Source organism: Bufo bufo, chromosome 6, assembly GCF_905171765.1.
Source record: "Bufo bufo chromosome 6, aBufBuf1.1, whole genome shotgun sequence".
Lineage (NCBI taxonomy): Eukaryota > Metazoa > Chordata > Amphibia > Anura > Bufonidae > Bufo > Bufo bufo.
Genome location: NC_053394.1, coordinates 180,676,280 through 180,820,458, shown reverse-complemented (window position 1 = coordinate 180,820,458; position 144,179 = coordinate 180,676,280). Strand labels below are relative to the sequence as shown.

At 43.3% G+C, this 144,179-nt stretch overlaps 1 protein-coding gene across 2 annotated transcripts; it reads left to right on the top strand.

Annotated features, from left to right (window-relative positions):
- Nucleotides 1-32,111: 32,111 nt before the first annotated feature.
- On the top strand, nt 32,112-124,150 carry LOC121005090 (zinc finger protein 568-like). Of its 2 annotated transcripts, none has more exons than XM_040437629.1 (7): nt 32,112-32,151; nt 41,460-41,599; nt 73,860-74,042; nt 74,179-74,257; nt 74,376-74,473; nt 103,363-103,471; nt 122,613-124,150. In XM_040437629.1, the coding sequence occupies exons 2-7, from the start codon at nt 41,522-41,524 to the stop codon at nt 123,536-123,538; spliced, it is 1,473 nt and encodes a 490-aa protein (XP_040293563.1). In that variant the 5' UTR covers nt 32,112-32,151; nt 41,460-41,521; the 3' UTR covers nt 123,539-124,150. The 2 variants fall into 2 exon arrangements, with proteins under 2 accessions (XP_040293563.1, XP_040293564.1); XM_040437630.1 differs by lacking the exon at nt 32,112-32,151 and adding an exon at nt 32,224-32,279.
- Nucleotides 124,151-144,179: the final 20,029 nt, after the last annotated feature.

The window sequence follows — 144,179 nt, the reverse complement described above, 5'->3', positions numbered from 1 at the left end:
GGTGTGTTACACCCAAAACTGACCTTTTACATGGGTTGTGGAGATGCACAAAATTAGTGGAGTATTGGAAGATGGTGGGTTTGATTCTACGTGAAGGTAGTAATTTTAAGGAGGAACTGGATATTCAAACGGCAATATTACATGCAGGACAACAGGAGGAGACAAATGAAGGGAGCAGTGGGCAGAACAAGAGTCTCACAGCAATGGGGCATAGGATAGTCCTTGAGGCCAAAAGATGTTTGTTGTCTAATTGGTTAGAACCAAAGGTCCCACCAAAGGAGGAACTTCTAAGACGTCTGCGTCACATGTTACATTTAGAGTGGCTGGAAGCAACGGGTAAAAAAGAAATAGCCGGAAAGAAGCTGTATAAAACCTGGAAAAAGTTCATGATAAATTTCATGGAGACAGTTGAAATATCAACAATCATGAAGCCGTTTACCCTAACTGCTTGGTATTTACAGGAAGATATTAAGGGACGGCTGGGGAGACTTAAAGTTGTATAGTCGTGAGTGACTCAGGACAAGATAAGCAGGAGGAGATTAAAAAGAGCCAGGATTTTAGGTTAACGTTGGTGGCGAATAAGAAGGGGCCCAGAGAGATATATATACCCTTGACAGATACATTTGAATTGTTATTATTATTTTCCAAGTGTGTGGGGGGAGGGGGGGGGGGGACTAAAAAGGGGAAAAATGGTATTGTATTATGTTAATAGACCTTTACAAAAGAGGTGTCAATTGATATGTATGACATGTAAAGTTTATAGAAATACGAACTTTATTGTAATATGGATGATATTGTATTGTTCTTTCAAGACCATGATGCAGTACCAATAAACATCTTTGTTAAAAAAAAAACTATATTTTAGGCATATAAAGTTTCTGATCTCAGAAACTGCTGAAAGCGCAACAAACCGCAGGTCTGAATTGACCTGCGGTTTGCTGCGATCGCCGACATGGGGGGGTCACGAAACCCCCCCCGCGCATTTAGCCGAGGTGCCTGCTCAATGATTTGAGCAGGCACCTTGTTCCGATCACAGCCGGCCGGGCGGCAGTGATCGGAACAACACATGACGTACCGGTACGTCCTGTGTCCTTAAGTACCAGGACATCATGACGTACCGGTACGTCATGTGTCCTGAAGAGGTTAAGACTTAACTTTTACTTTTGATACAATATAAAATAAAATGAGATATATCCCTCAAAATATACTAGAGGCTGAGTACACAAAACAATTTTCCACAGTCCCACACTCGGGGGGCTCTTTTGGAAACAAAGACAGCTGTGTCTACACTTGTACAATCAGTGTCGGACACTAAGAGGTAACAAAAGCTGATATGCACTAGCACCTTAGGTGCACAAAAACAAGGTAGCAGCAATCAATGTATACTGGCACCCTGTGTGCACAATTCAAGCAATAATGCAGAAAAGAGCATATAGCAGTGTATACATAATGCACAGTGACATGTACAGTCGTGGCCAAAAGTTTTGAGAATGACACAAATATTAGTTTTCACAAAGTTTGCTGTTAAACTGCTTTTAGATCTTTGTTTCAGTGATGTAGTGAAATATAATTACACGCACTTCATACGTTTCAAAGGCTTTTATCGACAATTACATGACATGACATTTATGCAAAGAGTCAGTATTTGCAGTGTTGGCCCTTCTTTTTCAGGACCTCTGCAATTCGACTGGGCATGCTCTCAATCAACTTCTGGGCCAATTCCTGACTGATAGCAAGTGCAACCCATTCTTTCATAATCACTTCTTGGAGTTTGTCAGAATTAGTGGGTTTTTGTTTGTCCACCCGCCTCTTGAGGATTGACCACAAGTTCTCAATGGGATTAAGATCTGGGGAGTTTCCAGGCCATGGACCCAAAATGTCAACGTTTTGGTCCCCGAGCCACTTAGTTATCACTTTTGCCTTATGGCACGGTGCTCCATCGTGCTGGAAAATGCATTGTTCTTCACCAAACTGTTGTTGGATTGTTGGAAGAAGTTGCTGTTGGAGGGTGTTTTGGTACCATTCTTTATTCATGACTTTGTTTTTGGGCAAAATTGTGAGTGAGCCCACTCCCTTGGATAAGAAGCAACCCCACACATGAATGGTCTCAGGATGCTTTACTGTTGGCATGACACAGGACTGATGGTAGCGCTCACCTTTTCTTCTCCGGACAAGCCTTTTTCCAGATGCCCCAAACAATCGTAAAGAGGCTTCATCGGAGAATATGACTTTACCCCAGTCCTCAGCAGTCCATTCACCATACTTTCTGCAGAAGATCAATCTGTCCCTGATGTTTTTTTTGGAGAGAAGTGGCTTCTTTGCTGGCCTTCTTGACACCAGGCATCTTCCAAAAGTCTTTGCCTCACTGTGCGTGCAGATGCGCTCACACCTGCCTGATGCCATTCCTGAGCAAGCTCTGCACTGGGGGCACTCCGATCCCGCAGCTGAATCCTCTTTAGGAGACGATCCTGGCGCTTGCTGGACTTTCTTGGACGCCCTGAAGCCTTCTTAACAAGAATTGAACCTCTTTCCTTTAAGTTCTTGATGATCCTATAAATTATTGATTGAGGTGCAATCTTAGTAGCCACAATATCCTTGCCTGTGAAGCCATGTTTATGCAACGCAATGATGGCTGCACACGTTTCTTTGCAGGTCACCATGGAAGAACAATGATTTCAAGCATCACCCTCCTTTTAACATATCAAGTCTGCCATTTTAACCCAATCAGCCTGACATAATGATCTCCAGCCTTGTGCTCGTCAACATTCTCACCTGAGTTAACAAGACGATTACTGAAATGATCTCAGCAGGTCCTTTAATGACAGCAATGAAATGCAGTGGAAAGTTTTTTTGGGGATTAAGTTAATTTTCATGGCAAAGAAGGACTATGCAATTCATCTGATCACTCTTCATAACATTCTGGAGTATATGCAAATTGCTATTATAAAAACTTAAGCAGCAACTTTTCCAATTTCCAATATTTATCTAATTCTCAAAACTTTTGGCCACGACTGTAGAAAAACAACAGAAAACATACAATGATTAGGTGTAAAAGAAAAAAACGTGCAACAAACATGCACAGCTACACCTATATCATAAGGTGCACGGCGGTACCGTTGAAACCCAGTGTCCTACCCTACAGATGGTGGGTTCTCCACACACCTCCGTTCCGATGTTTCTTGTTAGGGTGGTCCGCATACCCCGAAATGTGTCTAGCTAAGACAGGACCCCAAATTCTGTGACCACTTGGGAAGCTGGAGGATTGTACCTGATTTTCGCAAAGAAAAATCGTCCGCCACACGAATGGTATATTTGAAAAGCAACCTGTAAGACCTGATTCCATGGTGCCAAACAGTTGCCAGTGTGGGAATTAAGGGCGAATACCGCTCGTATATTACTGGTCTACATATTCATAGGACTACTGTACAAAGCGACTTTGTCGACACAGCAAGTGAGACGGTAAGACCGTTCGATTTTAATCCGGCATAATTCAAACTTTCGTTGCTAACATTCCAGTGGGACGCCGCTGGTTCATGTAATTAGCTGGACGCCGCTTCGCTCTGTTTGCTCCTTGCTTACTGGGACATTAAAACTTTCGGATGCCACTGCCAACTTATCGAATTGGGCGTATTTTAGGACATTTCTTATATCGCTACCAATAGATTTGAAATTTTTCCCATACAAATATTTATACAAAATATTTATACCATTTGCATCCATTGACATATATTAACTGTGAATCGATTATTCCATTCCATCTATTTCTCGATTTTTTTATGATATATTGTATCCCATTAAGTTTATGATATTTTTAGGTATTACTGCCTGTTGTGTATTTTGGGTATGTTTTTTAGTCATTTGTGATATTATTTAAAGGGAGTCTGTCACCTCCATATGGCCATATACAGTGCTTACATGGCTCTGTAGCACACCTACAGGATTGTAACGGTACCTTTGTTCTTTTCTTTAGACTTGCTCCCCACACAGGAAAAACGAAGTTTAATTCATATGCAATTGAGCACTCGCAAGTGCCCAGGGGCGGCGTTCAGTGTGTAGGTGCCCAGGCTGCTCTGCCTTCTTTTCACTTTACTCCTCCCCAGTCTCTGCCTTTGCCCGCCCTCCAAGTCTCTTGCCTTATCGATAGGGCAAAGGAAGAGGCTGGGGAGGAGTAAAGTGAAAAGAAGGAGACAGACTCCCTTTAATATTTACCGCTGCTGTGTGCATTGCCACCTATTGAACTATATCTATTGATTTTACATGCAAATAAACTCCATATAGTTCAGATATCCTGAGAGTGCCCAGTTACCTTTGTTTACTCAGTTTTGTGTTTGAGTGGACAGGGTGAGTCCACTTGACTGAGTGCACCTCTTTTGGTCATTAGTCACTCCTGTGCGTCACATTCACTATTTTTACTATTTTTATTTTCACAATTTTTATGTTATTATAAGGTAATTACAGATCTTTTGACAATCATTAACAGACTAACTCAGGTATACATGCCTAGATCTAATAAACTAGCAAATAAATACAAATATGACAGTTATGCTTTAAATAGTTACTAAAGTGACTAAAGAAGAGGTCACTGTACAAGGAAAGAATAAATAAGCTTTTACAATCAACTTTTATGTTTTCTGTTTAAATATAGATATTGACATGGGAAATAAAAAAATATCACTGCCAGTCATGAGTAAGGGCTAAATTGTTTTCTGCCCGAAACGCGTAGACGTATGCAACCTGTATCTGGATGTTTTTAGTATATACCATTATTGAATAAAGTGCCTTTTGGATTACCACGAAGCAAGGCTGGACAAACTCCTTTTTGCATTCTTAACCTCTTGCCGCCACGCTAACGCCGAAAGGCGTCATTTCTGCGGCGCTCCCAGGTCACACTAACGCCAATAGGCGTCATCTCGCGTGAGCCGAGATTTCCTGTGAACGCGCGCACACAGGCGCGCGCGCTCACAGGAACGGAAGGTAAGAGAGTTGATCTCCAGCCTGCCAGCGGCGATCGTTCGCTGGCAGGCTGGAGATGTGTTTTTTTTAACCCCTAACAGGTATATTAGACGCTGTTTTGATAACAGCGTCTAATATACCTGCTACCTGGTCCTCTGGTGGTCCCCTTTGTTTGGATCGACCACCAGAGGACACAGGTAGCTCAGTAAAGTAGCACCAAGCACCACTACACTACACTACACCCCCCCCCCCGTCACTTATTAACCCCTTATTAGCCCCTGATCACCCCATATAGACTCCCTGATCACCCCCCTGTCATTGATTACCCCCCTGTCATTGATTACCCCCCTGTAAAGCTCCATTCAGACGTCCGCATGATTTTTACGGATCCACTGATAGATGGATCGGATCCGCAAAACGCATCCGGACGTCTGAATGAAGCCTTACAGGGGCATGATCAATGACTGTGGTGATCACCCCATATAGACTCCCTGATCACCCCCCTGTCATTGATTACCCCCCTGTCATTGATTACCCCCCTGTAAAGCTCCATTCAGACGTCCGCATGATTTTTACGGATCCACTGATAGATGGATCGGATCCGCAAAACGCATCCGGACGTCTGAATGAAGCCTTACAGGGGCATGATCAATGACTGTGGTGATCACCCCATATAGACTCCCTGATCACCCCCCTGTAAAGCTCCATTCAGATGTCTGCATGATTTTTACGGATGCACTGATAGATGGATCGGATCCGCAAAACGCATCCGGACGTCTGAATGAAGCCTTACAGGGGCATGATCAATGACTGTGGTGATCACCCCATATAGACTCCCTGATCACCCCCCTGTCATTGATTACACCCCTGTCATTGATTACCCCCCTGTAAAGCTCCATTCAGATGTCCGCATGATTTTTACGGATGCACTGATAGATGGATCGGATCCGCAAAACGCATCCGGACGTCTGAATGAAGCCTTACAGGGGCGTGATCAATGACTGTGGTGATCACCCCATATAGACTCCCTGATCACCCCCCTGTCAGTGATTACCCCCCTGTCATTGATTACCCCCCCTGTAAAGCTCCATTCAGACGTCCGCATGATTTTTACGGATCCACTGATAGATGGATCGGATCCGCAAAACGCATCCGGACGTCTGAATGAAGCCTTACAGGGGCATGATCAATGACTGTGGTGATCACCCCATATAGACTCCCTGATCACCCCCCTGTCATTGATTACCCCCCTGTAAAGCTCCATTCAGATGTCCGCATGATTTTTACGGATGCACTGATAGATGGATCGGATCCGCAAAACGCATCCGGACGTCTGAATGAAGCCTTACAGGGGCGTGATCAATGACTGTGGTTATCACCCCATATAGACTCCCTGATCACCCCCCTGTCATTGATCACCCCCCTGTAAAGCTCCATTCAGATGTCCGCATGATTTTTACGGATCCACTGATAGATGGATCGGATCCGCAAAACGCATCCGGACGTCTGAATGAAGCCTTACAGGGGCGTGATCAATGACTGTGGTGATCACCCCATATAGACTCCCTGATCACCCCCCTGTCATTGATTACCCCCCTGTCATTGATTACCCCCCTGTAAAGCTCCATTCAGATGTCCGCATGATTTTTACGGATGCACTGATAGATGGATCGGATCCGCAAAACGCATCCGGACGTCTGAATGAAGCCTTACAGGGGCATGATCAATGACTGTGGTTATCACCCCATATAGACTCCCTGATCACCCCCCTGTCATTGATCACCCCCCTGTCATTGATCAACCCCCCTGTCATTGATCACCCCCCCTGTCATTGATCACCCCCCCTGTCATTGATCACCCTCTGTAAGGCTCCATTCAGACATTTTTTTGGCCCAAGTTAGCGGAATTATTATTATTTTTTTCTTACAAAGTCTCATATTCCACTAACTTGTGTCAAAAAATAAAATCTCACATGAACTCACCATACCCCTCACGGAAACCAAATGCGTAAAATTTTTTAGACATTTATATTCCAGACTTCTTCTCACGCTTTAGGGCCCCTAGAATGCCAGGGCAGTATAAATACCCCACATGTGACCCCATTTCGGAAAGAAGACACCCCCAGGTATTCCGTGAGGGGCATATTGAGTCCATGAAAGATTGAAATTTTTGTCCCAAGTTAGCGGAACGGGAGACTTTGTGAGAAAAAAATTAAAAATATCAATTTCCGCTAACTTGTGCCAAAAAAAAAAAATTTCTATGAACTCGCCATGCCCCTCATTGAATACCTTGGGGTGTCTTCTTTCCAAAATGGGGTCACATGTGGGGTATTTATACTGCCCTGGCATTCTAGGGGCCCCAAAGCGTGAGAAGAAGTCTGGTATCCAAATGTCTAAAAATGCCCTCCTAAAAGGAATTTGGGCACCTTTGCGCATCTAGGCTGCAAAAAAGTGTCACACATCTGGTATCGCCGTACTCAGGAGAAGTTGGGGAATGTGTTTTGGGGTGTCATTTTACATATACCCATGCTGGGTGAGAGAAATATCTTGGTCAAATGCCAACTTTGTATAAAAAAATGGGAAAAGTTGTCTTTTGCCGAAATATTACTCTCACCCAGCATGGGTATATGTAAAATGACACCCCAAAACACATTCCCCAACTTCTCCTGAATACGGCGATACCACATGTGTGACATTTTTTTGCAGCCTAGGTGGGCAAAGGGGCCCATGTTCCAAAGAGCACCTTTAGGATTTCACAGGTCATTTACCTACTTACCACACATTAGGGCCCCTGGAAAATGCCAGGGCAGTATAACTACCCCACAAGTGACCCCATTTTGGAAAGAAGACACCCCAAGGTATTCCGTGAGGGGCATGGCAAGTTCCTAGAATTTTTTATTTTTTGTCACAAGTTAGTGGAAAATGCTGATTTTTTTATTTTATTTTTTATTTTTCATACAAAGTCTTATATTCCACTAACTTGTGACAAAAAATAAAAACTTCCATGAACTCACTATGCCCATCAGCGAATACCTTGGGGTCTCCTCTTTCCAAAATGGGGTCACTTGTGGGGTAGTTATACTGCCCTGGCATTCTAGGGGCCCAAATGTGTGGTAAGGAGTTTGAAATCAAATTCTGTAAAAAATGACCTGTGAAATCCGAAAGGTGCTCTTTGGAATATGGGCCCCTTTGCCCACCTAGGCTGCAAAAAAGTGTCACACATCTGGTATCCCCGTACTCAGGAGAAGGTGGGGAATGTGTTTTGGGGTGTCATTTTACATATACCCCTGCTGGGTGAGAGAAATATCTTGGCAAAAGACAACTTTTCCCATTTTTTTATACAAAGTTGGCATTTGACCAAGATATTTATCTCACCCAGCATGGGTATATGTAAAAAGACACCCCAAAACACATTCCTCAACTTCTCCTGAAAACAGAGATACCAGATGTGTGACACTTTTTTGCAGCCTAGGTGGGCAAAGGGGCCCATATTCCAAAGAGCACCTTTCGGATTTCACAGGTCATTTTTTACAGAATTTGATTTCAAACTCCTTACCACACATTCGGGCCCCTAGAATGCCAGGGCAGTATAACTACCCCACAAGTGACCCCATTTTGGAAAGAAGAGACCCCAAGGTATTCGCTGATGGGCATAGTGAGTTCATGGAAGTTTTTATTTTTTGTCACAAGTTAGTGGAATATGAGACTTTGTATGAAAAAAAAAAAAAAAATCATCATTTTCCACTAACTTGTGACAAAAAATAAAAAATTCTAGGAACTTGCCATGCCCCTCACGGAATACCTTGGGGTGTCTTCTTTCCAAAATGGGGTCACTTGTGGGGTAGTTATACTGCCCTGGCATTCTAGGGGCCCGAATGTGTGGTAAGGAGTTTGAAATCAAATTCTGTAAAAAATGACCTGTGAAATCCGAAAGGTGCTCTTTGGAATATGGGCCCCTTTGCCCATCTAGGCTGCAAAAAAGTGTCACACATCTGGTATTGCCGTACTCAGGAGAAGGTGGGGAATGTGTTTTGGGGTGTCATTTTACATATACCCATGCTGGGTGAGAGAAATATCTTGGCAAAAGACAACTTTTCCCATTTTTTTATACAAAGTTGGCAGTTGACCAAGATATTTATCTCACCCAGCATGGGTATATGTAAAATGACACCCCAAAACACATTCCTCAACTTCTCCTGAGTACGGAGATACCAGATGTGTGACACTTTTTTGCAGCCTAGGTGGGCAAAGGGGCCCATATTCCAAAGAGCACCTTTCGGATTTCACAGGTCATTTTTTACAGAATTTGATTTCAAACTCCTTACCACACATTTGGGCCCCTAGAATGCCAGGGCAGTATAACTACCCCACAAGTGACCCCATTTTGGAAAGAAGAGACCCCAAGGTATTTCGTGATGGGCATAGTGAGTTCATAGAAGTTTTTATTTTTTGTCACAAGTTAGTGGAATATGAGACTTTGTAAGAAAAAAAATAAAAAATAAAAAATCATCATTTTCCGCTAACTTGTGACAAAAAATAAAAAGTTCTATGAACTCACTATGCCCATCAGCGAATACCTTAGGGTGTGTACTTTCCGAAATGGGGTCATTTGTGGGGTGTTTGTACTGTCTGGGCATTGTAGAACCTCAGGAAACATGACAGGTGCTCAGAAAGTCAGAGCTGCTTCAAAAAGCGGAAATTCACATTTTTGTACCATAGTTTGTAAACGCTATAACTTTTACCCAAACCATTTTTTTTTTACCCAAACCTTTTTTTTTTTTCAAAGACATGTAGAACTATAAATTTAGAGCAAAATTTCTATATGGATCTCGTTTTTTTTGCAAAATTTTACAACTGAAAGTGAAAAATGTCATTTTTTTGCAAAAAAATCATTAAATTTCGATTAATAACAAAAAAAGTAAAAATGTCAGCAGCAATGAAATACCACCAAATGAAAGCTCTATTAGTGAGAAGAAAAGGAGGTAAAATTCATTTGGGTGGTAAGTTGCATGACCGAGCAATAAACGGTGAAAGTAGTGTAGTGCCGATTTGTAAAAAAGGGCCTGGTCTTTAGGGGGGTATAAACCTGTGGTCCTTAAGTGGTTAAAAAAAAAATTATGATTTTTTTTATTTCCCATGTCAATATCTATATTTAAACAGAAAACATAAAAGTTGATTGTAAAAGCTTATTTATTCTTTCCTTGTACAGTGACCACGTTTTTTTCTATAAGCCTATGTAAAACATAAAAGTGTGATATAAACAGTTAGTCATTTTCTGATGACACTTTCTCTTTAAAGGGAACCTGTCACCTCTACTATGCTACGTTTCAAAATGTTCATTGTGTTACCCTAAACATACAAATTACACTTTTAATTTCATTTGCAGACAAATTCAATAAGTATTATGCATTTTTGTACTTCCCGTCTTTTATGCAAATTAACATAAAAGAGTCATATCTTACTTGTGTGACCAGAGAAGAGTCATATTTTCAAGCTCTGACTCATCTCAGGTTAATTTGCATATGTATCAAATAGTTTTTTTTACGCAATAAAAGCACACAGAGCTATGGGGACTGGGTATTGCGGATGTGCTAGCGGCCATCTAGCAACCCAAGTCCTCAGCTCTATACCCAAAATCCAGGTGACAGGTTCCCTTTAAGTTAACATGTCATTTATCCCGTGCGGTGTATGCCACAATAACAAAACCCAAAAAACAATGGCAGAGTTGCTGCCTTTTCTTTATCTTACTTCCCACGAATTGAAATAAAAACAAAATAATTATATATGTACCTTAAAATAGAACCAATGATAATGGAAACTCATCCAGCAAAAAATAAGCCCTCACCCAGCTCCATCAAGAAAAAAATAATAAGTACGTGTCATGTCCCTAGCCGGCAGGCACTCTTGACCACAACACCACCAGGCGTCTAGTTGCTCGGGCGATGGGCCGATGCTCCTTCACAGGGAGAACTGGTACTCGCATGTTAGGCATGCTGAAGTCACTGGTCATGTGACGTCAGGCATATGAGGAGACCACGAAGATCAGCCTATTTCAATAAGAAACCTGCCGGCCACAGGTTGCCTGTGATTGGTTTCTTTACATAAAGGGTTTCTATCATCAGAAATTACGTTTTGTAGCTGACTGACATTAGTGATGGGCTAATGTCAGTCAGCTACATAACGTAATTTCTGATGACAGGTTAAAGGGAAGGTGTCATCAGAAAATGACCTGCTGTTCAAATCACCTTTTTATGTTTAACATATTTTTAAATAATTTTTGATGATGATGATGCTATTTTTAATATTCCATGTATTCTATATATTTAAACAAAAAAGATAAAATCCTGTAGTTTTTGCACTGGCCACTATGTGTAATAATAGGCGCCACATCTTGGTTTATACAGATCACTTTACTGCAGTTAAAGGGAACCTGTCATCAACGTTATGCTGATCTCACTGAGGGCAGCATGAAATAGTGACAGAAATGCAGATTTCAGCGGTGTGTCACTCATGAGCTAAAAGTAAGTGGTTGCATAATCATTGCAGCCCAGGCCTTGAAAAGAGTCAAATCTACCTGAGAGGAGTCATGGTTATTCCTAATCTCCTGCTCTCTCACCCATCTGCTGCTGATTGGCAGTTCTCTCCTCGAGAGAAAGGGAGAAAACTAGATAGAAGACTGTTAGTCGTCAGCAGGTGGGCAGGAGAGCAGGAATTCATGAATGACCATGACTCTTCTCAGGTGGCCGGGACACTTTTCCAGGCCCGGTCTGCAAGGATTGTGATGTTGGTTCTCGGCAACCACTTACTTTTAACTTCTAAATGACAGAGCGCTGAAATCAACTCACCCGTCTCTACTTTATTCTGCCATTAGTATGGGCAGCACAAAGTTGATGACAGGTTCCCTTTAAGGCTACATTCACACAAACGTGGCGTTTTGCGGATCCACAAAACACAGACGCCGGCAATGTGCAATTTGTGTACAGCACATGCCGCGGCTGTCATAGAAAATGCCTATTCTTGTCTGCATCTTTTGCGGCCCCATAGAAATAAATGGGTCCGCAAAATTGCGAAACAGATTCGGATTCATTCATACAGTCGTGTGAATGTAGCATTATTCATTCTAATAGTGCTGGTAATTATATCATCTCATAGATAAGACAGGAACCACCTATCACAATAGGTAATTGTCAGAGCATATCTATTCTTTCCTTGTTCAATAACCTCTGTACAGGTCACGGAGCATGTCTAGAAAACTCTCCCATGTAAGTCAATAGGGTCCCCTCCTGTCCATTGTGTCTATGGACCATGGGGCTGCAGTAAAGCAATTTTCTTAATGTTTTCTAAATGCAGGAGTGATGAAAGGTCCTCTTTAAGAAAAACTCAGGCAAGATGGCAGTCCCCATAATCATCTTCAGGAAATCAAATAAATACCGTAAATCTGCAGAAAATAAAAACAGATTTAATAATAATAAGGCTTGCTTTTCACACTGGCACACAATGGGCAATTAGGCACTGAATTGGCATTAGCAATTTTCACTTTGCACCATCTGCTGTGAATTCATTTTTGCAAAACACCTGTGAGGTAAATACTGTGATGGGTGTGGTTTCTAAAATGGGGTCATTTCTTGGGGGTTTCCTTCTTATTTCACTTCAGAGCCTCTGCAGTTGTCAGCCAGTGTTGTATAAATCACCAAATGCACATTATGCTCTTTCTCCTCTAAACTCTGCAGTGTGCCCAAACAGCTGCATACGATCACATATAAGGTGTTGCCATATTCAGGAGAACGTGAGTAACAAATTGTTGGGTCCCGCTTCTCCTGTTACGCCTTGTGAAAATCTGAAATCTGGGCCTAAACCAACACAGAAAAAAAATTAATTTTCCATTTTCACAGCCAAGTGTTTTAAATCGTATGAAACAGCTGTGTGATCAAAGCACTAACCACACCCCTCATTAAATCTTTCCTACAAAAGCCATATGATGCTCCTTCCATTCTGAGACCTGTGGTTTGACCATTCAGCACTTTATAACCACATATGGGGTGTTGCCATGTTCAGTAGAAAATGTATAACAAATTTTGGGGTGCTTTTTCTCTTGTTATCCCTTGTTACCATTCCTGCAACATCTGCCCTCCAAAAGCCAAATGGCACTCCTTCCCTTCTGAGCCCTGTGGTGTGTCCATACAGCAGTTTACGACCACATATGAGCTGTTGGCATGTTCAGGAGAAAATGGTTAACAACTTTTGTGGTGATTTTTCTCCTTTTATTCCTTGTGAACATGAATGGCTTTCCAACACTTTATTGGAAGAAATTACATTTTTTATTTTCACAGCCAAGTGTTTCTAAACTCTATGAAATGCCCGTGGGATCAAAGTGCTCTGAACAGCCCTCAATAAATTCGCTGAGGGGTGTAGTTTTCAAAATGGGGTCACTTTTTGGGGGTCTAAGTAATACCCCAGAGGGGGGAATTACTATTGTTCTCTCTAAATTATCTCATTTGATACGTTTTACCTGTAATTTTATGCAATGTGAATGTAATGACATGTAGTGCATTTGGTTCAGCAGCAGATAGGGTATGGTTGGCTATGTCCGGTAACAGGAATAAAACTTACCATTCCATTCCTCTCCCTTTGGTGGGAGTACGCTAGTTCATCTTGCAGCCAAGGGTGGTACTGAGCTAGGGAGAGTCAGTCTAGAGGAGAGTTAAAGGGAACCTGTCACCGGGATTTTGTGTATAGAGCTGAGGACATGGGTAGCTAGATGGCCGCTAGCACATCCGCAATACCCAGTCCCCATAGCTTTGTGTGCTTTTATTGTGTAAAATAAAACTATTTGATACATATGCAAATTAACCTGAGATGAGTCCTGTCCCTGAGATGAGTCAGGGACAGGACTCATCTCAGGTTAATTTGCATATGTATCAAATCGTTTTTTTTTTTACACCATCAAAGCACACAGAGCTATGGGGACTGGGTATTGCGGATGTGCTAGCGGCCATCTAGCTACCCATGTCCTCAGCTCTATACACAAAATCCCGGTGACAGTTTCCCTTTAAGTGGAGAGGGGAAGAGAGGAGACCATCTCCTGCCGGAGAATGAGGAAGCAGCTCCTAGAACACCCACTCCCCAGAATCAAAGTAAAGACTCAAGTAAAGTCTTGGGATCCGAGACAGCAGAGTGATCTGCTACATCCAGCTTCTGTTGACCCTGCTGTGAGGTGAGGGAAAACAGGCCACATACACCCTCATCACCAAACGGCCAGTAACATCTAAGGGCTCTTTCACACTTGCGTTCTTGTCTTCCGGCATAGAGTTCCGTCGTCGGGGCTCTATGCCGGAAGAATCCTGATCAGGATTATCCTAATGCATTCTGAATGGAGAGAAATCCGTTCAGGATGCATCAGGATGTCTTCAGTTCCGGAACGGAACGTTTTTTGGCCGGAGAAAATACCGCAGCATGCTGCGCTTTTTGCTCCGGCCAAAAATCCGGAACACTTGCCGCAAGGCCGGATCCGGAATTAATGCCCATTGAAAGGCATTGATCCGGATCCGGCCTTAAGCTAAACGTCGTTTCGGCGCATTGCCGGAGCCGACATTTAGCTTTTTCAGAGTGGTTACCATGGCTGCCGGGACGCTAAAGTCCTGGCAGCCATGGTAAAGTGTAGCGGGGAGCGGGGGAGCAGTGTACTTACCGTCCGTGCGGCTCCCCGGGCGCTCCAGAGTGACGTCAGGGCGCCCCAAGCGCATGGATCATGTGATCACATGGATCACGTCATCCATGCGCATGGGGCGCTCTGACGTCATTCTGGAGCGCCCCGGGAGCCGCACGGACTGTAAGTATACCGCTCCCCCGCTCCCCGCTCCTACTATGGCAACCAGGACTTTAATAGCGTCCTGGGTGCCATAGTAACACTGAACGCATTTGGAAGACGGTTCCGTCTTCAAATGCTTTCAGTACACTTGCGTTTTTCCGGATCCGGCGTGTAATTCCGGCAAGTGGAGTACACGCCGGATCCGGACAACGCAAGTGTGAAAGAGGCCTAAGTGCAGAATTGCTGCCATCCCATCTGCCACCATATTCTTCAGCTGGTGCCAGAAAAGAATTGCACTAAAGCTTGCTGCTAATGTTTGCACTTAGGGCCCATTCAGACGGCCGTATGACCACGTCCGCACCCGTTCCGCAATTTTGTGGAACTGGTGCTGACCCATTCATTTCAATGGGGCCACAAAAGATGCGGACAGCACACCGTATGCTGTCTGCATCCGTGTTTCCGTTCCGCGGCTCCGTGGAAAGGATAGAGCATGTCCTATTCTTGTCAGCAATCGCAGACAAGAATTGGCATTTTCTATTATGGTCGCGGCTATATGCAGTTCGCAAATTGCGGAACACACATATCCGGTATCCGTGTTTTGTGGATCTGCAAAACACTACGGTCATCTGAATGAGGCCTTAGTAAAAGGAATGGCCTGATTCTTCAGTGTTACAACTGTCACTGCAACAGACCCCAGGGAGCATCAGCCTGAGGCAGGACACTACAAACTACACTACATCAGGGCCACTATCACTCCCATCCTCTATAGTGGGTCACGGGGGGAAGGGCTCGCTGCATTTCCACTGTATGGGTACCTCAGGTTCTGTGACATGGATCCAAAAAACATTCAAGCAAAATGGGCCCTCCTAAACTATACACTGCCTTGTCTCCATACAGCATTTTACGACCACATATGGGGTGTTTCTGTAAATTGCAGAATCAGTACTGTATAATAAATATTGAGGTTTGTTTTAACCCTTGCTGTGTTACAGGAAGAATGGATTAATGGATGGATTAAAATGGAATGTGAAACATGAGTTGAGGGTCTAGGTTCTAAAATGTGTCGATTTATGGGTAGTTTCTACTATGAAGCCCTAAAAATGACTTCATAACTGAATTGGACCTTAAAAAAGTAGATTTTGCTAATTTTTGGGGAATATTTAAAAAATTGCCTCTAAAATTCTATGCCTTCTAATGTCCTAAAAAAAATACAATAACTTTTACTAAATTATGTCAACATCAAATAGATAAATTGTGAATGTTAATTAATAACTATTTTATGAAGAATCACTATCTGTCTTGAAAGCAGAGAAATTTATATGTAGAAAATTGCACATTTTTCCAGATTTTTTAAAAATTTTGGATATATTAACTCAAATTCACCACTAACATGAAGTACGAATTATCACGAGAAAATAACTTCAGAATCAGTTGGTAAGTAAAAGCATTCAAAAGTTATTATATGTTGGCCTGTATTTGTGGGAGGGGCCTATTGCCCTTATAAACCGGCATCTTACCATGGGGGGGCAGCGCTTCGTTCCGAGCGTTCGCCTGTTCGTCTCTACTGCTTGTGAGTAGCGGTGTGGTGCGCGTTCGGCGGTGAGCAGCCTTGGAGGTAAGTAGCCGGTGTGTAACATCCCTTGTTCCCCTAGTCCGGCCGGCAGTGTCGGCTCCTATGGTAAAGTGGAGCATCATTGCACCGGAGCGGCCGGTCTGGAAGTCTTGTTCGGCTTCCCACGTGACCGGCACGTTAGGGTGCAGGAGTCAGCGAGACTCCGTGTCTAAGTTTAGGAAGAGAGAGGGAGGGGGCGGAGGTCAGCTGCAGAGGAATGAAGGTAACTCAGAGTACAGCTTATGAGCCTGGGTCATGTCTGGGGGCCCCAGGCTGCGCTGGCTTTGCTGGGGAATTTCAGGTGCACAATTGTTTTAGGCCTATAATGTACCAGAGCCGCATGACTTACTTGTACTGTGGAGAAGGGGGGGGGGGGGGGGTAGGAGAGAGGTGGGGTGCAAAAAAAATTAAATAAAAAAAGGGATAAAGGCAGGGAACAGGTCATGAGCCTGGGGGGTCCTGGGGCTGCGCTGGCTTTTACTGGGGCAGTTTAGCTGCACACGTTAGTTATATTATTCAGTGCTACATAAATTGGTTATATTGTCCTGTTTTAAAGCTGCTCTCTATATAAAAAAAGGGGGTTTATTTATACATTTTATTCTTCCTTAAAATGTCTGTCACGGGCCGCCGTGCTTCTAGCTCGGCAGGGATCAATGTGCTTTCGGAGTCTCTTTTCGGACGACATCGGTAAGCCTTCTAGTTATAAACTTTCACTGATCACGGGTCTTTTTCGGAGCTTCTAGATGTCTGGTTCACATTACGTTTCAGTCTGGGTGTGTTTTGTTTGGTCACAGAGGTACGGTGATGGTATCATTCAGTCACTGTTCCCAGATACCATTAAACACGTATTTTGTTCTACAGCTATTATGTCTCACGGGTCTGACATTGTGGATGGTTCTAGGATGTCGGAAATCTGGCAGCGTTCCTTCACTACGGAACTGGACTATCCCAAGACTCATATCAGAATTAACTAGGAGGGGTATTCCTTTCCCGGCTACTGCACGAAAGGCAGAACTTTATCGTCTTTTAGTGACGGCCCCTGCTCAGTTAAATCAGGAGGAGGTGTCTATGGTCACGGTCCAGACTCCGTTATCCCAGCTGCATGCTATGTTAAATAATGTCACAACTTCCTTAACAAATATGCAAGCAAGGTTGGAGTCAGTGGAGTCTAGGGTGATGACTATGTCTAGCTCATCTCCGGAGATGTCAACCGCAGTTGTACCTGTAGCAAGTACGTTTGGTGGTATTGCTAGTTCACCTAATGTCACTCCGGCACATTTTATCCCTCCCAATATTAAGAAAGATATCTTGGAGGGTAGGGATGTGAATCTGGCGTCTCTGTTAATCGCCACTCGCGATTTGTCTGAGAATAGAGTCATTGCGTGTGGTGATGTGTCTGTTATTCTCAAGAGTCGGGATCATAGATTGAATAGGAAATTGACCATCCCCGAATTTGTATTGGCTTTCAGCCTATTCAGGGATGTTGTGTGCTCTACCCGACCTGAGAGAAGAGAGGAATTGGATCTCTATATTTGGGATACAAATATGCAGGATGTGTGTTTTATGACTACCATTGCTCGACTACCAAGCGGCAGCAGCGCTGAGTCAATTTCAGTTTTTAGTCAATTGGGCAATGTTAGATACCGAATTGTTCTGCAGGCATTTTGCAGGACTTAAAGCTCCTGCCTGCTCGTCATGCCAATCTATATTCCATTCATCAGAGTGGTGTCACAATGTAGCTACCCGTGCTGCTCTTAGTACGACTACTCCGTTAGCTGGTCCATCAGACAGCAGTAGAAATGTAATTTCAGTAGATAAGCTCGGTCGTCCAGTCAAGTATCTGGGTAGATCGCAAATTTGCAATAATTACAATTTCGCAAATTGTAATTATGGTCAATGTCGGCTCCTGCATATTTGTTTCAGAGCGCATCCCAAAGTGACTTGTACATTAACCTCTTCAGGACTAAGGGCGTACAGGTACGCCCTTATGTCCTGGTACTTAAGGACACAGGGCGTACCTGTACGCCCTGTGTATTTCCGATCACCGCCGCGCAGCAGGCACTTCGGCTAAATGCCCGGGCGGGTTCCGTGACTCCCCCATGTCGGCGATCGCGGCAAACTGCAGGTCAATTCAGACCTGCGGTTTGCGGCTTTTATCTATTGCGGCGGCGGCGGTGCCATCGGGTCCCCATGGGGCTGTGCGGGGGACCCGATGGCATGGAAGGCAGCGTGATGCCTTCCTGAGGCATCTGCGCTGCCTTCCGGTGACGAGCCTGTGAGATCCAGCCCCCTAGATCTCACAGGCCCCGGAATCTGTATTGTAACAGTATTATAACAGTATTACTCATACAGCCAATGCATTCCAATACAGAAGTATTGGAATGCATTGTAAAGGATTAGACCCCCAAAAGTTCAAGTCCCAAAATGGGACAAAAAATTAAGTGAAAAAAAAAAGTTGAAAAAATAAAGTTTCCCCCCCAAAAAATTTAAAGTTTCAAGTAAAAATAAACAAGAAAGTCATTTTCCCCAAATAAAGTTAAAAAAAATTGGTAAAAAATAGGGGAAAAAAAAAAAGTATACATATTAGGTATCGCCGCGTTCGTATAGAGTAAGTGATCAAAATTTTAAACTTAACATTTTATATAATATATATAGAAAATAGGTCCCACGATAATTGGATGCGAATAGTACAAATATACAAGAAAAGAGAGCAATGCGGTGGTTCACCACGCCGGTAGTTAGGTACAGACAACCAGAACACATTAACGAATTAAGAGGTGCTCGGCGGCACCTAAAAAATAACCAGGTAGTCCTACCGCTCTGATGAGGTGCTACTTGGTATAGCGACTGCCTGTCCGGTGCTAATGTATACACACCGTTATTGAGGGCAGAAGTATAATGCAGGGTTAGGGATACTACGTTAGCTGACCCTAGTGATACCCTAGGGCCCTGCAATGACCTAAATGGCCTGACCACGGATCCCCGTGACCAGCCAGAAGCAGGAACCTAACCCTGGAATTTGTGCGCCCTAGAAAGCCCTCGCCTGCCTGATCCCTACACGCATGTTTCGCAGACAAAGATGAGTGAATAGCTCATCAGGGGAAACACGGGAGCTTGGGCTGAAACTGTGCAGAGTACGCTGACAATAGTATCGAATGCGAGCACTGCACAGAGGCAAAGTTTGACCACAGTCCAGATATGGAGATGTGTGGCCAGACTAACTGTAGGGTGAACAGGGCAAACTGATACTGAACCCCTCCCCTACTAATACACTCTTGGCGCATGGGCTGATGTAGCCTGAGGTAGCGCTAGAAACCGCCACCTTTTAAAGAGAAAGCCGGCCTCAGAAAGAGGCTTGGCCAGGACACTCCTACCTGCCTCAGACGATGCGATGCGCCCGCGCATGCGCGAATGGACGGATCGCATAAGGGAAGGAGGTCACTCGGCGGACGCCTGTGAACGTGATGACGTCACCTCGTCCGATCTCAATTGTTCACGCGAGATCATGCGGCAGTTGCCAGGCAATCGGGACGCTGCTCCCTGACACTGTCGGATGGCGCCGCTCCAAATGTGAAGCTGCGCTATAAGAGATATGACATTAAAAGCAAACACAATAGTGAAAGAATCATGAGTATATTGACAATATACAGACACATGTCAACAGGGAAAGGGACGGTAGAAAAGTAAAAAATGAAGATATGGCACTCAATATCTGGAGGACTGCTCAAAGCAAATTACTTTATTATTACTACTACTATAACAGTTCTCAATTATTAAAAGATTTAAAATATCATACAAGATACGTAAGTTGTACAGAAATTAAATAACAAAAGGATAAAACATCACAAATGACGATAAGGTAAAAATCACTTGAGGTATAAATGTGTATGTCAGACAGCTTATAGGTGCTTTCTGAATTTCTGATTAGTCCACCACAGAAAAATTGGTTAGCAGCACTATATAGGCTGTTTGTTAGTAATTCTCTGAGATTTTCGATAGTCACCAATTCTTCAGTTAGTAAAATAATAAGCGATTCTTGATGTTATAACGCAATGTTAGACTTTATGAAAGAGTCATATTATTCTTATAACACAGTTCTTAAATTTGTCAAATTGTAGAAATTCGGGAATTATTAGCTCTGGGTGGCGTCCCACCTATTATCGAGCTGCCTTATTCCCTTACCTCCAACCTCTGAGTGCGGCTTTTTCGTTTTGGTCGCCGTTCCTTCAGCGTCCCACGTGTTCAGCTTCTCCTTAGCTTCAATTAGGTGAAGAGTGGTACTGTGTCATTCCAGGAAGCTATCAAGCATAAGTCTTTATGTAGGACGGATCAGTCACTTGAGAGGTTATTAAAAACGGAGGTAGAGTTGTAAGTGTCCTTGCGTACGGCAGAATGGTGGTAATGTGGGGTCCAGATTCCTCCCAGACGCGTTTTGAAGTCCCAAAAGGTACTGACTTCTTCCTCAGTGGTGACCTGGCTCCCACTAAACCACCTTTTTATATCCTCTTTCCTAATTGGTTCCAGATGTCCCAAAAACCAGTCCTGGACTGGAATTCAAATTTCACAGTGTCCAAGATCTGGTCTGGAGTATAACAGTGGTATAATCAATAAAATCGATAAAAAATGGAATTAAAATTAATTTCTGTACAACTTACGTATCTTGTATGATATTTTAAATCTTTTAATAATTGAGAACTGTTATAGTAGTAGTAATAATAAAGTAATTTGCTTTGAGCAGTCCTCCAGATATTGAGTGCCATATCTTCATTTTTTACAATTTATTAACCTCTTGGTGTTTTTGGAGTTAACACTTAGATAGTGAGCACCTTTTCTATCCTATGGATTGGTAGAGCCACCCCATTCTGTGGACGGTAGAAAAGGACTGCCATAGGGAGGAGAGGGGGGACAGGTATAAGGGAAAGAGGGAAAGGACAAAACAATAAAATGAATGAAGATTAGCAAGCTGAAGACAGTGTATACAATATTGCACAGCATGGGGATCGGTGTGGGCTGCCTAGATGAAACAGCTATAGTTGAGCTGCTCATTCAGGCCAGTGGGTGAGACCATGCGTACGGTGTAAATCCAGCGGGATTCTCGCTGTAGTAGCACACGATCCCAGTCGCCACCGCGAATTGGACGCCCAACCTATCGCCGCGTTCGTATCTATAAACATATCACATCACAAAAAGTACAAAAGCAAGCGATCAAAATGGCTTTTGCCCACCAAAATAGTACCAATCTAACCGTCACCTCATCCCGCAAAAAATGAGCCCCTACCTGAGACAATCGCCCAAAAAATAAAAAATAAATATGGCTCAGAATATGGAGACACTAAAACATAATTTTTTTGGTTTTAAAAAAGCTGTTATTGTGTAAAACTTACCTAATATGTATACTTTTTTTTATTTATGTAAGTTTTACATAATAATATCATTTTTGAAACAAAAAAAAATCATGTTTTAGTGTCTCCATAGTCTGAGAGCCATAGTTTTTTCAGTTTTTGGGCGATTATCTTAGGTAGGGTCTCATTTTTTGCGGGATGAGATGACGGTTTTATTGGCACTATTTTGGGGTGCATATGACTTTTTGATCGCTTGCTATTACACTTTTTGTGATGTAAGGTGACAAAAAATTGTTTATTTAGCACAGTTTTTATTTTTTACGGTGTTCATCTGTGGGATTAGGTCATGTGATATTTTTATAGAGACGGTCGATACGGACGCGGCGATACCTAATATGTATACTTTTTTTTATTTATGTATCGCCGCGTCCATATCGACCGGCTCTATAAAAATATCACATGACCTAACCCTTCAGATGAACACAATCAAACCGTCATCTCATCCCGCAAAAAATTAGACCCTACCTAAGATAATCGCCCAAAAACTGAAAAAACTATGGCTCTCAGACTATGGAGACACTAAAACATGATTTTTTTTTTTGTTTCAAAAGTTATATTATTGTGTAAAACTTACATAAATAAAAAAAAGTATACATATTAGGTATCGCCGCGTCCGCATCGACTGGCTCTATAAAAATATCACATGACCTATCACATGACTAAATAAAAACTGTGCTAAATAAAAAAAATTGGTCACCTTACATCACAAAAAGTGTAATAGCAAGCGATCAAAAAGTCATATGCACCCCAAAATAGTGCCAATTAAACCCTACCCATTCCAAAAAAATCATATTTTAGTGTTTCCATAGTCTGAGAGCCATAATTTTTCAGTTTTTGGGCAATTACGCCCAAAAACTGAAAAATTATGGCTCTCAGACTATGGAAACACTAAAATATGATTTTCTTTGCTTCAGAAAGGAAATCATTGTGTAAAACTTACATAAATAAAAGAAAGTATACATATTAGGTATTGCCGCGTCCGGATCGACCGGCTCTATAAATATATCACATGACCTAACCCCTCAGATGAACACGTAAAATTTTTTAAATAGAAACTGTGCTAAATAAACCATTTTTTGTCACCTTACATCACAAAAAGTGTAATAGCAAGCGATCAAAAAGTCACACGCACCCCAAAATAGTGCCAATAAAACCGTCATCTCATCCCGCAAAAATCATACCCTACCCAAGGTAATCGCCCAAAAACTGAAAAAATTATGGCTCTCAGACTATGGAAACACTAAAACATGATTTTTTTTGCTTCAAAAATTAAATCATTGTGTAAAACTTACATAAATTTAAAAAAAAGTATACATATTAGGTATCACCGCGTCCGTGACAACCTGGTCTATAAAAATACCACATGATCTAACCTGTCAGATGAATGTTGTAAATAACAAAAAATAAAAACATTGCCAAAACAGCTATTTCTTGTTATCTTGCCTCACTGTCACGGCTGTATGTGAGCAACAATAGTATACACAGTAAAAGAGCTACTGACCGGACCCAAACTAGGGAGGATAAAGGGTGACCCCTGTCAGACCCTCAAAGCTCTCCCTATACTGCTAAAGCACATGCCCGGATCCAAATGGCGGAACGAGGCATGCCCACGTGCCTAAGACTGATGACCACTGTAACCCCTACAATAGTGGAAGGGGCACGGCCACAGGTGCCCTACTCAGTATATGGAGGGAACCGTGGCCACCTCAGATCCAGTCAGAAAATAATCAGGTACACAACAATGTCTGTACACTTAGCTGAAGGTGTTGCAGCCGCAGAGAAGACGGATCCAAGGACAGCTGGCAATTTCCGGAGTGCTTGCTGCAGCAGAACACAGGTCCAGTGAACTGATAGCTACAAGTGAAGATACTAAAGCAAGAGCTACAACTGAAATGAGAACTATAATCCACGCCCTACAATAGGAGGAGGGGTGATATAAAGAGAGGGAAATCAAACGCATGAGGAACAGCTGGGAGGAAGGAAACCAAAAGTAAACAGAGTAGTGAGAACTCCTCCCAGCTCTAGTAGTGACATCATCACAGGGGTGGAGAAACAGAGCTGTGAGAACGTCCCAAAGCTCTGGTAGTGACAGTACCCCCCTCTCTACGGGTGGACTCCGGACACCCAGGACCCACCTTCTCAGGATGAGCCCTATGAAATGCCCTGATGAGGCGAGTGGCTTTAATGTCCGACACCGGAACCCACATCCTCTCCTCAGGACCATAACCCTTCCAATGAACGAGGTACTGAAGAGAACCGCGGACAATGCGAGAGTCCACAATTCTGGAAACCTCAAACTCCAGATTGCCATCAACCAAAATCGGAGGAGGAGGCAAAGAGGAGGGTACCGTGGGCTGGACATATGGTTTTAAGAGAGATCTGTGAAATACATTATGTATCTTCCAAACCCGTGGAAGATCAAGACGGAAGGCAACAGGATTGATGACTGACAAGATTTTATAAGGCCCAATAAACTTGGGACCCAATTTCCAGGAGGGAACCTTCAGTTTAATATTTCTTGTAGACAACCACACCAGATCACCCACATTCAGGTCTGGACCAGGCACACGTCTCTTATCAGCCACACGCCTATACCTCTCACTCATCTTTTTAAGATTACTCTGAATCTTTTGCCAAATGGTAGACAAAGACGAGGAAAATCTCTCCTCCTCAGGTAAACCAGAAAGAGCCCCTCCCGAGAATGTCCCAAACTGCGGATGGAACCCATATGCACCAAAGAATGGTGACTTATCAGAAGATTCCTGACGACGGTTGTTCAGAGCAAACTCAGCAAGAGGGAGAAATGAACACCAATCCTCCTGGTTCTCTGCCACAAAACAGCGCAAATATGTCTCCAGATTCTGATTGAGGCGCTCAGTCTGACCATTCGACTGCGGGTGAAAAGCAGAAGAGAAGGACAGCCGAACCCCCAGGCGAGAACTGAAAGCCTTCCAGAACCTGGACACAAACTGCGTGCCTCTATCGGAAACAATATCAGAGGGAATGCCGTGCAATTTAACAATATGGTCGACAAAAGCTTGCGCCAACGTTTTAGCATTGGGTAAACCAGGGAAAGGTACGAAATGAGCCATCTTGCTAAAACGGTCCACCACCACCAGGATCACCGACTTCCCCGAGGAACGAGGAAGATCCGTGATAAAGTCCATGGACAGGTGTGTCCAAGGACGGGAAGGTATGGGTAACGGGAGAAGGGAACCTGAAGCCCGTGAACGAGGGACCTTAGCGCGAGCGCACGTCTCACAAGCAGCCACCAAACCCTTCACCGACTTACGAAGAGCCGGCCACCAAAATCTTCGAGCAATGAGATCTACCGTGGCTCTACTCCCGGGGTGACCAGCAAGAACCGTATCATGATGCTCCTTAAAGAGTTTGTGACGTAGCTCAGGAGGCACGAACAACTTCCCAGAAGGACAACGGGCAGGTGCCTCAGTCTGGGCAGCCTGGACCTCGGCCTCCAAATCGGAATATAGAGCAGAAACAACTACCCCCTCCGCCAAAATGGGACCCGGGTCCTCGGAGTTTCCTCCTCCCGGAAAACAGCGAGAGAGAGCATCAGCCTTCACATTTTTTATCCCAGGTCGGAATGTAACAACAAAATTGAATCTGGAGAAGAACAGAGACCATCTGGCCTGTCTCGGATTCATACGCCTGGCCGACTCCAAGTATGCCAGATTCTTATGGTCGGTAAAAACAGTGATAGGGTGCCTGGCCCCCTCCAACCAATGGCGCCATTCCTCGAAAGCCAACTTGATGGCCAACAACTCCCTATCTCCCACATCATAGTTTCTCTCTGCCGGGGAGAGTTTTTTAGAGAAAAAGGCACAGGGTCGCCATTTGGCAGGAGAAGGGCCCTGGGACAAAACCGCACCCACACCCACCTCGGAAGCATCCACCTCAACAATAAAAGGTAAGGAAACATCGGGATGCACCAAGACGGGAGCAGACGCAAAACTCTCTTTAATCTTAGAAAAGGCTGCAAGCGCCTCCTCCGACCAAGAGGAAAAATCCGCCCCCTTTTTTGTCATGTCAGTAAGGGGTTTGACAACAGAGGAATAATTCAAAATGAACTTTCTGTAATAGTTCGCAAAACCCAGAAAGCGCATCAATGCCTTCTGATTCTCAGGAAGCTCCCACTCAAGTACAGCACGGACCTTCTCCGGATCCATGCGAAAACCAGAAGCAGAGAGGAGAAAACCCAGAAATTGAATCTCCGATACCATAAAAAGACATTTCTCTAGCTTGGCGTACAATTTATTTTCCCGCAGAATCTGCAGAACCTGAAAAGGATGATCCTGATGGGTCTGAACATCAGGGGAAAAAATCAAAATATCATCAAGATACACCAATACAAATTTCCCCATTAAATGGTAGAAAATACTATTAACAAAATGCTGAAAGACGGCCGGAGCATTCATCAGGCCGAAAGGCATAACGAGATTCTCGAAATGCCTGTTAGGGGTATTAAAGGCCGTTTTCCATTCATCCCCCTCTCTGACCCTGACCAGGTTGTACGCGCCTCTCAAATCCAATTTGGAAAACACCTTGGCCCCAACAATTTGGTTGAAGAGGTCCGGGATCAGAGGAAGGGGATAGGGATCGCGAATCGTGATACGGTTCAGCTCCCTAAAATCTAGGCAAGGTCTCAGAGAGCCATCTTTTTTTTTAACAAAAAAAAAACCCGCGGCCACAGGTGACTTTGAGGGACGAATATGCCCCTTCTCGAGACTCTCGGAGATATAAGTTCGCATTGCGATTCTTTCCGGTTGTGAGAGATTGTAGAGGCGTGCTTTTGGCAGCTTGGCGCCGGGAATGAGGTTAATGGGACAGTCAAACTCCCGGTGAGGAGGTAGCTCCTGAACACCGCTCTCGGAAAACACGTCCGAGAAATCAGAGAGAAATGATGGCACAGTTTTAGTAGACACCTCTGCAAAAGTCGCTGTGAGACAATTCTCTCTACAAAAGTCACTCCACTCATTTATTTGCCTTCCTTGCCAATCAATAGTGGGGTTATGTCTAGTGAGCCAGGGTAACCCCAAAACTAGAGGAGAAGGCAATCCGTTAAGGACAAAACAAGATATATCCTCCACATGAGTGTCACCTACAGCTAGCCGGATATTGTGAACAAAATGCCCTTCAGAGATCTCTGTGAGAGTGGAGCAGAGTCAATAGCAAAAACAGGTATATACTTTTCTAATGTGCAAACCTGAAAACCATGCATGGCTACAAATTGAGTGTCAATAAGATTGACGGCCGCTCCACTATCGACAAAAATCTCACAAGAAATGACTTTGCTCTCTAGCGCCACCCTGGCAGACAGGAGAAAACGGGAACTGCAGGTCAGAGGAAAAGCATCAATTCCTACATCAACTTTGCCCAAAGTAGCAGATGAAGCAGAATTTGATGATTTACCTTTTGAGGTTTTTCTCTTATTATCGCTCTTAGTACAGTTCAAGAATCTCCTAGACGGACAAACATTTGCCAAATGACCTATGCCCCCACAACAAAAACACACCATACTCTGAGGACTAAATCCTCTTTTATCAGGGGCAAGTCGACCTAGCTGCATGGGCTCCTCCTCAGAGGGGAGCGAGACAGGATGAGGCCCCTGCACACTGAATGAGTCCGCACCACTGCCCCTAGACTGACAATGGCTGGACAGAGAGGTCTCGTTTCTTTCTCTTAGACGCCTGTCAAGGCGTACCGCCAATGACATGGCAGACTCTAAGGACGTTGGTCTCTCATGGAAAGCAAACGCATCTTTCAATCTCTCTGAGAGACCATGACAGAACTGACTCCGGAGTGCAGCATCATTCCAACCCGAATCAGCTGCCCATCTCCGAAATTCAGAACAATAAAGCTCCGCAGACAGTTTGTTCTGGCATAAAACACGTAAGTTAGATTCGGCCAGAGCAACACGATCCGGGTCATCATAAATCTGCCCCAGGGCCACAAAAAATCTTTCCACGGATCGAAGGGAGGGATCCCCTGATGGCAGCGAAAAAGCCCAAGTCTGAGCATTACCCCTGAGCAGGGAGATGACAATCCTCACCCTCTGCTCCTCCTTACCAGAGGAGTGGGGACACAAGTAAAAATGGAGTTTGCATGCCTCTCTGAAGCGAACAAAATTCTCACTGCCCCCGGAGAACGTTTCCGGAAGTGAGACCTTTGGCTCGCAACAGACTCCATGAGCCGGAGCAGAGCCCAATGCTTGAAGCTGAGTCATAGATTGACGGAGATCCGCTACTTCCAAAGAAAGACCCTGCATGCGGTCAACCAGGCCAGAAAGCGGATCCATGTCAAAAAAGGACGGTTTTGGTGGATTATAATGTCACGGCTGTATGTGAGCAACAATAGTATACACAGTAAAAGAGCTACTGACCGGACCCAAACTAGGGAGGATAAAGGGTGACCCCTGTCAGACCCTCAAAGCTCTCCCTATGCTGCTAAAGCACATGCCCGGATCCAAATGGCGGAACGAGGCATGCCCACGTGCCTAAGACTGATGACCACTGTAACCCCTACAATAGTGGAAGGGGCACGGCCACAGGTGCCCTACTCAGTATATGGAGGGAACCGTGGCCACCTCAGATCCAGTCAGAAAATAATCAGGTACACAACAATGTCTGTACACTTAGCTGAAGGTGTTGCAGCCGCAGAGAAGACGGATCCAAGGACAGCTGGCAATATCCGGAGTGCTTGCTGCAGCAGAACACAGGTCCAGTGAACTGATAGCTACAAGTGAAGATACTAAAGCAAGAGCTACAACTGAAATGAGAACTGTAATCCACGCCCTACAATAGGAGGAGGGGTGATATAAAGAGAGGGAAATCAAACGCATGAGGAACAGCTGGGAGGAAGGAAACCAAAAGTAAACAGAGCAGTGAGAACTCCTCCCAGCTCTAGTAGTGACATCATCACAGGGGTGGAGAAACAGAGCTGTGAGAACGTCCCAAAGCTCTGGTAGTGACACTCACAAAAAGTGTAATATAGAGCAACCAAAAATCATTGTACCCTAAACTAGTGCCAAAAAAACTTCCACCCTATCCCTTAGTTTCTAAAATGGGGTCACTTTTTTGGGGTTTCTACTCTAGGGGTGCATCAGGTGGGCTTCAAATGGGACATGGTGTATGACTTTTTGATCGCTTGCTATTACACTTTTTGTGATGTAAGGTGACAAAAAATTGTTTATTTAGCACAGTTTTTATTTTTTATTTTTTACGGTTTTCTGAGGGGTTAGGTCATGTGATATTTTCTGACTTGCTGGATAAGAACCCCATTGGAGTACTTCATAGTCTGGTTATTAAAGCGTCCATTTACCTAGCGTTTTATGGTTTCCTTAGACCAGGGGAGTTCACATGCACAACACTCAGCAGTTATTTCCCCACTGTCAAACAGCTAGTTCCTGACTCTGAATGGTACACTCTGGTTTTACCTGCCACCAAAACCTCTCAGGTCGGTCCACCTACGCACGTCAGATATTTCCGTACGACCCACCGCTGGTGTCCAGTTCAGGTGTTACATCAGTTAACCACTTCTCTGCCAGACCGTAGTCCAGATAGTCCATTGTTACCGTTTCCCTCAGTACCGCTGTCCATGTCTCAGTTTGTGTCCCATGTGCGTCTATTGGCCACCAGTTTAGATATTGAACCAGCCTCCATATCCGGGCATTCCTTTAGAATAGGCGCAGCTTCGGCAGCTAGCAAAAACAAAGTACCCGCTCACATAATACGTAAATTAAGCCGGTGGCGCTCATCTTGTTTTCATAGATATATTCCCAATCCTGAACGAGAGATTTCATGTGCTTTTCAGAATTTGGTTTTGTGATTTGTTAATAAAGTTTTCTGGATATCATGCTGTATCTTTGCCCTCTTTCAGGTATACTCTCGACGAGGCGGTCATGGCACATTTCAGACCGTTTGAACACTCCAGGGGTTTGTATATGTCGATAAGTTAACTCGGTGTACCGTGGCCCTGACCACAAATGTCAGATTTGCTAAATTTCTCCGTGTCTGGAAGGGGAAAAATGACTGTGACAGGAAGGAGTTCATTATTTGAGCTCTTGTGCACCATATGGTTTGGTTATCTATATCTTCTATCACTTGCACTTTACCTATTTACTAGCACATTATGGAAATGAAAAGCTACGACATTAACGAATTTTCAAATAAACCCACCCAGAACAAAAGACTGATTGCATGTAGTGGTTTGGACTAATTACCGGACTGATCTCCCTTGCCCAGATCTCAGCTTGGCTTTTGACTACTATTTTGCCTGTCCCCTTAGGCCACAAACCAGTGTCTCATAACCGCCTGGGTCAGCCGTCACTAAACAGGTAGTGGCCTGGTGGTTCCCCTGCAGAGTCCAGATCTATGTATAAGGCTTAAAGGGGTTTTCTACTTTCCCCATGTTGATGATGACCTATCTCCAGGAGAGGTCATCAATATCAGATCGGTGGGGTCCGACTCCTGGCACCCCGGCAATCAGCCGTTTGAAGAGAACGCAGCGCTCGCACAATTGTATTTACACTCCCTCCCAGAGTAGCTGTAATTACACCTGCTTACAATTGCAGTGTCGATGGCGAGCAGGTAAACAGTGAAGAGAATGCTGCACTTCCACGAGTGCTGTGTCACAATGCTGATCGGCAGGGGTGCCAGGAGTCAGACCCTTGCCAATCTGATATTAATGACCTATCCTGAGGATCGCTCCTCATCAAGTTTACGAACACACTACAGAACCAAGCTTTCACAAAGAGATGATTTTCTGTGCCTAAAAAGCTACTAATACGTATTACTGTTTTGTAGCTTTCTGGGCACTGTGACTGGCACTGCTTTGTGGACACTGAGACTGTCACACGAATAGCTGTGGCTTCTATGGGGCGCTGGACTGGTGCTGCTTCGCAAATGCTGAAGTTGTCACTGTTATAGGGAACCCTGTGGTTGTTATGGGGCACTGTGGCTGGCATTGCTTTGCAGACACTGATGCTGTCACTGTTATAGGAAACTCTGTGGCTGTTATAAGTGACTAAGGCTGTCACTGTTATAGTGAATCATGTGGCTGTTATGGGGCACCGTGGCTGGCATTGCTTTACACCGTGGCTGGCGCTGTTATAGGGAATCATGTGGCTCTTATGGGGCACTGTGGCTGGCACTGCTTTGCAGACACTGATGCTGTCTGTCACTGTTAAAGGAAACCCTGTGGCTGTTATAAGTGACTAAGGCTGTTACTATTATAGTGAATCATGTGGTTGTTATGGGGCACTGTGGCTGGCACTGCTTGGCAGACACTAAGGCTGTCACTATTATAGTGAATCGTGGTTGTTATGGGGCACCGTGGCTGGCATTGCTTTGCAGACACTGATGCTGTCACTGTTATAGGAAACTCTGTGGCTGTTATAAGTGACTAAGGCTGTCACTGTTATAGTGAATCATGTGGCTGTTATGGGGCACCGTGGCTGGCATTGCTTTACACCGTGGCTGGCGCTGTTATAGGGAATCATGTGGCTCTTATGGGGCACTGTGGCTGGCACTGCTTTGCAGACACTGATGCTGTCTGTCACTGTTAAAGGAAACCCTGTGGCTGTTATAAGTGACTAAGGCTGTTACTATTATAGTGAATCATGTGGTTGTTATGGGGCACTGTGGCTGGCACTGCTTGGCAGACACTAAGGCTGTCACTATTATAGTGAATCGTGGTTGTTATGGGGCACCGTGGCTGGCATTGCTTTGCACCGTGGCTTGCGCTGTTTTAGGGAATCATGTGGCTCTTATGGGGCACTGTGGCTGGCACTGCTTTGCAGACACTGAGGCTGTCAGTGTTATAGGGAACCCGGTGGCTGTTATGAGGTGCCTTGTCTGGGTCTGTTTTGGGGCACTGTAGCTGTCACTTTTATGAGGTCTGTAACTGCTTGTTGTGGGTGCCGTGCGGATGTCACTTATGGTATTCTGTGGATATGGGTTGCAATTAGTTGTCACTTATGGGGCAGTGGGCACCAAGCCAGGGCACGTTGCTGTTAGGAGAGATCTGTGGGCCCTTTCTATGCTGTATATATGTAATTTGTCCCATGATAAAACTACGCACTTCTATATCTAGGAGGCTGCTTCACGTCAGGAAGCTTCTAAAATCGGTATTATATGCAATGCACTTACCTTGGTTACAGCAAAGTAACTTTAGGCTGCATGGTGGACGGTAACAGGAGATACACATAAACATAGCATACGGTAACTTCCACAGTCCCGAAGGAAAACGACGTCAACGAGCGATGTCCAATCCCTGAGAAACTACATCTCCCAGTATCCCCTGCGGCCCTGGGCCTCAGCCGGTGATGTCATCAGAACACGTCTCAGAAGCGGACGAGAGGTGAGTACAGCTGCGGCGTAGCCTTTGTTATGCCTGATCCTCAGGAGAGTTCACCCTCAAATGTTCTGACGCCGGGATGTCCGCTGTGCCGGTTCTGTGTGTGTGATGACGGACTATGACCGGATCCTGTGGGTGGTTTCTGGCGTTGTATATTGGAAAATAAGGGGACTGGGATACAGAGTGTAGAGGGATTGGATGTGATTTCTAGGCATGTTATAGTATGGAGGGCGGTTGTATAAATAATGTAATGGAGCTGGTTATATCAGGAAGGAAGTGGTGTTGTGACAACGACCTTGGTCATAAGACCTGTGATAAAGATATGTAATGTATAAAGGCCAGGAGCATATAACTGGGGGAGAGGGACGGACTGCTTCTGGTCAGGGATGTAATATGTGGCACATAACAAGTAGACTGGTCAGGGATGTAATATGTGGCATATAACAAGTAGACTGGTCAGGGATGTAATATGTGGCATATAACAAGTACACTGGTCAGGGATGTAATATGTGGCATATAACAAGTACACTGGTCAGGGATGTAATATGTGGCAAATAACAAGTAGACTGGTCAGGGATGTAATATGTGGTATATAACAAGTAGACTGGTCAGGGATGTAATATGTGGCACATAACAAGTAGACTGGTCAGGGATGTAATATGTGGCACATACCAAGTAGACTGGTCAGGGATGTAATATGTGGCACATAACAAGTAGACTGGTCAGGGATGTAATATGTGGCATATAACAAGTAGACTGGTCAGGGATGTAATATGTGGCATATAACAAGTAGACTGGTCAGGGATGTAATATGTGGCATATAACAAGTAGACTGGTCAGGGATGTAATATGTGGTATATAACAAGTAGACTGGTCAGGGATGTAATATGTGGCATATAACAAGTAGACTGGTCAGGGATGTAATATGTGGCATATAACAAGTAGACTGGTCAGGGATGTAATATGTGGCATATAACAAGTAGACTGGTCAGGGATGTAATATGTGGCATATAACAAGTAGACTGGTCAGGGATGTAATATGTGGCACATAACAAGTAGACTGGTCAGGGATGTAATATGTGGCATATAACAAGTAGACTGGTCAGGGATGTAATATGTGGCATATAACAAGTAGACTGGTCAGGGATGTAATATGTGGCATATAACAAGTAGACTGGTCAGGGATGTAATATGTGGTACATAACAAGTAGACTGGTCAGGGATGTAATATGTGGCATATAACAAGTAGACTGGTCAGGGATGTAATATGTGGCATATAACAAGTAGACTGGTCAGGGATGTAATATGTGGCATATAACAAGTAGACTGGTCAGGGATGTAATATGTGGCACATAACAAGTAGACTGGTCAGGGATGTAATATGTGGTATATAACAAGTAGACTGGTCAGGGATGTAATATGTGGTATATAACAAGTAGACTGGTCAGGGATGTAATATGTGGCATATAACAAGTAGACTGGTCAGGGATGTAATATGTGGCATATAACAAGTAGACTGGTCAGGGATGTAATATGTGGCACATAACAAGTAGACTGGTCAGGGATCTGATGTGGCATATAACAAGTAGACTGGTCAGGGATGTAATATGTGGCACATAACAAGTAGACTGGTCAGGGATGTAATATGTGGCATATAACAAGTAGACTGGTCAGGGATGTAATATGTGGCATATAACAAGTAGACTGGTCAGGGATGTAATATGTGGCACATAACAAGTAGACTGGTCAGGGATGTAATATGTGGCACATAACAAGTAGACTGGTCAGGGATGTAATATGTGGCACATAACAAGTAGACTGGTCAGGGATGTAATATGTGGCACATAACAAGTAGACTGGTCAGGGATGTAATATGTGGCACATAACAAGTAGACTGGTCAGGGATGTAATATCTGGCATATAACAAGTAGACTGGTCAGGGATGTAATATGTGGCATATAACAAGTAGACTGGTCAGGGATGTAATATGTGGCATATAACAAGTACACTGGTCAGGGATGTAATATGTGACATATAACAAGTAGACTGGTCAGGGATGTAATATGTGGCATATAACAAGTAGACTGGTCAGGGATGTAATATGTGGCACATAACAAGTAGACTGGTCAGGGATCTGATGTGGCATATAACAAGTAGACTGGTCAGGGATGTAATATGTGGTATATAACAAGTAGACTGGTCAGGGATGTAATATGTGGCATATAACAAGTAGACTGGTCAGGGATGTAATATGTGGCATATAACAAGTAGACTGGTCAAGGATGTAATATGTGGTATATATAACAAGTAGACTGGTCAGGGATGTACAATCGTGGCCAAAAGTTTTGAGAATTAGATAAATATTGGAAATTGGAAAAGTTGCTGCTTAAGTTTTTATAATAGCAATTTGCATATACGCCAGAATGTTATGAAGAGTGATCAGATGAATTGCATAGTCCTTCTTTGCCATGACAATGAACTTAATCCCCAAAAAACCTTTCCACTGCATTTCATTGCTGTCATTAAAGGACCTGCTGAGATCATTTCAGTAATCGTCTTGTTAACTCAGGTGAGAATGTTGACGAGCACAAGGCTGGAGATCATTATGTCAGGCTGATTGGGTTAAAATGGCAGACTTGACATGTTAAAAGGAGGGTGATGCTTGAAATCATTGTTCTTCCATGGTGACCTGCAAAGAAACGCGTGCAGCCATCATTGCGTTGCATAAACATGGCTTCACAGGCAAGGATATTGTGGCTACTAAGATTGCACCTCAATCAATAATTTATAGGATCATCAAGAACTTAAAGGAAAGAGGTTCAATTCTTGTTAAGAAGGCTTCAGGGCGTCCAAGAAAGTCCAGCAAGCGCCAGGATCGTCTCCTAAAGAGGATTCAGCTGCGGGATCGGAGTGCCACCAGTGCAGAGCTTGCTCAGGAATGGCAGCAGGCAGGTGTGAGCGCATCTGCATGCACAGTGAGGCGAAGACTTTTGGAAGATGGCCTGGTGTCAAGAAGGCAGCAAAGAAGGCACTTCTCTCCAAAAAAAAACATTAGGGACAGATTGATCTTCTGCAGAAAGTATGGTGAATGGACTGCTGAGGACTGGGGCAAAGTCATATTCTCCGATGAAGCCTCTTTCCGATTGTTTGGGGCATCTGGAAAAAGGCTTGTCCGGCGAAGAAAAGGTGAGCGCTACCATCAGTCCTGTGTCATGCCAACAGTAAAGCATCCTGAGACCATTCATGTGTGGGGTTGCTTCTCATCCAAGGGAGTGGGCTCACTCTCACAATTTAGCCCAAAAACACAGCCATGAATAAAGAATGGAACCGAAACACCCTCCAACAGCAACTTCTTCCAACAATCCAACAACAGTTTGGTGAAGAACAATGCATTTTCCAGCACGATGGAGCACCGTGCCATAAGGCAAAAGTGATAACTCTGTGGCTCGGGGACCAAAAATGTTGACATTATGGGTCCATGGCCTGGAAACTCCCCAGATCTTAATCCCATTGAGAACTTGTGGTCAATCCTCAAGAGGCGGGTGGACAAACAAAAACCCACTAATTCTGACAAACTCCAAGAAGTGATTATGAAAGAATGGGTTGCTATCAGTCAGGAATTGGCCCAGAAGTTGATTGAGAGCATGCCCAGTCGAATTGCAGAGGTCCTGAAAAAGAAGGGCCAACACTGCAAATACTGACTCTTTGCATAAATGTCATGTAATTGTCGATAAAATCCTTTGAAACGTATGAAGTGCGTGTAATTATATTTCACTACATCACAGAAACAACTGAAACAAAGATCTAAAAGCAGTTTAGCAGCAAACTTTGTGAAAACTAATATTTGTGTCATTCTCAAAACTTTTGGCCACGACTGTAAAATATATATATATATATATATATATATATGGATGATAAAAGAATACACCCCCAAACTTTCTAAGTTGTCTTCCTATTCATAAGATACTCATCACAGCTGCACGTGTCATTGATTTATAGCGTGTTGAGACCTACAAACAAGTAGGAACCCAAACTCCTCCGTACATCAATCTAGGCAGACATAAGTCCATCCATATGAAAGTAAGCAGGTACATAAATCCTGACATTTGCAGCATGATTCGAGTAGCAGATCCACAATACACCAGGAAACAACAAAATAAGATTAAAGCAACAAGAAAAAAAAGAAAAAAAACAGACCGCAATGCTGGTGTGCCACCTCCACTTCCCCGACGTACATTTCGCTCTTGCTTCCTCCAGGGGGCATGTCACATATGCCTGCCAACTGGGTTTAAATATCCACCAATCTTCTCCCCAAACCACATGCAAACAATCTCACATTACCCATATCATTACACCAGTATGCGCCATCCCTCCTCCACAGAGCGTACTGTGTCATCCGGGAAGTCTCGCGGGATTACGGCCCCGCAGCCAGCCGCATGCCGGAAGTATACATTCCGCCATGTTGGAAATGGGCAAAAGAGCATACAATACATAGAATGAAGCTGACAACCTGTCCCATTATGCCGGGAGCATGTCTGTATTACCAGGGGACATCAGACCTATTACTTATTACTACACACACTAGATTATGTTTTATCCATAAACCTATGATCAGTCAGCATGATATTAATAAAATAAATAATAAATCAACCAGACAATTAAGTAAAAGTGACAAAGTGCAAGTGCCCACACGTGCAAGGTGCCATTGTGCAAAGCAAAAAATTAATAAAATGATATGCAACAAGGTATAACAAAAATATAAAAAATATATATGAATTTATATAAAAATAAATAGAATAAAATGTCATATTCATACTAATGCAAAGTATGGTGTCATGATTATCAAATAAAGTGACATAGCTGACATGGCATTAAACTTATCAAAATAAGCAGTGAATAAACAAGACTATGTACTGTGTGTGTGTGTATATATGTGTAAACATATTTATATTAAGTGACAATAAACATAAGTGTCTTTCTGCCAATCAGTCTGATCCACCCCCCAGGCAGGCACAAAAGTCCGGCATAATGGAACATTATCTGTTATTTCTCTTTTCTCTCTCTTTTTTTATTCTTCCCCTCTTGTCCCTTTTCCTCTTTTCCATTTTAATTCTCCCCCTTTCCATGTCAATGCGCCATACAGACTCCATTTATCACAGACAGCTCTGGGAAATACGTGACCAGCAGAAAAGAAAAAACAAAAGCACGTAAGTACACAAATTAAGATTTGTTCAAATTGGTGGTTCCAACCCAGATAGGTAAGTATCCCAATAAAATAAGTACATATATCCCAAGTAAAATACCACACAAAAATTTTATTAAAAATATTAATAAAAAAAACAGAGGTCAAACCCAGGCCAGAAAACCCATCTAGAGAATGGCCACAAAACTATTTGTTTCGTTCAGACCTTTTGGCACCATGGTTTCCAATCAATATATCCATTTGGTCTCTCGTTAGGCTAAGATCCTTGTCCATTTGCCCCCCTGTGGAGAGACGAGCACCCTATTAATCCCCCTGAACTTAAAGAGTGATCCATCAAAATTGTGTTGGTCCCGGAGATGTTTGGGAATGGGTTGTAAAGTTTCCACCTCCTGTTCTTCTTTTGCTGCTTCAATGACCAGTATGTGTTCACGCACCCGAATTTTAAAAGGCCAGGACATCATGCCTACATAAATCTTTTTACATGGGCATGTGGCCCAATGGACCACACCCAGTGTCGTGCAGGTAATTGTGTGTAAGATGTTATATTTTCGGGTCTCAGATCTATTCCAAAATGGTTGGTCTTATCAATGTTGTTACATGCGACACAATCCCCACAGGGTCTGCATTCCCATTTCGTACCTTTTGAACCAAACATCCGACCAATTGTGGGACCCGCATAGTGTCTCTTTATCAACATATCTCAGATTCCTCGCCCTCCTATAAGACACAGAGGTGGGCCATGAGCCAATTGCCCCCAATTGTTGAGGATCAACCCGTAAAACCTACCAATATTTCAACAGGGCCTGTCTTACCTCTTTCGAACCTTCATTAAACTCTGTAATGAATCTCACTTTTTTCTCTTTCTTCTTCCGTAGTGGTTCTCCATTGGTTCTAGGGTACAGGATGGGTTTCCGATCTGTGATTTTAGCCCCTTCATATGCCCTTCTGATGTCACACTCCTTATAACCACGTTGCTGGAAAAATTTCCATAGAATGTCTGCTTGTTTTTCAAAAGCCATCTCTGTAGAACATACTCTTCTGAGCCTAACGAATTGTCCCACCGAAATATTCTTGGTTTCTCGGATGTGCTGAAACCGCATGTAAGAAGGAGTTTACAGCAGTCTCCTTCCTAAATAAATCTGTTGAGATCCAACCATCCCTCCCAACCATCAACCAGATGTCCAGGAAGTCCATTTCTTTTTTACTGACCTTCGAAGTTAATTTGATGTATACTCGTTCAGGCCTTTGATAAACATTTCAAAGTCCTCCTCAGACCCCCGCCATATGATCAGAATGTCATCTATGTATCTTCCCCAAAAGATGACTCGCTCGATCATGGGCTGGGGGGTCTGTGAGATGTGTCTCTCCCACAGCCCAGGAACAAATTAGCATATGAGGGCGCACAAGACGCTGTACCCTGGAGCTGCAGGAAAAAGCACCCCTGAACAGAACACAAATTCCAATAGTTCTAATAGGAACTTAAATCTTTCTTCCTGGATTTCCGATGACCTCAGAAAGAATTCCACTGCAGCTAAACCGTTTGTATGGCGGTATATAGCGATTCCACATCGCAAGTTGCAATTAACATCTCAGACTAGAGTTGCATCCCCTCCATTTTTCTTAATACATCAGTAGTATCTTTCAGATATGACGGCAGGGTCTCTACTAGAGGATGTAAGAAGGCATCAATACATTTACATACAGGATCCCAGATCCCATTAATCCCTGACACAATCGGGCGTTCTTGTGGACTATTGGTAATAGGTAAAAAGTGGGGATAGTTGGTTCATTCGTCATTAAATACTTTTACTATTTTGGTGTAATAGAGCCTTTTTCACATCTCCTATTTACAATAACCTTTAGTTCTTCAGTGAACTTCGAAAGTGTGTTGAATGGCAAATGAGTATTAAATCATCAATGTAACTCTTGTAGAGTACTATATTCTTTTGCCAGTGACAATTTTCATAAATTTGAGATTCTTCAAACCAGCACATATTTAGATTGGCGAAACTGGGTGCAAATCTTGTCTCCATTGCAGCCCCTGTTAGCCTATATAGTTTACCTTCAAAAATAAAAACTTTGAGTTAGATGGATGGCATCCAGAATAGAAGAGGTATACTGCTATTCAGTAATAGTGGACCGCATCTGTGCCAGCTTGGTATATTTAAATACATGGCTGCTTTTCCCTTCTGCTTTAATTACAGCTTTCATGTCTTTATTTAGTTGTCCCAGCGCAAGAGTTCGAGTAAAAGAGTTCGCTTGATGTACGGAACATTATCAGACAGGGTTGCCCCCTATCTACTTGACTTTTCATTCTGTTGTTAGAGACCCTATTACAGGCTATTCGAGACCACCCGTTCATTAGGGGAGATAGGTGGTCATTTATACCAAACAGCATAGTTTGTCGACATAATTTATTAATATTGATTTCCAACCTACCACATATCCTTGGGGGACGGAGGTGCAGCCTGTGAGGAGGCCAACCTAAATCTCAACCTGTAGTTCTGATGTGACCCAGATGTTGATGTTATACTTTGGATGTATATTGTACATTCTTTGCTAGACCTTGGCTTATACAAATTGTTATGCTATATCTTCACTGCTGTAACGTATTCATACCTTTCCTTCACATAGACTCTCTCTTAATATGGACTACTTCATGAACGTCAGATGGAACATGTTTCACCCTTGTTGGTTTGGTTATATTTGGTGTCCTTGTCTACTCACTACATGTTGGAAGAATAATCCTCTATGACTATATGGTGCTTTGTTTTGTATTTTCTACTCTCAATAAAGAGTTATGAAGTAATACAGGGCTGCTACATCGAGTGTTAGCCATAAGTGGGGTTCCCGCCATTTAATTTCATTCAAAAGACTGATCATGCTCGATGAGACTTTTAGGTGGGAATGTAAATTGGTTACGTACTTTTTAACGAAGACATCCATATAATTTAAAGGGGGGAGATACCACCTAGGATTAGTTACATCTTTAAAGTGTAACCGTCATATATATATATATATATATATATATATATATATATATATATATATATATATTATATATAATTTATTTTTTATTTAGTTTATTAGCGTTAGGCATATATACCTGACAATCATTGAGTCTATCAATGATTGTCAAAAGATCTGTAATTACCTTATAATAACAGATTTCATTGACATCCTCTGTCCCTTTCCACTGCTCTCTTAAAACAGCATTACTAGGGCGGTTCTGTCTTCCCTTTAGTGTAAACAGTAGAAGAGGGACTGTCCTTCACACTGCATGCCTGCATCAGGCTTCACAGTGAGCAGGCGTGTCTCTTAGTAATCAAATCTGATTGGCTGGCAGGAAGCCGCTGGCTAAGTGAGGGAAGGCAGTTTTGGCCTCAGAAAACTGTCAGAGGAGCCATCTTGAGAGGATCTGCATAATATAGGTTTAAAAACAGTCGTTACTAAGAGAAAAACTCAAGGAAAACAGTGGTATGTGAAGAAACTAAAGATTGCTTAATGCTGCAGCAGTAACATGCTAAAATTGATTTTTATAATGGGTTTGGACAGGTCAGCTGCTTTTATATGATGGGGCCCATATCTATTGCTGTTAAGAAATCTACAAAGTCAATGTCATATTATTTGACCCTCGGTTATGGTGCTCTTGTACAATCAGTTAATGTTTGGGGTAACCATTTTATGTACAAAAGGTGGTATATGTACAGTATTTATTATTGTTTACTTTGCTTCTTAGACTTGAAAAAGGAGCCCTGGTGCTCTGAAACGTGTTGTCCAATAAAGGTTTTTATTATTATTTTTAAGTAACCCCAACTAATACCATGTGGATGTGATTCAGTATATGATACAGAAGAAAATTAGATTATTAACCAAAAGAGAGAGAGAAGTATAAAGATTTAGGTTGAAGAGGAGTTAATAAGTTGTGAAAGTTCAGAGCAGTTAGTAGGAAGAATGAGTTTTCATGGCAGGGGGGATATTGATTCATCAATGGGAATGTTGAAACTACCAATGATGAGCATTGGTTATGAACTCTACCTATTTTATACTCCTTTACAAATTTCAGCTTTTTATTCTGAATGCCTCTACATTGTTTTTTCTTATTTAGGTTTTTAGAAAAAATAGAAGCAATTACGGACAGTTTTCAACGTAGACCTTTCTGCAATTGGAATGGAAGTTGATAAATCTCAAATGGCTGAGAGGATATTGGACCTAACCATGGAGATCATCAATCTCCTTACTGGAGAGGTGAGGATTTCTGGAACATACATTCCATGGCATTATTCCTATATCTATAATTCAAACAGAGACATCGCTAATAAGGGGGAGGATTTAAAAAAAAAGTCCAATGCTACTTCCAGACTACTGAAAAGACCTGGACTCAGAGCATAGTCAGATACTAATTTAAATGAAACTTTGCCCATGTGCTGGCGAAAAACAGTTAGACACTGTATAACAAAATAACCCCTAACAGTGACATTAAAATTGGAAAAAACCTCCCAAAAATGTCACCTTTTTTATTTTAGATTTTGAAAATATGTCTGAAGTAAATATAGGTCGTACTCAACTCAAGTGACTTAAAGGGGTTGTCCAGGCTCAAAGCTACACCTGGACATAATCTCATCTTTACTCATTTAGCATGTCTGAGTGGAGCATATCTTGCTCCGATGCTCCCCCTTGTCTTGTGCTGCATTGCACAGGGCAAGGGCTTTTTCTTTACTACTGGTGACTTATCGAGCCTCAAATGAGTATGCTAGGCGGAGACTTTCTCCTAGCAGTCCACAAATGGGTGGACTTATAGCATTGCCCTTGGCTGTTTTAGAGCCTAGGGCAGCTCTATAGACCGCCCATTTATTCCAGTGATGTCACCGGGATCACTGCTAGGCAGAAGCCTTCACCTAGAATAGTGAGGAAGTAAACAAAATAGACAAGAAATGTTTTGATGCTCCACTCAGAAAATGCTAAATGAGTAACGCTGAGGTTAACCCCTTTAAAGGTATTGTCTCACTTTGTCTACATGATAAATCCCATTTGCTAAAGTTAATACAAAGCACTTATTAATGTATTGTGATTGTCCATATTGCCTCCTTTGCTGGCTTGATTTCATTTTTCCATCATATTATACACTGCTCGTATCCAGGGGTTATGACCACCCTACAATCCAGCAGCGGTGGCCATGCTTGCATACAGTAGGAAAAAGCACTGGCTTATGTGCACTTCTGTGGTGCCTGTGAGAGGCTAACACCTTTTTACTTTTTCCTATTTTTTGGAGGGAAAATTAAAACAGCAATTTTAACATCATTTTGTGCGGTTTATTTTTACAGCAACATAACTTCAGTATGTGCGTTAGTACAATCATGACAATGCCAAATTTATATTGTATTGGGACACACACAGCAAAACGGTACAGGCTTGCTTCTGTAATCAAAATAACAGTTCATGGAAATAATAAAGAAATGGTGATACAGACTTCTCACCAGCTTGTAGGTTTTCAGCCAGAGATTCCACTCTGCAAAGTGGTCTTGTCCAGGGGTCTTTCTCTCAGACCAACACACACACCAGCTGCTCTCTGGCAGCGTGTCTCTTAATTAGTTTCTTTTCCATCTGCTTGAGGTAGGAACACCCGGGATGGAGTATGGGAGTAACCTTCCCACCCAACTCTTCAGTCGCTCCTAAATCCCGGACCCAAACTCCAGCTACCACAAACTCAGTGATCTAACATCACTGGTCACAACATCACTGTATCACTAAGAGTAGCAGCCTCAGTGATACATACCTGCCATCTATGACTTCACCCATTGAATGTCTACAATTGTTATAATACTTGCATAATAAAACCAATTGATTTTACAAAATTATTTGTTTTTGTGTCACTGCATTCCAAGATCCAGAACATTTTTTTGACGACATAATGTGAGAGATAATATATAAGATTCCTCTCTGGTATTTATTCATTAATGCTAATCATAACTGTAGCCTGTAACAGGAATAGCTAGAGAGCATTCTGCATATTGTATGTTAAAGATAAGATATGGGCAGGAGGGACAGTATAAAATGGAAACTTTATTGGTATTTGTGTGTGGGATACAAGTGTTTGGTGTGGCTTATTTAACACTGTGATCTGGACGCTGGTAAACATGTGGGTCATGGTGTGAATAAATAACCTTATTTGGTGCAGGGGGGTGATTAGATGAGCAAACACTCATCTTCTCACTCCTTTCCTGAAAAAAATTAAGACTTCCATATGTGACAGTCAGAGAGCAAGTATGGTTTCTGATAGAGGGGAGAGCGATAGGCAACATGCACAGTCCCTCCCCCTGAGCTATGTACAGGTAAACAAGGAGACAGAATCTGCTCCTCTACTCCTGCTGGCTGTCAGCACACCACAGTCCACAGCCAGCTGAAGGGGGAGTGCTACTTTAATCTGTCAAATCTTGGGCCAGTCTTGTTTGAAAGCTGACAGTGTAGGCTTTAAAACAAGACCAGGATCACAGCATTAGCTGCTTTACATCAGGAGAGATGGCCTTTAGAATTCGGGTTGGAGTGAAAGCAGTTGAAACTTGTTTTCACACTACAGTATGTAAAGCAGGGAATGCTGCAATCTTGTTCTTCAGTTAGAGCTTAGCTTTGAAACAAGACCAGGCCCACGTTTCTTGCTTCTACACAGGCCAAGATATGAAGGGTTACATCACTTCTCACACTGGTGCACAAGCTCTGCTTTGGCTGAACCCTTAGGTCCCTATTAAGACCCTATTACAATTAAGTGCTAAGGTATTTCAATTTCTCCCAGTAGCTCTGCCAAATCTATTTTGTATGTAGTGCTAAAGAGTAGGTAGGCAACTTAGAGACAAAAGAGAACAAAGGACAAATGTTCTTTTTGTAAACATATAGGGATTTTGAGGAACAGACACAGTAAAGGACATTTATCAGGATCTATACGCCACAATTGTGGCATAAAAAAGTTGCACATTATGGAGCATGGCATGTGTGCACCATAATTTGTGACTTTTTGAGCTTCTCAGCACTTTTCAGAAGTGCCTAGAAGAAGGGGGCGTGGCTTTGCGCCGCCACCACCACATTTACTATAACTTCAGTTATAGCTGTAGTGCTGGCGTAGACTTCAGTTTCTGGAGCACAGCGGGGCAGAGATGCACCTGATATGTTAAGAGCCTTCTGCCTCTTAGCAAGTTGGGCGCATGTCATGCCAGTTCAGGGAGATCAGGACTGGCGAATGGATGCGCCAGTCTTGATATATCTCCCCCAGTAAGTATTAGAATCAAACTGGGGTGCCTATGCTGTACCCGCATGGGCATAAAACTACTTCAGATACATTGTCCTGTTCCTGTGCTTCAAGGTATAAATTAGGGATCGACGGATATAGATTTTTTAGGGCCGATACCGATAATTTGTGAACTTTCAGGCCGATAGCCGATAATTTATACCGATATTCTGGGTATTTTTATTTTTGAGAAAAATGTTTTTTTCCTACACGAATCTGCTGAAAATGTATATGTTTATTGTTAACGTGTATTTTTTTTTTTTTGTAAATCTTTTTCATTTATACTTAATATTTTTGTGTTTTGTTTTTTTTTTACTAACTTTTAGCCCCCTTAGGGACTAGAGCCCTTGTCCTATTCACCCTGATAGAGCTCTATCAGGGTGAATAGGATCTCACACTGTCCCTGCTGCTCTGTGCTCTGTGCACACAGCAGCATGGAGCTTATCATGGCAGCCAGGGCTTCAATAGCGTCCTGGCTGCCATGGTAACCGATCGGAGCCCCAGGCTTACACTGCTGGGGCTCCGATCGGAGGAGCAGGGGAGAGGGGATCCTGTGGCCACTGCCACCAATGAGTAAAACTGGGGGGGGGGGGGGGGGTGGGGGGGGGGGGCGCACTGCACCACCAACGTTTTTACTATTGGGATGGGGGGCGCACTGCGCCACCAATGTTTTTACTATTGGGATGGGGGTGGGGGGCGCACTGCGCCACCAATGATTAATACTGGGGGGCTTGGGTGGGGGGGCGCACTGCACCACCAACGTTTTTACTATTGGGATGGGGGGCGCACTGCGCCACCAATGTTTTTACTATTGGGATGGGGGTGGGGGGCGCACTGCGCCACCAATGATTAATACTGGGGGGCTTGGGGGGGGCGCACTGCGCCACCAATGAAGATAAGTCTTTCATTAATTCATATACAGGAGGCGGGAGCTGGCTGCAGAATCACATAGCCGGCTCCCGACCTCTCTGAGCGGTAGCTGCGATCCGCGGCACCTGAGGAGTTAACTACCGCAGATCGCAGCTACCGCTCATAGAGGTCGGGAGCCGGCTATGTGATTCTGCAGCCAGCTCCCGCCTCCTGTATATGAATTAATGAAAGACTTATCTTCATTGGTGGAGCGGTGGCCACAGCCCCGCCCCTCCTCTTGTCCTCTCTCCTCTAATTGGCGGCAGCGGCAGCAGCAGCACAGGGGGAGGGAGACACTGCTTCCTTCTCCCCTGTGCTGCGGAGGGAACACTGAGAGCAGCGTGTTCTGTGTTCCCAATATGTTATCGGTATATCGGCAAAATAATGCCGATACCGATAACGGTCAAAATCCTCAATATCGGCCGATAATATCGGTAAAACCGATAATCGGTCGATCCCTAGTATAAATTCCTTCCCAGTATTGTTTATGTAGTTATGAAAGCGCTGTCTTTCAGGAGGACTAGGAATACAGTGTAAGATGAGAGTAACATCTGTATTAATTCTTCCATTAAGCAAACTTACTTGCCACTTGACCAAATTTTCTTGTGTATTTTAGTTATATAATGATTTATTTGTGTTGTATTGAACTAGATGATTCACATTTTAGGCTTGACACTTCTATGTTCTCCTAATGTCTATTTACTTGTAATTTTTTGTTAAAATGCTATTGCACTTTGTAGTTAGGAGTTTGAGTAAATTGAATTCCCTTCCAGTATGATGTTTGGGTGGGTGCAGATAGGCTGTGGAGTTTGTACATTTGGATAGTGCTGAGGTGGTGGTGCAAAAGTAGACATTTAACATTTTGTAAAATTGCTTCCCAGAAAGTTACATTCATCGGTGCATGCATTAACCCCTTAAGGACACAGCCTTTTTACACCTTAGGACCAGGCCATTTTTTGAAAATCTGACCAGAGTCCCTTTAAGTGCTGATAACTTTAAAACGGTTTGACTTATCCAGGCCGTTCTGAGATTGTTTTTTCGTCACATATTGTACTTCATGACACTGGTAAAATGGAGTCAAAAAAAAAATTTTTTTTGCACCAAAAAATACCTAATTTAACAAAAATTTGAAAAAAATTAGCAAATTTCAAAGTTTCAGTTTCTCTACTTCTGTAATACATAGTAATACCCCCAAAAATTGTGATGACTTTACATTCCCCATATGTCTACTTCATGTTTGAATTGTTTTGGGAATGATATTTTATTTTTTGGGGATGTTATAAGGCTTAGAAGTTTAGAAGCAAATCTTGAAATTTTTCCGAAATTTACAAAAACTCAATTTCTAGGGACCAGTTCAGGTCTCAAGTCACTTTGCGAGGCTTACATTATAGAAACCACCCAAAAATGACCCCATCTAAGAAACTACACCCCTCAAGGTATTCAAAACTGATTTTGCATACGTTGTTAACTAGGGTTGTCCCGATACCGATACTAGTATCGGTATCGGGACCGATTCCGAGTTTTCTCGGCGGTACTCAGCCGCGATACCCCGCCCCGATACATAAATAGAATACTATGGGCGTAACTATGGGCGGGGCCCCGCCGCTCACCGAAGTATTTATAAACGTGAATCCTTATCCTGTTGTTAAGTTGAACTAACGCTGCCCTCTCCCATGTTCCCATGTCCCCCCTGTATCCCCACAGCACTTACTTAAGCTTCCATAGCAGGCAGAGCAGACGGCAGCAGTAACGTCACTCACTGACGTCGAGCGCCTGCTCCGCCCCCTTTATGAGTGAAGCAGGCGGAGCAGACGCGCGACGTCAGTGAGTGACGTTACTGGTGCCGTCCGCTCTGCCTGCTATGGAAGCTTAAGTAAGTGCTGTGGAGATACAGGGGAATACAGGGGAACATGAGAGAGGGCAGCGTTAGTTCAACTTAACAACAGGATAAGGATTCACGTTTATAAATACTTCGGTGAGCGGCGGGGCCCGGTGTATTGGGGGACACTGTTATGAGGGGGATCTGTGGATGACATATAGCAGTGTCAGCCACAGATCCTCCCCATAACAGTTCCATCCACAGATCCCCTATAACAGCACCATCCACAGATCCCCCACCAAATAACAATGCCATCCTCAGATCCCCCCACCCCATAACAATGCCATCCACAGATATCCCACCCCATAGCAGTACCATCCACAGATCCCCCATAACAGTGCCATCCACAGATCCCCCATAACAGTGCCATCCACAGATCCCCCATAACAGTGCCATCCACAGATCCCCCATAACAGTGCCATCCACAGATCCCCCATAACAGTGCCATCCACAGATCCCCATAACAGTGCCATCCACAGATCCCCCATAACAGCACCATCCACAGATCCCCATAACAGCGCCATCCACAGATCCCCCATAACAGTGCCATCCACAGATCCCCCATAACAGTGCCATCCACAGATCCCCCATAACAGTGCCATCCACAGATCCCCCATAACAGTGCCATCCACAGATCCCCCATAACAGTGCCATCCACAGATCCCCATAACAGTGCCATCCACAGATCCCCCATAACAGCACCATCCACAGATCCCCATAACAGCGCCATCCACAGATCCCCCATAACAGTGCCATCCACAGATCCCCCATAACAGTGCCATCCACAGATCCCCCATAACAGTGCCATCCACAGATCCCCCATAACAGTGCCATCCACAGATCCCCCATAACAGTGCCATCCACAGATCCCCCATAACAGTGCCATCCACAGATCCCCCATAACAGTGCCATCCACAGTTCCCCCATAACAGTGCCATCCACAGATCCCCATAACAGTGCCATCCACAGATCCCCCATAACAGTGCCATCCACAGATCCCCCACATGACAGTGCGTCATCCACAGATCCACAGATCCCCCAAAACGGTCACATGACATTTAAAAAAAGTATCGGTATTCGGTATCGGTGACTACTTGAAAAAAAGTATCGGTACTTGTACTCGGTCCTAAAAAAGTGGTATCGGGACAACCCTATTGTTAACCCTTTAGGTGTTGCACAAGAGTTATTGGCAAATAGGGAGGAAATTTAAGAATTTCATTTTTTTGTCTAATTTTTCATTTTAACCCATTTTTTCCACTAACAAACCAAGGGTTAACAGCCAAACAAGACTGTATCTTTATTGCCCTGACTCTGCCATTTACAGAAACACCCAATATGTGGCCGTAAACTACTGTACGGCCACACAGCGGGGCGTAGAGTGAAAGGTGCGCCGTTTGGTTTTTGGAAGGCTGATTTTTATGGACTGGTTTATTTACACCATGTCCCATTTGAAGCCCCCTGATGCACCCCTAGAGGAGAAACTCCCTAAAAGTGACCCCATCTAAGAAACTACACCCCTCAAGGTATTCAAAACTGATTTTACATACGTCGTTAACCCTTTAGGTGTTGCACAAGAGTTATTGGCAAATGGCGATGAAATTTGAGAATTTCATTTTTTTGCCTAATTTTCCATTTTAACCCATTTTTTCCACTAACAAAGCAAGGGTTAACAGCCAAACAAGACTGTATCTTTATTGCCCTGACTCTGCTGTTTACAGAAACACCCCATATGTGGCCGTAAACTACTGTACGGGCACACAGCGGGGCGTAGAGTGAAAGGTGCGCCGTTTGGTTTTTGGAAGGCTGATTTTTATGGACTGGTTTATTTACACCATGTCCCATTTGAAGCCCCCTGATGCACCCCTAGAGGAGAAACTCCCTAAAAGTGACCCCATCTAAGAAACTACACCCCTCAAGGTATTCAAAACTGATTTTACATACGTCGTTAACCCTTTAGGTGTTGCACAAGAGTTATTGGCAAATGGCGATGAAATTTGAGAATTTCATTTTTTTGCCTAATTTTCCATTTTAACCCATTTTTTCCACTAACAAAGCAAGGGTTAACAGCCAAACAAGACTGTATCTTTATTGCCCTGACTCTGCTGTTTACAGAAACACCCCATATGTGGCCGTAAACTACTGTACGGGCACACAGCGGGGCGTAGAGTGAAAGGTGCGCCGTTTGGTTTTTGGAGGGCTGATTTTGCTGGACTGTTTTTTTGGCACCATGTCCCATTTGAAGCCCCCCTGATGCACCCCTAGATTATAAACTCCATAAAAGTGACCCCATCTAAGAAACTACACCCCTCAAGGTATTCAAAACTGATTTTACAAACTTTGTTAACCCTTTAGGTGTTGCACAAGATTTAATGGAAAATAGAGATACAATTTCAAAATTTCACTTTTTTGGCAGATTTTCCATTTTAATATTTTTTTTCCAGTTACAAAGCAAGGGTTAACAGCCAAACAAAACTCATTATTTATGGCCCTAATTCTGTAGTTTACAGAAACACCCCATATGTGGTCGTAAACAGCTGTACGGGCACATGGCAGGGCGCAGAAGGAAAGGAACACCATATGGTTTTTGGAAGGCATATTTTGCTGGACTGGTTTTTTTGACACCATGTCCCATTTGAAGCCCCCCTGATGCACCCCTAGAGTAGAAACTCCAAAAAAGTGACCCCATTTTAGAAACTACGGGATAGGGTGGCAGTTTTGTTGGTACTAGTTTAGGGTACATATGATTTTTGGTTGCTCTATATTACACTTTTTGTGCGGCAAGGTAACAAGAAATAGATTTTTTGGCACCGTTTTTTTTTTGTTATTTACAACATTCATCTGACAGGTTAGATCATGTGGTAATTTTATAGAGCAGGTTGTCACGGACGCGGAGATACCTAATATGTATACAATTTTTTTTATTTATGTAAGTTTTACACAATGATTTCATTTTTAAAACCAAAAAAATGTTTTAGTGTCTCCATAGTCTAAGAGCCATAGTTTTTTCAGTTTTTGGGCGATTATCTTAAGTAGGGTCTCATTTTTTGCGGGATGAGATGACGGTTTGATTGGCATCTATTTTGGGGTGCATATGACTTTTTGATTGCTTGCTATTACACTTTTTGTGACGTAAGATGACAAAAAATGGCTTTTTTTACACCGTTTTTATTTTTATTTTTTTACGGTGGTCATCTGAGGGGTTAGATCATGTGATATTTTTATAGAGCCGGGCGATACGGACGCGGCGATACCTAATATGTATACTTTTTTTTTATTTATGTAAGTTTTACACAATGATTTCATTTTTGAAACAAAAAAAATCATGTTTTAGTGTTTCCATAGTCTAAGAGCCATAGTTTTTTCAGTTTTTGGGCGATTATCTTGGGTAGGGTATGATTTTTGCGGGATGAGATGACGGTTTGATTGTTACAATTTTGGCGTACATGCGACTTTTTTGATCACTTTTATTACCTTTTTTGGGAAGTAAGGTGGGCAAAATTTCAATTTCATCATAGTTTTTTATTTTTTATTTTTATGGTGTTCACCGTTCGGGTAAAGTAACATGACCGTTTTATAGATCAGGTCGTTACGGACGCGGCGATACCAAACATGTGTAGGGAATTTTATTTTTTTCATTTTTTATCAGTGATAAATGTGTTTTTTGATTTTTACTTTTTTTTCACTTTTATTCACTTTTTTTTGACCCAGACCCACTTGGTTCTTGAAGATCCAGTGGGTCTGATGTCTGAATAATACAGTACAGTACAATATATATTGTTCTGTACTGTATTTTACTTACACTGAACAGATCTATGCTTTCAGCACAGATCTGTTCAGCACCATGGACAGCAGGACGCCTGAGAGGCGTCCTGTTGCCATGGGAACCTTCCCCGTCTGCTCAGTACTGCTCAGAACTTCGCAGACGGGGAAGGGTAAGGAGGGGATCTCTCGGGGGGCTCTCTGGGGGCTCTCTCCCTCCCCATCGGGGGGCTGCAAAGGCACAGCAGCCCCCCGATGGGAGAGGGAGGGAGCTCCCTGCGCTGTTAGCCTTTTCCATACAGCGGTCCGTACGGACCGCTGTATGGAAAGGGTTAAACGGCTGACATCGCATCGCAGATGTCAGCCGTTTATACCAGGGTGCCAGCAATGTGCTGGCACCCTGGTATCCCCACTAGACACCAACGATTATACAAGGGGAGGCGGGCGGGGGATCGCGATCCCGCCTGCCGCACCACCCGCCTCCCGCACCGCCCACACCGCCCGCAACCCTCCCCCTGCACCTCCCGCCACCATAAAAATCATTCGGGGGTGCAGGGGGGGGTAAATAAAACTTTTTTTTTGGCATATAAAGTTTCTGATCCCTGCGGTCAGGGACTGCGGGGACCAGAAACTTCAGAAATCGCAGCAAACCGCAGGTCTGAATTGACCTGCGGTTTGCCGCGATCGCCGACATGGGGGGGTCACGGGACCCCCCCGCGCATTTAGCCTAGGTGCCTGCTCAATGATTTGAGCAGGCACCGGGTTCCGATCACTGCCAGCCGCACGGCAGTGATCGAAAATACACAGGGCGTACATGTACGCCCTGTGTCCTTAAGTACCAGGGCACAAGGGCGTACCTGTACGCCCTATGTCCTTAAGAGGTTAAAGAGGTTTTCCGCGATTTTAATACTGATGACCTATCCTCTGGATAGGTCATCAGTATTTGCTTTGTGGGGGTCCGACACCCTGGACTCCCGCCATTCAGCTGTTTGAGAAGGCAGCAGCGTCTATGTGAGTGCTGCAGCCTTCTCCAGCTTTCCCTAGGCCAGTGACAACATGTTTTCATCGGTCACATGGTCTTGGATCATCTCGGTCCCATAGAAGTGAATGGGGCTGAGCACGATGCCAAGCACAACCACTATATAATGACATCGCTGTGCTTAGTAAAGTGTGAGAAGGTCTCTGCGCTCGCAGGAGCACTAGTGCCTTCTCAAACAGCTGTTTGGCAGGGGTCCCGGGTGTCTCACCCCCACCGATCACATACTGATGACCTACCTGAGTATAGGCCATCAGTATAAAAATCTTTAAAAACCCTTTTAAAATTTACATTTGTGGCTAAAAGTCGGAGTAGACAAATACTAATTTGCTTCAGCAAGTGATTAGATGTGAATCCCCAGAAATGGGACACTAAGAGGAACCATACTCCCTGATTTGTAAGGCTACTTTCACACTAGCGGCAAAGAACTCCGGCAGGCTGTTCTAGTGGGTGAACAGCCTGTCGGATCCGTGCTGCCGCTAGTGCACGCATGTCCTGGACTACAGCTCCGGCCCCATTGATGCATGCCCCCGGACTAACGCTCCAGCCCCACTGACTATTATAAGGGCGGGCCAGAGTTCCGGTGGCAGCACAACAAACATGCCGACATGTAGTTTTATTCCGGCAGCCTCTTGGCATGTTTGCCGTGCTGCTGCCGGAACTTCGGCCCGCCCCCGCTATAGTCAATAAGGCCGGAGCGTTAGTCCGGGGGCACGCGTGCACTAGCGGCAGCACGGATCCAACAAGCTGCTCACCCGCCGGAACAGCCTGCCGGAGTTCCTTGCCGCTAGTGTGAAAGTAGCCTAAGTGGGATGAAAACACAAAGTTCCAGTGCCTGCCACTAGTGTTGAGCGAAGTGAGCTTCGGATGCTTCATCCGAAGTCACTTTGTTCAAAACTTCGGAATAATACTGTACGGAGATCCGTCTATGTACAGTATTAGAATGTATGGGCTCCGATGAGCCGAAGTAAGTTATTAGTTGCGCATTACTTCATTAAATAACTTCGGTAGTTGATTTTTAAAGTGGAAAACCATGTTAAAACTTGAAGCCGAACTTGGGTTTGGTTCCGATGTACTTGGCTTATTATAGCCCATACATTCTAATACTGTACGGAGAACAAAGCGACTTTGGATGAAGCATCCGAAGCTTGCTTCGTTCAACACTACCTGCCACTTCTTTGGTCCCTGTACAGTAACAGGCTATGATCTCTCTTCCTGATAAAAATAAATTATTACCACTCCTATTTTTGAAAGCATTTTTACTTTGAAGCATTTTTTTTACACCTGCCTACAACTTTTTCATAATACTGTATACCCACTGGTTCCAACGAACCAGTGCTGCCACTCTGATCCTCCCAGCCACTGCAGCCATGACATGCCTGTGTGCTACACGTGACTGTGCCAGCCGATCACTGGCACAAAAACACTAAGGCCAGTGATTCTCTTGAGCGTTCACATGCGGTATACAGGCACATCACTGCTGCAGTCATGTAAACAAGCTTGGTTGAGGGGATCAGAGCTTCACTGCTAGAGCACAGGGTGTTTGAGAATTGATTTGTTCAGCCTAATGAGTAATGAGGCTTCCCCTGCCACTTAATTGACAGAGACGGACATCTTGCCCGGCCCTGACAACCTTGTGCCTTTGCCACTGGTCTGAGTAGTGGTCCAAGCACAGAGGCTTTGCATGTGCTATCTGAGCAGTGACTGTGCATATACCGGAAGCTGATGCAGAGCCTCCTGCACTTGCGGCACTGCATGGAGCTGCGGCACAGATGCGAGATTGTCAGGACCAAGCAAGATGTCCAGCCCTGTTAGTCAAACAGCAGGTGGGGATCTTCGTCTGCTGAGGGGACAGACACTCACCGGTGTAGAACTAATTAAGATGAATGTTCATTTCTAATTTTACCATATCTGGCTTTCACCCATTTTATTACCTCTGACAACCCCTTTAACAAGAAAACAAACTTTTAATCAGTAACTCATGGGGGTAGATTTATCAAAACTGGTGTAAAGGAAAACTGGCTTAGTTGGCCTTAGTAACCAATCAGATTCCACCTTTCATTTTTCAGAGCTCCTTTGGAAAATGAAAGGTGGACTCTGGTTGCTATGGGCTACTAAGGCAGTTTTCCTTTTCACCAGTTTTGATAAATCTCCCCCGTGGTGTTCAATAGTTGATACAGTGCATTGGGCTGTTCTGGGCATGCGCTTTCACTATAATAATACAACATTTACACATCATGGTCTGGATGAAGAAGCCTTAAAAGCACAACTAAAGACAATCTGCCACAGGCTATTTCCTTAGACAGACTATACCTGACAACGAGCAGCATTTTTTCTCTTTACAGTTATTACACTTGACAGCATTTCACGCAATAAAAAGATATTACATGCATATTGCAGTTTATTGCCCTCTTAATAGTATGTTGTCCCAGACGCAGCCACAGTTCCTGAGATCTTGTGCTCTTACTGATATGCTGTGCTGTGACCTGACTAGGGTACTTTTGATACCAAAATTTTGATTCGATTTCAATACCATAAAAAAGTATTGTGATACTCGATACCATTCGAAACCACGCAAAAAAAAATAAAACACCAAAAAAGCAGTGTGCATTCCGCATTTTATGGAACGTCTGGCCCATAATCGAACAGTCTGATTCTATTTTTTGGGGGGACAAGGTGACTATAAAAAAAGGCGAATCGCACGGTTTTTATTCTTATTATTTCTGTTACGGCATTCACCGCATAGGAGATATTTTTTCATAGTTTAATAGTTGACATAGGCGATATGTAATATGTTTATTTATTGTTTATATATTTTATCTTTAAAATTGGCAAAGGGGGTGATTTAAACTAATTAATTATTATTTTTTTTAATATATTTTTTCTATTTTTGTTACTTTTCATTTAATAACTATTAGCCCTCTTAGGGACTAGAACCGGGGCTTTTTCATTCCTTGTCCTATTCACCCTAATAGAGCTCTATTATGGTGAATAAGACTTAACACTCTCCCTGTGCATAGTGCACACAGCAGCAGGGAGGTTACAATGGCAGCCAGGGCTTCAGTAGCGTCCTGGCTGCCATGGTACCTGATCGGAGCCCCAGGATTTCACTGCTGGGGCTCCGATCAGAAGCTGCCACTGCCACCAATGAGAAGGAGGGGACCCTGTGGCCACTGCCACCAATGATTATAAAACTGGGAGGGGGGTGCACTGCGCCACCAATGTTTTTAGTACTGGGGAAGGGGTGGGCGCACTGCGCGCCAGCAATTAAGATAAGTAACTCATTAATACAAATACAGGAGGCGGGTGCCGGCGGCAGAATGTGTTACTTATCTTCATTGGTGGCGCAGTGGCCACAGCCATTCCACTCCTCCGCCTCTCTCTCTTCTCATTGGTGGCAGCGGCGGAACAGGGGGGAGGATGAGAGTGACTCTTTCCTTCTCCCCTGTACTGCTGAGGAGAACATTGAGCGCGCTGAGAGCAGCGTGCGCCATGTTCTTTGATACTAGGCTGCGCATTAGTGCAGCCTAGTATTGGTAAATGTCAAATCCCAGTATCGAAACGATACTGATACAAAAGTATCAATTGGGTATCGATAATTCGATACCCGCTACAACCCTAGACCTGCCGTTGCACAGTGTGAGGTCACCGAGAGCACCTACGTACCCATGCTGTGCGCAGGTCACAACACAGCGTGTGGTGCCTGCAGAAGACCAGGTAGATTGTGAGTACAGAGCCAGCCCAGGAAGCACTGTATTCAATGCTCCCTGGTCCTACTATGTACTACTTAGCGTTTCCATAATGGAAGCACTTATTAGTATTCGCCCCATAAGATGCACTGACATCCCCCCCCCCCCCGTCTTATAGAGCGAAAAAATGTGGTAGTTATTAATTCACCATATGGGTACTTTATGTTGCCATCATTTTGTAAATGTCATTTTATTTTTTAACATGTTAGAAACCGACTTGTGACTTAGAGAGGCTTACATAATAGAAAACACCGATAAATTACCCAATTTTAGACACTATACCCCTACAATAATTCAAAACTGACTTTAGAAACTTTGTAAGCTCTTTAGGTGTTCTGCAGGAATTAAAGGATGATGGAGTGAAATGAAAATTTTCATTTTTTGGCAGATTTTCCATTTTAACACTGCAAGGGTTAACAGCAACACAAACCTCAATATTTTATTATCCTGGTTCTGAAGTTTACAAAAACATCCCATACAGGGGCATCTCAATAAATTAGAATATCCTTGAAAAGTTAATTTATTTCAGTAATTCATTTAAAAAAGTGAAACATATCTAACTAGCAGAAGGACCCAGCTTTGCATGGGTATATATTTAATCTATTTCATTTAATATTTCCATGTGTCGTAAAAAGATATCAACAGTTTCCCCCATAAAAGTGACTTCCACAGTGCCTGCCCCTTTAACAGTGACTTCCACAGTGCCCCCCCCCCTTTACAGTGACTTCCACAGTGCCCGCGCCTTTAACATTGACCACCCCTTTAACAGTAACCTTCATAGTGGCGCCCCTTTAACAGTGACCTCCACAGTACCCACACCTTTAACAGTGACCTCCGCAGTGCCTGCCCCTTTAACAGTGACCGCCACATTGCCCGTCCATTTAATAGTGACCGCCCCTTTAACAGTGACCTCCACAGTGCCCGTCCCTTTAACACTGACCTCCACAGTGCTCGCCCCTTTAACAGTGACCTCCACAGTGCCCGCCCCTTTAACAGTGACTTCCACAGTGCCTGCCCCTTTAACAGTGACTTCCACAGTGCCTGCCCCTTTAACAGTGACTTCCACAGTGCCTGCCCCTTTAACAGTGACTTCCACAGTGCCCCCCCCCCCTTTTACAGTGACTTCCACAGTGCCCGCCCCTTTAACATTGACCACCCCTTTAAAAGTGACCTCCACAGTACCCGCCCCTTTAACAGTGAACTACACAGCGCCCGTCCGTTTAATAGTGGCCCCTGCCCCCCATGCATGTAGCAGTATAAATATGCTGTCATATGACTGAATAAACCTGTGATCAGTTGTTATGGCAACCTGGAGTTGGACCTGCGAGCTTCTATTGGCTAATAAGGGACATGTGACCGTGTAAGTGGCAGTTCAGATTTAAGTGAAAGGTTTGCTGGCTTCTATTGGCTAATGCAGGTAATTTTTTGGGGAATATCTCAGGAACGGTAAGTCCAAGAGAGCTGAGACCCGGTGTAAAACCTTCCCGGACACCTGTTGTACCTGTGTGCCAAATTTGGTGAAGATCGGTCCAGTCGTTTGGTTGCGCATAAAGAACAGACAGACAGATGTCCAGACATTTTTATATATGTAAGAGATATATAAAGCTGAGTGTGTGTATATGTGTGTGTATGTATGTCTGCTAAAGGAATCCGCACCCTCGCATTTACAATCACGAAATTTGGTACACAGGTACATCAGGTGTCCGGGAAGGTTTTTTGACCGGGTCTCTGCTCTCGGCTCTCTAGGACGTACCGTTCCTGACATATTCCCAAAAAATGAATTAGCCAATAGAAGCTTGGTCACATGACCCTTATCAGCTAATAGAAGCTCGCAGGTCCTCCAGTCTCCACATACACCGTTTTACTCCGGGTTTCCATAACAACCCAGCCATTTATCTTCACTGCTATAGCTCAGCTTTAAAGGAAATCTGTCACCAGGATAATCGCTATTGAAGTAAAGGCATGGCCTAATAGCACTTAGTACCTTATTTCCAAATGTGCCTTTGTTCCAGCAATAGATGTTTTTATCCAATGAAAATCCAGTTTATTTGGTATGCAAATGAGCCGGTAAGGTGACCAGAGGGGCGTCACTCTTGCAGGAAGGAGCCCAGACACGCCCCCTGCCACAATGTGTCCACCCTCAAAAGACGAACTTAAAAACCTGCCTTCAGGTCCCGCAAAGCCACGCCCCTGATCCAGTTAGGCCACGCCCCTTCCACTCCTCAGCCGACAGGGATTAAAAATATGAGGTTAAAAATCAACTTCTGTCAGCTGCAGGGGTGGGAGGGAGGGTGACTTTCTCCTGCAGCTCACACTCAGACAGCACAGTGCTGCTGTCTTAGAGTGAGCTGTTCAAAAGGACACGCCCCCGATCCATTAAAAGACACTGTTAAGGGGACGGGCCCCTGTGGAGGTCACTGTCAAGGGGGTGGTGTGCTGTAAAACTCACTGTTAAAGGGGAAGGCTGCTGTAAAGGTCAAAGTTAAGGGGGTGTGCTGCTGTGGAGGTCCAATTTTAAAGGACTGGGGCACTGCGGGGGAAGGGGGTCAATGTTAAGGGGTGGGGTGCTGCGGAGGTCACTGTTATAATGTTTAGTGTTGATATCTTTTAACGACACACACAAACATTAAATGAAATAGATTATACCCGAGCGAAGCTGTGTGTATGTCCGCTAAAGGAATCCGAACCTTCGCATTCAGTCACGAAATTTGTCCGGGAAGGTTTTAGTTAAGGCTTAGGCCTCATGCACATGACCGTTGTGTGCATCCGTGGCCGTTGTGCCGTTTTCCGTTTTTTTTCGCGGACCCATTGACTTTCAATGGGTCCGTGGAAAAAACGGAAAATGCACCGTTTGGCAGCCGCATCCGTGAGCCGTGTTTCCTGGCCGTGAAAAAAATATGACCTGTCCTATTTTTTTCACGGCCAACGGTTCACGGACCCATTCAAGTCAATGGGTCCGTGAAAGAACACGGATGCACACAAGATTGGCATCCGTGTCCGTGATCCGTGGCCGTAGGTTAGTTTTTATACAGACGGATCAAAGCTGAGTTTTCACTTCGTGAAAACTCAGAACCGACAGTATATTCTAACACAGAAGCGTTCCCATGGTGATGGGGACGCTTCTAGTTAGAATACACTACAAACTGTGTACAAGACTGCCCCCTGCTGCCTGGCAGCATCCGATCTCTTACAGGGGGCCGTGATCAGCACAATTAACCCCTTCAGGTGCGGCACCTGAAGGGGTTAATTGTGCTGATCACGGCCCCCTGTAAGAGATCAGGGCTGCCAGGCAGCAGGGGGCAGACCCCCCCCCCCTCCCCAGTTTGAATATCATTGGTGGCCAGTGCGGCCCCCCCCTCCCTCTATTGTAATAATTCGTTGGTGGCACAGTGTGCGCCCCTCCCATCCCTCCATCTACTGTAATAATTAGTTGGTGGCACAGTGTGCGCCCCCCATCGGCCCCCCCTCCCTCTATAGCATTAACAACATTGGTGGCCAGTGTGCGGCCTCCCATCTCCCCCCCCCCCCCCCCCCCCCCCCCGAAAATTGGTGGCAGCGGAGTTCCGATCGGAGTCCCAGTTTAATCGCTGGGGCTCCGATCGGTAACCATGGCAACCGGGACGCTACTACAGTCCTGGTTGCCATGGCTACTTAGCAATAGTACAATAGTAGAAGATTCATACTTACCTGCTGCTGGCTGCTGCTGCGATGTTCGTGTCCGGCCGGGAGCTCCACCTACTGGTAAGTGACAGGTCTGTGCGGCGCATTGCTAAATGAACTGTCACTTACTAGTAGGAGGAGCTCCCGCCCGGACACGAACATCGCAGATCCCAGGTAAGTATGAATCTTTTACTATTGTACTATTGCTAGTAACCCGCTGCCACCAATGATCGGGGGGGGGGGGGGGGGGAGATGGGAGGCCGCACACTGGCCACCAATGTTGTTAATGCTATAGAGCAGGGGTCTCCAAACCCCGGCCCGCGGGCCACAACCGGCCCGCTTGTGCGTTCGATCCGGCCCGCCCGCAGCTGACAGGTTGCAGGAACGAAAGCCGCACAACCGCCCATGCTGTCACGCTGTGCTTTTTGATTGGCTGCTGGGACCGCCGATGTCCCGGCAACCAGTGACGTCACAGGTGCGGCACCTCCCCTCTTCCCGCCCGCTGTTTGAAATAACAAATCCACGTGTGTAGCAGCGGGCGGGAGTCGGGACTCAGGAGTCCAAGAAGAAAAAAAAAAGAAGAGGAGCAGAAGCCGGCTACAGCGGAGGCAAGTGTTGCACAACGCTGATGGGGACACAATGGGGAACGCTGACATTGCTGTGCTGCGCTGATGGGGACACAAGCTGCTGAGGACACATACTGATGGGGATATTGCTGTGCTGCTGGGGACACTGCTGATGGGGACTTTGCTGTGCTGATGGGGACATTGCTGTTCTGATGGGGACACCGTTGATGAGGACACGGGTGTCCCCATCAATGGTGTCCCCATCAGCACAGCAATGTCCCCATCAGAGGTGTCCCCATCAGCGATGATGGGCACACTGCTGATGGGGACATTGCTGGGGACACCGCTGTTTGGCACACTGCTGATGGGGACATGGGTGTCCACATCAATGGTGTCCCCATCAGGATAGCAATGTCCCCATCAGCGGTAACCCCATAATCGATGTCCCCATCAGCACAGCAATGTCCCCATCAGAGGTGTCCCCATCAGCGGTGATGGGGACACATGCTGCTGGGGACACCGCTGACAGGGACATTGCTGTGCTGATGGGGATGTTGCGGTGGACACTGCTGATGGGGACATTGCTGTTCTGATGGGACATTGCTGGGGACACCGCTGATGGGGACATGGGTATCCCCATCAGCGGTGACCCATCATCGGTTTCCACATCAGCACAGCGGCGTCCCCATCAGCAATGATGGGGACGCTGCTAATGTGGAAACTGCTGATGTGAACATTGCTGTGCTGATGGGGACATTGCTGAGGACACCGCTGATTGGCACACTGCTGATGGGGACAAAGGTGTCCCCATCAATGGTGTCCCCATCAGTACAGCAATGTCCCCATCAGCGTCCCCATTCTGATGGGGACATTGCTGTTCTGATGGGGACACCACTGATAGGGACACGGGTGTCCCCATCAACCGCGTCCCCAAAGGCAGTGTCCCCATCAGTGGTTTCCCCATCAGCTGCTAATGGGGACTCCGCTGATGGGGACATTGCTGTTCTGATGGGGACATCATTAATGGGGACATTGCTGTGCTGATGCTGACATTGCTGTTCTGATGGGGACATTGCTGTGCTGATGGGGACACCGCTGATGGGGACATTGCTGTGCTGATGGGGACATTGCTGTGCTGATGGGGACATTGCTGTGCTGATGGGGACATTGCTGTGCTGATGGGGACATTGCTGTGCTGATGGGGACATTGTTGTGCTGATGCTGACATTGCTGTGCTGATGCTGACATTGCTGTGCTGATGCTGACATTGCTGTGCTGATGCTGACATTGCTGTGCTGATGGGGACATTGCTGTGCTGATGGGGACATTGCTGTGCTGATGGGGACATTGCTGTGCTGATGGGGACATTGCTGTGCTGATGGGGACATTGCTGTGCTGATGGGGACATTGCTGTGCTGATGGGGACATTTTTGTGCTGATGGGGACACCGCTGATAGGGACACGGGTGTCTTTGCGTTGTTTTGCTAAAGTTTTTTCTCTTTTGTTCTCAGTCATATCATGCTGATTACAAAAACGATCCATGTAAAATATATACATTTAATTTAATACATAACTGATTTTTTTTTCCGGCCCCCGAATACTTGTAAAATCTTCAATGTGGCCCTCCTGTTGAAAAGTTTGGAGACCCCTGCTATAGAGGGAGGGGGGGCCAATGGGGGGCGCACACTGTGCCACCAACGATTTATTACAATAGAGGGAGGAAGGGGGGGGGGGGCGCACACTGTGCCACCAACGAATTATTACAATAGAGGGAGGAAGGGGGGGGCACACTGTGCCACCAACGATTTATTACAATAGAGGGAGGAAGGGGGGGGGGGCCGCACTGGCCACCAATGATATTCAAACTGGGGAGGGGGGGGGGGGTCTGCCCCCTGCTGCCTGGCAGCCCTGATCTCTTACAGGGGGATATGATAGTACAATTAACCCCTTCAGGTGCGGCACCTGAGGGGTTAATTGTGCTGATCACGGCCCCCTGTAAGAGATCGGATGCTGCTAGGCAGCAGGGGGCAGTCATGTACACAGTTTGTAGTATATTCTAACTAGAAGCGTCCCCATCACCATGGGAACGCCTCTGTGTTAGAATATACTGTCGGAAATGAGGTTTCACGATCTAACTCATATCCAACAGTATATTCTAACATAGAGGCGTTCCCATGGTGATGGGGACGCTTCAAGTTAAAATATACCATCGGATTGGAGAAAACTCCGATCTGATGGTATAAAAGGGACTCCGGACTTTACATTGAAAGTCAATGGGGACGGATCCGTTTGAAATGGCACCATATTGTGTCAACGTCAAACGGATCCGTCCCCATTGACTTGCATTGTAATTCAGGACGGATCCGTTTGGCTCCGCACGGCCAGGCGGACACCAAAATGACTTTTTTTTCATGTCCGTGGATCCGCCAAAAATCAAGGAAGACCCACGGACGAAAAAACGGTCACGGATCACGGACCTACGGACCCTGTTTTTGCGGACCGTGAAAAAAAACGTTCGTGTGCATGAGGCCTTATACCTAGTTTTCTCTCTAGGAGAGAACTGCCAATCATCAGCAGATGGGCGGGAAAACAGAAGATTATGAATAACCATGACTCTTCTCAGGTAGATTTGACTCTTTTCAAGGCCTTGGCTGCAATGGTTATGATGCTGGTTCTCAGCAACCACTTACTTGTAGCTGATGAGTGACACACCGCTGAAATCAGGATTTCTGTCACTAATTTATGCACTCAGTACGGTCAGCATAAAGTTGATGACAGGTTCCCTTTAACATATTAAAATAGCCTTTAATGCACATCTGGTGCAAAGTGAAAATTAAAATTTTTGCACAGATGTGCCATTTCAGTGCCTGTTATATTGTGCCCAGCATATGCCAGTGTGAAAAGTCAGCCCTCTCATTATTATGCTGTGCTTTCTGGTTTTAAGATCACCCTACATGTGACCATAATCATTTGTCTGGACAGACGACAGTAAAGGAGAACCATGCGTATTTTATGTCTAATGTGATCTACACAGCTTGTGCTGACAACTGTAGAGGCATAAATGGAACCTCTGAAGTGACAACAATTTGGAAACCAGAGAGTTGCAAAAAGGGATGATTATTGGCTTTTGGGCCAAAGGTGGCAGTATTTCTGAAACTGCGCAGTTTGTGAACTGTTCGCCTGCTGTTGTGGTAAAAGTGTATAATGAATGTACAAATGGCGCCATTGTGAAAAAGCAGTGTGGAAACTGCAAAGTTCAGTGAACCCTGCTGTGTATGGGGCTCCAAGGAAGACAGATGGTCACGGAACCTCTGCTAATGAAGTTGCATTGGCAGAAAGGTCTTCAATTTTTACTTCAGTATCGGAATTGGACCTTCGCTTATTGGCAATAGGATTGCCTCCTCCTAGGAGTCACATTTCCTGCTTCATCGAATGGATGGATTTTAGTGTGTCAGATGAGAAACATCAGAGAACAAACACCTTGCTACCGTTGCTGGAAAAACGCAATCTGGTGGTGGCAGTATTGTGGTCTGGGGAATGTTTTCATGGCATTCTCTAGACCAACTCATCCATGTGGAAGGCCCTCGCAACTGATCTGGGCATGAATCCCTGCTTGCAGATCACGTACACCCATACATGCATTGGCCACTAAGAGGTAAAACACCAGGGGCCTTGCTGTCCGTAAATGCTTTGTTTGCTGCAATGGCTATATATACGGGGCTCATCCTTAACCCCTTAGTGACTGCCAATACACTTTTTTACAGTGTTCACTAAGGAGCCTTTGGCTAGGCCACCGCCTTTTTATGGTGGCCTAGTCTAAGTGCTGCACAAGTCTCTCATGCAGTGGAGAGCAGGGGAACGGCTCTCACATGAGAGTCAGGCTTCTACTCTAATGGCCCAGATGCACAATAGTGCCAATCTGGGTCGTATAACCTCTTAGATGCCGCTGTCAGTAACGACTGTGGCAAGTAAGTGGTTTAGGTGGGGGGAGCTCCGTTTCCCATTAGCACCCTGTGAATGAGATTGTGGGGTGCTGATCTCTTCACATGGCAGCTTTGGACCGAATGAAGGCCTGCAATGTAAGTCTAGCAAGTTGTCTCTCTGGCATAGCCAGCTGGTGACTGTGATTATAGCACTGACTGTATAATACATTCAATGTACTGCATAATCACTTTAAAAAGGTTTTCCAAGATTTGGATAGGTCATCAGTATCTGATTAGTGGGGGTCTGACACCCCACCCCCGACGATCAGCTGTTTGAAAAGGCAGCAGTTCTCCTGTGACCACCGCATCTTTCTGTCTGCCCTTCGTAGTTCATGTGTCATGTGACCTAGGAGCAGCTCAGCTCCATTCAAGTAAATGGGTCTGATCGCAATACCAAGCACAGCCTCTATACAATGTATGGAGCTGTGCTTGGTAAGCTGTGAGAAGGCAGACCCCACGATCAGATACTGATTACTTATCCTAAGGATAGGTCATCAGTATGAAAATCTCAGAAAACCTTTTTTAATGTATCATACAAGTGAGGAAAATGTTGCCTGTAAACTGTTAAAAAATAGTAAATGGTTAACAAAAGTAAAAAATTAAATTCCAAGGGAATTTTTTTTAATGTGTGTATATATAATCTTCCATTGAAAATTTAAATCCTCTCCACATATTTGTTATTGCTGCATCCATAATGACCCACACTACACAATTATCAGTCCGTTAAGAAAACAATAAAATAAAACAATTATTATAATTGCTGTTTTTTTGCTTATTCACCACCAAAAATTAAGTTAAAAGCTATCAAAAAGTGTTATGTAACCCAAAATAATACCAATTAAAAGTACAAGTTGTCCTGCAAAAATCAAGCTCTCACGCAGCTCGTAGAAAGAATATTTAAAAAGTTATGGGTCTTGAAAGGCTGTGAAGCAAAAATATAGTATTTTATTGTGCAAAAGTAGTAAAGATTAACATAAAATCTCTGTTGCAGTATTGCTATTTTTTTCCATCTCCCCCTTAGATAGAGTTAATAAAAATTAATCAGTTAGTTATGTGTACCCCAAAATGGTGCCATTAAAAACTACAACTTGTGGAATGCAACAATGAAAAAAAATTGATCAATATGGCCTAAAACAGGCTGGTCACTAAGGTTATTTGCACACTAGCATTTATGATCTGGCAGGCTTTTTTTTTGGCAGGGAACAGCATTCTGGATCTCTCTGCATAAACATCCCTATCTGGCCCCTTTAATTATAATGGGACTGGTGGAGATCCAGCTGCAATCCGGCATATATACAGAGAATTGCGCAAAGGTTTTATTTCGGTCGATTCTCAGCATATATGCCGGGTTGCAGCTGGATATCTGCCATTCCCCATTATAGTTATTGGGGCTGGACGGGACTTTCAAGTTGGCAGCAATGCCAGAATGCAGAGAGATCCAGCATGCTGTTCTCTGCCGCCACAGCCTAACAGATCCTAAACGCTACTTAAGACTTTAAACGTGGTGCTCGCAGAGGAGCGGGCGCTATAGCTGGTGTGAGACAGCTCCCATTACAGACTTTTAACTCTTCATATGCCATGGTCAATTGTGACAACACCTGAGTGGTCAATAAAAGGGAATGTACCATCGGAAAATGACCTATTGTTTAAATTACTTTTACATGTTAAACATTTTTTTTTAGCATTTTTGGTGAGCTTTTTAAAAAAAACTATTTTCATGTGACGGTCTTAAAAAACGTATATAATCCTGCAATTTTTACACTGGTCACTAGGCCTAAAATGTGTGGACAGAAGATGATGCCGTTGACTTATATGGAAGAGTTTTTAAGGCATGCTCTGTGACCTTTGCATAGGTCAGGAAAGAGATGACAAGGAGTGATAATACCTATTGTGAACAGTGTATCCTGTGTTATCTATATAGAGATGTTACTTGTCATTGTGATTCTGCTTGTGATGATAATAGCTACTGAAAAGTTACCTGTACACCCTTCAAGATTGCGGTAACCATTCAGTTGACAGCCTGGGATTTTTTGAAGGCTTTCAAGGCCTGCCAAAATAAAGTTCATATTAAGCCCTGACTCAAATTTGGCTTAATAGGAAGATAGTGCTGTTGCCATAGACTGCAATCATGTTTGATTGCAGTCTATGGTATAAGCAATGATCACATATTCATATCCCCTAAAAATTAATGTAAACAGAATTAAACAAAAAAATTCAAATAACTTTCTCCTCCTTTTGTTATTTTACAAATAGTATCTCTAGTATCGCCACATCAAAAAATGCCTAAACTATTAAAATATAAAAGGATTTGTCCCACACAGTGAGTGCAGTAATGCAATAAAAAAAAAAATCAAAACGCCCTTTTCCAGGACTTCCTCCATGACAGCACCACATGGAGGATGTCTCCCCGGCCACTATTGGGACAGAAACAGAGAGAGGTTAAAAGTTCCCCCCACCCCACACACACCAGTGTTTTTCCTGTCCCAATAATGGACGGGGCAGAGATGAGGAATTTTTGAACCGGGGGGAGGCCGGGATCAGGGGGCATGTTCCTCTCCTTCCTCCCCTTGATGCCCGGCTAGAAACCTAAACTGGGGGTCCCTTAGCTTCCCCAGCCCTTCCGGTACCTGACAGCCAAGTGGCTGATATCAAGGTAGGAATATACAGCCGCGGGCGGGGGGGGATCGGTAGCGGCAACCCTGGTGGGGCTCTGGGCTCCAGACTTGCTCCTCTTCATCGCGCTGCAATTGCTAAGGGCCTCACGAGTCTGGAACGCAGTGCGTCTGGCGTCACTTCTGCCAAGGTAAGGGCAGCCGGAAGTAAGATGGAGGTGCCCATAGTGGTTTCCTCCAGCGGCTGGAACGCAAGTGCGCTCCACACAAGGCACCCGGAAACAAGATGGCGGCGCCCTACAGCGGTTTTGATGGCATGGGGCGCTTGAGGTCTGGCTTACCGGCCTCGTGTTCCATCCGGTTGACTCTCTTAGGATGAGTCCCGGAAAGGAAGAGGAGGAGCTTCGCGGCAACACGAGGGGTAAGTGCCGAGGGCATTTAAACCAGAGGGGGCTTAGAAGCAGGGTCTTTACATTATGGATTCCTCCAGTTCTATTAGGAGAGAGCAATCCCAAGAGCCTCCTGTCCAGGGTCATGTAAGTAGAAAACCAAACTTGGTTTAAAAAACGGACCTTAGAGCAATTATAAGGGAAGAAGTAAAAGCATCTGTGACATCCCTTGTACCCCCTCCAAATATCGGTCATACTCTGAGAGCTAAGAGACCTAGAGAGGTCTTAAATTCCGACTCAGAGGATATGAAGGTACAATATACTCAGTCGGACGAAGGAGATGAAGAAGAAATTCTTTACCCTATGATGAGCAGTGGAAATACTGCTTCTCATCAAATGATATGGATTCTCTTCTCACTGCCATTCGGGAAACTATGGACATAGAAGACTAACAACAAAAAAGATCCGTTCAGGATGAAATGTTTGCAGGCTTAATAGCAAAAAAGAGAAAAATTTTCCCTATAAATTCTAGTCTAAAACAGATGATTTTAGAAGAATGGGAAGATGTGGAAAAAAGACTTTTTATTCATAAGGAATTTAAGAATCGTCTAGCCTGTAATAAACAGGAGACAAAATTGTGGGAAGATATCTCAAAAACAGATATTCCTGTGGCCAGGGTGGCTAGAAAAACGGCTATTCCCTTTGAAGATTCATCACCGTTAAAAGAACCAATGGATCGAAAGGCGGACGGTCTCTTGAGAAAAACGTGGGAGACATCGGCAGCCTTAGTCTCGACTAACATTGCCGCTATTTTCCCAGTTGGAAAACCATGTAAAAATGGGGACTCCCAGGGAGGATATATTGGAATCTATTCCTCTCCTAAAAATGGTGACTGCGTTCATAGCGGATTCATCGGCAGAGTCAGTCAGGTTTGCAGAAAAAACTGAGCTCTTCTAAATACGGCAAGAAGAGCCTTATGACTAAAAAATTGGTCGGGCGACCTGGCGTCTAAAAATAAATTATGCGCAATTCCCTGCTATGGGGCCTATGTTTTTGGCCCGGTATTGGACAATATCCTTGAAAAGGCCTCGGACAAAATGGCTTTCCGGAAGGAAAGCCCAAAAAAAGTTTTTTTCATAGGAAGTTCCAACAAAAAAATCAAACATATAAAGACAAGGGAAAATCGGGAAAATGGTCCTATCCGAAAGGAGGAAAAGAGAGGGTTTTTTTACTTAACCCCCACACCTCCCAAAACAAACAATGATGCCAAGCCGGTGGGGGGAAGACTAAAATTCTTTCTCCCAGCATGGCGCCAGATAACTCAGAACCCGTGGGCGCTACAAATCATACAGGAAGGCTACACAATAGAACTTTTGTCAATTCCTCAACAAAAAATATTTGCTTACCTGGTACTGAGAAAATGCAATTCTAAGAAATGTGATAGAAGATGTCACAAAATAAAAAAATCTAGGTGCGCTATTCAAGTCCCAAAACATCAGGAAGGCAAAGGGTATTACTCAAGACTGTTCAGGACCATAATAAATCTGAAACCTCTGAACAAATCAATTAAATATTGAGTCTCTACAGCATGATTTTTTATTGGGCAGAGGGAAAAATCCTATCAATTTCAGCGGTTCACCTAAAAGGGTCAAGAAATCAATCGGCAGATTTTCTCTGCAGTCATTACCTAGACCCAAGCGAGTGTTCCCTAAACAAACAGGTTTTCCTGGATTTGACAACGAAGTGGGGACATCCCGAAATAGACCTTTTTGCCACAGGGGAAAATACTCAAATACCTTCTTCTTCCGGGACCCAGCAGACCATCCGACGCTTTGTCCCAGAGATAGGATATATAGCTGGTCTATGCTTTTTCCCCCTTCCCTCTAATTCCGGCTATTCTGAGGAAAATCAGTATGGGGTCATCAAAAGTAATTTTAATAGCCCGGTTCTGGCCAAAACAAGCGTGGTTTTCTGTCCTAAACTCGTTGGCCTTGGAAGATCCGATAACGCTTCCCCTGAGACCAGATCTGCTGTCTCAGGATCCAATTTGGAACCCGGAAATAGGCAGGCTAAAGTTAACCATGTGGATTTTGAAGGAGACTTATTAAAATTACAAGGGTTTTTGGACAATGTATTATCAACCCTTCAAAAAGGCCATAAACAAGTAACCACTGCCATCTATAATAACATTTTGGAAAAATTCTGTTCATGGATAGCATTGAGAAACGGAAATCCGGTGCTTCCGGATTCAGGGAAATTCTGAACTTTCTACAAGATAGCTTTAATAGGGGTCTTAGACCAAGCACTCTAAAAGTTCAGATAGCAGCCTTGAGCTGGTTTCTAAACTATTCTCTGGCAGAAAATAGATGGATAAGCAGGTTTATAAAAGCAACCACACGGATCAGGCCAACTCTGAAATCCTCAGTCCCACCTTGGGACCTAACTATAGTTCTCAATGGTTTAATAAAGGACCCCTTTGAACCTATGCAAGCTCTTTGAAACCTCCATCTCAAAAAACTGCCTTTCTGGTAGCGATAACATTGGCCCGCAGGTTAGGTGAAATTCAAGCTTTAAAGGGGTTAGCCACTTTCTGGCTACTTGTGCCCAATGTGTTTGTAACATGATTATATGTCATTTACTAATATAGTCTTTGTTGAAATTCTGCACCACTTTCTAGATTTCATAAGGTATTCTCCCTTGTTTGCCAATTCTTTTGTTCTGTCCATACAGAGGTCATGTCCATAAGATGGCTGCTGATGGAGGGTCATGTCACCAGGCAAATCACCTCCATGTGATGTCCTCTGCATTCAAATACACTGCACCTGCAGCAAGCTCTCAACAGAATTAGTGCAGGTGCAGTGTATTTGAACTGAAGAAACATCACATGGAGGTGATTTGCCTGGTCACATGACCCTCCATCAGTGGCCATTTTATGGACATGACCTGTGTGTGGACAGCACAAAAGACTTGGCAAACAAGGGAGCATACCTTATGAAATATAGAAAATGGTGCAGAATTTCAACAACGACTATATTAGTAAGTGTCATATAATCATCGCACAAACACATTGGTTAACAGGAACTAGGAAGTGGCCAACCCCTTTAACCACCCAAGAACCTTACCTTAAAATTTTAAATGATAGGGTCATTTTTAGACTAGATACAACCTTCTTACCAAAGGTAGTTTCTGCGTTCCATCTAAATCAGGAAATTATATTGCCTACCTTTTGTGCGGATCCAATAAATGACGGGGAAAAAAGCTTCCACTTGCTAGATGTCAGGCATTCTCTTCTGATCTATTTAGTAGCTGCCAGTGGATTTAGGCAGGACACTAATCTGTTCATACAATTTGACGGCCGAAGCAAGGGCAAGAAAACGTTAGCCGGGTGGATAAAAACGACAATTGAGGATTCCTACCAGTTGCAGGGAATATCCTGTTCTCAAGATATCGGAGCCCATTCCACCGGAGCAGTTGCAGCTTCATGGGCAGAACATGCAGAAGCCTCTATTGACCAGATTTGCAAGGTGCTACGTGGTCGAATTCTCATACCTTTTGCAAACACTATAGATTAGATATTGCAGGAAACCATGACCAGAGGTTTGGACGGAAAGTTCTCCAAGCTGTAGTCCCTCCCTAAGTCTATATATTAATCTAGTATTACTCCATGTGGTGCTGTCATGGAGGACGTCCTGGATAGTAAGAATTAGTCTTACTGGTAATTGTATTTCCAGAAGTCCAACATGACAGCACCTGGAGTTCCCTCCCTAATTTCCCTTTAGGGTATTATTTAAAGGGGTTTCGGTAGATATCCATTATTGGGTGATAATTTAAAAGACACTGGTGTGTGTGGGGTGGGGGGAACTTTTAACCTCTCTGTTTCCTGTCCCAATAGTGGGCGGAGATACATCCTCCATGTGATGCTGTCATGTCGGACTCCTGGAAATACAATTACTGGTAAGACTAATTCTTACTTTTTTGGTTGCTTCACCTCCCACAATTTTTTTTATAAAAAGTGATCAAAAATTCATACATATCCCTAAATTGTATCAATAAAAACTAAAGCTTGCCTCACAAAAATATCCCTTACACTGCTCTGTGGATGAGACTGTAAAAAAAGGTATGGATATCAGAACATGGCAAAGAAAACTTGTTTTCCCAACATTTTTAAAAGTATTAAAGGGAATCTGTCACCTATTTTGAGAATATAAAACTGTTAACATAGCAATGTTCAATAAAGTACCTTCATTCCTGCATATGTCTTTTTTCTTTTATTCAAGTTTTCATTTAGATCAAAAAGCGATTGTTCTGATATGCTAATTAAGCTTCAAGGTGCCCAGAGGGGCGTTATTACTCTGCTCTAGTGCCCAGTAACGCCCCCCTGCAGTGCTCAGCCCGCCTTTCTTCCAAGCCCAGCACGCCTCCTCAGAAATAAATTTACTCCCACATCCTTGCCGAACGGCGCCGCCCCCTCCGCTACGTCATGTAATTTATTCACCCCACGGTCCTTGCGTCCTCCTTTCTTGCCCTCCGAAATCTCGCGCAGCCGCAGTATCGCTGACTGCCTGCGCCTGTACGATACTCCGGCTCCTGAGGGCAACAGCCTCAATAGTGTGACTGGGCATGCGCCGAGCCCAGTGACGTAATCAGAGCGCTGTTGCCTCAAGAGCCGGAGTATCGTACAGGCGCAGGCAGTCAGCGATACTGCGGCTGCGCGAGATTTCGGAGGGCAAGAAAGGAGGACGCAAGGATCGTGGGGTGAATAAATTACATGACGTAGCGGAGGGGGCGGCGCCGTTCGGCAAGGATGTAGGAGTAAATTTATTTCTGAGGAGGCGTGCTGGGCTTGGAAGAAAGGCGGGCTGGGCACTGCAGGGGGGCGTTACTGGGCACTAGAGCAGAGTAATAACGCCCCTCTGGGCACCTTGAAGCCTAATTAGCATATCAGAAAAATCGCTTTTTGATCTAAATGAAAACTTGAATAAAAGAAAGAAGACACATGCAGGAATGAAGGTACTTTATTGCACATTGCTATGTTAACAGTTTTATATGCTCAAAATAGGTGACAGATTCACTTTAAAACATTAGAAAATCAGTATAAATTTGGTATAACTGTACCTGCTGAATAAAGGTAATGTCATTTTTATAGCAGAGTGAACTCTGTAAAAATGAAACCTGTAAAACAATTACACACTGGTTTTTTTTTGTCCCAATTTCAACCCAAATTTTTCTAGCTTTCTAATACATTGTGAAATATTAAATGGCGCCATTAGAAAAAAAAATTGTCCCACAGAAAACAAGCCCTTTTATTGCATGAAAGGCTGACTTTTGCAGTCAAGTGTAATCTAAGAGGTAGAAATACTGCTCATTGTTAAAGAGGACCTCCTGTGACGCTCTGCGCTGTGATTGGACAGCGCTACAGCCAGGGGAGAAGGAGACGCCCACAGAGAAAGACTGCGTCTCCTCCCCATTGCTCCGATGCTCAGTATTATCATACTGAGCGCGAAATTTGTGGGGTGCCATAACGGGGCGCAGGGGCGCTATCTTAAAAAAACCAGCCAGGGTGGTACCCCGCATGTACAGATATTTATCTCACTTACTACAAACCCATGAAAGGTCCTCTTTAAGGTAGAGTCTGTCTAGGCATGCAGTCTGTGGCTATGTGAATGGAAAAATTTATATTTATATAAAAAAAGTTATGGCTCTTGAAAGGCAGGGAGGAAACGGTGAAAGTGAAAAAATAAAAATTGGCTGCGGCAGGAAGGGGTTATCTGTGGCTTTTTGATATGTGAGGAAGGCCATACTAGACTTCTTGTCACTCCTTGAATAGAATGACAAACAGTAGTGTTCAGTGATGAAAGCAGGTTTTGCCTTGCTACTAATGATGACTGCATTAGTGTTCGAGGAGGGCTGGAGAGCGCTTGCTGTCATAATTTGTAGTGTGGAGACACACAGGACTATATATAATCTATATAGATATCTATCTTTTGTACATTAATGCTTCTTCTGTGCTCTATAAATATTCACTGCATGCTAAAGCGTCATGGTGTGAAGCAACATTAGATACAATGTCCGTTTCTGTCTAGTATTTGTGGAGGAAGGGAACAATGACCAGTCTAGTATGTCCAGGACATTTTAGTATGTAACCGGCCTAACTGCCTTTTTGACTCAGGAGATGTAAGGTTCCAAGATAACACCTGCCCACAGACTACCCAAGCTTACACAATGTGTTCTTCAGGGTTAGTGCATCTCCCCTGGCCAGCCTAAATCACCAGATTTTTCCCCCAAGCCAAAATAAAGGGTGCAGCATGTTGATTGTGTGATCATTGTCCAAGTACCACCAGCAGTTTATACTTTGTCAATCTCATCTCAATCGCATTAACTTTTCCAGGTGTTCTTTTTATACATTTTCCAGTAGTGTATTTGATGGTGTAGTTGAGGGTAATACCCTTTAGAGGTATGTTAGACCTCTAAAAAAAAATATTCATTTTATTGTCTATTCTGTTTTAAACAATATAATACCAAAAAAAATCTTAATTTGAGCATAATATAGGGACATGGAAAAGTAAGGGCTTTTGAGAATGTGTTATGACTTCACTTTTTCATGACACAAAGTACAACTAAGCAAATACAGTTTAGAAGGCTTCAGACCTCTTCATGGTATTTTCTATTTTGATTATCAACATACAGGACTGTATAATCATGAAGAAAGCAGATCAGTGTGTCTCACACAATAAACGTGGATCTGGAGGATGGAGCAAGACTCAGAACCAAATAACAGTGCGTCTACCTCACTCACTAATGCATGAAAGGAACAATGATGAAAAGATCTTGGCACTCACATACAAGATCATTCATCTGCTGACTGGAGAGGTGGGTATTGCTGGGACATTACGAGGAAAGACCAAAAGGTGGTGTCTGGATAATGAATGTATGATATTAGGCACATTGTGTGCGTGGCAGACTTCTATAAGGTGTCAGGGTGTCACTGTCTTATTTGTTTGTTCAGGACTGGAAATATTTAAAAGTTCAGAGGGATCAATACAGGGATCTCATGATCGAGAATCATCAGCCCTTCAAATCACAGGGTAAGAGGAGATGCAGGCGAGGAGGGCAGTTTTGGGGGTCACCTAGGTACACCCATTATCTAATCATTCCATAAAATTAATTTGTTCACGCTATCTGTGTGGTTATGTTTCCTAACAGATGATTCCAGTAACAGAAATACACCAGAGAGAAGTCCCAGTCCTATGTATTCCCAGAAATATGATGAAGATAATAGTGACAACCCTCCTGAACTTAAGGTAGGTAAAGCCGAGGTTAAATGGTGAAAGTAAATCTAAACTTTTAGAACAAATAAAAATGAAAATTGGAGGGCACTCGAATATCAGGAGGTCAAATGGAGATTAGACACATTTATTGGAATAAAAAAAAACTATTTGCTAGAATAAAAAAAAAAGGCTATGCGGTCTTTACAAAACACCAGACTGTGATCTCAATAGTACTGATACCCTATTTCAGTGAGATCCTTCTGTGAATCCCTGTGTGGATGGTCCATGCGGATATCAATGCTCCCCCCTTGATATGGGGTAGAATCGTATTGCTATGATGAGCACTATCTCCACCTGGAGCATCACCTCAGTGATAATCGCAGAGGATAATTGGATTGCAATAAATTAACACTAGTATACAATATAGCACAAATGAAAATAGACAAAAAATAGAAATATGATAAGAATGGTAATTTGGAGAATAAAAACAGATGTCTATTCAGGATTCCTCCAAATGATCATGTGGATGACAAGTCCCGCTGCAATGCAATATACCGTAATAATTCTTCCAAATTGTGAATAGAATATAAATAGGATTAAAAATGGAATCCTCCTAAATGCAGTACATTAATCCCCTTCAGTGAGGGTAGACCAATATCTCTTGATTCACTAAATTAACAGGGGTATGCATGTACTGTCCAGACCTCTCCTGCGGTCTCTCTGTGTATTGCCGCAATTAAATTGTAAGTAATGCCGTTTTGGTATAATCATTCATCAGCAAGTACTGCCACATACACCAATAGATCTATTAATCTGTATGTTTGCCACAAGGGCTACATTACCCTCCGATGGACTTGGTAGGATAGTGCCGGCTTGTATGTGTCTCCCAGTTGATAGTGTGCGCTCCGGTCGGCGTCCCACGTGTGCTGGGATCTCCATTCTTTTCTTTACTGCGCTGTCTGTAATTCAAGGATGGTCGTCCCCAATCCTAGTCAGGTTGCTATCTTGGTACATTCCAATAATTAAATTTTCGGTATGTACTGTCTTGAATTCATATATTGTCAATACAAACGCGTTTCGGGACTACGGTCCCTTCCTCAGTGGTAGACAGTATACTGATGCTAGTACCTTTTTATAGCAAAGCTGGCATTACAGGGAGGAAAAAACTCGGAAGGGCATAATATATGGAGCGGATTTCAATGGATCGGCAGGTAGTCATACTCCGGAATAATTTTGCAGAGACTATGCGTCTCTCATGCGTCTTTTATGCGGTATGCATTCAATATGTATAAACATAATAAATAGATGGATAAAGGAATAGACCTACGCATATATTAATATTAGTCCATATGTTTCATTCTAAAAATGGTAGAAAAATAATAAAAAATATAAAAATATATAACAGACAATAATAAATAATGAAAATGTAATACAAGGTATACTGCATATTAAAATCTTGATATACTGGATATTGACAATTCCGTAGATGATTGTGACTGTGGGACTATTCCTGTCCCTAAATTTCCTTATTTAATACAGTATGTACTATGGAAAAAGCCTATTTGGGATACTATATCCCTAATATTGGTAATTGATTTACCATATGTATCATAACTATAAAAATAACCGTACTAGTAATAACTCTCTTATACCTCAATGGTATTAAAAAAACTATAATAAATATAGTAAAATATGAGAAGGTAAAATGATAAAATCCACAGTGTAGAAATGAATATAGTAGAAAATAGGGAATTATACTGGAATGAATAATGGAATAGATAGTGAGACATATATAACGGATGTTCACCTATAGGAAGGAATATTAATATGAAGGGCTGATGGACATACCGAAAATGTTGATTTGAAAGTGATTCGTAGTGATTGATGGTTGGGATGTTATATTCTCTGCTCATGGTTATACGTTTCTTCCTCCTCTCTTTCCATTTCTTTCCTATTTAGGAGGAAGAAACGTATAACCATAAGCATATAGAATATAACATCCCAACCACTAATCGCTAAAATTTTTTAGATCATACTCCACCACACCACAGAATAAAAACCAGAGAGAACTTTCCAAGAACTCCAGAGAGGAGACAAATGGGAACACTACAACCGCACAAGTATAATTTGCGAGACAGACACCAGGATCAGCGTAATTATGCAGAGAGGAGAAGACCCTCAAATCACAATCACGGTCACTATCACCAAGGGAGGAATCACGAAACACACAACCATCCACACACAACAGTAAACCGAAAAAAACACGAAGGGGGGGAAGACGACACAAGACGATCACAAAGACATTACAGAACACAAGTGTAGTGGATAACTCGATAGTAAATTTGAGCCAAGTGACCCTAACCGAGGCCCAAACAAGACTTCTCAATAAGGTACTAAAATTTTCACCCACGATTACACTGGATAAATTTAACACGTATATAGGTATAGAGAAATTTGTTAGGAATATGTGCCTTAAAAAGTACTAATAATACCAATTCAAGACACCACAAGCAATAAATATAGACATACAGAGCTAAAAGAAAGATCTAAACGATATCCAAAACAAGAAATTAGTGATGAAATAGCCACTTTTGAGGAAAAATATAGGTGAGATCAGGAAATTAACTACCTCAGCTCCCCTAGCTTAAACCCCCTTAATGACCAGACCACTTTTTACAATTCTGCACTACACTACTTTCACGGTTTATTGCTCGGTCCTACAACTTACCACCCAAATTAATTTTACCTCCTTTTCTTCTCACTAAAAGAGCTTTCATTTGGTGGTATTTCATTGCTGCTGACATTTTTACTTTTTTTGTTATTAATCGAAATTGACCAAAATTTTTGCAAAAAAGTGACATTTTTCACTTTCTGTTGTAAAATTTTTCAAACAAAACTACATTTCTATATAAATTTTTCTCTAAATTTATTGTTCTACATGTCTTTGATAAAAAATGTAATAAGTGTATATTTATTGGTTTGCGCAAAAGTTATAGCGTTTACAAACTATGGTACAAAAATGCGAATTTCCGCATTTTGAAGCAGCTCTGACTTTCTGAGCACCTGTCATGTTTCTTGAGGTGCTAGAATGCCAGGATAGTATAAATACCCCCCAAATGACCCCATTTTAGAAAGAGGACACCCCAAAGTATTCGCGGAGGGGCATGGTGAGTTCATGTATGATTTAATTATTTTTTCACAAGTTAGCGGAAAATGACACTTTCTGAGGAAAAAAAATTAATAATAAAGTTTCCATTTCTGCTAACTTCTGGCAAAAAAAAAAAAATCTCCCACGGACTCACTATGCCCCTCAGTGAATACCTTGGGGTGTCTACTTTCCGAAATAAGGTCATTTGTGGGGTGTGTTTACTGTTCTGGCATTTTGGGCGGGGCTAAATTGTGCGCAACCCTGTAAAGCCTAAAGGTATTCATTGGACTTTCGGCCCCTTTACGCACCTAGGCTGCAAAAAAGTGTCACACATGTGGTATTGCCGTACTCAGAAGAAGTAGGGCAATGTGTTTTGGGGTGTATTTTTACATATACCCATGCTGGGTGAGAGAAATATCTCTGTAAATTGACAACTTTGTATAATTTTGTTGTCTTTTGCCAAGATATTTCTCTCACCCAGCATGGGTATATGTAAAATGACACCACGGCGATACCACATGTGTGACACTTTTTTGCAGCCTAGGTGCGCAAAGGGGCCCAAATTCCAATGAGAATCTTTACGATTTCACAGGGCATTTTTTACGCATTTGGATTTCAAACTACTTCTCACGCTTTAGGTCCCCTAAAATGCCAGGGCAGTATAAATACCCCACAAGTGACCCCATTTTGGAAAGAAGACATTTTTTTTTTGTTTTTTTCCTTACAAAGTCTCATATTCCACTAACTTGTGACAAAAAATAAAATTTTACATGAACTCGCCATGCCCCTCACGAAATACATTGGGGTGTCTTCTTTGCAAAATGGGGTCACATGTGGGGTATTTATACTGCCCTGGCATTTTAGGGGCCCTAAAGCGTGAGAAGAAGTCTGGAATATAAACGTCTAAAAAATTTTACGCATTTGGATTCCGTGAGGGGTATGGTGAGTTCATGTGAGATTTTATTTTTTGTCACAAGTTAGTGGACAAGAAAAGGCATTTTCTATATAGTTCTGGCAATGTGCTGATCCGCAAAATGCGGAAAGCACATTGCCGGTGTCTGTGTTTTGCGGATCCGCGGTGTCCGTGTTTTGCGGATCCGTGGATCCGCAAAACACATACGGACCTCTGAATGGAGCCTTACAGGGGGGTGATCAATGACAGGGGGGGTGATCAGGGAGTCTATATGGGGGGGTGATCACCCCCCTGTAAAGCTCCATTCAGACTTCCGTATGTGTTTTGCGGATCCGTGGATCCACGGATCCGCAAAACACATACGGACGTCTGAATGGAGCCTTACAGGGGGGTGATCAATGACAGGGGGGTGATCAGGGAGTCTAATATGGGGTGATCAGGGGTTAATAAGGGGTTAATAAGTGACAGGGGGGGTGTAGTGTAGTGGTGTTTGGTGCTACTTACAGAGCTGCCTGTGTCCTCTGGTGGTCGATCCAAGCAAAAGGGACCACCAGAGGACCAGGTAGCAGGTATATTAGACGCTGTTAACAAAACAGCGTCTAATATACCTTTTTGGGCTTAAAAAAAAATCTCATCTACAGCCTGCCAGCAAATGATCGCCGCTGGCAGGCTGTAGATCCACTCGTTTACCTCGCGATCCTGTGAACGCGCTCTCCTGTGTGCGCGCGTTCACAGGAAATCTCGGATCTCGCGAGATGACGCGCCGATGCGTCGAAGAGGAACAAATCGACCGCCGCCAGAACGCAATCCTGCGTTAGGTGGTCCGGAGGCGGTTAAAAGGCAGATCAGTCTCGAACAATTTAACTAAAAGTGAGATCGACGCCATTAAACAATTGCAAACTCAACAGAACATAACTATTAGACCAGCGGATAAGGGGGGGCAATTGTTATTCAAGACACTGAGCAATACAAAAAGGATGCCTAAGACAATTATCTGACACCGTGACATAATAAATTGAGTAACGACCCCACCCACAAATATTATGGAGAATTAGTCAAATACTGCGATAAAGGAAGAGAAGCAGGAATTTTATTGGAACGGTAATCATAAATACATAACAGGTAACAGAAAAAACGAATACCCATAGTCTACTGTATTCCAAAAATCCACAAAAACTATAATGAACCTCCACGATGCCCAATAATATCAGGAATAGGGCCAATAACTTCGAACCTATCACAATATATTGATAGGTTATTACAACCGGTAGTAAAACAGATCTCATCGTATATTAAGGACACTACGGACATCATATCAACACTAGAAAGACTGGTTTTTGATGACAAATGGGTAGTTGGCACCATGGATGTGAATTCTCTATACACCATTATAGACCACAACAAGAGCATAGAAGCCCTAGGTACGCAATTTCAAAAAAGTGGTCAACTACAGCAGGAGCAGATTGACTTTATAAAGGAGGGCGTTGGATTCATTCTGTCACATAACTATTTCTGGTATGAATCAAGGTTTTATGTCCGGGAAAGGGGCACCGCCATGGGTACCTGGTTCGCCCCCAGTTATGCCAATATCTTTATGGCTCAGTGGGAAACGGAGACCAGTCATCCACACCTGGGGACGAGCCTGGTACTCTGGCGGAGGTATATAGATGATATCCTCTTCATCTGGAATAATACAGAGGAAAATTTAAAATCTTTCTTGGAAGACATCAGTAACAATGATAGAAACCTTACTTTTCCGCAAACACGAGCAGGTGCCATATTGAGTTTCTGGACTTAAATATCACAATTATGGATAGGAAATTAATATGCAATACTTACCATAAACCGGTGATGAAGAACAGCTACATCTTGTATTCAAGTTATCACCTCCCAAGATCAATATCTCAACCAGTCAGTTTAGAAGACTAAAGAGAAATTGTACCGTCAATGAGCAATTTGAGAAGGAAGCTACACAGTTAACAGTTTGTGACCAAAGAATATCCAGAGAAGTTAGTGGAGACAGCACTCCAAAAGGTGAATGGTTTAGATAGAGAGGATTTCTTTAAAGCTAAGGAAAGGGCCACTACACAAGATAGCGACTTAAGAATCATACTTCCATTCCATGCACAATACAGGACAATAGAGAAGATCATAAATAAACAGTGGCATCATCTATTGAGAGACAGTTATGGACCCCTAAAAACCACGAATAACATACACCAGGGAACCAAATCTGGGTCTATTAGTTGCACCATCTATAAAGAAAAGAACGTCATTGGGGGCCAATACAAACTGGCTTTTGTCAAAAGGTTTCCACAGATGTGGATTGCAGAATTACCAATTTCCTGAAAAAAAAACACGGAAATCCACTCATCCCAAAACTCTTTCCATTTTAAAGTTAGGGATAACTTGTCATGCAATTTAACGGAAGTGATATACATTTTGAAATGCCCATGTAGAAAGCAATACATTGGACGGACGAAAAGAATATTGAAAAAACGTATAGCCGAACACATTGATTTTCAAATCCTTTTTTGATATTATTACTCAGTCTCACAACATTACAAACTATTCCACAATCAAGACCCAAACACACTTAAGTTCGCAGCCCTAGAAAAAATTAGGAGATCGTGGCGAGGGGGGAACCCTGTTGCAAAAATGTCCAGAGCAGAGAGGCAAGAAAGATTTATGAATTCGACACATTAGCCCCCACAGGCCTTAATGCGGAGATGGAATTGTTCGGCTTTTTATAAATCAAGTTCCACTTGACGGGGCGAATGCCGATGGGGGATGGGAGGTCGGGGCCAGGCTGTTCACCAGCGTCCCGACCTCTCCTGCCACTTCGGCCCCGTCCCTTATACGACCATCAGCCCTTCATGTTAGTATTCCTTCCTATAGGTGAACATCCGTTATATATATCTCACTATCTATTCCATCATTCATTCCAGTATAATTCCCTATTTTCTACTATATTCATTTCTACACTGTGGATTTTTTCATTTTACCTTCTCATATTTTAATATATTTATTGTTTTTTTTAATACTATTGAGGTATAAGAGAGTTATTAATAGTACGGTTATTTTTATATTTATGATACATACGGTCAATCAATCACCCATTTTAGGGATATAGTATCCCAAATGGGCTTTTTCCATAGTACATACCGTATTAAATAAGGAAATTTAGGGACAGGATTAGTCCCACAGTCACAATCATCTACGGAATTGTCAGTATCCAGTATATCAAGATTTTAATATGCAGTATACCTTGTATTACATTTTCATTATTTATTATTGTCTGTTATATATATTTTTATATTTTTTCAAATTTTTCTACTATGTTGGACCATTTTTAGGATGCAACATATGGACTAATATTAATATATGCGTATGTCTATTCCTTTATCCATCTATTTATTATATTTATACATATTGAATGCATACCGCATGAGAGACGCATAGTCTCTGCAAAATTATTCCGGTGTATGACTACCTGCCGATCCATTGGAATCTGCTCCATATATTATGCCCTTCTGAGTTTTTTCCTCCCCATAATGCCAGCTTCACTATAAAAAGGTACTAGCATCAATATACTGTCTACCACTGAGGAAGGGACCGTAGTCCCCAAACGCGTTTGATATTGACAATATATGAATTCAAGACAGTACATACTTGATGGACATACTGAAAATTTTATTATTTGAATGTACCAAGATAGCCACCTGACTATGAATGGGGACGATCATCCTTGAATTACAGACAGCACAGTAAAGAAAAGAACGGCTATCCCAGCACACGTGGGACGCCGACCGGAGCGCACACTATCGTAACAACTGGGAGAGACATACAAGCCGGCACTATCCTACCAAGTCCATCGGAGGGTAATGTAGCCCTTGTGGCAAACATACAGATTAATAGATCTATTGGTGTATGTGGCAGTACTTGCTGATGAATGATTATACCAAAACGGCATTACTTACAATTTAAATGCGGCAATACACCGAGAGACCGCAGGAAAGGTCTGGACAGTACATGCATACCCCTGTTAATTTAGTGAATCTAGAGGTATTGGTCTACCCTCACTGAAGGGGATTAATGTACTGCATTTAGGAGGATTCCATTTTTAATCCTATTTTATATTCTATTCACATTTTGGAAGAATTATTACGGTATATTGCATTGCAGCGGGACTTGTCATCCACATGATCATTTGGAGGAATCCTGAATAGACATCTGTTCTTTATTCTGCTGCAATTTTTATTCTGCAAATTACCATTCTTATCATTATTATCATATTTTTATTTTTTGTCTATTTTCATTTGTGCTATATTGTATACTAGTGTTAATTTATTGCAATCCAATTATCCTCTGCGATTATCACTGAGGTGATGCTCCAGGTAGAGATAGTGCTCATCATAGCAATACGATTCTACCCCATATCAAGGGGGGAGCACTGATATCCGCATGGACCATCACCTTTTTTAAATTTTATATATTTTTTATTCTAATAAATGTGTCTAATCTCCATTTTTTTATTTTTATTTGTTCTATACGTTTTACGGGCTTGGGGTGTTGCCCTTGGAGTGAGCAGCATCTCACGGTAGTACATGCAGGTGAGCCACTGACACCTATTGCATCCTTAAATCTAAACTTTGTAGTTTGCAAATGTCTACAGTATGTATGTGTGTATGTGTGTGTGTACAGGGAGTGCAGAATTATTAGGCAAGTTGTATTTTTGAGGATTAATTTTATTATTGAACAACAACCATGTTCTCAATGAACCCAAAAAACTCATTAATATCAAAGCTGAATATTTTTGGAAGTAGTTTTTAGTTTGTTTTTAGTTTTAGCTATTTTAGGGGGATATCTGTGTGTGCAGGTGACTATTACTGTGCATAATTATTAAGCAACTTAACAAAAAACAAATATATACCCATTTCAATTATTTATTTTTACCAGTGAAACCAATATAACATCTCAACATTCACAAATATACATTTCTGACATTCAAAAACAAAAACAAATCAGTGACCAATATAGCCACCTTTCTTTGCAAGGACACTCAAAAGCCTGCCATCCATGGATTCTGTCAGTGTTTTGATCTGTTCACCATCAACATTGCGTGCAGCAGCAACCACAGCCTCCCAGACACTGTTCAGAGAGGTGTACTGTTTTCCCTCCTTGTAAATCTCACATTTGATGATGGACCACAGATTCTCAATGGGGTTCAGATCAGGTGAACAAGGAGGCCATGTCATTAGATTTTCTTCTTTTATACCCTTTCTTGCCAGCCACGCTGGGGAGTACTTGGACGCGTGTGATGGAGCATTGTCCTGCATGAAAATCATGTTTTTCTTGAAGGATGCAGACTTCTTCCTGTAACACTGCTTGAAGAAGGTGTCTTCCAGAAACTGGCAGTAGGACTGGGAGTTGAGCTTGACTCCATCCTCAACCCGAAAAGGCCCCACAAGCTCATCTTTGATGATACCAGCCCAAACCAGTACTCCACCTCCACCTTGCTGGCGTCTGAGTCGGACTGGAGCTCTCTGCCCTTTACCAATCCAGCCACGGGCCCATCCATCTGGCCCATCAAGACTCACTCTCATTTCATCAGTCCATAAAACCTTAGAAAAATCAGTCTTGAGATATTTCTTGGCCCAGTCTTGACGTTTCAGCTTGTGTGTCTTGTTCAGTGGTGGTCGTCTTTCAGCCTTTCTTACCTTGGCCATGTCTCTGAGTATTGAACACCTTGTGCTTTTGGGCACTCCAGTGATGTTGCAGCTCTGAAATATGGCCAAACTGGTGGCAAGTGGCATCTTGGCAGCTGCACGCTTGACTTTTCTCAGTTCATGGGCAGTTATTTTGCGCCTTGGTTTTTCCACACGCTTCTTGCGACCCTGTTGACTATTTTGAATGAAACGCTTGATTGTTCGATGATCACGCTTCAGAAGCTTTGCAATTTTAAGAGTGCTGTATCCCTCTGCAAGATATCTCACTATTTTTGACTTTTCTGAGCCTGTCAAGTCCTTCTTTTGACCCATTTTGCCAAAGGAAAGGAAGTTGCCTAATAATTATGCACACCTAATATAGGGTGTTGATGTCATTAGACCACACCCCTTCTCATTACAGAGATGCACATCACCTAATATGCTTAATTGGTAGTAGGCTTTCGAGCCTATACAGCTTGGAGTAAGACAACATGCATAAAGAGGATGATGTGGTCAAAATACTCATTTGCCTAATAATTCTGCACGCAGTGTATGTATGTGTGTGTGTGTGTGTGTGTGTGTGTGTGTATATATATATATATATATATATATATATATATGTGTGTATATGTATATATATATATATATATATATATATATATATATGTATATACATACAGTACAGACCCAAAGTTTGGACATTATATACATAACGAACAAGTGTGAAACAACTGAAAATATGTCATATTCTAGGTTCTTCAAAGTAGCCACCTTTTGCTTTGATTACTGCTTTGCACACTCTTGGCATTCTCTTGATGAGCTTCAAGAGGTAGTCCTCTGAAATGATTTTCACTTCACAGGTGTGCCCTGTCAGGTTTAATAAGTGGGATTTCTTGCCTTATAAATGGGGTTGGGACCATCAGTTGCGTTGAGGAGAAGTCAGGTGGATACACAGCTGATAGTCCTACTGAATAGACTGTTAGAATTTGTATTATGGCAAGAAAAAAGCAACTAAGTAAAGAAAAACGAGTGGCCATCATTACTTTAAGAAATGAAGGTCAGTCAGTCAGCCGAAAAAACTTTGAAAGTAAGGGCTATTTGACCATGAAGGAGAGTGATGGGATGCTGCGCCAGATGACCTGGCCTCCACAGTCACCGGACCTGAACCCAATCGAGATGGTTTGGGGTGAGCTGGACCGCAGAGTGAAGGCAAAAGGGCCAACAAGTGCTAAGCATCTCTGGGAACTCCTTCAAGACTGTTGGAAGACCATTTCAGGGGACTACCTCTTGAAGCTCATCAAGAGAATGCCAAGAGTGTGCAAAGCAGTAATCAAAGCAAAAGGTGGCTACTTTGAAGAACCTAGAATATGACATATTTTCAGTTGTTTCACACTTGCTTGTTATGTATATAATTCCACCTGTGTTAATTCATAGTTTTGATGCCTTCATAGTCATGAAAATAAAGAAAACTCTTTGAATGAGAAGGTGTGTCTAAACTTCTGGTAGACCGGAAAAGCGGACGCAGTATAGAGGCAAAGACCAGGTTGTAACTCCAAAAAAACTTCAGTGTTTTATTCACACTTATGGGGCAACAAAACAGTACGAAAGTCCATTTGCAGTTTTGGTGTTCGTTCACACCTAGACAGTTCATACAGCAACACAGTCACCTGTTATCCTAGGTGTTAGTTCACACCCGAACTGCATTGCTCAGGACAGAGCAGACCACCCAAACTCAGGCCTCCAGCCTAGCACACGGCTCAGATCCCAATTCAGCGATTGCCAGTGGTAATCACACCCAGCTGACACTGCCGGCTGGGTTTTTTATATGCCAGTCAAAATTAGGCCTGGAACGTGGGGAGTAGTCACCCAACCAGCACTTTGACTACTCCCAGTAAGAAATATAATTAAAAAAATCAAGAGAGCACTACTCACTGAGTCCTTTCAGCTAATCCATTTAGTGGCGGTGCCCACAGTATCGAGTCCTGGCCTCTAGGTCTCCTTAAATGATAGCAATGTTGTAGAAAACTGCGGCACTCCAGCAAGCTTGATAAAGACCAATGCGGTCGAAATGTTGCTACATTCGGTGTGAATAAAATAAGAAGAAATTTTGTATCATTGGAGTGCTGCAGTTTTCTACAACATTGCTACTCCCTGTAAGAGCCATCCCGGATCAGCTATAAAGCTATACAAAATAGCTAGGTGTCTAACAGCCACTGCTACTGACATGAAAACTGGCTCTTACACCACCGATACCAGGAACCTCGGTGACGCATACCTTCCATCAACAACGGAACATTGCGCCTTCCTACAATATATAGATATATAATGTGTATATATACACAAAAAGTTTGTGATATTTGGCTTTCGGGTGAAATTTATGGAAAACATAAAAAGTTCACGCTACATTGATATTATATCATGAAAGTAGGGCATTTACCGTATTTTTCGCTCTATTAGACTCCACTAGTTTTTGAAGGAGGACAATAAGAAATTTTTTTTTTTATTAAACCTCAGGTCAGACCAACAATCAGAACCCCAATGTTAATCAGACCTCAGATCACAGCTCCAATCAGATCCCCAATGTTAATAAGACCCCAATAAGACCTCAGATCAGACCCACAATCAGACCTCAGCTCACACCCAAAAGTGAATGACCCCCAATCAGACCTCAGATATGAGCCCCAATATAAATAAGATCCCATTCAAACCTCAGATCAGACCCCAAGCCTCAAATCAGCCCCCCATGCCTCATTTGATCAGCCCCCAGTCTCATATTAGCCCCCATTGCCTCTTTTTCAGCCCCTATTGCCTCAGGTGACAAAATAAAAAAAACACCTACCTCTCCTGCTCCTGGATGCCGCCGCTCCTCACGTACATTGCGATCCTCTTCATCCTGCTGTCGGCTGTGCTGTGAACCTGCGCGCACAGCGTGCAGTCACAGAGCGCCCTCAGGCTGTGCACAGCCTTCACAGCTGACAGTCGAAGACCAGGAAGCGGTGAGTACAGAGCCTTCACCGCTTCCCGGTCATCCGATACTAATGAGCGCTTCCATAATGGAAGCACTCTTTAGTATTCACCCTACAAGCTGTGTTTTATGTGGCAAAAAATACGGTAAGTAGAAGAATGCAATGGTGATTTCCTCATCTCAAAAATGTATTGAAACAAAAGCCAGCAACAGTGGTAGGTATACCCCCACAAAAATGTCAATGTCTCAAAAACTTGTCATGTGACCTTGAGCATCAATTACAGCTTGACAACGACATCTCATGATATACACAAGTCGACTTATTGTCTGCTGAGTCATGGCATCCCACTTTTCTTGAAGGGGTGGCCCTCAAGTCATTTAGGTTCTCGGATACATTGTTACGAACCTCTAGACAGTGACTCAGCTGATCCCATAGGTTTTCAATGGGATTCAGGTCTGGAGAAAGTGCATGCCACTCCATTTGAGGTACCCCAGTCTCCAGCAGCCGTTCCCTAATGATGCGACCTCGATGAGCTGGCGCATTGTTGTCCATGAAGATGAAATTAGGCCTGTGTTGTTAATGCAGAGGCACAATGACTGAAATAATGATGTTATTTAAGTAATATGGGCTTGTCACTGTACCATTCACAAAGTGTAGGGCAGTTCTGCATTGACTAGACACACCTGCCCACATTGTAACACCACCACACCCAAAGGCTCATCTGGTGACAACAGTGGCTGATGCATAGCTCTCTCCTTGATGTTTTCAACATCACTTGCGGCCGCTCGTCCAGTGTAGATGCTCCCTGGCCCATGCAAGACCACGCTGATGTAAACGGTTTTGAATGGCCTGACGTGACACTTGGGTGCCTCTCACCTCCCTTAAATGTGCGTGGAGTTGTGTGGCATTCATCATCCGGTTCCATAGGGCATTGTTCACAATGAAGCGTTCATCAATGTGGGATGTAGCCAAAGGACGTCCACTTCTATGCCTTTCTGTGACTTCCAGTCTCTCTGTATCTCTGTTGCAACCTGCTGATGACACTCTGTGACACTCTAATCTCAGAAGCCATTTCCATCTGAGAACATCCTGCTTGAAGCCTTACAGTGTCGAGGTACAATTGATAAATTTTTAGGTGTCATCTTGGTCTCATGATGAACAGCATGATGAGGAGGACTGTTTAAAGGGCTTCTGTCACCCCCCAAAAGTCATTTTTCGTTTTTGGGCTACTTAAAATCCTTAATCTGCGATTTTTCTACACCTGGCGCAGGCGCACTGAGCAAGGAGCGGCCGAGCGAGATTTAAAATGCAGACAGGGCCAGCCAGAGGAAGAGACCGCTCGCTCGCCCTGTCAATCAACAGGAGGAGGGGGCGTTTTTTTATGTTTCAAATGCTTTATTGAAAAATAATTTTTCATCTTCATATAAGCATCATAATGTAGCAATAACATATGTATTTCGGTCATACATAAATTGTTAACAAAAAAGAATATAATAATAAAGAAAAATGACAATGATAATAACAATCGTCAAAGGGAGATCCAAAAGCAATTATCAGCTAAGTGATGGTAAGTATTATTATGACATCATATAATTAAATGGTCTAAATGCTTTTTATGTCTGTGAAAGCATCAAACGGCATAGTATTTGTTACAAAGATAGAGTCTGTTGGACATTGGCAGAGTAGGAAGAGGAGACCCAGGGTTCCCATAACTTTTCAAACGCTTCAAATGTATCCATACGAATGGCTGAGAGTTTTTCATATAGAAGGATTCTGTCTAAAACTGCTTGAAAGCTTAATGTACTTGATTTCCATTTAAACGCTATGTGAATTCTAGCCGCCATCAGAATATGCTGTGATAGTTTGAATTTGGCAAATGTTAGCCAAGGTGGTTTATCACCTAAAAGACATAGTGCGGGTGTTATTTGGTAGCTACAACCTAAAATTGTGGGTAGCAGTCTGCCAATTTTAGACCAAAGGAGTTGAACATGTGGGCATGTCCACCAGATATGGTAAATTGTACTATCATCAGTACATCCCCTAAAGCATAATGGTGATACATCTGGGTATATACGGTGTAACCTAAAAGGTACTAAATGGGTTCTATGAAGGACCTTCACAGAGGTCTCTGCTAGTGTGGTTTGCCAAGAAGTTTTGGTCAAAGTTTGGGAACGAGAGAACCATTCTGATAGTGGATATTCAACCTGTGTTTCCTTCTCCCACTCCACCATATACGGAAGTCTAACCCCATCAGGTGAGGGATCAAGCATTCCATATAGTCTGGACAGCAATCCCCTTCTATACAAAGAGAAAGTGACAAAGCGCTCAAAGGGGGTAAAGTCTAAGTTCTGACTATCGACCTTCAAGGAATGGAGAAATGAGAATATTTGATTAGCGTGAATGATTCACTTCTAGGGAGGTCAAATTTTTCTTTAAAATCACTCAGGGCCATCAATTTCCCCCTAACCAGGAATCTGTGCAAAGTCGTACATTTGTTGTCAATCCACCATATAAAATTGGAAGCCTTCAGTCCCGGTGGGAAGGCAGGGTTACCTATTATGTGAAGGAGTGGAGAAATTTTCGATTGTAGTGCAAACTTAAACCTAACTGATCTCCACAACAGCAATGCTTGGTAGGACAACGGTGAGTTAGAGCGTATTTTTTTCGGAAGAGGCAGTGTAGACCAGAGTAAGGCTCTCCACGACCATGGGGACAGTAGGGATTGTTCCATTGATACCCATGGGGGGTGTGTCTCTGGTTTAGTATGTGTCAGGAAAAGCTGGGCTATTCTAGCAGCTTTGTAATATTTTATGAAGTCAGGAACTGATAGTCCCCCTTGTGTTTTGTGTCGACACATGGTGGCCCGTGCTATACGAGCACGCTTATTGCCCCAAATAAACTTTAGTACTTCCCTTTGTAGGTCGCGGTGATCCCCACCCGGGACCGGTAATGGTACGGTCCTAAATAGATAAAGAAGCCTAGGCAATACTACCATCCTGATTACATGTACTCTACCTATCCAAGATATCGGTAATGTGTTCCAGATTTTAAGATCTTCTCTAATAGTTCGATATAAAGGGGTGTAGTTCAGCTTGTACATCATGTGAGGTTGAGTTGGGACTACTGTACCCAGATATGGTATATGATTGGGTAGGTAATGGAACTAGAAATTACTTAAAAGGAGCGACTTCATGGAAGGGGAGGTATTACATAGCATAAGCTCAGATTTCTGATGATTAACGCGAAGGCCAGATATCTCTGAAAAGTTTCTCAAAGACATTTGGCAGGGAGATAAGAGGATTAGTAAGGGACAGGAGGAGATCATCTGCAAACAGACTCAACTTGTATTCCATGTCTCCTATTTTACCCCCTGACACATTTTGGTCATTTCTGATAGAGATGGCGAGAGGTTCCATCGCCAGGGCAAAGAGAGCCAGAGATAGGGGACATCCCTGGCGTGTGCCTCTAAGTATTTGAATGGGGGCAGGATTCAGGGACGGAAGTTTAAGGTATGCAACTGGTGAGGAGTACAGGGCCTTAATAGCTTGTACAAATGGACCTTTAATACCCATAGATTGGAGAACCAAATGTAAGTAGTCCCATGTGACTGAATCAAAGGCCTTTTCTATATCGAGGGCCAGGACAGCAAGTGGTGTGTTTCTTTTGTTTGCTACTTGAATCAGATTGAGTATTTTGCGTATATTATCAGGAGCTTCTCTACCCGGGATAAACCCTACCTGGTCTTTGCCAATAAGATTGGGAAGCAAGTTATTAAGCCGACGTGCAAGTATAGATGTTAGGATTTTTGTGTCTAAGTTCAATAAGGAAATTGGTCTATAGTTGGAGGGAGTTAGATGATCTTTTTTGGGTTTTGGAATGACTGTTATGTTAGCTGCTAAAAAGTCTGGATGTGGGGTATTACCCTGCAATATGTGGTTACAAAATTTAGTGATATGTGAAGTTAGGAGGGGAGCAAATCTTTTATAATAAAGGGCTGACAGACCATCCGGGCCAGGTGCTTTGCCTAACTTTAGGGACTTAACTGATAGCTCCACATCCTCGTTTACTATTGCTTTGCCTAGAAACATAGAAACATAGAAACATAGAATGTGTCGGCAGATAAGAACCATTTGGCCCATCCAGTCTGCCCAATATACTAAATACTATGGATAGCCCCTGGCCCTATCTTATATGAAGGATGGCCTTATGCCTATCCCATGCATGCTTAAACTCCTCCACTGTATTTGCAGCTACCACTTCTGCAGGAAGGCTATTCCATGCATCCACTACTCTCTCAGTAAAGTAATACTTCCTGATATTACTTTTAAACCTTTGCCCCTCTAATTTAAAACTATGTCCTCTTGTAGCAGTTTTTCTTCTTTTAAATATTCTCTCCTCTTTTACCTTGTTGATTCCCTTTTATGTATTTAAAAGTTTCTATCATATCCCCTCTGTCTCGTCTTTCTTCCAAGCTATACATGTTAAGGTCCTTTAATCTTTCCTGGTAAGTTTTATCCTGCAATCCATGTACCAGTTTAGTAGCTCTTCTCTGAACTCTCTCCAAAGTATCAATATCCTTCTGGAGATATGGTCTCCAGTACTGAGCACAATACTCCAAATGAGGTCTCACTAGTGCTCTGTAGAGCGGCATGAGCACCTCCCTCTTTCTACTGGTAATTCCTCTCCCTATACACCCAAGCATTCTGCTAGCATTTCCTGCTGCTCTATGACATTGTCTGCCTACCTTTTAAGTCTTCTGAAATAATGACCCCTAAATCCCTTTCCTCAGCTACTGAGGTTAGGACTGTATCACTGATTTTATATTCTGCTCTTGGGTTTTTACGTCCCAGGTGCATTATCTTGCACTTATCAATATTAAATTTTAGTTGCCATATTTTTGACCATTCCTCTAGTTTTCCTAAGTCCTTTTCCATTTGGTGTATCCCTCCAGGAACATAAACCCTGTTACAAATCTTTGTGTCATCAGCAAAAAAGACACACCTTACCATCGAGGCCTTCTGCAATTTCGCTGATAAAGATATTAAACAATATGGGTCCCAGAACAGATCCCTGAGGTACCCCACTGGTAACAAGACCTTGGTCTGAATATACTCCATTGACTACAACCCTCTGTTGTCTGTCCCTCAGCCACTGCTTAATCCATTCAACAATATGGGAGTCCAAGCCCAAAGACTGCACTTTATTGATAAGCTTTCTATGTGGGACAGTATCAAAAGCCTTACTAAAGTCTAGATAAGCGATGTCTACTGCACCTTCTCCATCTATTATTTTAGTCACCCAATCGAAAAAATCAATAAGATTAGTTTGACATGATCTCCCTGAAGTAAACCCATGCTGTTTTTCATCTTTCAATCCATGGGATTTTAGATGTTCCACAATCCTCTCCTTAAGTATGGTTTCCATTAATTTCCCCACTATTGATGTCAGGCTTACTGGCCTATAGTTGCCCGATTCCTCCCTACTACCTTTCTTGTGAATGGGCACAACATTTGCTAATTTCCAATCTTCTGGGACGACTCCTGTTGCCAGCGATTGGTTAAATAAATCTGTTAATGGTTTTGCTAGTTCAACGCTGAGCTCTTTTAATAGCTTTGGGTGTATCCCATCAGGCCCCTGTGACTTATTTGTATTAATTTTAGACAGCTGACTTAGAACCTCTTCCTCTGTAAAGACACATGCATCAAAAGATTCATTAGTCTTCTTTCCTAACTGAGGTCCTTCTCCTTCATTTTCCTTTGTAAAAACTGAACAGAAATATTCATTGAGGCAGTCAGCTAGTTCTTTATCTTCTTCTATATACCTTCCTTCTTTTGTTTTTAATTTGGTAATTCCTTGTTTTAGTTTCCTTTTTTCATTTATGTATCTGAAGAATGTTCTCGCCTTTTTTCCCTGACTGAGCTAATTTCTCTTCTGCCTGTGCTTTGGAAGCTCTTATAACTTGTTTGGCCTCTCTCTGCCTAATCTTATAAATTTGTCTGTCATCCTCGTTTTTTTTTTTTTTATAATTCCTAAATGCTATCTTTTTGTTTTTAATGATTTTGGCCACTTCTGCTGAGTACCACAGTGGTCTCTTCCTTTTTTTGCTTTTACTGACAAGCCTAATGCAATTTTCTGTTGCCTTCAATAGTGCCACTTTTAAGTAGTCCCATTTCTCCTGGACTCCAATGAAACTGTTCCAGTTTGATAGGGACTTGTATACCACTAATCTAATTTTAGAAAAGTCTGTTTTTCTAAAATCTAAAACTTTTGTTTTTGTGTGGTGTGACTCAGTCACTGTACTTATAGTAAACCACACTGACTGGTGATCACTAGATCCCAAGCTTTCCCCTACAGTAATATCAGATACCAAATTCCCATTTGTGAATACTAAATCTAAAATGGCCTCCTTCCGGGTTGGCTCCTCCACTACTTGCTGTAGAGATAATCCCAGTAGGGAATTTAGAATATCTGTACTCCTGGCAGAACTAGCTATTTTGGTTTTCCAGTTTACATCTGGAAGATTGAAGTCTCCCATAATGATAACTTCCCCCTTCAATGTCATTTTAGCTATTTCCTCAACTAGTAGATCATCTAATTCTTTGACTTGGCTAGGTGGTCTATATATCACACCTACACGAGTTACCTTATGATTATCAAGCTGCACGGTAACCCAAACTGACTCTAAATTGTTCTCGCTAACTTGTATCAAATTAGATTTTATGTTATCTTTCACCTACAGGGCCACCCCTCCCCCCTTCTTGCCTTCTCTGTCTTTCCTGTATAGAGAGAACCCTGGTATTGATATATCCCAGTCATTACTCCCCTTGAACCACGTCTCAGTAACAGCCACTACATCTATATTCTCAGATGCCATTATAGCCTCAAGTTCATTGATCTTATTCCCTAGACTGCGAGCATTTGTAGACAAGACTCTGAGCTTGTCATTCCTTAACCTTTGTGCTACTGGCCTCTTCTGCCTAGTTCCCCTACTGCTTCAGGGGTGACCTGTGGTAATCTGATGGAAGTCAGAAAGTTGTTATGCTCTTGTTCCTGATTATTATTCGGTTTAGCATAGAGTTTTTGATAAAACGTATGAAAGGTCTGATATATAGTTTCCGGGTTGGAGGAAATTTGGCCTGTCTTTGATCTAATCTGGAACACCTGGTTTATTTTTTGCTTGGCTTTGAGTTGGCGAGCTAACATTTTGTCGGGCTTATTGGCATACTTATAATAGTAGGATGCGGTCCAGTGTAATGCTTTTTCTGTTTGATCCGTGAGAATCATGTTAATTTGAAGCTTGGAATTTTTAATCTCCCTAAGCAAGTACATTGAGGGTGTTCTTTGATGTGCATTTACTAGTCTACCAAGCTTGGACTCAAGATTCAGTAGGGTTGCATGTCTTTCTTTTTTTAAACGTGAGGCTTCCTTGATAATTTGACTCCTCATAAAGGCCTTATGAGAGAGCCAGACTACTACAGGATCTACATCGGGATCAGAGTTGTCTAGGAAAAACTGTTTTAACTCATCTTGAATTCGATCACGTACAGCAGGCCTGGTCAATAATCACTCGTTAAGCCTCCAGGTGAACAACCTACTAGTAGGGGTAGATGGGGAGACATCCGCAATAACCATGTCATGGTCTGACCATGCTATCACTTGATGTCGACAGTAGGCCAAGTGTGGTAGAAGGGATGATGATATCAAAACCATATCAATGCGTGTATATAGATGATGGGCGGGAGAGTAGTAGGTATATCCTCTCTGAGTGCTGTTATACTCCCTCCAAGAGTCAGCTAGAGAAAGAGTTTTCATAACATTTAAAATCTGATGTCCCAGAGCAGCTGAGCGTGGGGTGTTAAGCTGGGAGGAGCGGTCAATCAAGGGATTCATCACAAAATTAAAGTCTCCTGCCCATATCAACTCATCATACCGTAATGCCTCTATTAGGTGATACATATGGGTGAAAAAGGTAATAGGATCATCAGTTGGGGCATATACATTAACTATACACATTACTTTCCCTTTATATTCCCCTAATAAGATGACATGGCGTCCCTCTTGGTCAGCCATGTGCTCAGTTATCTGGAATGGGAATGAGTTCTGTAACAGGGTAATGACTCCCCTACTTTTAGTGCAAAAGGTAGAGGTAAAGAATCTGGAGTATCGGGGATGGAAATATTTAGGGTGTGAAGAGGGCGTAAAATGTGACTCCTGTATACATATTATATCTGGGTTGTGTCTAAGATAGGTTGAAAATGCCGTTTTGCGTTTACCTGGGGAATTAAAGCCCCGTACATTATGTGACAATAACTTACACATTATCCCAGCAATAAATGATAAAGCTTAGCATGACTAGTCGTATGTACCATAAAAAGTTGATATCAGTGCGAGTAAGGATCCCCATATAGACAATAAAACTGGAGAACAAACACATAAACAAATTTAACAATGCTGTTAGACAGCTAGATTGGCAGGGCCTAATGTGGCCTGCAATAACTAGTGGGCATAATGCAGATATCAGGGGAACAATATCTATCCCTGGATCCACAATATATGGCCCAAAATTGGAGGACAGCAAGAACATCCGAATCGCTGTGACCCTAGCGAATGTCCTGAATTGTACCTGCATAGACAACCGTGTGTATCATGTCCCAGAGTCCGATTGTTCGGTAGGTAACTCAAAGGATCGAACCATGGCTGCTGTGTTCTTTAAGAAGGAAGCGTCCCGCTCCTTTTTAACTGAAGTGGAACAAGACTGAGCCTCACCTTTAATGGCCCGGTGATTTAGCGTTGGTGGGCACCTGTGTCCAGACTCTGGCCGGGCGTTGCGGCCTAGTAGGCGCCAATGATTTATTCAGGTTGTCCACCATTAATCCGGCTTGACGCAGCTTTTCAATCCCCTCGTCAGGGGTATGCACAGTGTAAGAACGTGAGTTAAGCTGAAAAGATAGGGCAAAGGGGAACCCCCATCTGTAACGCACTTGAGCTTGTTGTAGAGCCTGTGTCACAGGCTTCATCTCTCTACGCTTCCGAAGCGTTGTGGGAGCTAAGTCCGCATAGATGTGCACCACCGGCGGGAGATCAGGTAAGGCCGCCATATTTCGTGCTGCGTTGAGAATCAGATCTCTCATCTCCGGATAGTGTAGCTTTAGAACCACATCCCTGGGATTATCAGGGACTCGTGGTTTCCCCAAGGCCCTGTGTATCCTATCCATGCGTAGTTGACTCGGCTGGGCCTGCGGTAGTAAGGCAGAAAACAAAGCGCCCATCGTGCTTGATAAGTCCTGAAAGGATTCAGGTAGGCCCCTTATACGAAGGTTCCCCCTCCTGGACCTGTTTTCCAGGTCTTCTATTTTCGTCTCAAGGGCTTGTAGCTGGAGGGAATGAGCATCAATGTCCTCTCTGTCAGCGCCCATGGCATCGGCTAATTCGTCCGTTCTGGACTCTAGGTCTGAGACCCTGTTTCCCAGCTCATTAATCTGGCGGGAGAATTCTGCGACCGCCTGAGCTAGTTCGCTTTTAAAGAGAGCTGCGATGTTGGCATATAGATCTGTCTGACCTGTTTGTGAAGAGACTGCAGCCACATGATGTTCACTTTCAATAGAGGAGGCCGGGCTCGTCGGGGAAGCTGCCTTTTCGGCCATGATGGATTGCCTCGTGGTCCGGAAGATCTCCGGTATAGTTTGAGAAGCAGCAGGTGTTCCCGGGATTTTTGATCCCCTCTTGCCTCGGGTGGACTTCTGCGACCCCTGCATGAGTATTCAGGGCTTGTGGAGCCGAATGAACGGCGCTAATGTAGGGAAAATGCCAGCGGTCGGAGCGGAGCTCACAGAGACATGTCTGCTCCGTAAGCCTCGCGCATGCGCCCCCCCAGGGGGCGTTTTTTTAAAGGATGATGCGGCTGCTACCAGCAAGTAACCGCCCTACTTGCTGGTAGAGAGGTAATTTACATATTATAAAAGTGTGTTTTTTAAAGAAACTACTGAATGAAAAAGGGTAAGAGCACTATATATAGAAGAATCGCAGTATAAGGATTTTAAGTAGCCCAAAAACGAAAAAATGACTTTTGGGGGGTGACAGAAGCCCTTTAAATACCAATTCTAATTAAACCACAAAATTAATGGGTGATTCATGGATCAAACACTTGTTGTGAATTTTGCTGTTAAGCTCCTTGTGAGAGAACAGCAAGTTGTGCAAAAAGTACAGAAACATTGAACAGTTGGACATGTGCATTCAAAAGTTTAGAAAAGGTCACATTAAGGTCACTTGTAAATTTTACAGTGCATTTTAGGTTCATCCTGAAATTTCACCTGCAAGCCAAATATCCTTAACTTTTTGACAGTAGTGTGTGTATATATACACTCACCTAAAGAATTATTAGGAACAACTGTTCTATTTCTCATTAATGCAATTATCTAGTCAACCAATCACATGGCAGTTGCTTCAATGCATTTAGGGTGGTGGTCCTGGTCAAGACAATCTACTGAACTCCAAACTGAATGTCAGAATGGGAAAGAAAGGTGATTTAAGCAATTTTGAGCGTGGCATGGTTGTTGGTGCCAGACGGGCCGGTCTGAGTATTTCACAATCTGCTCAGTTACTGGGATTTTCACGCACAACCATTTCTAGGGTTTACAAAGAATGGTGTGAAAAGGGAAAAACATCCAGTATGCGGCAGTCCTGTGGGCAAAAATGCCTTGTGGATGCTAGAGGTCAGAGGAGAATGGGCCGACTGATTCAAGCTGATAGAAGAGCAACGTTGACTGAAATAACCACTTGTTACAACCAAGGTATGCAGCAAAGCATTTGTGAAGCCACAACACGCACAACCTTGAGGCGGATGGGCTACAACAGCAGAAGACCCCACCGGGTACCACTCATCTCCACTACAAATAGGAAAAAGAGGCTACAATTTGCACGAGCTCACTAAAATTGGACTGTTGAAGACTGGAAAAATGTTGCCTGGTCTGATGAGTCTCGATTTCTGTTGAGACATTCAAATGGTAGAGTCCGAATTTGGCGTAAACAGAATGAGAACATGTATCCATCCTCTGATGGCTACTTCCAGCAGGATAATGCACCATGTCACAAAGCTGGAATCATTTCAAATTGGTTTCTTGAACATGACAATGAGTTCACTGTACCAAAATGGCCCCCACAGTCACCAGATCTCAACCCAATAGAGCATCTTTGGGATGTGGTGGAATGGGAGCTTCGTGCCCTGGATGTGCATCCCTCAAATCTCCATCAACTGCAAGATGCTATCCTATCAATATGGGCCAACATTTCTAAAGAATACTATCAGCACCTTGTTGAATCAATGCCACGTAGAATTAAGGCAGTTCTGAAGGCAAAAGGGGGTCCAACACCGTATTAGTATGGTGTTCCTAATAATTCTTTAGGTGTGTGTGTGTGTATGTATGTGTGTGTGTATGTGTATGTGTATATATATATATATATATATATATATATATATATATACATACATACATACAGTGGATATAAAAAGTCTACACACCCCTGTTAAAATGTCAGGTTTCTGTGCTGTAAAAAAAATTAGACAAAGATAAATCATTTCTTTTTTGAATCAGATAATTTTTATTTGGTTTCGTTCAAATAAATTGACCATACAAAGTGCAAATCAGAAGTTTACAATCAAGCAGGATCAGAGGTCATAATACAAAGTCATGACATAACATAGTTACAATAGTGTAAAAATTAAATTCACGTACCCAAACACGAAAAAAAATAACACCCCCCTTGAGACAGATTTATAGAATTACAAAGGATTATCAAATCGTATTAAGACGCCAATAGCCGAGAAATATCAAACATATCCAGATATCTGGAGCATATTCCACCCATAACAATCACAAAAATTCACTCATATTTAATGATACCCACATTGCACATCACCTTATGTGACTCCTATCCCTCTAGAGAGAGCTAGCCAACGACTTCACACCCCTGATCTATCTATCCAAAGGCCCCAGATATTTTCAAATTTGGACAGGCAATTATGTTTAATGTATACCTCTCTCCATTCTTATTACAATGTTTAATCTTGCAATAAATTCAGCGATAGTAGGAGGAAGAGGCTGTATCCATTTGGCAGCCAGTGTTTTGCGTGCTTGATATAATATTCTATTAATTCCAGTGCCGATATATTCTTGTAAGTTATCAGTTTCAAAGATACCAAGTAGACACACTCTAGGATTTAGCACATATTTTGCACTATACATTTTGTTAACTAGAGTTATTACGTCACTCCAGTACCATTTCAGGGCACTGCAGCTCCATAACATGTGAAATTACCCAGCCTCCTCCTCCTGGCATTTCGGACATGTGGAATCTCCTCTATAACCAATTTTAAAGGGTTTCTACCACCACATTTTGACCTAATTAGCTGTCAGACACTAGCGATCTGCTAGTGTCTGCTCTACCTAACCATGCTATTGTAATTAGTTTCTCTGCAGCGGTTACCCTAAAAAACATAGTTTTATTGGTATGCAAATGAGCCTCTAGGTGCTATGGGGGCGTCTTTTTTTAAGCACCTAGAGGCTCCGTCCATTCACCATTTCTGCCGCCCAGCGCGCTCCAGCCCGCCCCTCTGCTCTAGATTGACAGCCTACTCGCGCCTGCGCCGTGTGCTTCTGTATTCGGCGCAGGCGTAGTGACTGTTGGACTGCTCCCTGCGCCGTATTTGGCGCAGGCGCAGTGAAGATGCTGGCGCAGGGAGACAGTCACTGCGCCTGCGCCGAATACAGAAGCACACGGCCAGGTGCGAGAATTCGGGGGAGATGGAGAGAAGTAGGCTGTCAATCTAGAGCAGAGGGGCGGGCTGGAGCGCGCTGGGCGGCATAAATGGTGAGTGGACGGAGCCTCTAGGTGCTGAAAAGACGCCCCCATATCACCTAGAGGCTCATTTGCATACCAATAAAAGTTTGTTTTTTAGGGTAACCGCTGCAGAGAAAGGAATTACAATAGCATGGTTAGGTACAGCAGACACTAGCTAGTGTCTGACAGCTAATTAGGTCAAAATGTGGTGGTAGAAACCCTTTAAATAGAAAGACTGGGGATTTGTACGTCCTGTGAACCATATATAGTTGTGATAACCTAGCTGCTTCACTGAGGGACAACTTTGGGGTCAAGGCCAGTATTTCCTCCCACTGGGTATCTGTTATCATACCCACATCCTTTTCCCATTGTAGTTTTACCTTTAGAGGAAACTTTTTCAGATACTCTTCTAGGAGCTCAAGATATATAGTCGAAATAGCCCCTTTAACCGAACCCACTTCGATCATATTACCAAGTGTTCGATTAGAGACAAACTGCAGTGACATCCTCTTGGCTTGTGTATCAAGGGCATGTCTTAATTGCAAATATTTGTAAAAATGCGCGGTAGGTAGATTAAATTCTGAGCATAACTGCTGGAACAGTTTCAAAGTGCCCTGAGTGTATAGCTGACTAATATTCCATATGCCATTTCTTTCCCATTGGGAAAACCCTTCTAAACCAGATATTTCTGACAAGGCCTTATTACGCCATATAGGTGAGATGTCCATTAATCCTGTGATTTTCAACACTTCTTTGATCTTATCCCATATCTTCCTCATGAGCCCAATAATCGGGACCGTTTTCAATTTTACATCTACCTCTCTCTCCAAGAACCTAACAGGAGGAGAGCACCCAGAAGCCCACTCTACAAGCTTACCACTCCTTCCACCTCCTCCAACTACCTTCCAGCTCTTAAAATGCTGCGCTTGGGCGGCTACAAAGTATAGAAAAGGATTAGGTAAAGCTAGGCCACCCATTTCCTTACCTCTCTGCAGAGTTTCATATTTGATCCTACTTCTATCTTTTTTACATAACACAAACCGGATTTTTTTTTGAACCTTGTGAAAATAGTGCATGGGAACCCAAACAGGTGCATTATGGAGTAAATATAAAAGTTGCGGCATCATAACCATTTTCAGCAGATTACCCCTACCAATTAGAGACCAGAGAAGTTTATGCCATGATATGGCTTTAAGTTTAAATTTGGCAAGTATTGGTATTATATTGTCAGGAATATACCTATGGGGGTTGGTTGAAACTTCAACTCCTAAATATCTAAAAGATGACACTACTTTGAGTTTAGTATGGGCAAGAGAGAGAGATTGCGGAAGAGGGGATAATGGGAGAACAGATTTATCCCAGTTTATGAGTAGACCAGACTGGTTGCCAAAATCCAAAATAATCAAAATTATGGGGTTAATGGAGCAGGTCTGGTTTCCCACGTATAACATGTCATCCGCATATAGCGATACTCGTTCCTCCATCCTCCCTCTTCCAATCCCTTGTATCAGTGGAGTAGCTCGAATCAGACACGCTAGCGGTTCAATTGCCAGTGCAAAGAGCAGAGGGGATAGAGGACAGCCTTGCCTCGTACCCCTCACCAGTTCCAGCACCCGGGACACTCCACCATTTATTCTGAGCCCAGCTCTCGGCTGATCATACAGTAGTTTAACCCACTTAATGAAACTAGGGCCAAACCCCAACTTTGACAATACCGCCCACAGGTAGTCCCACTCGACGCCATCAAAAGCTTTGGCAGCATCAGGAGAGACCACAGCACTACAATCTTCCCCCTCCATTCCCAACTGGAGATTAAGGAAAACACACCTAAGATTAAGGGAGGTGGATCTGTCTGGCATAAAACCACATTGATCCTCATGTACAATAGTGGAGATAACCCCTAGCAATCTGTTTGCTAAGACTTTGGCGAGTATTTTAATATCCGTGGTCAGTAGTGAAATGGGCCGATAAGAGTCAACTAAAATAAGATCTTTAAGCAAAAAGAAGTGACGCACAGGACTGGCGCAAACCACGGGGGAGGTGCTCTCAGTAAAAAGGAATCACCCTTCCTTTAGTGCAAATGAAAAAAATAGTAAAAAGATACTGGGCACTCTCTTTATATAGGAACCTCACAGTTTATTGCAAATAATACATATAGACAATTCATACAATAATATAATAAAACAATGTAACACAAAAAATCCGGATGATAAAAAATACTAGATTCCTAAATATCTATTGATAAACACTTTAAAATGTGACAACCTCTGATTGTTGGGGATAAAAGTCTCTTTAAATAAATGTCCATCCAACTTATATTTGGGATATGGTGAAACTCGCTCTTTGGGGTATATGGTGACCCCCAAGAAATTTCCTCCAAACGGAATAGAAACACAGCTATTAGATAGTGATTTATTTGTGCGGCGTCCCGCTTTACTCACTGTTCAGCTGTGATGATATGCTCCGCTGCTGTGCCGGTACTTTGAATTTTCGTGTTCAGGGATATCATGTATTAGTCCCGTTCCCCTCTCTGTCTCTCAGGCGCCGCTCCGTCAGTGTAAGAGCCGGCGCTTGGTAGGTTTACAGATTCCTTCTTCCGCGCTGGACTTTAATTGTGAATGAGCGTAATACACTCCCATGGAAGTCCTGTTGGAATGCGCGTCGGGTCTGTGATGAGACTGGGTTAGTCCGGGTATATGCAGTCCTTCAGTAGGTAGAGTCAATGTCCATCGGGGGGGTCCTAGCACCAAACGCGTTTCGGGGTCTGTTATCACCCCTTCCTCAGTTGTCCACTGAGGAAGGGGTGATAACAGACCCCGAAACGCTGTAGTCCCCCATTTCAGTTATTACTTTAGTTGCCCTCCTCTGAACCCTCTCCACCTCTGCTATGTCTGCCTTGTTCACAGGAGCCCAGAACTGTACACAGTACTCCATGTGTCATCTGACTAGTGATTTGTAAAGTGGTAGGACTATGTTTTTATCATGGGCATCTATGCCCCTTTTGATGCAACCCATTATCTTATTGGCCTTGGCAGCAGCTGCCTGACACTGGTTTCTACAACTTAGTTTGCTGTTCACTAAAATAGTCCTAGGTCCTTTTCCATGTCAGTGTTACCCAATATTTTACTATTTTGTATGTATTTTTTTGTCTGTATTATGTACTTTATAAAGGCATATCATTTTTCATACACATACATTTTTGTACTATATGAGGTGTGCTTGGGATATGTACGGTCTTTGTGTATAGTCGTTTTTCTGTTTGGGTACATTTTAGCACCCCGTCTGATTGGGTACTGCCCACTTTCCTGTATGCAGTAATTACGATGTTGCTTTTTGTGATTGTTATTTAGGACAAAGACCTCCTCAATATTAAAGTGGAAGTTATAGATGAGGATGGAGAATATATACAGGGTGACCAGATGCATACAGATGAGAAACTTCCTACTGATATGAGTCCAGGTGTGTAATAACAAATCAATATTTGATCTTTAATATAACAGTACATGAAGGTGATATGATTGCGTTTTTGGTGTGATTTACTTTTAGATCTTTTTTTTCCAGCCATTCTTTGGTGGATTTACTGGTGTGTTTAGGGTCATTGTCACAATATGAGGTCACCTTTAACTGGAATTCAATTTTCTGACAGGTGTTATATTTTCCAAAAAAGAAGTATGAACAGTATCTTGTTCAATGTGTGATTTGTTTTTTCAAAACAGTCAGATCCAATCCAAAAGTATACCACATTGTGATAGTTAAAGCTACGTGTGACATTTTGGGTCCTATGAACCCTTAAAACAATAAATATTAATGAAATAGTAGTACATAAAATTGCACATCCTATGTATCAAATATATCACAAAGACCTAAGAACTACATATGTACAGTCGTGGCCAAAAGTTTTGAGAATGACATAAATATTGGAAATTGGAAAAGTTGCTGCTTAAGTTTTTATAATAGCAATTTGCATATACTCCAGAATGTTATGAAGAGTGATCAGATGATCATAGTCCTTCTTTGCCATGAAAATTAACTTAATCCCCCAAAAACTTTTCCACTGCATTTCATTGCTGTCATTAAAGGACCTGCTGAGATCATTTCAGTAATCGTCTTGTTAACTCAGGTGAGAATGTTGACAAGCACAAGGCTGGAGATCATTATGTCAGGCTGATTGGGTTAAAATGGCAGACTTGACATGTTAAAAGGAGGGTGATGCTTGAAATCATTGTTCTTCCATTGTTAACCATGGTGACCTGCAAAGAAACGCGTGCAGCCATCATTGCGTTGCATAGAAATGGCTTCACAGGCAAGGATATTGTGGATACTAAGATTGCACCTCAATCAACAATTTATAGGATCATCAAGTGTTCTGTCCCCACATGAAGGCGAATGAAGGTGTAAATGATAATGACTTTGTGACTGTCCTACCTTCGTATCCAAGCAGTGGAGCAGACCGGACCGGCAGATGCTCAGGTTAGATGGATCCAGACGTAGACATGAGGATGCAATCAAACATGGGTTTATTTGATCCAGAGCAGTGTCATACGGTGATACAATACAGGAATGCAGTAGATGCTGTCATGCGGATGTCTTTCCTGAGGCTAACTGCTGAGGCTACTGCTGGTCAAAAACTGATGCCTTCACAAGCCAAGGTGTGTGTCTCCAGTCACAAAGGAATGCAGCACTGAAAAAGGCTACAGGAAGTGACCAGGCCCAAGGCTGCTAAAACCACGCCCAGAGATAAAACTTTATAGACAACGAACGAGGCGTGCAGCATACAAATTCCGGCCAGCAGATGGCAGCAGAGAACAATAGACTTAAACAACATAGGTAAAACAAGAAATAATACAGTGCAGAAATTCAATATGAAAGGAACAGCACACTCCCCGTCTGAAATTCACTTTGGGGATTTCACTATGACGAATGTCCATAAAATATAAACAACCTGTAAAAGAAAACATGTTAGAATGCAAAACATAGTTTAGTCCTGTTTTCCAACTTGGAATGGAGAAGATCTGCGAAGCTTGATACAGTCCTGTTCACCCATCAGGGACGTTCTCGATGGGTCTCATCCAAATGGAGAAACGTTCAAAGCGCTGACAACTGAAGCTGGCGGTTTGCTTTGTTCCAGTGACTAATGCACTAACTTCAGTGCGGATTTCTGGATCATTATCCGGATCCTGGATGCTGAAAACTTCCTGTACACATTCGTCCGCCTCTCCAAGTAGAAACTCTGGACCTGTAAGCCAAGTAGAGTTAGTAAAGGAACCTATAGACATAGGCCTAGTGGCGTGATCTGCTGGATTAAGTTCGGATGGTACATAGTGCCATTGTTCAGGTTTGGAGGACCTCCTGATTCTCTCTATGCGGTTACTAACGTACACATAAAATCGCTTGGTCCGATTGTGGATGTAACCTAAAACGACCTTACTGTCGGTGTAATACTGGACCTCAGCTATATCGACACCCAGTTCTTGTTGTACGAAATCCGCAATCTCCACTGCCAACACAGTCCCACAGAGTTCCAGTCTGGGAATAGTATGATCGGGCTTGGGGGCTAACTTAGCCTTACCAAAGACGAATCCAACGTGATTTTGGTTGTTGGGTTCTGTCACCTTCAGATAGGCAACCGCTGCGATGGCCTCCGTGGAGGCGTCCGAGAACACGTGGAGTTCTTTCTTTATGCTAGAGGAAAGTGAAGTTTTAATATAGCATCTCGGGATGTGGATCTCATCCAAGGCACACAAAGATTGCTTCCAGGCTTCCCATTTTTGCTCTTTCTCGGAGGGAAGTGGGGTATCCCAATCCTTGACTGTTTCAGAAAACTGTCTCAGTAGAGATTTACCTTGTATGGTGATGGGCGCTACAAATCTCAGCGGATCAAATAGGCTGTTTACCACTGATAGGACGCCTCGCTTTGTGAATGGCTTGTCTGCACAACTTATCTGAAAACCGAAGGAGTCAGCCGAGAGATCCCATCTGAGGCCCAAGCTCCTCTGCACAGGTGGACTGTCCAGTCCCAAGTTAATGTCCTTGAATCCTGGTGCATGATCGCCTGATTCGAAGGCCCTCATAACGGCCAGGCTGTTTGAAGCAATTTTGTGTAGTCTAAGTTTAGCTTGGTACAACATACTTTGAGTCCTTTTAAGCAGATCGATAGCCGCTTCTTCAGTCGGTAGTGATTTGAGTCCATCGTCTACGTAGAAGTCCTTTTCTACAAAGTCTCTGGCGTCTTTACCGTACTTGGATTCTCCCTCTAATGCAGTGCGCCGAAGGCCGTAAGTTGCCACGGCAGGTGAAGGGCTGTTTCCAAATACGTGTACCCTCATACGATATTCTGCCATCTCTGCGTTGGTGTCGTTATTCTTGTACCACAGAAACCTGAGGAAATTCCGGTGGTCCTCTCTGACTACGAAACAGTGGAACATCTGTTCAATGTCGGCGGTGATGGCAACGAGCTCTTTTCTGAACCTCATCAGCACTCCAACTAGGTTATTCGTCAAATTAGGACCTGTGAGAAGGACATCATTAAGCGATACACCTTGATGTTTGGCACTTGAGTCGAAAACAACCCTAATTTGATTAGGTTTCCGTGGGTGATACACTCCAAATGAAGGCAAGTACCAGCACTCGTCGTTCTTCCCTAAGGATGGAGCTGGTTCTGCATGGTTGTTGCGGAATATTTTGTCGATAAAGGCAACGATGTGTTCTCTTATCTCAGGCTTACTGTTCATGGTACGCTGAAGAGAGTTAAATCTCGACAGAGCTTGTTCCCTATTGTTCGGGAGTCTCACCCTAGTAGCTCGGAAGGGTAATGGAGAAACCCAGTGATTGGTTTCGTCTTTAAGGAACTCATTGTCCATTATCTTGATAAATTCTCTGTCCTCTACTGACAAAGCTACTTTATCATCGTCCTTGCTTGTGTGAAAGACTAATCTTCCCAAGTTGTTAGAAAAGTAGGGAGGAATGTCGTCAGGTGGTTTTATGAGGTCTGGAGGCTTCTCTTTCACCTCATAGTGATGAGGGCAAGGCTTAATGCAAGTTGTGCGTCCATCTCCACGCATGTATGTTTTGAAAGAGCGGATTCTTGGTTGATCCAAGCATACATTTCCTATGACCACCCATCCCAAGTCCAGTCTCTGGGCGTATGGTGCATAGTCGGGACCATTACACTGTTGACGCACCTTGTGTACCCTTAGATTGTCTCTGCCTAGCAGGAGTAGAATCTCGGCGTTGTTGTCCATAGGTGGGATAACGTTGGCTAGGTGCCTTAGGTGTGGATGGTGAAATGCAGCTTCCGGGGTAGGAATTTCATCCCTATGGTTGGGTATTTGATCGCATTCGATCAGCGTCGGTAGAGGTATTTCCGTATTTCCACTGACTGAACAAGCGATGAATCCTTGTGCCCTCCTGCCGCTAGTCTCTATGCGACCAGAGCAGGTGTTTAAGATGTAGGGTTCTGACGGTCCCTTTATTCCAAAGGCTTCAAAGAATTTAGGTCCTGCTAGGGAGCGGTTGCTTTGGTCGTCAATGATGGCATACATTTTTACTGCCTTTTCTGGTAGCCCCTCCGGGTAGACCTTTATTAGACATATGCGGGCACAACATTTCTCACTCTGGCCCTCCCCACATACGTCCAAGCATGAGCAGGAAACAGCAGTGGCTGTGTTAGCGTGGTTCTGGGGCTCCCCGCCATAACTTTGAGCAGGACTGGTGGTGACAGCAGCAGGTGAATCCCTTGTGAGTGGAGTTGGGTGCATAGCTGAGGCATGTCTTTCACTATGACACTCCTCACACTTGATGATGGATTTACAGTCCTTAGCCATGTGCTCCAATGAAGCGCAGCACCTGAAACATACCCCAAGCTCGGTGAGGACTTTCTTGCGCTCCTGTATGGTTTTGGATTTAAATCCTCTGCATTTGTTCAGTGAGTGTGGTTTTTTATGAATGGGACATTCACGATTGAAGGCCTTGTCTCCTGATGAGGTAGTGTACTGTCTACCAGTGGGTACTGCAGATGATGGTAGGTTAGTCTTTCTAACATTCACGCTGCTCTTAAAGTCTCTGTGTTTATGTACAATACTTTCATACCTTGATGATGGTGTCACTGAGGCTGTAGTATTGAACTCCAGGAAGTCGAGGCTGGGGTCATTCCTCATCTGGGACTGTTCATCGATGAATCTACAGAAATGAATAAATTGGGGAAAGGTGACGTCATGCACTCTTTTGTACCTTGAGACTGATGCCGCCCACTTCTCTTGCAGGCTGTATGGTAGCTTCACGACAATTGGGTTCACCCCATGGGCTGTATCCAGGTAGCACAGCCCGGACAGACGAGGGTCTCTTTTGGCGAGCTCCAGTTCCATGAGCAAATCACTTAAATCCTGAAGCTTATGGACATCCTTGAGACTGATCTTGGGGACGTTCTGCAGTCTCCTGAATAGTGCCTTCTCTATTGCTTCTGCACTGGCGAAGGTGCGTTCGAGTCTCTGCCAGGCTGCAGCGAGACCTGCTTCTTCTTGTCCCACATAGACAGTTCTAAGGCTCTTGATGCGATTTGTGGAGCCTGGGCCCAGCCAGTTGATCAAGAGGTCGAGCTCCTGCTTTGCAGTTAGGTTAAGGTTGGCGATGGCGGCTTTGAAGGTTGCCTTCCAGGCTCTGTAGCTCTCCGCACGGTCATCAAATTTTGAGAGACTGGTGTTAATTAGCTCTCTGCTCACCATAAACCTGGCAAACTCAGACATAATTGATTTCTCACTGCCTGTTGCCATGACAACTTGTGATGCCCCTGGGGCGTATAGGTTGCGTGGCGTGAAAGGGTGAGATGCTTCCGGGTAGAATGATGTTGCTGCAGGGTTGAGCTGTGGTCTAGCCTCTGTAGATTCTGATGACTGCTGCTTGAGCTGTGGAGGTAGGCCAGGAAACACCTGGTAGCCATCTTGCTGTAATAACTGTCCTTGAGAGGGCGCGTCTGGGCAACTGTTATTGGATTGCTCGGGTGCTGTGGGTATCGCTGGCACTGCAGGTAGAGCTGACTTGGAGGTTTCAGTGTTGTTGGCTTGGACAGTACTGCACACTGGGGGTGGTGCAGATAACTGTTTCAGTACGTAGTCGTTGGTGCGATCAGCTGGATCGTCTATCTCCTCTGGTGGTAAGCAGACTGAATCGAGGCCTTGGCTCAATGCTTGCTCAAGTAGTCTTACTTTTGCTAATGCAATTTCCTCTTCCCTCTCTGATTCAAGGATCTTTATTCGAGCCTCTGCTTCTGCCCTCTTGGCTTCTGCTTCTGCTTCAGCCCTCTTGGCCACCGCCTCAGCCCTCTTGGCCGCCGTCTGTGCCTCTGCCCTCGCAAGGACTTCTTTTTCGGTGAAGGAACGCCTCACTTTGGATTGCTCTGCATTTATGCGGGCCTCTAGTAATCTTTCGCTCAGGGTGGAGCTTCTAGAGCATGATGATCTGTAGGACCGCGAGGAATGTTTAGATGAATGCGATCTGTGTGATCTAGTTTCTTGCAAATGAGAGATGCGGAGTTCCACTTTATCTTTAGCATCCAGCACCATGGCGTCTCTTTGTCTGTCTATTGATTCTGCCTTGCACAATTCTGACAGGGCTTCTTCAATATTAGAGTCTTTTAGAAAGGTTATATACCTTGTGGACAGTTTCTTGTACCTTTCATGGGCTGCGTCCAGCCGCCCGACGGCAACTTGTAAACTGGTGGCATCGCCTGAGGAGGACTTAAGTCCTGATATGAGGGAGGAAACTTGTTCCCATAGCTCTTCCAGGTTGTCACATAGCTCATCTTTCCTGGTGTGATAATTTTCTGTGATCTTTATAGTTGGTTTGAAAGAGCGCCTTGGTCGAGTGACTTGGTCTGCTGGAAGTGTGGGTTCTACCTCCAGCTCTTCATAATGATCAGTATCAGGTTGCATTTGCTTTGTTTCATCACTGGGGAACTGTACAAGGTCCTTTTCGGCCATTTTGATTTAAGGTGCGCTGTCTCTTTAAGAAAATGAACTTTTGAATTGGGGGCTGAAAATTGCAGTGCGGCTCAGATGAGGCACCCCGATGAGTTTCCCAAGGTGTTTTGAGTGAATTGCGGGGTTTTGGTTTGAGGGAGGCCCCGCGTGCGTGAACAGTTCTTATATCATGCGAGCAAGGGTTAATATAGGATGTAGAAAGTGGCTTGGCGAGTAGTGGAGGACTTCCAGGCGAGAGTATATCTACTGCGGACACGCCGTGCTTCCCCTTAGGCTTATGGGACGTGCACTGTTGCTGGGCAGATTTGCTGGGAGTGGGCCTGTTGCAGGGGAGGTTCCTGAGTGTGGCACTGGGCTCTGAGGGAACCTGCAGCCGGGCATTGGACATTCAGACAGATATTTACTGGGGTATAAGGCTTTAAGGCAGTTTTTGACTGTTCTGTCCCCACATGAAGGCGAATGAAGGTGTAAATGATAATAACTTTGTGACTGTCCTACCTTCGTATCCAAGCAGTGGAGCAGACCGGACCGGCAGATGCTCAGGTTAGATGGATCCAGACGTAGACATGAGGATGCAATCAAACGTGGGTTTATTTGATCCAGAGCAGTGACATATGGTGATGCAATACAGGAATGCAGTAGATGCTGTCATGTGGATGTCTTTCCTGAGGCTAACTGCTGAGGCAACTGCTGGTCAAAAACTGATGCCTTCACAAGCCAAGGTGTGTGTCTCCAGTCACAAAGGAATGCAGCACTGAAAAAGGCTACAGGAAGTGACCAGGCCCAAGGCTGCTAAAACCACGCCCAGAGATAAAACTTTATTTAACAAGAACGAAGGCGTGCAGCATACAAATTCCGGCCAGCAGATGGCAGCAGAGAACAATAGACTTAAACAACATAGGTAAAACAAGAAATAATACAGTGCAGAAATTCAATATGAAAGGAACAGCACATCAAGAACTTCAAGGAAAGAGGTTCAATTCTTGTTAAGAAGGCTTCAGGGCATCCAAGAAAGTCCAGCAAGCGCCAGGATCGTCTCCTAAAGAAGATTCAGCTGCGGGATCGGAGTGCCACCAGTGCAGAGCTTGCTCAGGAATGGCAGCAGGCAGGTGTGAGCGCATCTGGACGCACAGTGAGGCGAAGACTTTTGGAAGATGGCCTGGTGTCAAGAAGGGCAGCAAAGAAGCAACTTCTCTCCAAAAATAACATCAGGGACAGATTGATCTTCTGCAGAAAGTATGGTGAATGGACTGCTGAGGACTGGGGCAAAGTCATATTCTCCGATGAAGCCTCTTTCCGATTGTTTGGGGCATCTGGAAAAAGGCTTGTCCGGAGAAGCAAAGGTGAGCGCTACCATCAGTCCTGTGTCATGCCAACAGTAAAGCATCCTGAGACCATTCATGTGTGGGGTTGCTTCTCATCCAAGGGAGTGGGCTCACTCACAATTTTGCCCAAAAACACAGCCATGAATAAAGAATGGTACCAAAACACCCTCCAAAAGCAACTTCTTCCAACAATCCAACAACAGTTTGGTGAAGAACAATGCATTTTCCAGCACGATGGAGCACCGTGCCATAAGGCAAAAGTGATAACTAAGTGGCTCGGGGACCAAAACGTTGACATTTTGGGTCCATGGCCTGGAAACTCCTCAGATCTTAATCCCATTGAGAACTTGTGGTCAATCCTCAAGAGGCGGGTGGACAAACAAAAACCCACTAATTCTGACAAACTCCAAGAAGTGATTATGAAAGAATGGGTTGCTATCAGTCAGGAATTGGCCCAGAAGTTGATTGAGATCATGCCCAGTCGAATTGCAGAGGTCCTGAAAAAGAAGGGCCAACACTGCAAATACTGACTCTTTGCATAAATGTCATGTAATTGTCGATAAAAGCCTTTGAAACGTATGAAGTGCGTGTAATTATATTTCACTACATCACAGAAACAACGGAAACAAAGATCTAAAAGCAGTTTAGCAGCAAACTTTGTGAAAACTAATATTTGTGTCATTCTCAAAACTTTTGGCCACGACTGTACATATCAGTTATCTATGGGTGCAGAACATCAGCGGCCTATGGAGTATTCAACATCTAACAGCACGGTAGCTAGTACTCAAAAATTTGTATGGCATGTATTGTGTATTGTGTTCGCCCATGGGGCTAGTACATAATTAAGCAAATGGATAATGAATCAGCTCCCAAATACATAGTATCTAAGATCAGGGCTTTGTAAAATAAGGATCTGTAAATCAAAACAAGGATGACCTGTAAGGGTACTTTCACACTTACGTCAGAGGATTCCGGCAGGCAGTTCCGTCGCCGGAACTGCCTGCCGGATCTGTCAAAACGTATGCATCCAGATGGCATTTGTCAGACGGATCAGGATCCGTATGACAAATGCATTGAAATGCCGGATCCGTCTCTCTGGTGACATCCGGAAAAACGGATCCGGCATTTATTTTTTTCACATGTTTTGCGGTCTGAGCATGCGCAGACCGCAATGCCGGATCCGTTTTGCTGGAACACTTGAGGCCGGGAACGGCATTAATGCATTTCAATGGGAAAAAATGCTGGAATTTTGGACGGAGATAATACCGCAGCATGCTGTGGTATTATCCCCGTCCTGAAAAGGCAAAAAGACTGAAATGAAGACATCCTGAACGGATTGCTCTCCATTCAGAATGCATTGGGATAAAACTGATAAGTTCTTTTCCGGTATTGAGCCCCTAGAATGGAACTCAATGCCGGAAAAGAATAACGCTAGTGTGAAAGTACCCTAAATCGTATACAACCATGGATTAAGCCTTCATAGGGGACATATAAGAGACTGGTGATGAGCACATGTCCTATGAACAACCTGGAAGAAAAATCATGAATTCCAAACAGTATTTTAGACAAATAGTTTCTCAATCATACTGGATGTGTCTATGTAATAATACAATCTATAGTCCATAGTAATGTATAGTACCAAAATATGAGACTAAAGGCAGCACTTAAAGGGGTTGTCTGCTTTATTTATATTGATGACCTATCCTCAGGATAGGTCATCAGTATCAGATCGGCTGGGGTCTGACACCCAGCACCCCGCCTATCGGTTGTTTGAAGAGAAGGCAGTGTTCCTATGAGTGCGGACTTCCCTTCATTGTTTACCTGCTCGCCGTCGTAACCACAGTGGTGAGCAGGTGTAATTACATGTAAGCCGTCCCTTTCACTTCTGGGACTGCTCATTTCTAGTCAGGTGTATAGAATGGAATTGGGTGGAGAAAAATGCAATTTGCTTTTTTTTCTAAAATGTTTGATTCAGTGACCTATTTTTCACAGTCGCCACGTGGCCTTGAAAAAACAAGGTTTACCAAACGTTCATATACTCATGCCTTTTGCAGTGATACCCTATATGTGCGTTTTACATCTTTTTGGACTGGAAGACTTCAAAGGGCTGGAGTGCATTTTGGACTTTAAAGGCCTATTTTTGTATTGCTGGTTATATGGCACCATCCTTCCAGAACAAATGTTGTACATTACCAAAACATTAGAAACACCCACAAAGTGACTAATTTTTAAAATGTTGACCTCCCAAGGTATTCATCATGGGGAAATGTGGACATATACTTCTACTGTTTTTAATGATGCCCTATATGTGCCTTTTGCATCTTGTTTGGGCTAACAGAAAGACCTGAAATGACTCGATTGTAGGGCTGGGCTGATAATAAAAAAATAAAAATAAAAACTGACTATCAGCCTGATTAACTGATGGCACATTGCTTATGTAAATTTTTTTCGTGATGTGATATGGGGGCTGAGCGGCAATTCTTCCCTGTTCACACAGTGGAGTAGGAAGGGAAAGTGTCCCTCCCTCCTCACTGTGACGCAGCCGGCTACTGGCACCAATGAAAAAGGCCAGTGGCCCGATGGGGAAGTGTCTGGGAGGAAAGGAGGGGGGAAGAATAGGAGGGCAGTGGAGGAAACTCGCAGTGTCCAGGTGGTCCTGAATTCTGATGGGGTAAAGGTCCATTGAAGATATCATCGCCATGTGATCCACTTGTTTGTGACCACATGGCAATGACATCATCAAAGGTCCTATTAATTTGTAGCAAGATCTTCCTGTATGCTGATAAGGTAAAAGACCTTCTGTCACCCCACTAAACAGTTTTTTTTTTTGGTTACTTATAATCCCTATACTACGATTTATCCATACATACTGTAATTAATCATTTTGGTTCAGCAGATTCTGTTAAAAACGTACTTTTAAAATATGCAAATTACCTTGCTACCAGCAAGTAGGGCGGCTACTTGCTGGTAGCAGCCGCATCCTCCTATCCTAAAGACGCCCCCTCCGCATGTTGATTGACAGGGCCAGCGGACGGGATCTTTCTCTGCTGGCCCTGTCTGCTATCAAGATCTCGCGCCTGCACCGTAACGGTATTCAGTCGGCGCAGGCGCACTGAGAGGAGGACGCTCCTTCGGCCGCTCCATCCTCAATGCGCCTGCGCCGATGACGTCACATCTACACCTGGCACAGGCGCATTGAGGAAGGAGCGGCCGAGCGAGCGTCCTCCTCTCAGTGCGCCTGCGCCGACTGAAGACAGGTACGGCACAGGCGCCAGATTTTGAATGCAAACAGGGCCAGCAAAGAAAGATCCCGTCCGCTGGCCCTGTCAATCAACATGCGGAGGGGGCGTCTTTAGGATAGGAGGATGCGGCTGCTACCAGCAAGTAGCCGTCCTACTTGCTGGTAGCAAGGTAATTTGCATATTTTAAAAGTACGTTTTTAACAGAATCTGCTGAACCAAAATGATTAATTACAGTATGTATGCATAAATCGCAGTATAGGGATTATAAGTAACCAAAAAAAAACAAAAAACAGTTTAGTGGGGTGACAGAAGCCCTTTAATGATGATATTGCCATGGGACCAATAACATCCACTTGCTACTGGTCACATGGTGATATCATCAAAGGTCCCGCTCCATACATTGAGGTTGCTGGCGGTATAATACAGCAGGCACCCGGCCACAATGAAGGGGAACGGCGATTACGCTGAATCTCGTCATTTAACCCTTCAGATGTCAGAATCTTATTCACCCTAATACTCTATTATGGTGAACGGGACAAGGAATCAAGAGCCCAGGTTCTAGCCACCCTAAGGGGGCTAAAAGTTATTAAGTAAAAAAAATTTAAAAAACACAAAAATATTAAAAGTTTAAATCACTCCCCTTTTCCCAATTTTACATATAAAAAATATAAACAAATTTAAAAAAACATAAGGTATTGCTGCATCCGAAAATGTCTGAACTATTAAAATATATATATTTTTTAAATGTTCCTTTGTGGAGAACAGCCATAACAGAAAAAACAATAATAATATGCAATTTTTTTGTCACCTTACCTTGGGCCCCCCCCCCCCAAAAAAAAAGTTGGTGATCAAAAGTTCTTTGTACCTGACTGCTGCTGTTTTTTTTTTTTTTTTTTTTTTTAACTTAAAGGGACACTGACAGGCCAAATCAGCATATATAGTTAGATATATCACATTACAGGTCTTATAGAGTCTTTTAAAAGCATATAAGTATCCCCCCTGTCCACCTTATAAAGAGCAAAATATAAAGTTTTATAACCTGCTTGTCCGGTCAGCAATCTGCCCAAGGGGCGGCGTTTCATGTGAAAATGCGCCCAGCTAGCCGCTCCCAACTGCCGTTCTTAAGCCCCGCCCAGCTCATCATTATTCACTTCGCTGGGCGGCGGCTAGAACTCTCCCCAGTGCCGATCCTGCGCATGGGCAATTCAATCCTCTGGGACGCACTATTAACCCCTTTGACGATGTGAGTGAGCAGCGCTCTGAAGCGCTGCTCTGAACAGTGCATGGCTGAGGCTGCAGCTGCCTCCAAGACGCAGGCAGGCTGTGTGTGTACGCATGCGCGATCTAACCACGGCGGGGGCGCAGGCGCAGAAGATTGGGCATGAACGATGCCCAGAGGATTGAATTGCCCATGCGCAGGATTGGGACTGGGGAGAGTTCTAGCCGCTGCCCAGCGAAGTGAATAATGATGAGCTGGGCGGGGCTTAAGAACGGCAGTTGGGAAGGCTGGCTGGGCGCATTTTCACATGAAACGCCGCCCCTTGGGCAGATTGCTGACCGGACAAGCAGGTTATAAAACTTTATATTTCGCTCTTTATAAGGTGGACAGGGGGGATACTTATATGCTTTTAAAAGACTCTATAAGACCTGTAATGTCATATATCTAACTATATATGCTGATTTGGCCTGTCAGTGTCCCTTTAATAAAACAGCCAGTCAGGTACAAACAACTTTTGATCACCAACTTTTTTTGGGGGGGCAAGGTAAGGTGACAAAAAAATTGCATATTATTATTATTGTTTTTTCTGTTATGGCTGTTCTCCACAAAGGAACATTTAAAAAAAAAAATATATATATATTATTATTATTTTTTTTTAATAGTTCAGACATTTTCAGATGCAGCGATACCTTATAGTAACATAGTAACATAGTACATAAGGCCGAAAAAAGACATTTGTCCATCCAGTTCGGCCTGTCATCCTACAAGTTGATCCAGAGGAAGGCAAAAAAAAACCCTGTGAGGTAGAAGCCAATTTTCCTCACTTTAGGGGAATAAAAAATTCCTTCCCGACTCCAATCAGGCAATCAGAATAACTCCCTGGATCAACGACCCCTCTCTAGTAGCTATAGCCTGTAATATTATTACACTCCAGAAATACATCCAGGCCCCTCTTGAATTCCTTTATTGTACTCACCATCACCACCTCCTCAGGCAGAGAGTTCCATAGTCTCACTGCTCTTACCGTAAAGAACCCTTTTCTATGTTTGTGTACAAACCTTCTTTCCTCCAAACGCAGAGGATGTCCCCTCGTCACAGTCACAGTCCTGGGGATAAATAGATGATGGGATAGATCTCTGTACTGCCCCCTGATATATTTATACATAGTAATTAGATCTCCCCTCAGTCGTCTTTTTTCTAACGTGAATAACCCTAATTTTGATAATCTTTCAGGGTACTGTAGTTGCCCCATTCCAGTTATTACTTTAGTTGCCCTCCTCTGGACCCTCTCCAGCTCTGCTATGTCTGCCTTGTTTACAGGAGCCCAGAACTGTACACAGTACTCCATGTGTGGTCTGACCAGTGATTTGTAAAGTAGTAGGAATATGTTCTCATCACGGGCATCTATGCCCCTTTTGATGCAACCCATTATCTTATTGGCCTTGGCAGCCGCTGCCTGACACTGTTTTTTGCAGCTTAGTTTGCTGTTTATTAAAATTCCTAGATCCTTTTCCATGTCAGTGTTACCGAGTGTTTTACCATTTAGTATGTACGGGTGACTTGCATTATTCCTTCCCATGTGCATAACTTTACATTTCTCAGTGTTAAACCTCATCTGCCACTTATCTGCCCAAGCCTCCAATCTATCCAGATCCCTCTGTAGTAGTATACTGTCCTCTTCAGTGTTAATTACTTTACACAGTTTAGTGTCATCTGCGAAAATTGATATTTTACTATGCAAGCCTTCTACAAGATCATTAATAAATATATTGAAGAGAATAGGGCCCAATACTGACCCCTGAGGTACTCCACTAGTGACAGTGACCCAATCTGAGTATGTACCGTTAATAACCACCCTCTGTTTTCTATCATTGAGCCAGTTACTTACCCACTTACAGACGTTTTCTCCGAGTCCGAGCATTCTCATTTTATATACTAACCTTTTATGAGGTACAGTGTCAAATGCTTTGGAGAAGTCCAGATACACGACATCCATTGATTCGCCGCTGTCAAGTCTAGTACTTACCTCCTCATAGAAACTGATTAAATTAGTTTGACATGACCGATCCCTCACGAAGCCATGCTGATATGGCGTTATTTGCTTATTTCCCATAAGATGCTCTAACATAGCATCTCTCAGAAAACCTTCAAACAGTTTACCCACAACAGATGTTAAACTTACCGGCCTATAGTTTCCAGGCTCTGTTTTTGGACCCTTTTTGAATATTGGCACCACATTTGCCATGCGCCAATCCTGTGGGACATTCCCTGTCAGTACAGAGTCCGCAAATATCAGAAATAAGGGTCTGGCTATGACATTACTTAATTCCCTTAGGATACGGGGGTGTATGCCATCCGGTCCTGGCGATTTGTCTATTTTGATCTTTTTAAGTCGCTGTTGTACTTCTTCCTGGGTCAGACAGGACACTTTTAATGGCGAATTTATTTCAGCATTCAGCATTTCATCTGACAGTTTATTTTCCTCAGTGAATACATTGGAGAAAAAAATATTTAACAGCTTTGCTTTCTCCTCGTCGCTCTCTGCGACTCCCCCCTCCTTACTCTTTAAAGGGCCGACACCTTCAGATTTATACTTTTTAACATTTATATATTTTTTTTAAATTTTTTTATATTTTTTATATGTAAAATTCGGAAAGGGGAGTGATTTAAACATTTAATATTTTTTTTTTTTTTTTTTTTTTTTTTACTTAATTACTTTTAGGCCCCCTTAAGCGGCCAAAACATGGCATCTTTTATCCCATTCACCCTAATTGAGATTATTAGGGTAAATGGCATTCTGACACGCTCCTTACAATTTACCATGAAACGCCAATCCTTGTATTGTGTCGAACCAGGTATCAATGTATCGAAAAAGTATTGAGACTTTGATACACGGTACAACCCTACTTGGAAGCACAGTAGGGTAAAAAAAAAAAAAAAAACTGACTGAACAATTAGGACATGCCTGCACTCATTCTGAGTCATCGAATCATTAATTGAAAGGAGTGTAAAGGGAATGTGTCATCAGAAAATGACCTATTATTTTAGTAGCCTATTATAAAAACAGATGTGTTACTATCTAGTTTTAACTGACAGATAAAATGTTTGGTGACAAATTTCCTTTAACAGCATTTAGAAAGCATTAAGAAAATAGCTTTACGGCTACAATCGACTGATTTGACATTGACTAATATGGGAGAGTTTTCTAGACATGCTGTGTGACCTGTGCAGAGGTTATTGTACAAGGAAAGAACAGATAAGCTGTGATGTCACCTATTGTGAATGGTGAATTCTGTCTTATCTGTCATTCTAATTATGTCTGTAATGATATCACCTCTGTGTAAAGATAAGCAGGTGATTGTAGTAAAGTGATCTACACAGACCAAAAAGTGATGCCTATTATTAGGCTTAGTGGCCAGTGCGAAAACTGCATGATTTTAGGGTTTTTGTTTAAATATAGATTATTATAGAATATAGACTAATAAATATATAAATAACACCACCAAAAACTCTTTAACCACTTAAGGACCACAGGTTTATACCCCCCTAGTGACCAGGCCCGGTTTATTGCTCGGTCATGCAACTTGGCACCCAAATGAATTTTACCTCCTTTTCTTCTCACAAATACAGCTTTCTTTTGGTGGTATTTGATTGCTGCTGACATTTTTCGTTTTTCCGATATTAATCAAAATAGACCGCAATTTCCTCAAAAAAAAGTGTATTTTTAACTTTTTCTGGTAAAATTGTTCAAATATAATTACATTTCTATACAAGTTTGTGTCAGAATTTATTGTGCTACATGTCTTTGATAAAAAAAAAAATCCAATAAGTGTATATTTATTGGTTTGCGCAAAAGTTATAGCGTTTACAAACTATGGTACAAAAATGTGAATTTCCGCATTTTGAAGCAGCTCTGACTTTCTGAGCACCTCTCATGTTTCCTGAGGTGCTAGAATGCCAGGATAGTATAAATACCCCCCAAATGACCCCATTTTAGAAAGAAGACACCCCAAAGTATTCGCGGAGGGGCATGGTGAGTTCATGTATGATTTAATTTTTTTTCACAAGTTAGCGGAAAATGACACTTTCTGAGGAAAAAAAATAATAAAGTTTCCATTTCTGCTAACTTCTGGCAAAAAAAAAATCTCCCACGGACTCACTATGCCCCTCAGTGAATACCTTGGGGTGTCTACTTTCCGAAATGGGGTCATTTGTGGGGTGTGTTTACTGTTCTGGCATTTTGGGCGGGGCTAAATTGTGAGCAACCCTGTAAAGCCTAAAGGTACTCGTTGGACTTTCGGCCCCTTTACGCACCTAGGCTGCAAAAAAGTGTCACATGTGGTATTGCCGCACTCAGAAGAAGTAGGGCAATGTGTTTTGGGGTGTATTTTTACATATACCCATGCTGGGTGAGAGAAATATCTCTGTAAATTGACAACTTTGTATAACATTTTTTAAAAAGTTGTCATTTACAGAGATATTTCTCACACACAGTATGGGTATATGTAAAAATACACCCCAAAACTCATTGCCCTACTTCTTCTGAGTACGGCGATACCACATGTGTGACACTTTTTTGCAGCCTGGGTGCACAAAGGGGCCCAAATTCCAATGAGTACCTTTTTGGAACCCATTTTGGAAAGAAGATACCCCAAGGTATTCCGTGAGGGGTATGGTGAGTTCATGTAAGATTTTATTTTTTGTTACAAGTTAGTGGAATATGAGACTTTGTAATAAAAAACAAAAAAATAAAAAAATAAATAAATTTCCGGTGCCAAAAAAAAAAATGAACTCGCCATGCCCCTCACGGAATACCTTGGGGTGTCTTCTTTCCAAAATGGGGTCACTTGTGGGGTATTTATACTGCCCTGGCATTTTTGGGGCCCTAAAGCGTGAGAAGTCTGGAATCCAAATGTCTAAAAATGCCCTCCTAAAAGGTACTCATTGGAATTTGGGCCCCCTTGCGCATCTTGGCTGCAAAAAAGTTTCACACATGTGGTATCGCCGTACTCAGGAGAAGTAGGGCAATGTGTTTTGGGGTGTCTTTTCACACATACCCATCCTGTGTGTGAGAAATATCTCTGTAAATGACAACTTTTTCCATTTTTTTATACAAAGTTGTCAATTTACAGAGATATTTCTCTCACCCAGCATGGGTATATGTAAAAACACATTGCCCTACTTCTCCTGAGTAGGGTGATACCACATGTGACAATTTTTTGCAGCCAAGATGCGCAAAGGGGCCCAAATTCCAATGAGTACCTTTAGGATTTCACAGGGCATTTTTACGCATTTGGATTCCGTGAGGGGTATGGTGAGTTCATGTAAGATTTTATTTTTTGTCACAAGTTAGTGGAATATGAGACTTTGTAAGAAAAAAAAAATAATAATAATAATAATTATTTCCGCTAACTTGTGCCAAAAAAATAAATCTTCTATGAACTCGCAATGCCCCTCAAAAGTGATCTGTATAGTGCCGGAGCGATTTTACTGTGTTTTTGCAGTGATCAGAAAAAAATTATTTCTGTCACTGAGGTGGGGTGAACTGAACGCAAGTGTGCGCACAAGATCAGGCCTGATCGGGCGAACACTGCGTTTTTTTTGTAGAGCCTAAGGTGACCCTAATGTACTGATATAGATCTGATTGCGATCAGTCTTGATCACTTACAGATACTATATAGTACTAATGCTGATTAGCGACAGCGATGATGCTAATCAGCGACTAATCGGTGACTGCGGTGTGGTGGGCGCTAACTACCTAACAAGTAGCTAACTAACTGGCGGTGATAAGGGACCCTTAGGCCCCATTCACACGTCCGCAATTCTGTTCCGCATTTTGCGGAACGGAATTGCGGACCCATTAATTTCTATGGGGACAGACTTTGTCCCGCTTGGATCCGGAATTGCGGATCTGCACTTCCGTTCCGCAAAAATATAGAACATGTCCTATTCTTGTCCGCAATTGCGGACAAGAAAAGGCATTTTCTATATAGTTCTGGCAATGTGCGGATCCGCAAAATGCGGAAAGCACATTGCCGGTGTCCGTGTTTTGCAGATCCGTGGATCCGCAAAACACATACGGACGTCTGAATGGAGCCTTACAGGGGGGTCTATATGGGGTTATCAGGGGTTAATAAGTGACAGGGGGGTGGGTGTGGTGCTTGGTGCTACTTACACTGCTGCCTGTGTCCTCTGGTGGTGGATCCAAGCAAAAGGGACCACCAGAGGACCAGGTAGCAGGTATATCAGATGCTGTTAACAAAACAGCGTCTAATATACCTTTCTGATGCGATTTTTTTAAACATCTACAGCCTGCCAGCGAATGATCAGCGCTGGCAGGCTGTAGTTTAACTTCAGAGCTGCGCGCCGCTGTGAGCGCGCGCGCGTTCACGCGAAATCTCGGGTCTCACGAGATGACGCCAATAGGCGTCGCTGAGACCTGAGAGCGCCGCCGTCCTGACACCTATCGGCGTTAGTGTGACGGGAAGTGGTTAAAAATCTTAGACATAAAAAACGTGATTTAAACAATAGGACATTTTCTGGTAATACATTTCCTTTTAAGTCGGCCATAGTCATCTATAAACTTCTGTATAAAGACGTCATGATGATGACAGACATTTGAGCCACAATCCAAATAAGAATAAACATGTTGAGGTTTAAAAAAGAAACAAATACAAGAAATTCATCTGGGAAATTGTTTATTTAACATACATTATTGCAAAGTTAATTTGTTTTTGTTTCATGTGCATAACTTTCACTTTTATGTACTATCTGAATGAAGATACAATCTAGATATCACCAACTATATTAACCCTATTTATGTCATTTTTTTCCACTTAGGATGTGCACGCAGTAGTCAGAGTGTCTCAGAAGAACATTTTTCTTTTACTTCTCTGTGTAAAATAGAAGATGGTGAACTAAGACAAGTTTCAATAGGAGAAGACACCATTATACCACAAACAGCATACCGATCACCCTCTCTCTCTAAACGTGAGCAATATGCATTGAACACAGGAGCTTCTGGTAGCACAGGTTGTGGCAAAACAAAACCTCTGTCTATTCATCAGAGAGTCCTAAATGGCGAGAAGCCATTTTCTTGTTCTTACTGTGGGAAATGCTTTTCTTATAAATCGGATCTTATTCGACATGAGAGGATCCACACAGGGGAGAAACCGTTCACATGTTCCGAGTGTGGAAGAAGTTTTACCTATAAATCAGTTCTCATTCAACATCAGAGAATTCACAATGGTGAGAAGCCATTTTCCTGTATGGATTGCGGAAAAAGTTTTGCACAGAGGTCTGTTCTTTTTAAGCATCAGAGAATTCACACAGGTGAAAAGCCATATTCATGTCCTGAGTGCGGGAAATGTTTTAATCAAAAATCATCTCTTGGTGAACATCTTCTAATCCACTCCAGTGACAAACCATACACTTGCTCTGACTGTGGAAAATCCTTTACTCAAAAATCACACCTTGCCCAACATCAAAAGATTCACACAGGTGAGAAACCATTTTTGTGTCCGGAGTGCGGCAAATGTTTTCGATTTCAGTCTGATCTTATTCGACATAAAAAGATTCACACAGGAGAGAAGCCGTATCCCTGTTTAGAGTGTGGAAGATCTTTCACATACAAGTCAGTTCTTATTCAACATCAGAGGATCCACAACGGTGAAAGGCCCTTTCCTTGCCTTGATTGCGGAAAATGTTTTACTCAAAAATCGATTCTTGACAAACACAGAAAAGTTCATGCAGCATCAGTAAACTAGTGAAACAAGTAAGTTTACTCAACCAAAGCATTATTTCTGAAGGAAACCTGCATCATTAGTGGAAAGAGAGCTCTTCATATTTTACATTTTGTTCTTTTCAGACAATGTGTCTTTGGCCTTCCGAAGAGGACCATCTTGGGAGCTACAGTATAAAATTATAGTGTTGCATCACAATATTGATCAATATTATTTAATTCTCCAACTGTTTTCTGATACATCTGTCTTTCCTTGGATTTGAGGCCTAGCTTAAAAAGGATAATTGTCAGTTGAACAGAAACATTAAGTCCTTCATTGATGCATACAAAATTTGCCTGAAAGACAGGATGTAAAGTAACATTCAGCATCTTGCTGGCTATAAATTTTGTGATTGTCTACTCTAATGTAGATTTGTCTTAAATACTTGGGACCTTGCATTTGCTATTTATACACAGTAGATGAATCCTCTACATTTACCAAAATCAGTTAAAGCTTCTACCAAGTTCCTGACCTTTTATTAATGCAAGGAGATTGATACTAGCTGAAGAAAACAGGTTCAACCGTCTTTGAATCTGTATTTGAAACAATGCTAATGTGAATACGTGATGTAGGGGCATCTCCTAAATTGCAATCAATTCAATACCTATTTATAAATATATACCAATATGTGTCTCAGTTATGCATGGTGTTTGCAACGTTACAAGGGCATCAACTATAGATGTACTAATTGGCAACTTTATTTTACACTCAAAACTAAGGCTCAGGTTATACATCTGTATACATATCCTTAACACCCCCCAAACTAGAGGAAGGGATGTATAGTGTAAGAGTCCATTAATGTAATTCTTATCTAGATACTCACTTGAATTCCGATGCTGTGCTCCCACAAACCAGCAGTAAAATGCATTGAGAGGATTCTTCTTTGAGTCCTCTCCAATATGCAAATGATATCTGAAGTCCTCTCAATGCATTTTACTGCGTGTTTTACATAATCTGACTCTGCATCCCTTACACTATACACTGCTCACTCTAGTTTGGGGGGTTTACAGAGCTGACAGATTCCCTTTAAAGAGGTTTTCCAGGACTTTAGGACATTGTGTAGTGGCAGTGCCTGCTTACTACAATGCTACTACAGTCACGCTGCAGTAATGAGGCACAGCCACAACAAATTGGACAGAGATGTGTAGTTCTGGCACCATAGCTACTGCAAACAGTTGATGAGTGCCAGGGGTCGGACCTAAGGAAAGGTCATCAGTACCTAAGTTCTAGAGAACCCCTTTCATTCTAGCCCAGTGGGTATCTAGCATGTTACCTAAGTGAAATGTTAAGACTGCTTATTATGTTCATAGGCTAACCACTATAGGGGGGAATTTAACCGTTAAATAGGTTGTTTCAGCCACACTGTGGCAAAACAAGGGCACTTATGGAAGATTTTGCACAAAAATTTGGAATTGAAAACTTCTGGATTCTTTAAAGAGAACCTGTCACAAAACAATGTAATTCAGTCTATATAGTTGGTATATAATTTTGTGGGAAAAGATTCAATAGAACTATACATTTAAATCGCTGCTCTTTATGACTTATGTTATATTGGAGGCCATTTTATCAGTGATTATCACTGTGTGTGTGTATTTCTATAGAGAGCAGTCAGTCACTGATAGTTGTACATGGGGTGGTCTTAAACAGGTTGTGCAACTTTAATCTTTTTTTTTAACTGACCTTAGACATTGACCAGACTCACAGTGGTGATCATGATTACCTGTTCTCTGTTGCTGGATTATTACTCCATCAGTCCACGGTCACCCTTGCAGGGCCTGGGTCTCTCGGAATCAACATCCTGTTGATGAGGGAAAGGATATACGGGAGGTTGCATCAACTGTTTCATTCTCTGCAGTTTTGCCTGTGCATAACCTTCAGAATGACAGGAAGATGCGCATTAAGGAATTCAATGTATGGCTTGGTTAATGGTGTCGGAACCAAGGGTTTGGCTTTGTGTCTCATGTTAGCTCTTGTTGGAATGGAAAAGAACTGTACAAGAAAGATGGTTTGCATCTTTCTCTCAAAGGAACGAATGTCCTCGGTGAACAGTTCCAAGTATTTGCTAAGGAGCATTTAAACTAGGAAAGGGGGGCAAAAGAGTGATAATCCAGCAGTCCGACTGCCCCCCGGAACAATGCCAGAAGATGCCAGTAGCACAAAGGTTAAGAAATGACAAGCTCAGATTCTTATCTACAAATGCTCGCAGTTTAGGGAATAAGATCAATGAACTTGAGGCTATAATGGCATCTGAGAATATAGATGTAGTGGCTGTTACTGAGACGTGGTTCAAGGGGAGTAATGACTGGGATATATCAATACCAGGGTTCTCTCTATACAGGAAAGACAGAGAAGGCAAGAAGGGGGAGGGGTGGCCCTGTATGTGAAAGACAGCATAAAATCTAATTTGATACAAGTTAGCGAGAACAATTTAGAGTCAGTTTGGGTTACCTTGCAGCTTGATAATCATAAGATAACTCGTGTAGGTGTGATATATAGACCACCTAGCCAAGTCAAAGAATTAGATGATCTACTAGTTGAGGAAATAGCTAAAATGACATTGAAGGGGGAAGTTATCATTATGGGAGACTTCAATCTTCCTGATGTAAACTGGAAAACCAAAATAGCTAGTTCTGCCAGGAGTACAGATATTCTAAATTCCCTACTGGGATTATCTCTACAGCAAGTGGTTGAGGAGCCAACCCGGAAGGAGGCCATTTTAGATTTAGTATTCACAAATGGGAATTTGGTATATGATATTACTGTAGGGGAAAGCTTGGGATCTAGTGATCACCAGTCAGTGTGGTTTACTATAAGTACAGTGACTGATTCACACCACACAAAAACAAAAGTTTTAGATTTTAGAAAAACAGACTTTTCTAAAATTAGATTAGTGGTATACGAGTCCCTATCAGATTGGAACAGTTTCATTGGAGTCCAGGAGAAATGGGACTACTTAAAAGAGGCACTATTGAAGGCAACAGAAAATTGCATTAGGCTTGTCAGTAAAAGCAAAAAAAGGAAAAGACCACTGTGGTACTCAGCAGAAGTGGCCAAAATCATTAAAAACAAAAAGATAGCATTTAGGAATTATAAAAAAAGAAAAAAAAAAACGAGGATGACAGGCTAATTTACAAGTTTAGGCAGAGAGAGGCCAAACAAGTTATAAGAGCTTCTAAAGCACAGGCAGAAGAGAAATTAGCTCAGTCAGGGAAAAAAGGCGATAAGGCATTCTTCAGATACATAAATGAAAAAAGGAAACTAAAACAAGGAATTACAAAATTAAAAACAAAAGAAGGAAGGTATATGGAAGAAGATAAAGAACTAGCTGACTGCCTCAATGAATACTTCTGTTCAGTCTTTACGAAGGAAAATGAAGGAAAAGGACCTCAGTTAGGAAAGAAGACTAATGAATCTTTTGATGCATGTGTCTTTACAGAGGAAGAGGTTCTAAGTCAGCTGTCTAAAATCAATACAAATAAGTCACAGGGGCCTGATGGGATACACCCAAAGCTATTAAAAGAGCTCAGCGTTGAACTAGCAAAACCATTAACAGATTTATTTAACCAATCACTGGCAACAGGAGTCGTCCCAGAAGATTGGAAATTAGCAAATGTTGTGCCGATTCACAAGAAAGGTAGTAGGGAGGAATCGGGCAACTATAGGCCAGTAAGCCTGACATCAATAGTGGGGAAATTAATGGAAACCATACTTAAGGAGAGGATTGTGGAACATCTAAAATCCCATGGATTGAAAGATGAAAAACAGCATGGGTTTACTTCAGGGAGATCATGTCAAACTAATCTTATTGATTTTTTTGATTGGGTGACTAAAACAATAGATGGTGGAGGTGCAGTAGACATCGCTTATCTAGACTTCAGTAAGGCTTTCGATACTGTCCCACACAGAAGGCTTATCAATAAATTGCAGTCTTTGGGCTTGGACTCCCATATTGTTGAATGGATTAGACAGTGGCTGAGGGACAGGCAACAGAGGGTTGTAGTCAATGGAGTATATTCAGACCAAGGTCTTGTTACCAGTGGGGTACCTCAGGGATCTGTTCTGGGACCCATATTGTTTAATATCTTTATCAGCGAAATTGCAGAAGGCCTCGATGGTCAGGTGTGTCTTTTTGCTGATGACACAAAGATTTGTAACAGGGTTGATGTTCCTGGAGGGATACACCAAATGGAAAAGGATTTAGGAAAACTAGAGGAATGGTCAAAAATCTGGCAACTAAAATTTAATGTGGATAAGTGCAAAATAATGCACCTGGGGCGTAAAAACCCAGGAGCAGAATATAAAATCTGTGATACAGTCCTAACCTCAGTATCTGAGGAAAGGGATTTAGGGGTCCTTATTTCAGAAGGTAGACAAAAGGTAGGCAGACAATGTCCTAGAGCAGCAGGAAATGCTAGCAGAATGCTTGGGTGTATAGGGAGAGGCATTACCAGTAGAAAGAGGGAGGTGCTCATGCCTCTCTACAGAGCACTAGTGAGACCTCATTTGGAGTATTGTGCTCAGTACTGGAGACCATATCTCCAGAAGGATATTGATACTTTGGAGAGAGTTCAGAGAAGAGCTACTAAACTGGTACATGGATTGCAGGATAAAACTTACCAGGAAAGATTAAAGGACCTTAACATGTATAGCTTGGAAGAAAGACGAGACAGAGGGGATATGATAGAAACTTTTAAATACATAAAGGGAATCAACAAGGTAAAAGAGGAGAGAATATTTAAAAGAAGAAAAACTGCTTCAAGAGGACATAGTTTTAAATTAGAGGGGCAAACATTTAAAAGTAATATCAGGAAGTATTACTTTACTGAGAGAGTAGTGAATGCATGGAATAGCTTTCCTGCAGAAGTGGTAGCTGCAAATACAGTGAAGGAGTTTAAGCATGCATGGGATAGGCATAAGGCCATCCTTCATATAAGATAGGGCCAGGGGCTATCCATAGTATTTAGTATATTGGGCAGACTAGATGGGCCAAATGGTTCTTATCTGCCGACACATTCTATGTTTCTATGTGACTGCTGCAGCCAATCACTGGCCACATTTGAGACCTGTCACCTATGCAGCACATGACCAAATGACATACCGCATGGGTGACAGGTCACTGCGGCAGCCAGTAATTGGCTGCAGCAGTCACATGACCTTCGTCAACAGAATGTTGATTCGAATGCAGAACCTGTGCAGGCGGCCATGTAGTGATGGAGACAGAACCCAGTGGCAGGGAACAGGTAAAATGAACTCCACCGCGGGCAACTCTTTAAATCTATAAATTGCAAGTTACAAAATCTTTACTCACAAAAATATACATCAAATCTGCTCAGCTCCTCCTGCTCTATAATATGCTGCCTGCAGATTACATTGCATTTCGTGGTGACAGACCCTCTTTAAAGAGACATTCCCTTCTCAGTCTTTTATGGCATATCCACAGGATATGTCATCAAAGTCTGATACATACAGCTCCCACTCTGGACCCTGCATCAATCTCAAGAACAGGGCTGTGTTTGCCTTTGGCAGTGTATGAACAGGTGGCCACGCATACACAGCTCTCAACATTCACTTCTATTAAGAGTTCTATATTGTGGATTTGTGTATAAAAATTTGAGATGGGAATATCCTTTTAAAGACCATTCAAATAAAGTCAAACTTCTCTTCCAGTAAATAAGTCTTGCTTATATTGTCTATGAAGGCACACTTCCTCCACATGCAGCTTTGACACACTAGTGTTTTGAAAACATTCCTATATCTTATCATTATATAACTGTAGGTGTCGTATTTTTTGCACCTAGGTTTTAGAGGAGGAAAATTGGAAAAAAAGAATTTTTCATGAGACCTCAGCTCCCATTTAGACCCCCCAATGTTAGACCTCAGATTAGAGCCCCAATCAGACCCCCAATGTTAATCAGACCTCAGTTCAGAGCCACAGTCAGACCCTCAATGTTCATAAGGCCCCAAATCAGACCTCAGATCAGAGTCCCGATGTCAATAACACCCCCATTCAGACCCCAATGTGAATGGCCCCCGAACAGCAATGTGAATGACACCCACCACCACCACAGCAGACCTCAGATCTGATCCCCATGCTCAGAGCAGACATTTAAAAAAAACTAAATTAACCTGCTCCGGCCGCCGCTCCTGACATCCGCCCTCTTTTTGTTCATCCTGCATGAGTTCACGGCGAACCAACGTCCTCAAGCTGTGCGCAGTCACAGCACATATTGAGCGGCTTAGGAAGAACAGGAAGCGCTGCATTCACTGCTTCCCAGTCCTCCTGTACTAATGAGAGCTTCCATAATGGAAGCACTCATTAGTATTCACCCCATAAGATGCACTGTTATTTTCTCCTCACTTTGGGGGAAGTGCGTCTTATAGGGCGGAAAATACGGTATATGGATTTGATTTATACATGCTAGTCTAAGTACATTTTTTTGTTTCTTTTGCAAACAGAGCAAACTTGTTATATTCATTTCTCATTATGCAACATATGAATTGGCTTTTACAGCTGCTATTTGGCAGGTGTTGCTGCTTGTATTGCTGTTAGCCAGTTTGACTTCAATTGGTTCTAAAAATGGCTGTCATGTAGCCATTTTCCACATTAATGTGAATGTAGCCTTAGAATCTCCAAGTATGGTACTTTAGTAGTTTAACATGGCCACTGAAGGTATTATGGAACTAATGTGGAGCACATATAGGACTTGGCTAACTAGGGCTGAACGATTTATCAAATAAATTCTCCTTTGAGGCATCTGACGATTCTATTTTTTTATGGAATCATCAAATCTATTTGGCCCTGTGTCACTTGCCTTGTCGAGGTAGACTGGCAGTGCAGGGGTTATTGTACATAGACCAGGAGTGCAGGGGTTATTATATACAGTGAGGAACATAAGTATTTGAACACCCTGCGATTTTCCAAGTTCTCCCACTTAGAAAACATGGAGGGGTCTGAAATTCACATTGTAGGTGTAAGGATATTTTATCCAAATATGAAGGTGAAGCTGACTATATTGAGATGGAACAAAAAACCACTGCTTCAGTTAAACAACTGGAAGATAAAATCATGAACACCAAGCATGTTAAATTTCAGCGAGATTTGCATGACTATGCACAAAATCAGGTGTACGAATGGGGCAGGAGAGAAAACCTTTGCTCCACTCCCAAGTCTATACTAAAACACCACGACAAATATCAGAGAAAGACGCAGAGAACAACCAGAGTCAGCTTCTCATCTGAATTGGACTCTACAGAATGTATGGATGTCTCACAAGCCTCCCAATATGATAACAGCTTACCTGCTAGTGATAATGTTGTACCTAAGCCGTCTTACTATAAGAGAAATAAGCACATAAATAATGGGAAATCAATCGACGGCAAGCCACCAACAAAAAACTGAGAAAACGTGCATGACGAAAGCACAAGAAATTTACATGGAATGCCTACCCACACCCAGAAGAAGTAAAAAGCAGTGAGTCATATAATAAGGACTTGGACGTTCTGAATCTGTCTGAAGTCAACCTGACAGACAAACAATTACAAGTGCTATCTCTAGGTTTGAATTATGCACCATCAGCCGATTTCGATTTATTTAGTACCATTTTAGATGTCAATAAGTTTATCAGAAATCTCACAGTAGTGAGACATTTCTATGATATACCTGATGTAACAACTGATACACTTAATATGCAAGCTAATGTTATGCAGGTCTCTCATATAATGAACAGCTATCCCTTCTCTGTCTCTCAGATCTTCAGGCAGAATCAGGTGGGGTGGAACCAATTGAATTAGGAAAGGGTTTCAAGACCCATAATCTACATTTTTACCCTTTAATTTCCAGAACCAATGGTATGGACACCTTTCAAGACCTCCTTGAAAAATAATTAACAGGGCTATATAAACATACCATCTCTGAGCCACGATCCAATAATCTTTCCAGCTCTTTAAAACAGGCCCTGACAGAACTGGAAACCATGACAGAAGTGGTTATCAGGATGGCCGACAAAGGTGGATCCATCGTGGTTCTGGACAAAAATACTTATGAAAAATAGGTGGAAGATATATTATGTAATGCGTCCACATACAGAAAGCTGGATAAAAATCCATTGGCGGAATATACATGTGAATATAATTCACTGATACAGAAAGGTTTAACCTTAGGCTTTTTTAATGATTCACAATACCGCTTTCTCTGTGTGAACGCACCCATAACCCCGATCAATGCACGCTTTGCCAAAGGTACACAAAGGGCTAGTTCCCCCTCCCTTGCGTCCCATCATATCGGGCATCGGGTCCGTGATGGAACGCTTGGGAACCTGGGTTGACAACATATTACAAACGGTAAAGCGCATACCAGGATACCTCAAGGACACAGGTGACGTGTTACGTGCCATGCATGATTTTGTCTGGCATCCGCAATTCAAATGGGTCACTGCTGACGTTGAAGCTCTGTACCCGTCGATTCCTCGCGGAGTGGCCCTGATGGCTTTGGAATTCCACCTCCACAGGTATACTGGTCACTCAAATATTTTTATTGATTATATATGTGAAGTTACATCCTTCCTACTCATGCACAACTACTGCATGTTCAACAACAAATATTATCTACAGACAAGAGGAGTGTCAATGGGGGCGAAATTCTCGCCCTCATTGGCAAACCTCACCATGGCATTCTGGGAGGAGAGATGTATATACAATGTTGATTGTCCATTCAGATGGTGCTTGGCGTGGTACGGCAGATACATCGATGACCTGCTCATTGTATGGGATAGCGATGTGTCTGCCGTATCGGATTTCATGCACTATCTGAATGACAACACTTACAATTTACGGTTCACGTGTACTGTGGAGGTGGAATCCATAGTCTTTCTTGACCTGAGATTGACAGGTGTCCCAGACTCAGTCATTTATACAGAAACTTATAGGAAGTCCACCGCTGGCAATTCTATACTGCATGCAAACAGCCATCACCCAGCACATGTTATAAAGGCTATACCTGTGGGTGAATTTCTGCGCGCACGCAGAAACTGCAATTCAGAGGTGGTGTTCCAAATAGAATGTGTAAATATTATGACGAGATTAACAACTAGGGGATACCTGAGGTGGATGTTAGAAAGGGGATTTAACATAGTTTCAAAAAAAAATCCAGATTTGATCTATTATTTGGTACCAAAAATACTCGCACAATTTTTTTTTGCAGATAAAAGGTCTGTTGCAAAAAGTATAAATAATGCAGGTAGCGGGGAAATTACAAATCATGATCATACAGAAACCAAAACAACAGAAATAAGAGATACAACAGATAAAGATCCGCCCACTCTGGTCCTGACATGTAGCCGGCAATTTAATGATACGAAGCATAGTACAGAAATGTCTACCCATCTTATTTGATGACAATATTCTGTACAATGCTCTGAAGAACGGCTGTAAAATAGTATCTAGAAAAGCAGTAACTATGGCAGGCTCCCTTTCTCCTTCCCTATTTGTGGCTAACAAAATCAAAAAATTGCAGAGCGCGTGGTTTAATTACAAAGGCTTCACCAAGTGTGGTAGTCACCCTTGTAAAACATGTAAATATGTATTAGTCCAAAAAAGCTTTCACAATGCTGACCACTCAACCACTTTTCCTATAAAAACTTACATCAATTGCAACACCACGGGGGTGATCTATGTTATACAATGTGTTGAGTGTGATTTGATGTATGTTGGCAGCACCGTACGTAAATTCAAAACTAGAATACTTGAACATCTGAATTATATCACAAATCCATCTATTATTAACATCTCGGGTGCTGCCAAACATTTCATCCACACACATGGACGTAACATGGGATCCCTCCGTGCGTTTGCAATTGAGAAAGTGATGGCACCAATTAGGGGAGGAGACTATCAAAAGAAAATACTCCTAAGGCTACTTTCACATTTGCGTTTTTCTTTTCCGGCATAGAGTTCCGTCACAGGGGCTCTATACCAGAAAATAACTGATCAGTTTTATCCCCATGCATTCTGAATGGAGAGTAATCCGTTCAGTTTGCATCAGGATGTCTTCAGTTCAGTCGTTTTGACTGATCAGGCAAAAGAGAAAACCGCAGCATGCTACGGTTTTCTCTCCGGCGAAAAAAACTGAAGACCTGCCTGAATGCCGGATCCGGCATTTTTTCCCATAGGAATGTATTAGTGCCGGATCCAGCATTTAGAATACCGGAATGCCGGATCCGGCCTGCGCATGCGCAGACCGATAAAAATGTGAAAAAATGTACAAGACGGATCCGTCTGTCCGCATGACAAGCGGAGAGACGGATCCGTCCTTGCAATGCATTTGTGAGACTGATCCGGATCCGTCTCACAAATGCTTTCAGTCAGCGGCAGATCGGAGGATCCGGCGGGCAGTTCCGGCGACGGAACTGCCCGCCAGATCACACTGCCGCAAGTGTGAAAGTAGCCTTAGAGAGGCTTTTTGGATTTTTTTGTTAAATACAAGGGTGCCAACAGGTCTCAATCAAAAGAAGGAACTTATGTACATTTACCAATAAGCTTGTTTTTTTTTTGTTATTTCTTTTGCATTGGAGCCCTTGATACAATTTCATGATGGTTTCAGGACGTCAGTCACCATGCAGCACTTCATCTATTTCATTTGTTGGGTTTTTTCATATGCATTTTTCTTATGCATTGTCTTTTCCATTTCTTCATTTTCATCTGATTGTACATTTACTGTGACATATTCCAACATGTTTATTCATCATATTGTATTTTATTTTATTACAATGATATGAAAATTGCAGCTGTGGTCATCCATGTTATCCATTTCCACATGTAGATTTTTCTACAGGCTTACATTTTATTTGAACTTTCCATATTTTGTATAGCCCTGTTCACATGATGCGGTTTCTCACACCCTGCGCTTGTGCTTTGCAGACAGACCTTTTTGCCTGTGCTGCTCCAGCCCAAGCGCGGGGATGTGGGAAGCGTATCATGTGGGGCCATTTTAATCTATGTTCTTTGAAAATGATGCTTCAGGTGTGAGTCTGCGAGCTGATTTGTGACATCATGTTAGCACCACCCACTAGATGGGGGAGGGTGCATGGGTCTTTAAATTTCTCCAAGCTCCCAGACCACATTGTTACGACTGAGAAGGTCTCCGAAACGCGTAAACAGCTTGTCTGTGATACTGTCCCGCATATGATGTGATTTAATAAAGAGGAAGATTTTATGGGAAGAAAAATAAGTGCCGGAATAGTCTTTTTCTATTTCACTAGGTGCATTCCCACTATGAGAGACAGAATAAATAAAAGAAATTCAGGAAATCACATTGTATGATTTTTAAAGAATTTATTTGTCTTGCACTGCAGAACATAAGTATTTGAACACCTGAGAAACAGCAAGAATTCTGGCTCTCAAAGACCTGTTACTGTGCCTTTAAAAAGTCCACCTCTACTCAACTCATTAATCTAACTTAGTAGCACATGTCTGAGCTCTTTAAAGACCCCGGTCCACCCCACAGTCAGTCAGACGCCAACTACTACCATGGAAAAGACCATAGAGACAGACAAAATTGTGACCTCTACAAGGCTGGAAAGGGCTACGGGGCAATTGCCAAGCAGCTTGGTGAAAATAGATCAACTGTTGGAGCAATTATTAGAAAATGGAAGAGGCTAAAGACGACTGTCAGTCTCTCTCAGACTGGGGCTCCATGCAAGATCTCACCTCGTGGGGTATCACTGATGATAAGAAAGGTGAGGAAACAGCCCAGAACTACAAGTGAGGAGCTGGTCAATGACATGAAGAGAGCTGGGACCACAGTTTCAAAGGTCACTGTTGGTAGAACACTACGCCGTCATGGTTTTAAATCATGCATTGCACAGAAGGTTCCCCTGCTCAAGTCATCTGAAATTTGCCAATGACCATCTAGATCAGGGGTGTCAAACTCAAATTCATCGGGGGCCGCATCAGCAGTTTGGTCACCCTCAAAGGGCCGGAAAACTTACAGTTACTTGGCTTGGCCCTTGGGGATCTCGGACGCCACTTCCACACTTTGGCCGGGGGCTCGGTGGAGCTGATGAGGTGTTTTATCCTAATGAGAAAGATTTCATAATAAGTATTTGGAGAAGGTGCAGAGGGATAGCAGAGCAGGGAGAGGCTGGTGCTGCTACTAGGGGGTCATACCATGGGGGAGTAATAAAGCCCACCATAATGCCCCCCCCCCCCCCCCAGTAGTAATAATTCTCCTTAAATTGTGACAGTGCAAAAAATACCCCCTTGTAATGCCCCCATTTGAGCTAATGTCCTCATAGTGCCCCCATAATGTGCCAGTATAAAATACCCCTATATAGTGCCCCTAGTAAATGACCCCATAGTGCTCCACACCCTCCTTCCTCCTAGTGCCCCCCATAATGTACCAGTATAAAATGCTCCAGTAGATGCCCTCAGTGTCCCCCATAATTTGCAAGTATAAAATACCTCTTCTTAGTGTCCCCCGTAGATGGCCCCATAGTACTCCTCTCCCCCCTTCCCCATAGTACCCACCATGTGTCCCAGTATAAAATTGTACTGTACAGAGAGCCCATATAAAATACCCCTTCTTTGTGGCCTCAGTAGATGCCCCTATAGTGCCCCCAATCATGTGCCAGTATTAACAGGCCCCCCTGTGCCAGTAATAATAGCCCCCTGTGCCAGTAATAATAGCCCCCTATGCCAGTAATAGCAGCCCCCCTGTGCCAGTAATAGCAGCCCCCAGTAATAAGAGCCCCTCTGTGCCAGTAATAAGAGCCCCTCTGTGCCAGTAATAACAGTCCCCAGTAATAGGAGCCCCTCTGTGTCAGTAATAACAGCCCCCAGTAATAAGAGCCCCTCTGTGCCAGTAATAACAGCCCCCAGTAATAAGAGCCCCTCTGTGTCAGTAATAACAGCCCCCAGTAATAAGAGCCCCTCTGTGTCAGTAATAACAGCCCCCAGTAATAAGAGCCCCTCTGTGCCAGTAATAACAGCCCCCAGTAATAAGAGCCCCTCTGTGCCAGTAATAACAGCCCCCAGTAATAAGAGCCCCTCTGTGCCAGTAATAAGAGCCCCTCTGTGCCAGTAATAACAGCCCCTCTGTGTCAGTAATAACAGCCCCCAGTAATAAGAGCCCCTCTGTGCCAGTAATAACAGCCCCCCCTTTGCCAGTAATAACAGCCCCCGCCTGTAATAACAGCCCCCCCTTTGCCAGTAATAACAAACAGCCCCCCCTTTGCCAGTAATAACAGCCCCCGCCAGTAATAACAGCCCCCCCTTTGCCAGTAATAACAAACAGCCCCCCCCTTTGCCAGTAATAACAGCCCCCCCTTTGCCAGTAATAACAAACGGGCCGCCCTTTGCCAGTAATAACAGCCCCCGCCAGTAAAAGTATCGTACATAATAAAAAAATTTTAAAAAAAACACATACTTACCTCCATGTCAGTGATGCGATGCAGGCCTCTTCTGGCCTGTGTCCCACGCTGTATGGCTCAGGCAGCGCGATGACGTCATTGCGCCGCCTGCCCCGGCCTCTGATAGGCTGCAGGCACTAGGCCGGCAGCCTATCAGAGGAAGGGAAAGGGACACGCCTCTCCCTCCCCTACCGCAGCACAGGCAGGCATCTGTATCGCTGTCCTGAGGACGGCGATACAGATGACTGGAGATGAGCGCTTCCACAATGGAAGCGGTCATCTCCCTGTGCCCAGCCTCCGCCGCCAGCTCGCTCGCTGCGCGGGCCACATGACGAGGTCTGGCGGGCCGGATTCGGCCAGCGGGCCTTGTGTTTGACACCCGTGATCTAGATGATCCAGAGGAGGCATGGGAGAAACTCGTGGTCAAATGAGACCAAAGTAGAACTTTTTGGTCTAAACTTCATTTGTCGTGTTTGGAGGAAAAAGAAGGATGAGTTGCATCCCAAGAACACCATCCCTACTGTGAAGCATGGGGGTGGTAACATCATGCTTTGGGGGTGTTTTTCTGCGAAGGGGACAGGACGACTGCATTGTATTAAGGAGAGGATGGGGCCATTTATTGTGAGATTTTGAGCAACAACCTGCTTCCCTCAGTCAGAGCATTGAAGATGGGTCGTGGCTGGGTCTTCCAACATGACAACGACCCGAAGCACACAGCCAGGATAACCAAGGAGTGGGTCCGTAAGAAGCATATCAAGGTTCTGGAGTGGCCTAGCCAGTCTCCAGACCTAAATTCAATAGAACATTTTTGGAGGGAGATGAAACTCTGTGTTGCTCAGCGACAGCCCCGAAACCTGACAGATCTAGTGGAGATCTGTGTGGAGGAGTCCAAAATCCCTATTGCAGTGTGTGCAAACCAGGTCAAGAACTACAGGAAACGCTTGACCTCTGTAATAGCAAACAAAGGCTTCTGTACCAAATAGTAACACTGATTTTCAAATACTTATGTTCAGCAGTGCAAGACAAAAAAAATCTTTAAAAATCATACAATGTGATTTCTTCATTTTTTTTCTTTCTGTCTCTGAGTGGGAATGCACCTACAATGTGAATTTCAGACCCCTCCATGATTTCTTTTTTTTTTTATAAATATTTTTATTTTGAAAAAGACATACAATTAGTACATAGACCGATTCAGAACAAATCAATGTAAATAATATAATAGTCATAAATATCCTTTTATCCCTCCCCCCCCCCCACCCCCATTGGCTGTCGTTCCCCTCAATTCATTCAAATACAACAAACAATGCAGACATTAAAGATATCTACGTGGCTCTGCGTGCTACTCTCCGCTTCCTTTCAATATCCTCATAGATTTTAATTTGTTGAAGGTATAGATCCCACTCCCAAAAGAGGGTTGAGAGACAGAGCCCCAGTACTTCACCAATATAGCCTTCGCTACCATCAAACCTCTCATCCAAATCCATCTAATCTGGGGGGGGACTTCCGTTTCTGAACCATAGTCACCGAAGATCACTATCAAGATCCCCGGGTTATAGTTCATTGAGGATTCCTTTTGTAAAGCGAAGAAAACCTCGTCCCAATATTTTCTTATTTTAGTGCAACTCCAAAGCAGATGGGCATAGTCCGCATTAACATAGCCGCATTTAGGGCAGCAACAGTCCCGGCCCCTATTTTGGGGGAATTTCCCTTGGATTTTGGGCGTATAATACAACCTATGAAGGATCTTAAATTGAATTAGTCTATGTGCACTGGAAACTGTCGCCTTTCTCACGCTCCTATAGATAGTAGGCCACTGCAAAGGAGGGCAGTTCAACTCTTGCTCCCATTTGCTTGGGCTTTTAAAAGGCGTTACAGCTGCCAGTGCCATTCGGAGTTTAGTATATAGTCTAGATATTTTCACCTTCTCATCCTTCTGGGCGTCACAGTAATCAAAGAAAATATTCTCTCGTGGAAAAATACGACCCCTATTCCTAGAGGCTTCAAATAAGTGTTTCAAACGTGCATACATAAATATATCAAGTAGTGAATGTTGATTAAAACCGAATTCCAAAAGTGATTTAAAGCGTCCTAAATAAAAAAGGTGAGACACCATATAGATGCCCTTTCGTGACTAATAACCAAAGTCTGTAATTTTGAAGAACTCCTCCAGCCCCCCATTCCCCCACAGAGGGGTGAATCCAAACGGACCGGGGACTTTAAGGATCTCCTTCAGCCTGTTCCACACCCTCTGTAGTGAGCAAGGGATCAGCAAGGACCTCCTCATTCCCATAATCCCAGTTTCCAAACACGCAAAAACATTCTCTATTGGCCTGTCAATAGCTTTATTCAGATATCGTGAAAGTGAACTCTCTTTCCAATAACAACAACGCTGGATCTGTGCACAAAAAAAGTAACCTTGAAAAAAAGGTAGCGACAGCCCACCATCTGCCTCCGACAACCATAGATATCTCTGCTTTATACGCACCCTCTTTTTGCCCCAGATTAGGTCGTTAATCAAGGTCTCCAGTCTATGAAAGAAGATATCGTCAATCCAGATAGGAGAGGCACACATTGGGAACAAAACTATAGGCAAAATGATCATCCTGATCAGTGCAATTCGATCTATCTGTGCCAATGTTAATTTCCGCCAAGCGCCAACTTTGGTCCCAACTTTATTCAAAGCTGGGGCCAGATTCAGGTCATAATACCTACTTATTGGAACCCCGATCTCGACCCCCAGGTAGTTCAAAGAATCGTTCGGGGCCAAGACACGGACTCGGCTCCCTACATCTCCAGCTTTCCGGTTCAGCGGGAGGAGCGATGACTTTGTCCAGTTGATCATATAACCTGATAGTTTACCATATTCCTCTATTACCTCTATGACATATGGAAGAATTTTCCATCCCTGATCCAGGAACAGAATCACATCATCTGCATAGAGACTTATTTTATCGCTCACTCCCGCCACCCCGAAGCCTTCTATACAATTCTCCAAGCGGATCCGACAAGCCAATGGTTCGATAAAGAGAGCGAAAAGGAGGGGAGACAGGGGGCAACCCTGTCTCATCCCTCTCCGCATCTCAACGGGAGATGAACTCACACCGTTGATATTAATACATGCAACTGGCTGTTCATATAGCATTTGGGTCATTCCCAAAAATGAATTGCCAAGGGCGAAACAAGACATCGTAGCCCAGAGAAAAGGCCACTCCATCCTGTCAAACGCCTTTGCGGCATCTAATGACAGGATGGAGTGGTCCACACTGCCCCCAACAGAAAGATTCAGATACACCCTATATATGCTAGTCTGTATTTGACGGCCCGGGATAAAGCCCGTCTGGTCAGGATGAACCAGGCCGGCTATAACCCGCTTCAAGCGGTTGGCCAAGATTTTTGCAAAGATCTTATAATCCGTATTTAAAAGCGATATGGGTCTATATGACCCCACATCGCATGGGTCCTTCTCCTTTTTCAAGACCAGAACAATCACTGCCTCTCTAAATGATGGTGGTAAAGAACCAAGTGCACAGGATTCATTCAGAACTTGGAGTAAAATCGGCAGAAGAGATTTGGCATGATACCTATAGGTTTCGAACGGCAATCCATCTGGGCCGGGAGATGAATTATACTTTAAGAGCGGAAGAGTCGATTGGAGTTCCTCCAGGAGGATGGGGGAATCCAGCATCCCTCTCTCCTGGGTAGATAGCTGAGGGAGCGCCAATTGTTGAAGGTAATAATCCATGTCGATACGTCTAAACGTAGACTCAGATTTATAGAGGGAAGTAAAATATTTCACAAATTCCTCTCTAATCTCCTCTGCGGATCTCACCCCAATTCCCTGAGAGTTTCTGATTTCTTTTATAGTGGTAACCTCTCTCTGGTTGGCAACCAAACGAGCCAAGAACCTTCCGGTTTTCCCAGATTCGCAGAAACGGTTCTGACCCTGAAAAAGGAGTTTATGTTGTGCTTTTTTATATAAAAGTGACTTAAGCTGAGAGCTATCCTCCTTTAATTGCCTAATGAGTTGCTCCTCGTGACGGTTAATCAGTGCGGCACGCAAACTCCTTATTGAATCCGTCAAATGTTTTTCCCTACGTCGTATTTCAGTTCTAAATCTATGGATTTTATTGAAATACAAACCCCTAATATGGGGCTTCAACGTGTCCCACACATAATGAATATGTGTTGAGCCTACGTTGAAGCCCCAAAATTCCTGGATATCCTGATCAACAGGGGCTTGCTCCCCTATCACATCAAACCAATGTGAATTCAGTTTAAAAGTCCTTCCTGAAGTAGGAGCCTCCACAAACGAAATCAAGACTGGAGAGTGGTCCGAGATTCCATGAGGCTCGTACCTCATTCTCAGGACGCGGCCGCACAGATCCCGACTAGCAAATGCCAGGTCAATACGGGACATAGAGCCGTATGACTGGCTAAAGCATGAAAAAAATTTTTTATTGCCATAGAGGTGGCGCCAGATATCGACCAGCGCCAGCTCCTGGCACACCGCAGCCAAGGGGGATCCACTGCGCCCGCGCCCGGAGGCTGAAGAGAACCGATCCAACTCAGGGTCTAGTACCGCATTAAAGTCACCTGCCACAAATAAGGCACATTGATTTTTAGTAGATATATATTGAGCCAAATGTGATAAAACCGTTGATTTAAATGGGGGGGGGGGGGATATTTATAAAGGCCAATATCACCTCCTGCCCTTTCCAAAGCCCATGAAGAAATATATATCGCCCCTCTTTATCGATAGAGCTATCTAGCAGTTGGAACTCTATCCCTCGATGAATGTATACACTGACACCTCTTGCATAAGAAGAGTAACAAGTGTGGTACTCCAAAGAGGCCCATTTCCTTTTCAGTGTATACATCCTATCTGCTGTCGCGTGGGTCTCAAGTAGTGCCACAATAGCCGGCAAATGACGGGTCACAAGGTCGAATACCACCGTCCTCTTTACTCTGTCTCCCAAACCTCTCACATTCCAGCATAAAATATTACAAGGCATATCATTTGGGTAAAGACATCCACGATCTCAGCGGAGAGGCACGCATAGCCACGTATCGAAGAACGGCAGCCAATCCCTCCCTAAAACCCCCTACATGATTGACAGAGCATTTTACAATACCCATCAACCTCTCACCTTCCACCAAAACTCCCCCCCCCCCGCCACCTCCCCTCACCCACCCCTCTCCCCACCTCCTCTTCATAATATTTTATAAACCCCTGGAGTCCAACCATTGTGCCACCTCCTCATGTGTAGGAAAGAAACGAACAACATCATTGTCTATCACAGGAAATCAGGAAAGATTGATATCTGGTTATTGTTGAAGTATGTTTCTAGTACTTCTCTTTTGCGTCTAAGGACCCAATCCCGATCCTTTGAGCAGACGAATTTAGCTAATATTGCCCTAGGGGGGGCACCTGGAGGCGGTTTTTTTAAGGGGATCCTATGGGCCCTTTCCACACAGAAGGTAGATGCATCGTAGGCTGGGCCCAAGTTTTCTACCAACCAGTTCTGAATAAATTTTGGCGAGTTATCCTGTTCTGCCCCTTCTGGGAACCCTACTAATCGCAAATTATACCTGCGCGATCTATCCTTCAATTCTACCACTTTCTTTCTTAACCAGGTACGATCTTCGTCTACTTCTTTTAATTTATCCTTTAACACACCGTTTTCTACACTGACCAAATTGACCGCAGTTTCCAGCTCTTTCACCTTTAATCTCAGCTTCGTCATTTCATCTCTTATTATGGTGACGTCCCCCTGTACTACTGCAAGGGAGGAAGTCAGCTCTGCGATCGAAGTGCTGGTAGCATTTACAACTCCCAGTATATCCTGCAATTTTTTATTAATGCTCTCAAAGCCTTCACTGTGAGAGGAGCTAATCTTTAATACACCCTGTTCTAACCGATCCACATTATCCAATCCTGTTTCTGCCTGAGGAGCAGATCTCTGTACCCCTCCTCTAGTTTTTGGGGGTGGTGATTTCAGAAACTTATCAAGTCGAGCCTGCGGACTCCCCCCTGATCCACCTTTTGGGGAGGACAGACCACCCGATTTACGATATTTGGGCGGCATTTTTCTATAGGTCAGTATCTTACATCTATAAACAAAATTCCCACATAAATATGTACAGGATATCACCCGTTTATATTAGCCGGAATGCATTGGGTAGAGAGGCGAATACCAGTTAGGTGAGCACATCAAAGAACAGAGTAGTAACTGAGCTGGTGTGAATCCCCAAAATCCAATGTATGTGCGATCCAGCTGGTAACCCCCCCCCCCCCCCAAATAATGGACTGAGTAAGATTACCTATAATTACATAACGGTTAAATATATGAAGGCAAAGTAAGCCACTAATAGGCCAGAATGAAGTTGCCGACAGTTATATAACAGTTATATAGCAATCACACAAATATAATACAGATGTCAATGGAGCAAACTCAATTAGTAAAAAAAAACGATTGAGGCAGGGTTTTAAAGAGTATGTCCCATAAGGAATATGATGCAGTCACCAAACTTTAGCTTTTCAGCTTCCACAAGTGCAATATCAAATTGCTCCTAAGAGCTGAATTTATCAGGAAGGCCAGTTCATCCAGATGGAAGCAAACAGTGCCCATAAAGCTGAGAGTTGATGGGGGTCTTCACGGGTCTTTACTGATTGAGAGAGAGGGACAGTTCCACTGATATCACAGCCCCAGACCCCAGCGGCCACACAGCTAGCCGCCCCCAGGCCCGCAGCCAAGCGCCACAAACCGCCGGAGTCCCCAACCGGAACAGAGGAGATGTTAGAGCAGGGTGAGAGCACCACGCCACACCATCCGCCAACCGCCCAAGGGTCGACGCACTCCTCAACACTCGATGTGGGGGACGGGACAGCCAATTCATCCACAGGATCGGAGTGCCCCACACAGAGCCGGTACTATTGAAAAGGCCTTTATAAGGCTAGCTATTCATCCATAATAGCACCGTGAAGGAATAGTCTCCCAAGAAACCAGCCTCGAACTCCAATGACTACCGCAAGTCACACAGCCCCAGATCTCATAGCTCACGGCCTAGGGCTCCGGTGGCCACCGCAGATCCCACGGCCCAGAAGCCGCAAACCAACCGAGATCTTGCACAGGTACCGGAGGACACACAGCAAGCCAAGGGGATCGCGCTGCTACCATCTCCAAACCGTGGCGGGGGTCAGCACATTCGCCATCAGAGACATA

Excerpts from the sequence above, each read along its gene's own strand:
- LOC121005090 (XM_040437629.1), top strand. The coding sequence starts at position 41,522 with ATGGAAGTTGATAAATCTCAAATGGCTGAGAGGATATTGGACCTAACC. Across the intron at positions 74,043-74,178 it reads TTCATCTGCTGACTGGAGAG|GACTGGAAATATTTAAAAGT; the intron begins GTGGGTATTGCT and ends TTGTTTGTTCAG. Across the intron at positions 74,474-103,362 it reads ACAACCCTCCTGAACTTAAG|GACAAAGACCTCCTCAATAT; the intron begins GTAGGTAAAGCC and ends ATTGTTATTTAG.